Source organism: Gopherus flavomarginatus, chromosome 3, assembly GCF_025201925.1.
Source record: "Gopherus flavomarginatus isolate rGopFla2 chromosome 3, rGopFla2.mat.asm, whole genome shotgun sequence".
Classification (NCBI taxonomy): domain Eukaryota; kingdom Metazoa; phylum Chordata; order Testudines; family Testudinidae; genus Gopherus; species Gopherus flavomarginatus.
Window position 1 is genome coordinate 17411218 of NC_066619.1, and position 129625 is coordinate 17540842.

Here is a 129625-nt window from a genome sequence, read left to right on the forward strand (position 1 = left end):
AACTGGTTAGTTATCTGATGGTAAACTCCACCTTTCTGGCAGTAAAGAGAAGCCTGAAAGTCTGGCTGTGCCAGCAGTCCTATGGCACCAGCTATTCCTGCGGCGCTCAGGAGGCTCTGCACACAGCGCTAAGCGGCTCTGCCCCAGTCACTGACCCACGCCATTGGCTGGCGCCCGCTGCCATCCTCAAGACACCCTCCGCCGCCGGCCCCTTTCACCTCCCCGCTCCTCACCCCATTGGCTGACCGGGACCCTGCGGCACAGAGCCAGGCGGTACGGCCGCTCCCCGCCCGAGGGCGCCGCGCTCCGAGCGCGGCCCGCCCCCAGCCCCGCCTGCTCGGCGGCGGCGCTTGCTCTTGGCGCGCGGCGGGGCATGAAGGTAGGAGGCGGGGCGCGCGGCGCAGCGTTCCCGGCTCCCTTCGCCCAGTCACGAGGCGCGCGGCGCCCCCCAGTAGCAGGGGCCGCTCGGCCCAGTTGTGTGAGGAGGCTCGGGGCGGCTGGGTTTCTGCGGCCGCGGGACGGGCCTGGGCTGCCGGAGAGAGCAGGCCCCGTCCCGCGCGGGAACTCCTGAAGCAGCCCCGCTGAGGCGGGAGGGAGGCCGGGCCTGGTCCATGATAGAGTCATAGCAGGGTTGGAAGGGCCCTCAGGAGCTTATCTAGTCTAACCCCCTGCTCAAAGAAGGACCAAGCCCCAGGCAGATTTTTGCCCCTGATCCCTAAGTAGCCTACTCAAGGCTTGAGCTCACAAGCCTGGGTTTAGCAGGCCAATGCTCAAGCCACTGGGCAAAGAAGACTGGGTCCGCTTGAGGGGGAGGGGGTGTCTCAGACTGGGGGTTGCAAGGTTATTACGTAGGGGGTTGCCAGCTGTCAACTTCCACTCCAAACCCTGCTTTGCATTCAGCATTTATGATGTTGCTTAATATATAAACAAGTATTTTTAATGTACAAGGGGGGTTGCAGTCAGAGGCTTGCTATGTGAAAAGGGTAACCAGTACAGTCATTTGAGGACCACTGCTGTAGGGCAACTCATTCATCAAAGTGTGTGAGAGAGACCGGAGCCGCTCAGCAGCCCAGGTGTAAGGGGGTACCAAGAAGGCTGGGCCTACTGGGGCTTCCTTTTGGGCTGGCCCTTCGTCACAACACGTGATGAAGGTTGGGTCCGCTATTGCTTTCTCTGGGGTTGCTCCTTCATCTCAGAGTGCAAAGGGAACTGGTGCTGGTAGGGCGGATCTTAGCAAAACTTCCTCATTACAAAGCACAAGAAAATCTGGGTCCGCTTGCATTAAAGGATGCTAACAAGTAATCTTTTTCTTCTTCAGCAGTGTTTGTGATACTTTTTGTAGAAACCAGTACACACTCCACTACCTCACCCTTCCCTTTTCAATTTGTCAGATATATGTTTAGTTACTGTCCTGACTATTTTAGAAAGGGGCTGAAATTATGTAAAGATTTTAATGACTTCACTTTGTTCTGCCAGTTAGCATTGGCTGTCTGGTCTCTGCACAGATTGGGATGTAAGGTTATATTACAGGAACACCATGTAGTAGAACAGACTCAAAATTTAGGTTGTAATTGTTTTTTAAAAAAAGGAGTTTATTGTCATATCTGGATCAATTTAAATATTTCTTTTGTGTGTTTGCAAAAACTAATGTGATGGCATTGTGAAACTAGTATGATCCTTTCCCTATGGATGGAATGTCTGTTGTGTTAGGACTCTTCCTACCCACACAATAGTGTACTATAGGTACAGCTAAGAGCCATGTGCTCCCCTTAAAGCATTTCAACCTCATGGAAGGAGCAGGTTAGTCACTATAATTGCAATAGTATCTTCAGAAGTCATGCAATCTTTTCTCACAACTGTGTAGCTCAGAAGAGGAGCAGATTAAGCTGCAACTCTTAGGTTTGTGCTATCCCTGGGATAGCAGGGTTCTCACAAGTGGAATGCTGCCGTTAGCGTATGGGGCACAGTCAAACTTGCTCCATTTTCAGAAGGACTCAGCATTGTGCCTGTAAACATGAGGGAGAAAGGCTTGTACTTATAGTATGGGTCTCTTGTCTCTCTTTGGTTTTCCAGGTAAATGATGATATAAGCTTCTATATTGTTTCACCCTGAAGGATCTGAAACCTGTTTTATAAGCAAGTACACAGTATAGTGGGATCCCTTCCCCACTACTGAAATGTAGCCTCCTCTGAAAAAGGTTCTGTGATCCCCAGAACCTCCTTAATATAGGAACCTGTAGTTTTGATTCAATTCAATTCTTCACTGTCTATAAGTCAGCCTCAAGGGCCTCTCTCTCCCTCAGCACAGAGTTCTGGGGCAAGGGTACCTCTTCCCACCAGTAGTGGCGAGCTCCAGGGCTGGGGGAGAGGTCTGCAGCAGCCCTGCAAGTCCCAACTTGTTTCCCTCCCCAGTTCCTGCCCATCTGCTACCTCTCTCTTCTCCAGGTCCTTGCTGCTCAGCAACAATCATTATAATTTGAATCTGCAAGGTAACCCAGTGCCTGACGTTCCACGACCCAGTACTGGGTTGTGACCTGTACTTTGAAAAACACTGCTGTAAGTCATAGGAGCATAAGACTGGAAGGGACCTCCTGGGTCATCAGGTCCAGTCACCTGCTATCACAAGTTACTTCATTGTGTATTCCCATTCATAAACTTACCAAGCTTCATCTTAAAACTAATTAGGGTATTTGCCTCTCTATGCCTATTGGAAGGTTGTTCCAGAACCTCAGTCCTCTGATGACTAGAAACCTTCTCATTTCCAGCCTAAACTTATTCATGGTCAGTTTATGATCCAGGCAATGAATTTAACATCCTCTTTCCCAAAAGTGACATGCAATCTCTAATGAATACAGGTTGCTAGAACTCTGATTTTATATCTTATCTGAAAATATGTGCTGTACAATATTGGACTGATTTAAATACCTAAGCACATAATTACTGGACATGTTACTGGGGTAGTACCTGGAAGAGGGATAGGGGAAGGTAATTTGTTCCCATTGAAGTCAATGGCAAAAACTCATTTGAACTTCAGCAACTGTATTGGGCTCTTACCTCAACATAGAAGTTACTGATCAATTGGACATGCCTACGTTGTTATAAAAGAATGTAATCCTTTGTGTATTTATAGTTGCTATTATATACAAAGCAAATTTTTTATTTCTGACTTCTCTGGAGCTGTAGTACTTTTATTTCAACAAGGTGACTGATAGCGTAATCAGGTTTAGATTAATAACATGCTACCTTCCACCATCCTGCAGGGAATCCTGTTAATATGGTGAAGTAATGGACTATGGACCGAAATGAAGAGAATCTTTATAGCCCTTTAGGAAATAATGGTTCATTTCTTTTATATAACTACATGTGGTTGGCTATGTGGGGTATTTTTATTTCAATACCTTTTTGAAGTAGCTTTAATGGTAGTCATTTCTTTTCCTCCCTCACTAAGGCAAAGACTTAATAGTTGAAATACTCAGTTGTATTGTTTACAAGGCTGTGGGAATGTCTGAAAATACATTTTTAAAATTAAGTTTTTAAATTATTAACTTTTTAAGAGACTGCGAATATGCAACATAAAGCATGAATATAATTTACAATATTTTGCTAACAGTCTCTGGACTGCTTTTAATTGAACATACAAACGCACATACATTCAGATCACATAAACGTAAGACAACTTCCTTCTGACAATGTAAAGGAAAAACAAACAAAACTAACTTATGACAACTATTTGTACAAAATACTGCCGCTAAAACAGGTGTGTCAAACAGCTCTCTCACTCAGCATTGTCATATGGTGTGTATACCATGTAAAGATTTTGTAGAATATCTGCTTCATTTTAAAACCCAACATCTACACTAAAAATGCTTTAGCAGCACAGCTCTATCTGTAGCACTTCAATGTAGACATTACCTGTGCTGACAGGAGGGATTCTCCCATTGGCATAGGTAATCCACCTCCCCAAGAGGTGATAGCCAGGGCCTGGTCTACATTAGAAAATTAGGTTGGTTTAACTGTCAGTCAGGGGCATGAAAAATCCACACCCCTGAGGGGCATTGTTAAACTGACATAAATCCCTGTTGACCCTAGCTACTGCCTTTCAAGGAGATGTATTGCCTATGCCGAAGGGAGAATCCCTCCCATCGGCATTGGTAGTGTCTATACTGAAGCACTACAGTGGTGCAGCTGTGCTGCTGTCATGTTTTAAGTGTAAACAAGCCTGTTGACCTAACAGTAGGGGTTAGGTCAACTTAACTGCACCACACAGAGATATGGATTTTTCACACCCTTAACTGGCACAAACTTAACTTCCTTCTTCGAGTGGTTGTTCATGTCTATTCCAAGCAGGTGTGTGTGCGCCGTATGCATGCCAGCTGGAAGAATTTCCCCTAGCAGCGTCCGTAGGGTCGGCCCTGGTGTCCCCTGGAGTGGCTCCACTACGGCACCCTATAAAGGGGCCTGCCGACCCTCCACCCTCTCAGTTCCTTCTTACCGCCAGTGACAGCTAGCTGGAACTTCTCTTGCGCATAGCAAGTTAGCAGTGTCCTATCCTCTTGTATAGTCTGTGTATATAGTTAGTTTACTTAGGTCATTTGTATATAGTTCTTGGTAGTTGGGGGGTCCCCCCCACATTTTCGTTGCCCGTTGGGGCATGCCCAGGTCCCCTAGGTTTAAACTCTGCAAGAACTGTGGGAAATTCATGCCCGAAAGTGACCTGCACTCTGCTTCTTTGAGGTGCCTCGGAGAGGGCCACCAAAAGGACCAGTACTCTATCTGCAGGGGCTTCCGCCCAAGAACTCTCAAAGACAGAGCTCAAAGACTTAGAGTCCTCCTGATGGAGGCTGCCCTGCGGCCACCCTCGGACCTGGAACCGGCCGAGGCGGTGCCCAGCACATCTTCCTCAGTGCGAAGTGCCCTGGCACCGGCATCAGGACTTAGGGCCCAGCCCAAGTCATCTAAACCCCGGCACTGAACGGAGTCGAGTCATAGGAAGTCAGCCTCAGTATGGCACTGCTCACCGTCTCCGGTGCCTGCTAAGAAGAGGAAGCCGGTGAGGGAACGATCACCCCACCAGGACCCCCAGAGGCCAACGCCGTCCACGGGTGCAAGCGGACAGGCTGGGCTACAGCTCTCAGCTGCTCCATCGACTCCCGCACCGCAGAGAGGGCGATCGAGTCTGGAACGGCATAGATCCCTGGACCTCAGCAGAGACTTGCGCCTCCCCTCAACACGAGAGGCATTCAAGGCGGCCTCAGACTTGATGGGACTCTCGGCACCGGCCTCCCTGCACCGTAGTAGGGAGTTGCCTACCACGGCCTATCCCCCAGTACAATCGAGGGGCAAGCCGGCCATGCTGTTGCCTCCCTCCCCGCCCCGCACCGTTAGGGCAGCACCGAACCAGATAAGAGGCTCCCCACCGCCTCAGCATCGGTCTCCAACGGCACAGAGTGCTGCTCCCGCCAGGTCCTCTTACTCGGAGACTTCAGACTCAGAGGCAGACTCCTACCACTCCATCCAGTTGCGGAGCAGGGGATCGGTTTCGGGGGTGAGCCACCAGCGTTACCCACAGTGGCAGCAGCAATGGCATCCGCCCTCACAGTGGCCGTTTTGGACCCCCTGGGCCTACCACCAGTCGGTAGGCCAGGCGTTTGGTCCTCGATCAAGGTCGGCCTCGGTCTCCTCGGCGTCGGTGGCCCCGGCGCAGTTTCCTCCTCCACCGGCACCGTCGCCGGGCAGGGGTATGCCATATTCAAGTTCAGCACCCCCTAGCCGGGCAGCGGCACCAGCAGCGACTACAGTTCGGGCTCAACAGGCACCACCCGATACGTCAAGCCGCTCACTGGCCACCCCGGTACCGGTCGCAGTGCTGCATTTAGAATCGGAACCGACCCCGCAACCACAGTACCATGTGCCTCAGGAGCCCGAAGGGCTACATGCACCTGAGGAAGGGCCGATCCAAGTAATTTCCTCGTCTTCCTCCCCAGACGAAGCAATCTCGGGCACGACTGTGGCACTGGCCCTGGAGGACGCTCGGATCCTCCAACAACTGCTCCGGCGAGCAGCTCAGAGCCTCGCAATCCAGGCTGAGGAAATCGAGATGGACACGGATCTGGTAGTAGACATCCTGGCTCCCTCAGGGCCATCCAGGGTGGCTCTTCCGTTAATCAAGACCATAGCGGATACGTCCCGCACCTTATGGCAGATGCCGGCCTCACTGGCCCCTACTGCCAAGAGAACGGAACGGTGTTATTTTGTCCCCTCTAAGGGGCACGAACACTTGTACACTCACCCCCCCACCCCCGGACTCCCTGGTGGTGGACGCAGCCAACCAATGGGAGCGTCAAGGGTTTCAGGGGTCAACACCAAAGAACAGGGACGCCAAAAGACTCGACCTCTTTGGTAGAAAGGTGTACTCTACGGCAGGCCCACAACTCCGTATTGCCAACCAACAGGCGATCGTAAGCCGATATGATCATAACACATGTTCAGCCATGTCGAAGTTTACAGAGCTCCTTCCCCAAGACTCGAGGTCAGAGTTTTCGGCCCTGGTGGAAGAGGGGAAACTGATCTCCCGAGCCTCTCTCCAGGCGGCCCTAGATGTGGTGGACTCAGCCTCGCTCACCCTGGCCAAGGGCCTGGTCATGAGGCGAGGAGCCTAGCTCCAGGTCTCAGGCCTTCCCTATGAGGTCCAGAAGACCATTCAAGACCTCCCCTTTGAGGGGCAGATGCTGTTTTCAGTAAAAACGGAAAAGCGTCTCCGTAGCCTAAAGGACTTGAGGGTCATGCTTCGCTTGCTGGGCTTGCATACCCCTGCGACCCAGTGCAGACAGTTTAGGCCGCAGGTGGCCCCACGCCCCTACCAGCCTCAGATTCGCCAGGAGCTAGGGCACAGGTAGGGCAGAAATGGCAGGAGGCATCACCAGCGCCACCCCTCCGGCCAGGCGTCTGGTCAGTTGAGACCGTCATCGGGGCCTAGGCCCCCTGTTTGATGGTACGGTTGAGGGCAACCTACCTATCGAGACTCTGGATCCTTTTACCCCTACCTTTGGGTCACATCTGTCCCCCTTCTACCGTGCCTGGTCCCGAATCACATCGGACAGCTGAGTGCTCCGCACGGTAGAGAGGGGATATTCTATCCAATTTTCCTCCCTCCCGCCCCACCAGCCCCGCTCCCTGTCCCTCTTCAGGGACCCATATCACAAGCAATTTCTAATTCAAGAAGTGAAATCCCTCATGGAGGCAGGGGCGGTGGAGGAAGTCCCTCCAAAGATCAGGGGCAAAGGCTTCTACTCCCTGTATTTCCTAATACCGAACGTGAAAGGGGGCCTGAGACCCATCCTGGATTTGCGGCGGCTGAACAAGTTTGTACGAAAGCTCAAGTTCCTCATGGTCTCCCTGTCCTCGATCATTCCCTCCCTGGATCCAGGAGATTGGTACACCACCCTCGACTTAAAGGACGCTTATTTCCACATCGCCATAATTCCCCGACACCATCGGTACCTCAGGTTCATCGTGGCCGATGCCCATCTGCAGTTCACGGTGCTCCCGTTTGGCCTGTCAGCTGCCCCAAGGGTCTTCATGAAGTGCATGGCAGTCGTGGAGGCCTTCCTGCGCAGGCGGGGCATCCAGGTATTCCCCTACCTGGACGATAGGCTCATAAAGGGCCACACCAAGGACCAGGTGGAGGCTCAGGTGTTGTTCATCAGGCAGATCTTTCTCAATCTCTACCTCCTCTTGAACGAAGCCAAGTCCACCCTGTCTCCTACGCAACAAATAGAGTTCATAGGGGCTGTTCTGAACTCCACCCACGCCAGAGTGTTCCTTCTGGAATCCAGGTTACACGCGATTTCCGAGCTCATCCTCGGACTGCAACGCGCCCCGATTACCACGCCGCGGATCTGCCTCCGGCTGTTGGGTCACATGGCAGCGTGCACCTATGCGGTAAACCATGCCAGACTCTGGCTTCGCCCGCTGCAGTACTGGTTAGCAACAGTATACCGCCTGGCCAGGGACCCCTTAGACTCAGTGGTGTCCATTCCCCACTTGGTGCTGAGCTCGCTACGGTGGTGGCTCGACCTGCAGAAAGTGTGCATGGGCGTCCCCTTCGCTGTGTCTCAACCCTCCTTCTCTCTGGTAACGGATGCCTCAGATTGGGGTTGGGGAGTGCACCTGGGGAATCTCAGGACGCAGGGCTTGTGGTCGCCAGAGGACCTCAAGTTGCATATCAATGTCAAGGAGCTGAGAGCAGTTCGCCTGGCTTGTTTGACCTTCCGGTCCCACCTGGCTGGCAGATGTTTCAGTCCTCTCAGACAACACATCAGTGGTCTTTTATATCAACAAACGGGGGTGCACGCTCCTCTCCCCTGTGCAGGGAAGCCCTCGCTTTGTGGGATTTCTGTGTCCACAATGCTACCCACCTGACAGCGTTCTACATTCCGAGGGAGCAGAACGGTCTGGCGGACACCCTCAGCTGCTCGTTCCGGAGTCATGAGTGGTCCCTCCGATGGGATGTGATACGCTTAATCTTCCAGCTCTGGGGCTTTCCCCAGTTAGACCTGTTCGTCTTGAGGGAAAACAGGAAGTGCCGACGGTTCTGCTCCCTCCTGGGCCGCAGTCCGAGGTCTCTGTCGGATGGGGGGTCGGTCTGCTCTACGCCTTTCCTCCAATCCCCCTGATACACAGGGTGATTTTGAAGATCCACAGGGATCACACACAGGTAATCTTGATAGCTCCGGCGTGGCCGCGCCAACGTTGGTACACGTCACTCCTGCACATGTCCGTTCAGGCGCCTCTGACGCTGCTCCTGCTTCCGGACCTGATCACGCAGGACCGGGGCTCCTTCCGCCTCCCGAACCTGGAATCTCTCCACCTCACAGCCTGGATGCTCCATGGCTGAACTCGGTGGAGATGCAGTGCTCCCAGCAGGTCAGACATGTGCTGCTTGGTAGTAGGAAACCATCAACCAGAGCCGCCTATCTGGCCAAATGGAAGCGTTTCTCCATGTGGTCAGGTCAGTGAGGTCGTAGTCCTCTGGGGGTCCCAATCCCTATTATCCTAGACTATTTGCTCCATCTCAGACAACTGGGCCTCTCCTTCTCCTCAGTTCGTGTTCACTTGGCGGCCATCTTGGCTTTCCATCCGGGAGAGGGAGGTACCTCGGTGTTTGCGAACCTGCTGGTCGGGCGTTTCCTCAAGGGTATGGACAGGCTCTTTCTGCATGTTCGTCAGCCAGCTCCTGCCTGGGACCTGAATCTGGTCCTCTCTGTCCTCTCGGGACCTCCCTTTGAGCCCCTGGCTTCGTGCTCCCTGTTGTACTTGTCGTATAAGACCGCCTTCCTGGTGGCGATCACCTCGGCCAGGAGGGTGTTGGAGCTCAGGGTGTTAACATCTGAGCCCCCGTACGCTGTCTTTTATAAGGACAAAGTCCAACTTAGACCTCACCTGGCTTTCCTCCCCAGGGTCGTCTCACGGTTCCACATGGGACAAGATATCTTTCTCCCAGTGTTTTATCTGAAACCACAGTCTTTCAGTGAGGAGCGGAGGTTACATTCCCTGGATGTCCGCAGGGCCTTAGCCTTTTACATCGAGCGTACTAAGCTGTTCAGACACTTGACTCAGCTCTTCATCGCGGTGACAGATAGGATGAAAGGGCTCCCGGTCTCCTCTCAGCGAATCTCTTCATAGATCGCGACCTGCATCTGGGAATGCTGCCACATAGCTAAGACCCCTGTCCCTCCGGGAACGGCCCACTCCACTAGGGCACAGGCCTCCTCTGCGGCATTCCTGGCTCAGATCCCAACTCAGGAGATTTATAGAGCGGCCACGTGGTCCTCCATCCACACATTCACGTCGCACTATGCCATCACGCACCAGGCTAGGGATGATGCAGCCTTTGGTCGTGCAGTACTCCAGTCAGCGGTGAACTCCGACCCCACCACCTAGGTTCAGGCTTGTGAGTCACCTGCTTGGAATGGACATGAACAACCACTCGAAGAAGAAAAAACGGTTACCCACCTTTTAGTAACTGTTGATCTTCAAGATGTGTTGTTCATGTCCATTCCAATACCCACCCTCCTGCCCCTCTGTCAGAGTGCTGGCAAGAAGGAACTGAGGGGGTGGAGGGTCGGCGGGTCCCTTTATAGGGCACCGTAGTGGCGCCACTATGGCCAGGGGATGCCAGGGCCAACCCTACGGATGCTGCTATGGGAAAATCTTCCGGTTGGCATGCATGCGGCGCGCACACACCTGCTTGGAATGAACATGAACAACACATCTCAAAGAACAACAGTTACTAAAAGGTGGGTAACCGTTTTTTCTCACGTAGACCAAGCCCAAATAGATTTCTAGCCATTGTTGTTGCTAAGAGAGTCTTCTCTTCCAAATGCAATGTGAGCATAAACCAATGTAGTGTTGTCTTTCTGACGATGAGAATATCCTTCCAATTGATATTAGAGGGGACAATAAGGTTTGTTACTGAATAAATGCCATATTCTACCCTTAACCTTTGTGCAAACCTCATTAACATCACTGTGAGATACGTTGTGAATTGGAAAGGGCAGTCCTACATTTATATCCCAGTCCATGGACTACATTTAAAAATATAATTTGACCCAGGTAGTAGAATGAGTTTGACAACCCTTATTTAAAGTAAAGCAGCAACTAGTTGTGTTTTGCTTTTTTTTCCCCTTCTGCAGAATAAGCACGTGCAATAGACTTACAGTGATACATTTGTTTTGGGTGGTACACTGACTTGGGCATAATGTCCATGGATATAACTTTTCTGGGAACAGGCTCAGCATATCCATCTCCAACAAGAGGAGCTTCAGCTTTAGTCGTTCGTAGTGAAGGAGAATGCTGGCTATTTGATTGCGGAGAGGGAACTCAAACACAATTTATGAAAAGCCATCTTAAAGCAGGTCAGTGCAACTGAAAGTTGTTATCTTGAGAGAGAAAAATCTTCATACTGTCCAAATGAAATACCTTTTCTATTCAGGCTCGCATTGTCTGAAGACGTCTGTAAATATGAGTGAACATCTCTAATTACTATATTTTAGGTGGGACCACTTGTACTTGCTATGGAATTCTTCTTTATCACCCTTTGTTGCAGAATTGTTCTCTAGAACAAAAGCTTTAATCTACTAAATCTTCTAGACTTAATGATTATAATTTCCAAAAATGAACTAAATTTAAACCTATGCACTGCCGTATTCAGAGTCTGCAGGAGCTTGAAACAATAGCTTGACGTGTGAATGGTCCCATTCACTTTAATTGGGTGTTCAGAAAGCTACAGATGTTGATGGACATGTCAACGATAACATTAATTATTTCATGACTGATCACTTAAAAATATTTGCTGTTATATTTGCTTATCCCAAAATACTGCCAGTACGTGTGCAAGTTCTAAAAATCCTAACTGCTTTCTACCTAGCTGCCAAAATATTCATTTCCCTTGTGTCTTTTACAGTGCAGTTGTGTTGTCCATACCAAAAACTATGGCATATCAAAAACTGCATATGGGAATAGCATGGAACTTAATTTAATATCAAAACAAATAAACACTGAGTGTGCTGCTGATTGTACATTATTTGTTTTCATGTTTCTTTAAGTAAAAACAAAAGAGATCTTAGCAGTTGTATAGGCTCATCACTAAAAATTATTGATGATGCAGAAAAGTGTTCAATAAGTATTTCTGGTCTATATTTGGAAAGAAGCAGGATGAGGTATTCCTATCACATAAAAATGAAGTTCTTTCCAGTCCATTAGTAGCTAATGAGAATGATAGACATTATCTATTAGGGATAAGCATTTTAAAATCAGCAGGCCTGGATAACCTAAGAGTTGTAAAAGAGTTGGCTGAGGATCTATGTCCTGCTGACATTAATTTTTAATAAATCTTAGAATAGTGGGGCAATTACAGAAGGCTTGAAAGTGCTCATGTTGTGCCAGTACTCAAAAAGGACAAGTGGGAATACCTGAATAACTATAGGTTGATTAGCCCACTATCAATCCCAGGCAAAATAATCAAAAAGTTGATAGAAGATTCAATTAATAAAGGGTTTAAGGATGGGAATATAATTAATGTCATTCAGGATGGTTTTATGGGTCGTTTCAAATCTTCGTTTATTCTTTGAAATTACAAATTTGGTTGACAAAGGTAACTGCATATATGTAATATTCTTAGGCATTTGACTTAATACCCCGGTACTTTCTCATTAACAATAAGTAGTAATCATAGAATATTAGGGTTGGAAGAGATCTCAGGAGGTCATCTAGTCCAATCCACTGCTCAAAGCAGGACCAACATCAACTAAATCATCCCAGCCAAGGCTTTGTCAAGATAGGCCTTAAAGATCTCTAAGGATGGATATTCCACTACCTCCCTAGGTAACCCATTCCAGTGCTTCACCACCCTCCTAGTGAAAGAATGTTTCCTACTATCCAACCTAGACCTCACCCACTGCAACTTGAGACCATTGCTTCTTGTTCTGTCATCTGCCACCACTGCGAACAGACTAGCTCCATCCTCTTTGGAAACTCCCTTCAGGTAATTGAAGGCTCCTATCAAATCCCTCCTCACTCTTCTCCTGCAGACTAAATAACCCCAGTGCCGAACAGAGGGAAATAATCACTTCCCTCAATCTGCTCTCAGTGCTCCTAGTACTACAGCCCAATATGCCATTGGCCTTCTTGGCAACAAGGGCACACTGCTGACTCATATCCAGCTTCTCATCCACTGTAATCCCCAGGTCCTTTTCTGTAGAACTGCTGCTTAGCCAGTTGGTCCCCAGTCTGTAGCGATGCATGGGATTCTTCCATCCTAAGTGCAGAACTCTCCACTTGTCCTTGTTGAACTTCATCAGATTTCTTTTGGTCCAATCCTCCAATTGTCTAGGTCACTCTGGACCTAGCCTCCATCATATCTACCTCTCTCCCCAGTTTAGTGTCATCTGCGAACTTGCTGAGGGTGCAATTAATCCCATCATCCAGATAATTAATGAAGATGTTGAACAAAACCCCTGGGGCACTACCTGTTGAGCCTGAGCAAACCGGAGCGCTGAGCAATCATACCACTCGTACATACTATGCAACTCCTCCACCTTTCCTCCCATACCTGTCCTTCCTGATCAGTTTATACCCATCCATGACAGTGCTCCAGTCATGTGAACTTCCCCACCAAGTCTCTGTTGTTCCAGTCCCATCGTAGTTTCTTGATTGTGCCAGGACTTCCAATTCTTCCTGTTTGTTTCCCAGGCTGCTTGCGTTTGTGTACGTGCACCTAAGATAACTAGCCGATTGCCCTACTTTTTCAGTATGAATCAGGAGGCTTCCCATCTTGTACCCTCCTTCTTGTGTTTCCTCCCAGTATTCCACTCCCCTACTTACCTCTTGGCTTAGGTCACCATCCCCCAACAAACCTAGTTTAAAGCCCTCCTCGCTAGGTTAGCCAGCCTGCCTGCAAAGATGCTGTTCCTTCTCTTCATTAGGTGGATCCCATCTCTTCCTAGCAATTCTTCTTCCTGGAGCAACATCGCATGGTCGAAAAATCCAAAGCCTTCTCTCCGACACCACCTGTGTAACCATGCATTCACCTCCACAATTCGACGGTCCCTGCCTGGGCCTTTTCCTTCAACAGGGAGGATGGACGAGAACAGGACTTGTGCCTCAAACTCCTTTATCCTTCCCAGAGCCACGTAGTCTGCAGTGATCCACTCAAGGTCATTCTTGACGGTATCATTGGTGCCCAGGTGGAGAATATACAATATCGATAGAGCACAAATTAAGTGGATTAAGAATTGCCTAGTTAACACATCTCAAAAAGCAGCTGTCAATGGGAAATCATCATCGAATGGGGGTATTTTAGTGAGGTCTCACAGGGATCAGTGCTAGGCTCAATGCTATTCAAGGCTTTCATCAGTAATGTGAAAGTTATATATAAAATCACTGCTGAGAATCTGCAAATTATAACAGAGTGTCAATGATGAGGACAGGGCAGTCAGAGAGAGCAGTTTGGATTGCTTGGTAAGCTGGGTCCATTCAGACAAAATGCATTTTACAGCCAAATGTGAAGTTATACATTTAGGAATGCAGGCCATACCTGCAGAATGGGGGACTGTATCCTGGAAAGCCAGTGACTCTGAAAATTAGTTATTGGTCATAATAGACAAGCAATGTAACATAAGCTCCCAGTTCAATTCTGTGGAAAAAGGGCTAATGCAGTGCTTTCATATATAAATGGGAGTAATGAGTAGGAGTAGGGATGCCATTTATTTAAAAGCTCTGTATATGGCATTAGTGAGAGCAATACTGGAATATTGTGTCCAGTTCTGATACTGACATTTAAAAAAAAAAAAAAGTTGAAAAATTGCAGAGGGTGCAGAAAAGTAACACAAAAAATTATTTTAGGGCTGGAGAAAATGCTTTACAGTGAGATCTAAAGAGCTGTGTAATTTTATCTAAAAGATTAGTCTATAGGTACCTTCACAAGAGGAAGAAAATACCAGGTGGTAAAGGGCCCTTTTAATCTAGCAAAGAAAGGTATCACAAGAACCAGTGGCTGGAAATTGAAGCCAAATTAGAAAGAAGGGACAAATTAATCAGCGAGGGTGATTAACCATTTGAACAAACCACCAAGGGAACTGACGAATTCCTCATTTCCAGAAGTCTTCAGATCAAGACTGTAAACCTTTCTGGAACACATGCATTAGTCAAACACAAGTCATTGGGCTCAATTCATGGGTGACTGGGAGTGGCCTGGGATTAGACAGGTCAGACTAGATGATCTAATGGTGACTTTTAATATTAAACTATGAATATTTAACTGCTTAAACCTCCTTAATTTAAATTAAAATGTTGCAGAAAATCCAGAATCCTGTGCCAGAATGTACTGTCAGCTTGCTGTGGAGTACATGAAATCTTAGTTGTAAATTGCGCTATACAGCTTGTGGGAGGGCCTCTTTGCATGTTTGGAATGAACTAGAAACTAGAACAAAGGCAGACGTTCACCTACTGGTTCTCACTGTCCCACTGTCTTCATGTGGTATGACAAAATTCAGCTCCCATCTGGAACTTGTTTGCATTTTAATGCAGCAAAGGTCACCATATTAGTCAATTTTTCTTAGTTTCTTTGCTCTTAAAATGTATTTTGATCTAAATTTTCAACCACACGAACTTTTGGCAAAAAATGGCTTGTCAACCCAAACAAAAACAATGACAAACGTAATCTTGGTTCAGATTTTTCAAATTTTCATTGAAAAAATAAAAAGTAAAAAAATGTTCAGTTAAAAATTACACTTCTTGGTTTGGTTTTAAAAAAATTGGGAACTAATTTTTGTGTAAATTTCCCACAAAATAATTGGCATTTTTCAACAAGCTCTAATTTTGCTGCTATGAGTGTAATTGTCATTCAGCACATTTACTATCGTGTCTCTTTGTTTCAATCATAGGTAGAATTACTAAGATATTCATAACTCATCTTCATGGGGACCATTTTTTTGGTCTTCCTGGTCTCCTGTGCACAATTAGTCTTCAGTGTAGTTCTACTACGAGCAAACAACCTGTTGATATCTACGGACCATTAGGACTACGAAACTTCATTTGGAGAGCTCTGGAACTCTCCCACTCGCAACTTCTCTTTCCATATGTGGTTCATGAACTGGTACCTACACCAGATCAGTGCCCTGCAGAAGAATTTAAAGAACTATCTTACATTGACAGAGATGAAGTCTCTTCCAAAGAAGTGCAAGGGAGAACACTTCAGCTGGATCCTGTAGAAAACTCCTACATGCTGGTCAACAATCAGCAATTTGTTATGAAAGCATTTAGATTATTTCACCGTATTCCTTCCTTTGGATTTTTAGTGGAGGAGAAACAGCGGACTGGTAAACTCAATGCACAGAAGCTAAAAGACCTTGGTAACTAGCTTCATTTATTTTTTCCTTTAATTCTTATGACTTGTGGATATTACTTTGTTTCTTAAAATATATTTGTGAATGTCCTTACGATCTAATTGGTGCATATTAAAAGTCATAATAGAACTATACGATTAACTATATTTCTTATATGCTTACATTAACTGCCAAATGCCTTATTAGAATTTCTAAGGCACCTGTTCTGATAGTGTGTAAGCAAGAGTGCTACAATGCAGCTGTTGAAAATGGATCCATCAATAGGTGATGGATATTCAGGTACACACAGTGTTCAGGCTGACAGCTGATTCACATTTCCAGGAATTGTAACAAAACTATATTCTTCACTAATGGCTATAGTGTCTTCTGAAAACTCCTGTAAGGAAGCTTACTGAATATGAACAGTGTGCATTCTGAAATGGGCCACTTTATTCTTCACAAGAAGAGGAAAGATTGATATTCTAGAACTTATTTTTTCCCCTACAAATTCATACTGGTTTGATCATAAGAGAGGTAAAAAACGAGCTCCCCTTTCTAGCACATTTATTAAGGGCTTGCATGAGAAAGAGAACATAAAACTAGCCAGAGAGTGTATTTGGGGGATGTATCAGCTTCAAAATACACAGCTTAAAAATCTCTTAGAGCCTCTTACTAAAATTAAAAAAAAATTGTTCTCTTGGAATACGAAATAAGTGAAGCATTAGTTTTTGGAAGTCATGGATCTACAGGATTGGTTACTACACTACCAGCTTTTGAACAGGTCTCGCTCCTTCATCACAGGCCACACAGCCTCACTGGTGAACTTCTGGGGCTTCAGCACTCTTGCTTCACACCATTGAGTTCTAATCAGTGAGTCCAACTGAGATAGAGACATGTACGCTCTTCAGGGACTAATGCACCCCAATTGGTATTTGCAGTGACACCCCAACAGTGTTTTCAAAAGCAGAGTAGGCTTTATTAGTCAGTTGGAACACAGCATTGGAAGTCCTTAGGTTAGCATAGAGAAATAAATGTTAATGAATAGTCCATTCTGGTGAATCCACAATTCACCAGCCACGCTGTAGTGAACTCCATTTTCAGGCACTATCTCTCTCTGATTTCCTTAGTAAGTTCTCCAGTAGTGAGCTAGCTTCCTCCAAACTCAGAAGTCCACATTTTATTCCCCAATGGACATGTCTGTTCTTTTTTTCTCCAGGCAGGGCCATGCTGAGTTCAGAGCCCCACTGCCAGAGCTAGGGTTCCTTCTCAGCTTCCCTGCTGAGAGGAAGTAATTGTTCAATCTTTGGTACTACTTGTCTCTCTGGACTCTCTCTGATGATCTGGATCAATTTCAACCAGTTCCTTAATGACTATTCATTCCACCCAGACAGCAAGGTGACACATGCTTATGTCTCCTGTGTTGGTGCAAGAGCAATGTTTAATCCTTTTGCCCCCACTGGGTAGCAATGCAATGATAGAGAGAAACTGAGGTGCACATAGGAGTCATAAAAATATTAAAGAAAATTCCCACTTTGCCACACTCTGGTACTTAATTTGTAAGAAAACCGCGCCTTAAGAATAGGTTAAATGTAAAATTTGTCAGATACTGCATTGAAATGTGAGCAGTGTTTATTTTCAAAACACTAACACTAACCATACACTTTTGACTTAACTTTCTAGGAGTTCAGCCAGGCCCTATATATGGGAAACTGAAGAATGGTGTTACAGTTGTCTTAGAAAATGGAGTAACCATTTCTCCTTCAGATGTCTTGGATGAGCCTATTCCTGGAAGAAAAATTTGTATTTTAGGTGACTGTTCAGGTGTAGTTGGAGATGGAGCAATGAAACTCTGTTATGAAGCAGATCTGTTAGTTCATGAAGCCACACTGGATGACACCCAAGTGGACAAAGCCAAAGAGCATGGCCATAGCACTCCAAAAATGGCAGCTGAGTTTGCAAAGTTGTGTAAGGTTAAGAAACTGGTTCTGACTCACTTCAGTCAGAGATATAAACCAGCTGGTCAGGTTGGAGAAGGAGATATTGATGTCGCGGAACTGAAGAGACAAGCAGAATCAGCATTAAATGGTCAAGGAGTAATTTTAGCTGAGGATTTTTTGAAGATAGAAATTCCAGTGAAAAAGCAAAAGTAGCATCTAGCTTTATAATGCCACACAAATAAGCTTGCTGTTGAACTATGAGTTTACAGCTAGGGCTTCAGGTATCCAAATTTGTTCCTCAGTTTCCAGATGAAGTTGAATTGCTAAGGTGACATGTTCAGTTGCTACAGAATAACTAAGGGCTGGATTTACTTGCTATAGAGTTTTAAGGCTCAACTCTGCAATATGCTGAGTGCCTCAGCAACTTTAATGGCAGTTGAACTTGTTCTACACCTCTGAGAAATGGGCCATTGTAGAATGGTATTGCTGTTAACTTGCCCTCCTAGAAAGAAGGGAGATGGAAAAGCAGATTACTAGTCAAACTCACTGCCTTACGTGAAATTGGTGTGCAGCTACCTAAGCAAGGGGGAAAAAAAGAAACTCATTCTTTGGTTTATATAAATACACCTATGGAAACATATGGAGACAAAGCAAATTATTTATTGATCATCTAAACACTTAACTGCAAATCTAAATAACTTTTAAAATAAAGTATATGGAATGCCTTTAACTTATCTTTTTGGAATTAAGTGTTTAGGTGATTGATACAGGTATTTAGCCAAACAGTCTGGAAAACGTAACTGTATAGGCAGAAATCTTCCGAACACTAAATACTTTTTATTAGAACTTCAGATTCTCTAGTCTTAAGTCTTAAAATAGAACTTTCCATTTTTTGCATCTTATTTACAATCCTCTGTGAATCTTGGTGGCATACCAAAGTAGATATTATTTTTTAACTTCTCAACCTCTCGTAAGCTTTTGTATAAAATATTTTCAATGATTATTTAAATACTTTTATGTAAAAGGAATATTGCATAAACAAACTAATAAAGTATTGATAACTATGCCACATATTTTGTAAATTACTCATCACTAATGTGATAAATTAATTAGTAATGCACAAAAATACTACAATTAGTAATGTACAGAAATACTACAAATTAATATGCTTTAATGTACAGAAATACTACAATTGGTAATGTACAGAAATACTACAAATTAATATGCTTACTGTATTTCATAGAACCATAAGATTAGAAGAGACTGCAAGGGTCATCTTGTTTAACTCCCTGCAGGATTTATTGTGTCTATACCTGACATCTGTTTGCTTGAAGAGATCACTAATGTCAGTGAAAATTCAGCACACAGATAAATGGTTGACTGTACTCCCTAGCTGTTAAAAGGACACGGTAGATTTAAATTTGGCTCAGAATTAAAATGACGGGTTTTGTAGGGAAAAAAAATGCTGCCTAGGGCCACACAAAGTGTTTTTTTTTCCTAAGGTGGTTTTTTGTGTTCAGCATTTTTAAACATTCTTATGTAGTGTCTGAAACACAAGCCGGGGTACACCAAAAACCTGCAAGTGAAACGGACTTTCATTGTACAAGATGAGCAGTACAGTAACTGAAGTGCAGAGTAAAAAACTGAACTCAAATTTTCATTAAGATGGTAATAACATAGGTAAAGAAATTACAAAATCATGCCATTTTAACTACACAATACGCAAACTTTTATAAGCCTATTATTTGATATCAATACACGGTCTAATTTAACAAACCACATTTGTGAAAGACTTGGAACAAAATAATTTGTTCCAGGCTATGATTTTAAAACCTTCTTATATATACTTTAGAAAGAAGTAACTGCAGAGAAGAGATAAAACAAATTCTAGTTATGAGCCTGTTCCTTCTCCTACTTAGTCAGTCCTCTAGAGTCAGGCATTTTCAGACGTTCTGTGACAAAAAAGAGAATTCCAGGTTTCCCTACCTGTGTAAAAATCTCTATACCAGTAATGTGTTTTGTGCTGTAAACCTAGTTAAAAGTGACATGTTTTTGAAGGGTCCCAGAAAGTATATTATGCAAAATAAGCATTACTCTATCAGTATTGCTGATATAAGCATTACTGTATCAGTATAACTACATCTACACAAGAGGAGATACAGTGATTAACTGTATCTTTTTCTAAACTGGAATGATTAAATCAAAATAAAAATAAGTTCCATTTTCAAATGTGTCTTAAGATCAGAAGTATCAATGAGACTAGGAGATTAAGCACCAAGTCACTTTTGAAAATGGGATGTAGGCTCCTAAGTCACTTAAGAACTCTTGAAAATTTTACCCTAGATACGCTTTCTTAACATGGATTATTAAAGGCTAACAATATTGAATGGTTTCTAAGGTGCCTAACTTTTTAGAGTATTTAAATACAACTGATACTGTACTTATGATATTGTCTACTTCCTATTACACAGATGCTAATACAAACAAGAAAAATTAGCATCAAAACTTGTTTTAAATTTAACAGGACTTAAAAACTAAGTATGATATAAACACATTTACAGAAATACTCATATTACCACATCTCTTGAAAAATGGGCCAAATTCAGCTGTAAGCAGATACACCTCTCTTCATGAGCAGGCCACCTGTTTATACTAGCTCACTATCCAACTAATGTCCATCAAATATCTTACAAGATTCAGTGATCTGCATACAGTAGCCATAGTCACTCCTCTGGCATCAGTTGGGTTTGTCTAGAACCAAAGTTGTATCCTGCAAATACTCTTGGTGTGCTCCTCCACACTGGCCGCCTCATTGAAAAGCATTCAATTTTAGTTAACACCACACCTCTGCTGCCAAAACAAATCTGTAGAACCATGGTATGCATTATGTAACTATAGTGGTGCATGTGAAATACTTGTGCATATTTTGTGCTGAATTTCTCTTAACAACTGTTATGGGGCCAAAGCCTATTCTCTTTACAAACACATTTCCTACCCTCAAGTTTCTTCCTTTCTTGTTTGAAAAAAGCTGTATTCTGAGCTCTTTTGAAAATCTAGCCAGTAGTGCAATTAGAATGAAGTTAATGGGACTATATGTGCCAGTAAGAAAAGCAGGATTTGGGCCATAGATTGTTCTTTATCCTCACTATTAATGGATATATCCTTTTCTCATTGATCCATTAATCATAAATTAATTAGGAGAGGGAGAAATTGCTTAGGATTCAAGTATATCTGCCTGATAATGTTTAACTTGAGAGCTGCTAAATAATGTGGTAACATATTAAAATCTCGAGTAGATTTGTAAAGTGTGCTTTAGCAACTTCTTTATTTGCAAAGTTTCTAAGATGGAGAGAAACTTGAGATCCTTGACTTCCCTTTTTATTTTTATCTCCAAGTGCATCCCAAGTTAAAATCTTTCTCCCTGGGAAAAAACTGAGAGACCCAATACAGCTCAAATGTCAGCATTCTAATTTTAAACTTAGTCGGCATGGCAGGTACAAAGGCCGAATTCTCTCATGTGCAAGTGAACAGGATATATAGCATGGATTAAAATTTCCAGCTGTACAAATTTCCCTTTGAATGCCACAAGCTACCCTCAAAGACTCAGATAACATTTCCTCTCCTTTAAGAATTTTGACCTAAGTAAAATTTCCTCTAGCATTTGTGTCTGAATTTAGTACCCTCCTTCCCCACTAGTTGGCTGCTATTCTTGTGCTATGTAATGACAGCAAATGGATGTGCTCTCTCAGTTAATGATATCTAATTAGGTCTAATCGTGCAAAATGCTGAGTGCCCTCAATTGCCATATAGCTCGATGGGAATTGAGAAAAGCTCCTGTCAAGTGCTGAGTGTTTAGCACCGTACAGGATTGGGCCCAATATATGTGAAGTTGGTTTGGATTGTACCACATGGAAATGTGGACCGACCCAGAGGAACTGAGGTATTTGGAGGGAGAGCAGGGAAGAAACTGCTACTCTGGCTATTTTTTCCTCCCCAACCTCTAGGATTTGGAGATGAGATGGTAAAAATAATAGTGGGGATAACTGAATCCAGAACTTCGCTCAGCTATTCAAGTTCTAGTACAATGGGGGCATTTTTTATGCTGAGTAAAAATAATGAAACGGATGAGTATTGCTGTCACTTGAAGATGACACTATGGATTTGCAGACTAACCCACATGATCAAGACAGTGTTGGGACAGTAGAGGTTTTATGGAGGTGCTGATTACCAGTATGTAGGCCAACGACTTCCAGAATTTTAAACTTTTTCTTTATTTGAAGATTTTTTTCTTTTTGGAGGACTCACATTAGGCTGATATCAACAGAAGAGCATGAGAAATTTAATAAAGTGCTATGGGAATGGCAAGGGAAATTAATTTTAAAGGGTAGGGTTGTAACATTGCAGTTTTTGTACATACAGTTGATAATAAAAGCGGCAGAGTTCTGTGGCACCTTATAGACTAACAAACGTATTGGAGCATGAGCTTTTGTGGGTGAATACCCACTTCGTCGGATGCACCCATGCAGGAGTCACCCATGAAAGCTCATGTTCCATTACGTTTGTTAGTCTATAAGGTGCCACAGAACTCTTTTCTGCTTTTACAGATCCAGACTGACATGTCTACCCCTCTGATACTTGATAAATAATGTTAACTTTTATCCCAGTTCTCTTTTTGATCTTTTTTTCCTTTTGGGGCTCTATGTCAACTTTGTAAAAGGGTCATGGACAGAAACCCTAACTTAAAGTTCAGAAATGTTTAGTTCTAATACCTCAGGAACCAGCAGAGGTGGCAATGAATGCTTTTAGTCCTGGTAATCACAAAATGGGAACTTAAAAATGAAATGTTGCTTTGTGTAAAAACCTATTTTAGAAACACTTTAGTGGATTCTAAAATTTATTTGTTATGGCTTTTTTCCCTCCCTTTGTGGCCTTTATGGGGTTCCAAGTTAGCCTAGCTTTACAGCAAGAGAGAGAGATAAAATAGTACCAATAACATTTTTAAATGCTATAAAACGCCTTGAGAATTTTTTTCTGTACTTTGTGTGGCATAAACAAAATACATGATAGTGTAATGTGGTAAAAGGTTTCTGTAGACATTTTTTGTGATCATCACTCATGAAATCACCATTTGTGAAAAATGCAGCTATCTGAAAAAAGCCTTTATATCTCACTATCATGTATGCTTTCTCTGTGTTTGTGTGTGCACCATCAAACATGAATTACTAGCTTAGCTCTTACTGTTTCCCCCCCAGAACAAAGTCCCCCAGCCACAGCAAGGGGATAGTGAATTCTATAATAGATAGATCAATTTCTGCTGAAGGTTTGTAAGTAGTAAATTATCCTTTGGCACTGTTGGAACTTGGCATATGATCTTAGTTTGGGACTGATAATTTTTCTTCCAGATTTGAAAAGAAAATGGTCTTGCCCATTATTGAATTATATGGCTGTTTATAAGGAAAAATATGTTGATTGTTTCATACACTTTTTGTGACTACATAACTCCTATAGCTTCATTTTCCTAATTCATTTTGGCACGCTTATAGGACTGGATCCATCTCTCACTGAAAACAGTGAAAGTTGGATTGGGCCCATAGTCACTAATGCAGACTAAGAGCTTTAAGTGTTTTAAAAAATATATTTAAAAAAAAATACATACTTTTGGATCCTGAAGTGGAAGAAACTAGAGAAATCCAATCAAAGTAATTATATTAATTCAAATTCATTTTTTGCATATAAGGTGTGAAATTTCTGTCACTAATACTTGAAATTTCAAAATACAGGTGAAATGTGTAACTTCAAAGGAACTTCTAGGTGGCTTTGGAAAAACCAATTTGCACTCTTCTCTCCAAATCGGGCCCCTCTTTGTGCAGGCTGATAAGGAAATATTGTACAGCTGGTGATGCAGCCTTTCAGATGAGCCTTAAATACTGAGGTTCTGACTGCTTGTGGTCATTAAAGATCCCACAGAACCTTCCCCAGAAGTGAGGTGTGAACTCAGTTTCTTTCCCTAATTTCAATTTAGGTAATTACGTTCAGTCTACCCTACTGTTTCCCCTGAAGTTTTGGCTGGATACAATAGTCATATGTTGGCCTAAACTGTTGTGTAGTTTGGCTGTACACTGTTTAACAACTGCTGTGCAAAATACTTCCTATGCTTTATATATTTTAAGGGCCTGAAACAGTCACACTGGAGCAGACATGTCTGTCTGTATAGAGTCCCATTGACTTCAGTGGGACTTTACATTAGCATGTCTGTTTTTGCAGGATCAGGGCTTAGGTTTGTAAAGTACTTGGGGATTCCTAACAGAGAGTGTCAAAGTTAGAATCAGGACTCACAATTTGTCAGACCACTCTGTTTTATTAGCGCAGCGCTCCGCCAATAACACCCAGATAATATGAGTGGCCATGCAAGGCCCAAACAGTCTTATTTATACAGATAAAAGAGTGGGAATTAGACAAAGGGACAAAGAAATCAAAACAGTAAAATTCACCTGGGGGACAGCATGCATATTCTATTTCCTTACTAACTGTTATCGATCTAAGGCTAATGCTTCACCAATTGCCCTTAAACTGTGCAATTGTTCTATGTTAATGTCTGTATTCCTGACACCTGATTGCAACATTCCAACAACTTTTCTTAAAGGTACAGACAACATTTCTTTAATCCTTTCTATTCTTACTACATAATTCATTCTACTTTCACAATCCCTCCTTTTGGTCAGGCGTACGCCATGACCAACCCTTACCGAGTTTAACAAATTAACCGTTCCTTATCTCTCAGTTCATCAGCGATATTTAAAATCATCATATTAGCACTCTGTTTTGAGGCAGTCATCTGGCTGACACAATTCTGGATACAACAGGAGATTAACTGAAAGCATATAAAAATCACTAAGATTCCAAACAGGATAGTTAGGGCTCCCTGAAACAACCAGTTTCCTATGCTAGAGAAATTGAACAGGTTACTTAGCCACTTCCATAAAGAACTCAGCTCTTCATGAGGAAGATATGCGATTTGTTCTAAGTGGCTATAGCGATCTACTACCTCATTGGTATTGTATAAACACACAACATTGTTTTCCAGTGAGAGCACAGGTCCCTCCTTTGGCCGCCAGCACTATGTCCAATGCCTGGCGGTTCTGGAGGGCCACCTGTCCGATCGCCCCTGTTTCTTTGGCCAGGGCTCTTAAACTTTCTCTGGTTTTATTTGCCATTATTTCAACTACTGATTGTAACCTTAGGAGCCTTTTTTTTGCCTGGTGTATTGCTCCCCCAAGTGGGATAAAGGAACTGCCAATAGCCTCTTCCCAGGTGTCATTACTGTTCCATATTGTGTTAAACGGACAAGGTCCTCCAGTGAGGGCTGGGGTATTGATTGGGATAGCCAGGACAGGAACACCAGTTTGAGAGTGGGCTGGGATGTGGCTGCAGACCCAGCATTTAGAAATAATAAGGGTCTGAGCTATCCACACTTGCTGCTGGATAAAAGAATTGTCATTGTGGACTCCCCAGACCTTAAGACACCAGCAGCCGAAGAACAGGCACCACCAGAGGCGCATGTTGGAGGCAGGGCCCTTCTGGTTCTGACAACCTCAACTGAGGGAACTGCAGTTACAGTTTTATGTCCACCAGGCAGCAGGCGCTAGGCTCACTACTGCTTCTTCTTGGGCCTTGCTTTATGTAGTCATCTGCTTCTGGCAACCCTTACGAGAGCGTAGATTGTAAGGTATTGCAGGCTGTTCCTCTACGTCTTCTTCTGGAGTCAAAAAAATTTGACTGCCTGGTCCTGAGGTGGTGGTTGGTTCACTGGGGGTGGTGCATTCTTACACTGCGAAGCATGTATCCACTCTGAGATGCCAGACAGTTTAACAGCCTTCCCTTGACTCTGGCTATAACAATGGCCTTCACACCTTATCTTTTCCTGATGCATACATTCCTCATTCACACAAATAGATTGAGAATACAAACAGTAGTATTTTATATCGAACAAAAAAACATTGCAAATTAAACCTTGCTAAGTTTTACAATTGATAACTAAGACAATTTACATTGAGACCCAGGCCTTCAATGTTTCTCTAATTTATTTAACATAGACACAATAGAGAATTCTGTCTCTTACTATTTAAATTTTAAAACAAAGAGTTAGAGGGGGCCCAATTTGTAATGCATATGGGAAAACAGAATCTTATAGTTCCAGGCGGTCATTTATTTCTGCTATTTAAAAAAGTGGCTAGCAGGATGAAATTAAATTATACTTTAATTCTTATGGGACATTATAAAATCCTGCTCCTACATATCCCCCTTTTGACACTAAGATTATTAATCGCCAGTGTCACTTCTTATTTAGTCCATCTAATAGAAAATACTGGGAGATGATTTGGGCCTGTGGCTTAGGTTTGCACACATTTGTTTTATTCACCAGCACATTGTAAACATTTTAATTACACACATACAATTTAAAACCAAAAACACAATTAGGGGTAGTAACATTAATATGCCAGTAGTTGTGGGAAACCATCCAGAAAATATGTTATACCAATGGTAAGCTATGATGTTTTTCTGTAGTGGCAATTTTTAACATGTCCCCATTTGTGTGTATAATATGAATGGTCCAGTAGGTTGCTAACACTTTTTAAACACTTTTTCCCAAGAATTAACACATACACATAGCCCATTATACAGTACTTTGGATTATCTGAAAGACAAAAATAACATTTTTCTATTCCTTTTTTGGGGTGGCATTGATTATTACTTAAAAGATTTCTTTTTTTTACAAATACCCTTGCTGATTGCAGGCAAAACAGAGGAATTACCCCATATTTTCCTGTGTTCTTTTTTTTTTTTTTCTATAGGCAGGCCGGGTTTTAATGGCTTCTACTTTTTAAGGGTTATGCAGAAATTATTTCACTGTTTAGTTATTAAATTTATGAGGTGGTGTACCTCAAGTTTTTTCTCTTATATAGCAGACCAAGTTTGTAATGTTTTTCCTGCTGTGTTAAGCTTTAAGTGTATTCACAGGTAATAGCTGAGAAGCATTATTACCATATTACTTTAAAGGATTTTTACACACTACAAGTTGTTGCAGGGGTACTTACTAACATTAAAGTTATTTTAATGTTTAATATTAACAGTAACATTAGCATTAAATCTATTAAAGGTATCTTGTTATACCATGCCTTTTATGTAGGCAGTTTGTTTGCTGACCAGGTATGTTTTTTATTTGCAGCTTCTTTTGTGCTGGCAGTTTTTACTTTTCTTTATCAGTTAGGTAATTTGCATTAACACAGGCTAGGCTTTTGGATTTAAAGCCATCAGCAGAGCTCAGAGACTCTCCGTCTTAACACACAGGGATCTGAAAAAGAAAACACAGCCTATTGTGGCTCTTTTTGGAGCCCTAATAGGATTTTAATTCAGCAGCATGTTTTATTTGCATTTTTTTTTTACATCCCTTTCTACAATATACACTGCACATGTCCGAGGGAAAATGCACATTTTTTCTATACTATAACTTTTCAAAAACATTAGCCATATTAATTTTTACATAAGGTATAACTGTTTGTTTTGTTTTTACAGAGTTTTCATGTACTTTTATTAGAGTGACAGTCTGATTACACAGAGTCATTTTAAGGCTCAGTGTTTTTAACATTGCTTCTTTTTGTTTTGTGCACCTTACCTTTGCTGTTGCTTCAGAGGGTCACGTTAATTTCTTATTCTTTTATTACAGCTCTTATCTGCTATTGTTACAAAAAAACCAAACCAAACAAACAAAAAGACATTCTCCTGATTTTGACTGCCCTATTGCAGCCATGACTTGGTCTTTATTTAAAAACATTTTAATTTTTGTAAAGAATCAAGTTACCCCTTAAGGGTTACATGCTAAACCCCAAAGCCAAACAACACTAATTACCTGTGTCTTGCAAAAAGGTCTGTCAGTTTTGCAACATTGAATTAAAGAGTCAAATGAATTGTTAGTGGCATTAAAAAGAAAAACAATTAATTTATCTTACACCTACAAAACAGGAGTTTTACAAACCATATGTGTTGGTTTAGATTCTTAGAACTTTACATATTTTCACAGACAAATAGATACATACACATTTTCTTTTCCTTAACATTTTTTTTTACACTGCTTTGTTTTTACATAGCTGTATATATATTTGGATGATTTACAGGCATTCTTCTGGAAAAGGGCCCATTTTCCCTTCAGAATGGCTGCAAAGAAACCAAGAATTCTCTCTCTTTAACATGGTCCTTTTTAACATTTTCCACAAAGTTTAACTGCTTAATTCTTTTTAGCCTCTGTAGAGTTAACTTTTTACTCTCTTTTCTTAAATTACTTGTTTATGTCCCAAAATGACACCTTTATCACCTCAGATTTCTCCATTTTAAGTATTGTTACAGGGGTTCATGCCTGCACTTACTACTTTTTTTATCCTGACACTATTTCCTTAGGGCTTTCAACCTGTTTCTTTATCTGTTGCTTGCCTGCTTTTCTGGGCCCGATCCTGCTTTTTCCAATGAACCCTTTGTGAGTGATATTGTGGTCATTTCACAATTTTGAAAGAAATGTTCAAGGAAAGGGATCAGGAAGGGTGGGGGCTAGTTGAGGAGCCCACCCTCCTTGCTGAATTGGTAGTTGAACACTAAAGAATCAGTTTTTGAGGCAGACAACAAAGGGGAACAGAACAAGGGGCTTTTTGTCCTTTTTACAATGAGATGGGAGTATGAAGGGGGTTGGATCGATCCGGGTTTGGAGAACGGGGTAAAGGGAGCGCTTAATCTGGTGGTGGGAGAGGAGGCTTTTAATAAAGCTTTTAACTTATTATTTGAATATTTGAGAGAGGCCAGTTTTGATTTTGTCCATCTATGATTTGCCTCTTCCCACCACTGCATGAAACAATTAACCTCTCCTTTAGCCAATTTAGTTTTAGGTTGGCTGAGTTTGTCCTTTAAGACGTCCACTCAGTCTTTGTTTCAAGATTTTAACAGTGGCCACTGAGTTTTGGGATTCCCCTGTGTTAGTCTAGACCATTTTTCCAGAAATTTACAGGAGTCTGGACCCTTTTTACAGGAGTCTGGACCCATCCTAAATACATAAAATGAGCCGGCGTTCATTTAGGGAACTGTCCCGACTTAGACGTCTGGTTACCCATACAGGAGGACTTCACACATCAATCACACAAGAAGGAAATTCGGGTTCGTCAGAGCGATGCCCAGTGCAACACACAAAAGGAGCCCACAGACTACTGCCTCAATCGCCCTTGCTTTCATACCAGGGGTTTTACCCAAAGTGTGGTGCGGCTGCGATTGTGCAGATTCCAGTCACTCAGACCGCGGGGACAGGAACCCCTTGGTCGGCCGATCACCAGACAGAGACAGCACCCAGACTCAAACACTCCACAAGAAGACAGATAGACACAGAGACAGCACAGTCCTCAGTCCGGACAAAACACAGAAATAATTACCTGACCAGATTCCTGATGTCAGATCCCGGGATCCCTACCAGAACAGAGTGGGAACCAACAGGTTCGATGGCGTAGACCTCACTGTGGCTGTGCGCCTTTCTGCTCTAGTGGGGGACCGCTTGGGCCAAATGCCCAGGTGCTGGCTGCCACGGTCATCCCACAAAAACAGTCAGGAATCACACAGCCCCAGTGAAGACGGTTGCCATCTTGGTGGAACCTCCAAATTGTCAAAGTTAGAATCAGGACTCACAATTTGTCAGACCACTCTGTTTTATTAGCGCAGCGCTCCGCCAATAACACCCAGATAATGTGAGTGGCCATGCAAGGCCCAAACAGTCTTATTTATACAGATAAAAGAGTGGGAATTAGACAAAGGGACAAAGAAATCAAAACAGTAAAATTCACCTGGGGGACAGCATGCATATTCTATTTCCTTACTAACTGTTATCGATCTAAGGCTAATGCTTCACCAATTGCCCTTAAACTGTGCAATTGTTCTATGTTAATGTCTGTATTCCTGACACCTGGTTGCAACATTCCAACAACTTTTCTTAAAGGTACAGACAACATTTCTTTAATCCTTTCTATTCTTACTATATAATTCATTCTACTTTCACAGAGAGTAAGTGCTACATAAGTTTGTTCTTAATATTAACCATAACAAAAATATTAACTGTAATACTTAAAATGTGACTGAAATATAATTGTTTACAGAGCAGCAGGCTGGGAAATAAACATCATGATTGAAACTAAAGGCAGCAATTTCAGGGCACATCAGAGGAATAAAGTTCAACTGGGAAACTGAACTAAAGTTATATGGGATATAAAAGAATGTATAATATGCTCCCAGGTAACCAAATTAGAGTGGTGAAGAACAAGTCTCCTGAACACTGCATCTACCAATGAATGTGTAGTCTTTAAGCTCAGACCCCCATGATGTGTCTGAATATAAGAAAACTGATTGACTTTTCTTGTTGAGTTTGTAGACCATCCCTCGCAGCTTGCCTGATAAAGTGCAGACTGCGGGGAACAATGTGATGTTGGTTATTCCATAATTTATTATTAAAAACCACAATTTACACTTAAAATGACTGCATATTAAAAGCATAATTAAAACACTATGTCAGCAGCAGCAGTTTGGTGCACAGCCTCCTCGTTACTCCAGCTGGGGCTTGTTGGCTAGAAAGCCATGAAAACAAACTAATTGTATTGAAGGTATTTAGAGAAATATACTTAGGCTTGTTATTTGCCATCGTACAATCAACTTGAATCTGCAAATTATAATGCATATTTCACAATGCTTTGGGTTTATAACATTAACATTTTAACATTTCATCTACCGATTTGAACAAATTATCTGCTTGGATGAGTAGGCTACAGCTGGCTCTTCCAGGGGAAAAGAATAAAGGGAAATAGATTGTTTTTACAAAAATTAAAATGTTTAATAACTTAATTATTGAAAAATGACTGTTTTCTATACTTGAGAAAAGCACCCGTTTAGGACTAGCATTAAAGTAATCTTTGGACAATACAGAAAATTTTCCTTAGAAATCTGTAATCTGGTTCAATGTAACCAATCAGAACTCATATGCAAATTATTTTTATACTGATTGGTTGCATTGGATTTCATCAGTATTATTCAGGCCATTTCCCACCCTACTGAACCTCTTCTCTTATCTCCCCTTTGCAATATTAGTTTCAAAGGAAAAAAACTAAAATTCTGACATTCATGGCTACATTGCATTCTCAGACAGAGGAACTTTAACTCCTCCTGCACAATTATGAGATGAAGGTGGAATCATTTGTTGTCCCCTATATTTGCAATTCATTTTCAGATTTGACCTCTGTGACAGAATGTACCCCTGTATTCACACCCTACACACTGTTCTAATAATCTTTGAACAAAGTATGCCTTGTAAGATATCATGAGGATGTCTCCGGGGCTGAGATCCTCCTGCTCAGAGCCAGCAGGTCAAGCAGCAGGAACTCAGCAACACGCCAACATTTTGTTGGGTGTAAGAAAAACATCAACAGCGACCTTGCAATTACTGTGGGGTGGTGGGGGGTTATTGTAATAAACATGTAAAAAAAATTTTTTTTTATTGTTAAGTATGACTCCCAATGACTCAATGCATTGCCATTTCTTATGGAGAAAGGTACAAAAAATACATACTGTGGAACATCCTTTAAATCAGAACTTTTTATAGGGAACCAGTTGTTAAGATTTTGGCAGCTCATCACTGCATAAGAGGACCTTCCCTCTATCGCAGCCCTAAGGCCTCTATTCTGATATGGTCTCTGTATGGCCAATTGTCGGTTATCTAAAGGTCAGACTGGTACCATGTGCAACACCGTGGTGCTGTGTGCTACCTTAAGGTGCGGTGTGCAACATTATAGTGCCGTGTGCATTTTCCTGCTCTTTTTGCCTGGTCACCTAAGGGTCAGGCTAGTGCTGTGTGCATAATACCAGCGTGCCATGAGCAAAGGAATCCAATCTGACCAATTGTAATTCAGTTCAAAAGGTCAGATTAGGGTTGTGTGCAAAACCATGATAGTGTGCTGGGTGCAGCTTCTAGTAGCTTCTAGTGTGCCATGTGCAGATTCTATCTATGTAGAGGGCGCCAGCTTGGAACCTGGAAGGTGAAGGAGCTAGGTACCAATCAGATGCTGACAAGTGTAAAAGAGCCTTTGAATAAAACCATGCCTCGTGCCAGAATCTGCAGGAGTATCCACGCACTGACTGAAGGACCTGATCAACCCTTCAGCCAGGGGTCTCCTCCGGATATAGCCAGCTCGGGACGTGACATTTATTTTTTCCAAATTACCTTCTATGGATTCGTTATGCTTCTGGTGTCTGTACTGCTGGTCAGCTGCACCTGGAATATGGTATTTGCATTCTAATTTCTGTAAATACTTTGTGTTTTGCTTAGCCTCTTCTCTTTTTCCCTCCCTTATTTGGTACAGAACTGTATATGTTGTTATTTGGCGTAAAGTTGTGCATATACAGTATATGAGAGCTGAATTGCTGTAATGGTTGCTATTCTGGTTAGTTGTGTTTTATAGTATTTGGTCAATGTGCGCACAGTTTGTTTAAGTTGGTGTATTTATTTTAATTTTTTGGGAGCAGTTAATTTTAAATTATTTGGTTCCTTGTTAATGAATGTAAATAGATTGCTTCAAGTTGTGTGAATGTTCTTGTTCTAATCGTACTGCTAGTTGGTAGAAGTGCTCCTCCCCAGTCCAAGTTGTGATTTTTTTCCCTGTTAATAAACGGCCATATGGATTTTTTTTTGAATTTTCAGTCAGTCTGGGTTTTAATTTTCCTCTCTCAATTAAAATTCACCTGAACCCGCATTAGGGTCGGACACCCTCTTATCCCATGACAGCTTACTTTGCTTAAGAACCTTTGATGAGGGACCTTCTCTAGGTACACTATATCCAAGACTATAACAGGATTCAAACAATAGATAGATAAATTCATGGAGGCTAAGTCCATCAGTGGCTGTTAGCCGGGATGGGCAGGGATGGTGTCCCTAGCCTCTGTTTGCCAGAAACTGGGAATGAGCAACAGGGGATGGATCACTGGATATTTACCTGTTCTGTTCATTCTGTCTGGGGCACCTGGCACTGGCCACAGTCAGAAGACAGGATACTGGGCTACATGGACCTTTGGTCTAACCCAGGATGGCTGTTCTTATGTTCTTACGTGCTAAAATCTGTCCCCTGCTGATGTAAGCAGCTCATTACAGTGACATACACCACCTCCACGAGTGACATAGAGCCATAATCAGCTTATGCGGGATGATGTAGTACGTGTGTAGACACTGAATTAGTTGTGTTCAACCTCATACTTCTCTAGCAGTTGTCCACAGTGCCCTTGGCCCCACATCAGTGACCACTCCGGTCAGAGATTTGAACTCCACTGCCCATAGACTGGAAGCCTGCACCCCCTTTAAAACACCTTGAATATGTTTGAAATCCCTTTTCCTGACTGCCCATTTTGGTGAGTACACCTAGCAACTCACCCTTGTGTGCATTTGACTGCCCAAATGACCATGCTGGCTCCACACGCAGAGTGCTACTAGACTCACGCCTGCCTGGATCTCCTTGGCCCATGGGGAAAAGAGGCTGTGCAAGCTCAGCTATGGACCAGCTCTAGAAACATTGACGTCTACAAGCAGGTTGCATGGGGAATACTGGCAAAGGGGCATGACAGGGATCAGCAGCAGTACCTTGTGAAAGTGAAGGAACTATGCCAGGTGTATCACAAAGTGAAGGAAGCAACAAAAAAATCTGGTGCTGCCCCAAAGCTTTTCCAATGAACAGCATGACTTGTTTGGCAGTGACCCCACCAGCACCCGACAGCTGACTGTGGATACTCTGGAGGCTCCTGAGATGGAGGCAACTTCTATGAACAATGAAGGGAGTAGGGGACACATGAGGGGACATTCAAACCATGTTGGAAGCCAGGAACTATGTGAAACTGCATGAATCTAGCCAGTCCCATTAGGCGAGCACAGATGAGTCTGCTGATGAAAGGGAAGGGAATTCAGACAAGTGCGTACATGCATTATTCCTCATAATGTTTTTTTTTTCTTTTCCTTTCCCTCAAACCTCATCTCCCTCCCTGCCTGCCTTAGTATCCCATATAAAAATGGTGCCTGGCCCATCTACAAGTTAAGAAAAAGGTGGTCATTGCTTTACTGGTATAATGCTAGAAAATAAAAGGTTAGGGAATAAATTCTAACAAGGATTGTATGACAGTCTGGTTATATAATCCACATCAGATCAGTGTCCTGTGCTCACACAGAGGTAGACCAAACAAAGGCAGAGTCAGCATCTGCAAAATACTTTCCATTCCTTTGACTTGTTGGGCTAGACATGGGAGCCATGCAGAGTACTCCGTTTGTCAGAATAAAGATGACTTCTTTATTTTCTTGAGAGTTCTCAATGAAACTTACATGGAGATACTCTGCAATCCTCTCCTGAAGGTTTCTAGGGATGACAACCTCTTTTGACCGCAACAGGACACTTTCTCATATCACTCTGCAGTGAGTTTGGCTGGGTCCATTACAGTAAACAGGATATAAACATACAGATCCAGGCAGTTTTGGTCTCTGTGCCTTTATCGCCCACAGGAGTGAGGTATCAGCCAAAATCAACACTGCCTGTGAAAATAGTGCTAATATATTCACTGCCAATTCCGTGTACCCACGTCTAGGCATGGAGGTCTAACATTTTCATAAATTCCAAGGTGAGAATTATGATTATCTAGTCCATCCTGAATAAGACAGGCCATAGATCTTCCCCAAAATAATTGCTAGAGCAGATCTTTTAGAAGAAACATCCAGGTTTGATTTAAAAATTGTCAGTGATGGAGAATCAACCAAAACCCTTGGTAAATTGTTCCAATGGTTAAATTACTCTCACTGTTAAAAATGAATGTCTTTCTTCTGATCTGCATTTGTCTAGCTTCAACTTCCAGCTATTGGATCATGGTATACCTTTCTCTGCTAGATTGAAGAGTCAGTTATTAAATATTTGTTTCTCTGTAATCACGTCACCCCTTAAGCTTCTCTTTGTTAAGCTAAATAGATTGAGCTCCTTGAGTCTATCACTATAAGGCAGGTTTTCTAATCCTTAATCATTCTTGTGGCTCTTCTCTGAACCCTCTCCAACTTATCAACATCCTTCTTGACTTGTGAACACCAAAACTGGACACAGTATTTTAGCAGCATCTTCATCAGTGCCAAATAAAAGGTAAAATAACCTCTCTACTCCTAGTCAAGATTCCTCTGTTTATGCATCCAAGGATTGCATTAGGCCTTTTGGTCACAGTGTCAGCCTAGGAGCTCAGGTTCAGCTGATTATCTGCCATGAAACACAACTCCTTTTCTGAGTCACTGCTTCCAAGAATAGCATCCTCCCTCATGTATATATGGCCTACGTTCTGTGTTCTTAGATTTATACATTTACATTTAACCATATTAAAATGCAAGTTTGCTTGCACCTAGTTTACCAAGCAATCCAGATCATTCTGTATCAGTGACCTTTTTTCATTATTTACCACTCCTCCAACCTTTGTATCATCTGCAAACTTTACCAATGATGATTTTATGTTTTCTTCCAGGTCACTAATAAAAATAGGGCAGGGTCAAAAATCAATCCCTGCAGGACCCCACTTGAACCATACTCATTCAGTGATGGTTCCCCATTTACGCTTACATTTTGGGAAAAGTTAGCCATCTTTTAATCCATTTAGTGTGCATCATGTTGACTTTATATTGTTCCAATTTTTAATCAAAATGTTATGCGGTAGCAAGTTTAATGCCTTACAGAAGTCTAAGTACATTACATCAACACTGTTGCCTTTAGCAACCAAACCAAACCTAACTATCAAGTTAGTTTGACAGGGTCTAGTTTTTGTAAACCCATGTTGCGTGGCATTAACTATATTACCTTGCTTTAATTAATTTAATTAAATAACTGAGTCCAGTATTAGCTGCGCCATTATCTTTCTAGGGATCAGTGTCAGACTGACAGGCCTATAATTACCTGCAGGTTTAAATTCTCATAAAGTATTTCCTGGAACCCCCCCTTCCCTGCGCTATTCGGGGCTCCAGGCTTCGGTTGTGAGTGGGGGGACTTGGGGTTTTAGCCCTGCAGGACAAGCCAGGACTCAGGGCTTCTGGCATGTGGATTTCAAAATATTTACCGGAGCTTCGCTGTGGATAGCTCCAGCTGAATTTAAGCCCTAATTACCTGTTTATCTTTTTAAAAAATATTGGCACAACATTAGCTTTCTTCCAGTCTTCAGGAACTTCCTTACTGCTCCAATACTTACTGAAAATCAACATTAAGGGTCCAGCAAGTGCATCAGCCAGCTCTTTCTAAACTCCTGGATGCAAGTTACCTGCTGCTTTACTAGCTGCTGTTTTACATCCTCCTGAGATACTAAAGGAGAAGAAAGCGTGTTATCATATGATATGACTATATCATCTTTATAGCAACATGCAACAGAACACATCCCAGCTAGGTGATACTCACCATGGTTTGAGCTGGGGAGCAAGGTGCTCCATAGCTAAGTGTCAATAAGCATTTCTTATTAAGGGTGTTTATGGAAATAATGTAAGGCAGTTTTGAGACATCTTTCCTTTTCCATTGTGACCATTAATCTAATGGTGTATCAGCAACTTCTGTCATGGTGGCTGTAGGGGTGCCTCCTCCATGCCCACTGAACATCTGACCTTGCTTGAGAGGAGGAAGAAGAGGGCTGGGGTGGATATGTTCTGTGAGATCCTCCAGGCCACTATTGCCTCAGATTGTGATCAAAGGGCTTGGGGGCCCAATAGAACCCAACCATGGAGAAGGACTAAGAATGGAGATAGTGGTTGCTGCAGGAGAGGTGAAGAGATTTAGAGGTGCATTGGAAAACATACCAGGACATAACAGGGTTGCTCAGGCAACAAACATAAATGTTGCAGAGCATGGCTGACTGACAGGCTCATAGATCCCAGATTCAGCAGTCTTTCCAATCCTTGGAGAATTCCCTGGTCACTGCTCCCCATAAACCATGTGGCACCTTCCTTAACCCTCCTGCTCCACCCTGGGATAGAACTAAAACTATAGCTATACATAAACTGACCTGTGAAAACTACTACTGTTTAACAGAAATGTTAACTGTTTACTTCCATATTCACTTGGGATTGTAAACTATGATTCACCGTGTTAACAGTCTTGATACAAGATTTTTTAACCTTGTATGTGTGTGTTTGCACTTTAATTGTGGTAACTGATGTTTTGCATACAATAACGTTCTCTGTTTTGGAAATTCAGAGGATTTTTATTAGTTCACCTGAAGCATTACAGAATTCATAGCAGCAGGCAAAGACTCAAACACTATATAATCTAAAGTACACATGACAAACACTATTTAATGAAAGCAACAAAAAGCTCTACTGTTGCTGACTGACAAAATGCTCTTTTAAAACCTCCCCCAACTGTACAGCTCCATGGTTGGCTCTTCTAATAGCACTTATGTCTGGCTGTTCACATTCAGTGGAGAGCCAGTTCACTTTGCCTCCTCTCCCATTCCCCCCACCCTCGCCCTGCACCCTGGAGGCAGCCGTTCCCCCTTCGCCTCACAGATATTAGGCAGTACACAACATGCAGCTATAACCGCTGGGATGTTTTTCTTGCTGAGATCCAATCTAGTGACTAAACAATGTCAGCATCCCTTCAATCTACCAAAAGCACATTCGGCAGTCATTCTGCACCTTGGCGCTGTCGAGGTGGCCAGTGTATGGCTTCATGAGCCAGGGGACCAAGAGGTAGGGCTGGGAATCACGATTGCCATTTGAATATTGCCATTGGGAATCCACCAGTCAGGAATTATGTTCCTGCTTCCAGCTTTTTGAAACATGCTCTGTTCTTAAAGATGTGAGTATCATGCACCTTCCCTGGCCAGCCCATATTGATATCAGTGAAACATCCCCAGTGATACACTAGCATTTGCTAGAAAAGTAGCTCTTTCTGTTGATATACAGTGTGGGAAGGTAGGCTGGTGACGAAATAGGGATATGCCCCCCACTGTGGATTTTCCAGCTCCAAAATGATAGCCCATCCTAGAGTTTAAAGCCAGAAGGGACCCACCAAATCATCTAGTGTGACCTCCTATATATCAAAGGCCACCAACATCTGCAAATTAAACCCACTGACTTGTAACAAGACAGTGTTGCAAGTTTCCAGAATGTGATCGCCACTCGTTTCTCCACTGTCAGGGCGGCTCTCATTTTGGTGTCCCTGCTCCAGAGGGCTGGGGTGAGCTCGGCACACAGAGCCAGGGCTGTGGCCTATTGCATTCCAAAGTTCTGAAGCCACTGCCCATCATCCCAAACCTGCATTATGATGCAATCCCACCAATTAGTGCTTGTTTCTCAGACTCAGAAGCATCACCACCAGATATATTGCTGCTCTGTGAATGCCAACACCAACATGGCTTTTCCCCCCCACTACATCCATCAGGATCCAGTTATGGTACTCAAATATCTCCACATCTTCCTCATCACAGTTCTGCTTGTAGCAGTACTCCCTCAAGCTCTGTGAATCGTATGTCTTGTATCAGCAACACACATGAGCATCGTGCTGAACTTTGCAGGGTCCATGTTTCTGTCAGAGAGATGGCAGAGACCAAAAAGAGCCCTGTGTGAGTTTTATGGGATGTGAAAAGTATTATGGGCTGGATAAAGTGGCATGGTGGTAACTTGACCCCTAATGCCCAGAAATCCCTGGACAAATCACTGCTATCCCACTGTAGTGAGGCAGAGTGGCCTTCCGCCAAGCCGGAGGCGGGGGTGGGGAGGAAGGGGACTGCTCTCTGCACCTGGGTGGGTGCAGCCAGGCCAAGTCCAGCCCTCACATTGGAAGCTAAGAGGTAGGACAGGAAGTATAAGAGGTGGGGCCTCTGGCTCAGTTGGAGAGAAGCTAGGGAAGGAGACAGATGCCTGTTGCTTGCTGCAGGCCTCTGGCTGAACCGGGCTGTGGCCTGCCCCAGAGAAGATTGAGCCTGGAGAGGAGCATCTGGGATGGCTGAGTAGCCTGAGGAGACAGAGGACCCCTGGATGCCGAAGCCCCTGCCTGGATTGTGGTAGGAAGCAGCCCAGGGAAGCCAGACTTTAGTCTGGTTTTGCTGTCATTGCTTGAACTGCCGTGTTTCACTGGGATCTCTGCTGACCCACTGGTGAAGCCCTCTATCACTGTCAGGGCCCTGGGCTGTCACCAGGTGCAGTATGTGCGCCTGGGTTCCCCTGCACTCTGCTGCCAACCCCACCTTTGGGCTGGCAGCCTCCCCATCTTAGGCTGAAGGGTCTGTTTGCAGCTCTGCCCTGCTTGAGGGCCAGGGCCCCATATATTGTAGCCCTTGATTTACTAATTCCCCCCACAACTGGGCTGACCTCCCAGTGAGGCAGAGTGACCTCCCTCCGAGCCAAAGGGGGAGGGAGGACTGCTAACCTACTACCCGCAAAGCACGGTGAAATGTCCCAAAAGGTACTGTGCTGGAGGATGTACACTGATACCTACCTACCTATGGCGCATCACACTGTATATTGATACAAGCACTCCTAGTAAGCATGGGTAGGGCCAATGCAAGCATCCATGTGTGCGCACATCCAAGTAATATTAAAAACTTTGGTGGTTGTACACCAATACAACTTGCGTCAACCCAACTTTAAAGTGTGGATATGGCTCAAGTGTTGCAGGATCAAGCACTAAGAAAGTGAGAATGTCTTTGTTAAAAGAAATAAAAGCTTCTAGTTTAAGAAGCTTTGTGTGGGAGGGAAGGTTAACACTATTGTCTGCAAACCTTAGCATAATTTTTTTTTAAAATTATCTGTATAGAAGCTCAGTTCTGGATGTTATTCCTTGCATTATGCATTTTTATGTTCTTTTATTATGCTCATCACCATAGCAACTGTGCACCTTGCATTTTAAAATCAAGTTACGAAGTAAAGATTAAACCCGGCCTTGATTAGCACAGAGAGGTGATAGGGAAGTGCTGTTCTGTGTTCTCTGCCAAAAGACTCCTCCTGTCCAACACAGGAGTCCATGCGACAGAGAAGGCTGATGATGTGCTCTCTGGAGCTCACTCTGCTGCTTCTCTGAGCTGGGGTAATGTACAGCAAACAAATTAATAACTGATACTCAGTTCCAGCATGTCTCTGTCTCCCACAGAAATCGTAGAGGCACAACAGGGGTGACGGACTAAAATCCTGAACATTCTGGGGAAAAAGATCTGAGAAAAGAAGAAACAAAATCATTGCAAGGACCCTCATTCACCCCATCCACTGTCAGGGCCCTCATTCACCCCTCCACTGTCCCAGAGAAAAATAAACAGCTCCTTATGAGTTTCAGACTGAGGCTGCTGACAGATCTAATAAAATCAATAGGATCACCTTTCCATTATCTCCTTTGAGCAATCAATCACAGGTATTTCTGTGCCTGAAACCTAAGTGGCAAGGTGTTGGCAAGTGTGCAAACTCACCAGCCGTGGGTAGAAATATCAAGTCTAAACTACAGAACTCTTCAAAACCCTTTCTTCAGGACTTGCTTTGTTTCCAAAACACAAACTCAAAACCACAACAAATCAACTCAAGAGCACTGGATTACAACCACACGGGACTTTCCAGCTAGGAAGGAAAGGGCTACACACCCTTTCCTGAGGGCAGTCCCAGCATCCACCAGCTGGGAGGGAGAGAACACACATACACACCCTTCCTCTAGGGAAGTCCTTCCAAACTATTATGGTAAGAACTACTCTAGGGTTTCCCTAAATCTGTGTCTCTGGTGGGCTGTCCCCTCTAAATAGCAGGAGGCCTTAAGAATTCCCATGGACCGCATGCTTGATCCTAGTCATGTAAGCTACAGCTATAGCTCCTGGGTATAAAGGTCCCAACAAGGCCTGTATTAGGGATATTGGGACATGCGTATGTGCTGCAAGGCCCCATGCCCTGATACACAGGGACTGCAGAAATATAGCTCTGCCCCAGAAAATGAGAGGTTCAAACAGGGATAACCTGTTGATGGGAAATGATGGCTCTTTGCACACAGGTTTCACCCATACCTTCCACGCCTCAGGCTTTCGATCGAGTGTCAGGCTTTTGAGAGACTCTTCAGACTCAGGAGTGCTTCCAGAATCTCAGGTCTTTTGACTGTGCAATTGCAAAAAGACAGTGAAAAGATAATAAGAACATGAGAGTGGCTGTACTGAGCCAGATCAAAGGTCCATCCAGCCGAGTATCCTGTCTTCCGACCGTGACCAGTGCCAGGTGCCCCAGAGGGAGTGAACCTAACAGGAAATGATCAAGTGATCTCTCTCTTGCTGTCCATCTCCACCTTCTGACAAACAGAGGCTAGGGACACCATTCCTTACCCATCCTGGACTTAACCTCTATGAGAGGTGTATCCTGTTTGGGCAGACTTCATTGAAGCAGTAAGGTCCGTTACTATGACCTGTCATTACCTACATATCTTTAAGTTAAGTTTCCTTGACTTAAAAACATTAATTTGCTGTAGATTTTATTGAGTCAAATGGCAAAAGCAAGCTGGGATGGGGGATGAGTAGAGAGAGGGATTGAAAGATTGCAGCCAAGAGAAGAATTTCAGGATTTTCAATTTCCAGATGAAGGCAGGTGTATGTAGTTTTGCTGCTGCCTTGGACTGAAATCATGCCCTGCTGTGCAGATTGGCATTAATGATCCCCAACAACTGCTTGACCCACCCCATGTTCTGTTCAGCTCTGCCGGCCTAAGCAGAGGATGTCTGGACCAGTTTGCAAGGTGCTGGCCCAGCGCCCCTGTGAATCTGTCAATCTCCAACTCAGGCAAATGGTGGTCTCTGTCCTCTCTCCCCTATGGGTGTGAAATAGGAGCAGCCACCCTGATTTTCCCTCAGCGCCCCAGCTCCACAGACTGCCCCCCCAGATACAGAACCAGAGCAGTAGCCCCCCCATGGAGCAGCTAACAAATTCCCACCAGCAACAGGAGTCAGACAGGAGCCCCAGTAACTGCTCAGACTAGTTCAGGAACCTGGGCCCCTGAGAACGGGAAAAGCCAAAGCAGAGCGGCAAGGAAATTCACTTTTTTCCCCTTACGGCGGGAACAGAAACCACAGTATTAAAATTCACCCTTACAAAAACGCGCCCGCCCGCCTCCCTGGAAACGTTATCCAGCGCTTTGCGACCTTAGAGACGGCGATTGCCTCTAGGCGCATGCGCAAAAGTACAATTTCTCCGTGGTGATGGTGGAAGCAGGAGGGGGACTCCCTCCTCTGGCGGGGCTGCCCGGATGTTGCGCATGCGCGGAGGCAGCTGGACGTGTCGGCGGCGGTGGCGGAGCGGCAGCAGCTGCAACTGCAACAACAACACGGCGGAGGCGGCGGTAACGGGGCGGCTGGATCCTTCCCTGCCCCGCTCCGGAGGCCCGTGAGCGCCTCCTCCCCCACCCAGCCGGGGCCGCCCTGAGGGGACCGGTCGCGCATCCCCAGGGCCTGGCCCCTTGCTAAGGAGGAGGCGCACCAGGGGCCGCCGCGCCGGGGTGGGGGGAACAGGGGGCTCGGGCCCGCCGCGGCCCAGCCGAGCCTAGAGAGCTCAGGTAACGCCCGCCCCCGGTTGTATCCAATCACACACCGCCTCCCCCTTGAACGTGCGCCCCGCCCCCACTCCGGGATAGCGCGCCCCCCCCCCCCCTCGGGTTACCCCCCGTCGCCCGGAGCTGCGCGCGCGGGGCTTTCTGCGCTCTGTGGCTGCTTGTCCTTGGGTGGCTGCGTGCCCCCGAGCGGGGGGAGGGGAGCTCTCTCGGTCCCCCTCTTTGGCGCGAAGGTAGCGCCCCTGGGGCTCCACCCAGCTGTAACGGGCCGCCCTTGTACGAAGTTCCCCGGACTGCGGCCAGGGGACCCTTGCACCCCCACGGAGGTCCGGGTGCTGATCCCACTGCAGGATTGGGGCGTTAGGAGAGCATCCTTCCTCCCTGCTTGCTCGCTTTTCCTTCTCTGTCCCCTCCAGTTTACAAATTCTTCCCATTTTCTTGCTCCCCCTGTTGTAGGAGGTTGCCCACCTTGTGCTGCACTCTGCACCATTCCCCAGCTCCCTTACTCTTTTTTGTCCTTGTGGTATAGAAGGTTTCTCGAGTCTCCTGTTGATCAGTCTATCCCCTGTTAAGCTCTTCCACCATCCTCATAATCGAAGTGCCTTTCCTGCCACTCTATCCTTTGATACTGTGGCCCACAGCTCTAGTTACACTTCTAAAACTAAAACGTGCTGTGTGTGTTTAGTTGTTTATTGGGGGGTTTAATCATATTTGGTTTCTGCTCTCAGATTGAAACATCTTGGTTTTTTATTGTAAATCATGTTTTTAGTTTCTTTTAAGGTGTTCAGAGGCCTTTATACTTTGAAGATATTAGCGCATACTAGGATCTTTCTGTGTTTTTTTAACATCAAATCCCAATCCTCAATCAATTCTTTTTTTGTGTGAGTCCCTGTAAACTAGGTAAAAGTTGTTTTCAAACTCTGTGACTTTTCTGTTTATAATCTTGCCTGTAAATTAACTTATTTCATATGTATTCTAAGTTTATTATTTAACTATGTGCAGCATTTCTAGATAAAAATTGTATGCAACTGCCAGACAAAATAGTTATACTAAACTACAAAATTAATCTAATTAAAAAGGAGTCATCTTAGCCTCCTTACCCTCTTTCTGGCCATCATCTTGTTTTGGCTAGGTGATGGTTGGAACAAGGCTTTCTTCCACTTTACAGGCATTAACCTATTTTGATTTTTGATTTCCTTATCTTACAGGCATGTATATGCATTTAATGTTTTATTATTAAAAACAGTATTCATGCACAGAGCAAAGCTCTAAAGAAATCAGTACAAATGTCCCTGAAACTGACCAACATCTAGAATTAGTTTTATAAGTAAATGGGTTTAATTCAACTTACTTTATACAAGAAATAACAAAATAGATGTGCAGATGTTGAGAAATATTTGTATACTGTGGTGCAGAGCAAAAGACCTGAGTGCAAAAAATTTAAAAAGTACTGCACGTATTCTGAAAAATTCTTTTGGGGCTGGAATTTTCCATACTTAGTCTCACCACAGAGGTGAAGATTTAAAAAAAAAAGAAAAAAAAAAAAGGCTTGAGCAAACACAAAATGCTATCCCTGTGCAGTTTTCAGTACAGAAGGCACATTAGCTAAATACCCATTGCTATGGTATCAAGGCATTAAATAAAAATATAAAATTACACTAAATTTGTTCATAAGAGTCTACTCTTCCTTCTATTATTTGGTTCAGTCACCATTATTTCTTTTATTTATGAGATTTTCGCCAGGTTATTGTTCAGTTCTTATTAAAGGAAGCTTTTTTCAAAAAGATGAGTTTGTATTCTGCTCTGAAAACAATCTGCTTTGGGCTTCCTTTGTTCTGTGTTAAGGAGTTCTGCATCTTCAGGCCCATTGCTGAGAATATCCTTTCCTCAGTTCCTGAAACTCGCACTGTGGCTTCTGTCAGTGACACAGAGACAGTGAGATAGAGGTGTGATGGTGTAGAGCAGGCCTGCACAACTCGTAAAGCGGCGAGGGCCACATTACTCCAAAGAAAACAGCTGAGGGCCGAAACCCCCCAGCCCCGCAGAAACATCCCCCCCCCCGGCCCAGCAGAAACACTCTGCCCCAGCACTGCCCAGCCCTGCAGAAACAAACCCTCCTTTCCCAGTGCTGCCCCACCAAAACAGCTGTGGGCCAAAAAGGAAGGTTGGGGGTGGGGAGGTGATACTTGATTTTAAATCAACCAGGGGCTCCCAGCTGAAGAGCTGACTGGGAGCCATCAGGGTCAAATTAAAGGGCCCGGGGCTCTGGCGGCTGCAGGAACCCGGAGCTTTGTGGGGCTGGGGCAGGGATTTAAAGGGCCCAGAGCTCCTGCTGCTGAGGGGAGCCCGAGCCCTTTAAATCCCAGCCCCAGCGCATCCGCTGGAGCCGCCGCCAGGATTCAAAGGGCTCTGGGCTGCCCGTGGCGGCGGGGAGCCCTGAGCCCTTTAAATCTCAGCCATGGCTGAGAATCTCTGCGGGCGGCTCAGAGCCCTTTGAATCCCAGCCGCGGCTGAGATTTAAAGGGCTCTGGGCTCCCCACGGTTGTGGGGAGCCCAGAACCTTTGAATCCCGTCCACAGCTGGCAGGCCCGGCTTTAGGGAGTGCGGGGCCCAATTCGAACATTTTCGGCGGGGCCCCGGCAGGGATGACTGAAAGGAAAAAAAAATGTAAGGAAAAAAAAAAGCCTTTCATTTCTTAGCAATCGGTTCCCTATAAAAAGTTCTGCCACAGTATGTATTTTTTGTACCAGTAGGGTTACCATATGTCCGTATTTTCCTCCTGGATGGCGATTTAAGATCCAAAAAGCCTGACATGTCTGGGAAAGTACAGATGTATGTTAACCCTACCTAAAGTTCTTTTTTAAAAAGATGTGTCTGAACTAGAAATGAGCTCTGCCACTCCCTGAGGGTGTGCTAGAGTGCACGTGTGGGTCCCAGCTGCTCCCTGCCCACCTCATTGAAGCAGGTGTGCAGGGTTACTTCCCTGGGAACTACAGGGCACCAGTGGACATGAGGCTGGCTGGAGGTGGGGGGGAGGTGGCTGGAGGTAGGGTCTGGCTGCAGGCTGGGCAAGGTGTGGGGCAGGCTGGAGATGGCGTGTGGGATGGGCTGGCTGGCTTCAGGCAGGGCCACGGGGGTGTGGCATGGGTTGGCAGGGCTGGAGACAAAGGAGTGCAGGACTGGCTGGCTTCAGGCAGTGGGGTGCGGCAGGGGTTGGCTGGAGACAGGGAAGGGGGTGCAGGGCTGGCTGGAGACTGGTTGGTGCAGGGCTGAAGGCAAGGCAGGGGTTGAGGGGCTGGCTGGAGACGGGCTGGCTGTGGGCAGCGGGTGCAAGGCCGGGCGCAGACAGGAATTGGTACAGGCAGGGCAGGAGATGCGGCAGGGGTTGGCTGTCAGCAACTGGTGCAGGTACAGGGGGTACCCACCAGGGTAGCAGCAGCAGCCCGGGGCTCAGAGGCTATTTAAAGGGCCTGGGGCTCCCCTGCTTCCACTGCCCCAGCCCTGTGAATAGCTGCTGGAGCCCTGGGGAAGTGGTGGGGCTCCAGGGGCTATTTAAAGGACCAGGGCAGCAAAGGCATCTGGAGACCCCACCCCCCGCTACCCCAGGGCTCTGGGGGCTATTTAAAGAGCCCATGGCTCCCCTGCTTCTACCGCCTCAGCCCTGTAAATAGCCGAGGGAGCCCTGGGGAAGCGGTGTGGCTTCAGCGACTATTTAAGGATCGGGGCGGCAGAGGCAGCTGGAGCCCCGGCCTTTTAAATAGCCCCCAGAGCCCCCCGCTACCCCAGGGCTCTGGGGGTATTTAAAGGGCCCGGGGCTCGCCTTCTTCTACCGCCCCAGCCCTTTAAATAGCCACGGGAACCCTGGGGAAGTGGTGGGGCTCCGGTGGCTATTTAAAGGGCCGGGGCTGTAGAAGCAACGGGAACCCCGGACTTTTTAAATAGCCCCCAGGGCTCCAGCAGTGGTGCTCTGGTGGCAATTTAAAGGGCCTGGGAGCCACAGGCCTTTTAAATTGCCCCCTGGGGAAGCTGGGCCACCCTGCTACAGCGCACTGGCTTATGTCGGTACACCGTACTGGGGCTTGGGCATGTGGCCCTCTTAGGGGCGGGCTGATTCAGGGGAATTGGTTGAATTGGCCTAAAGCCCACCCTGGCGGCTGAGATTTAAAGGGCTCTGGGCTCTCTGAAGCTGCGGGCAGCCCAGAGCCCTTTGAATCGTGGCCGTGGCTGGGATTTAAAGGGCTCTGGGCTCTCTGAAGCTGCGGGCAGCCCAGAGCCCTTTGAATCGTGGCCGTGGCTGAGATTTAAAGAGCTCTAAGCTCCCTGCCACTGTGGGCAGCTCAGAGCCTTTTGAATCCCGCCATGGGCCGCACAGTGAGCCTCTGCGGGCCGCATGTTGTTCAGGCCTGGTGTAGAGGGTAACATGCTCAGTTTCAATCCTGAAGCTCATGGGTTCGAGTCTTGATCTCACACTGAAAGGCAACTTCCAGTTCACCCAGTTGCAATATGGTTTTCTGAGCCTTTGTGTTAGGGCTATCAAAGGCAGTTGGAGGTGATGCTGGCCCCCATCACTCCCTTGTGTACCATTGGCTGTGAAACTAACAAGCCTTAACCAGTCACCACATTGATCTATGGGCTTGGGGACACTTTTATTTGACTCTCAGTGGTAGCATCCCTTGTGAACACAGATATGAGATTCAGCCTCTCCATCTGTGTGTTTCTAAGAGCTTGTCTACACTTATAGTATAGCTGTGCCACCATAGCTCTTAGTGAAGATGCTATTTACACCAACAGGAGAGGTTCTGCTCTCAGTGTAAGCTATCGCCTCTTGGGGAGGTAGAGTATTATGTCAATGGGGGAAGCCCTCCCATTGACATAGCGCTGTCTAAACTGGGGGGTTAGATTTGTGTAACTACATTGCTCACGGGTGTGGAACTTCTGTGCCCCTGAGCAATGTAGTTATACTGACATAGGCTTTATCTACACTTGGAACTTAAGACAGTCAGGTCCTAGCTCATCGAGGGTCTCAGAGATTAGGTGTAGGTCTTTGAAACTGATGCAGTTTGAATGGCAGCCAAGAGGAATATGCAGCACCCCACTGTTATGTGTGATCATTAGGGCCCTACCAAATTCCTGGTCCATTTTGGTCAATTTCATGGTTATGGGAATTAAAAAAATTTTTTTTAATGATTTAAGATATTTAGATCTGAAATTTGACAGTATTGTAACTGTAGGGGACCTGACCCAACTCGAAAGGCATCAGCACAGAAGTAAGGGTGATGTGGTACGGTATTGTCACCCTTATGTGATGCTGCTGGCAAGGCGCAGCCATCAGAGCTGGGCACCTGGCTGGCCAGCCGCCACCTCTCTCTCCAGCCACCCAGCTCTGAACGCTACAGAGAAGATGATCCCCCTACAATAACCTTGTGACCTCCCCACCCTCACAACCCTCTTTTGCACAGGGAGCCCCATTTTGAGAAACACTGGTCTCCCCATGAAATCTGTATAATATAGGGTAAAAGTACACAAAAGACCAGATTTCACGGCCCGTGATGCCTTTTTCGTGGCTGTGAATTTGGTAGAGCCCTAGTGATTATCTTCCTTCCCTGACAGAGTCAGGCTGTTGTATGTATTACAATTGGAGTTTATTTGGCCTTTACAAGTCCTTAAGAATAGTGGCTAGCGGTATGGGAAGGGAAATTGAAATACAAAAATTTAGATTAATCTAACTTTAAAATGTGATTCTATTCTGAAAAAGACTGTGTAAACATACTTATTCATCATCTTTTCCATATACAGTAACTCTTCACTTAATGTTGTAATTGTGTTCCTGAAAAATGCAACTTTTAGCGAATGATGTTAAGCGAATCCAGTTTCCCCATAAGAATTCATGTAAATGGGGGGTTAGGTTCCAGGGAAATTTTTTTTTTTTGCCAGACAAAAAACACTGTATATACATTTTAAACAAGCAATTTAATACAGGTATTAAACAGCTCCCCTGCGCCTCTTGCCCGCCGGTGGACCCCATGGATCAGTGCCTTCCCCCTGCCTCCCCCTCTCCCCCCCCCCCCCCCCGCCTGCGGCAATCAGTGGTCTTGTGGTGTTCAGGAGGCTGGGGGGAGGAGCAAGGATGCTGTGCGTAGCCTCCCCCCTCCCTGTCCTGCCTTCTGAATGCCACAAAACCAGCTGATTGCTGCAGGCAGGGGGGGGGGGGGGGGGCTGTCAGCTGTGGAAAAAGCAGGTGGCCAAAGGACGTTATAGGGGAGCATTGCACAACTTTAAACGAGCATGTTCTGTAATTGAGCAGGGATGTAACATCGAAACAACATTAAGTGAGAAGACATTAAGTGAGGAGTTACTCTATGTATTTGATTCATAGCTGTTGTCTTAGGTGACAGAGTAAGGGTAGGATTTTTTTTTTGCCTACAATTTCTGCTAATCCTGCAGAGGCAGCACAGCCAAGCTAGGTCCTTGTGTATCCTCAGTAGAAAGGTTTACTGTGTTCCAGTTACAGGGCCAATCTGTTACACTTGTAAAATGTCATTGAAAGCAATAGGTGCGCGCAGGTGGAGGCTGAGGAAAAACAGATAAACTCTTTAAAGGCAGTTAAGATTTCAGATTTGGTTGTTCCACAAGAAAAAGAGGCTATCTACATTTTTGAATTGTTGTCTTCTCTTAATTAAATTAAGATCAAATATTATTATTGCTATTGAGATTTGCCTCAAAGCATTTCTCTGAATTCTTCTTATTCTGTTTTGTACAATTGTGCCAAAGATTTTTTTATTTTCTTTTGTGTTGTCCTTGCTTTAGTATAAATGGATGTGCCATTTCCGCCACCACCATCAGTGAAAGAGCAAGCATTAATGTTGTTTTTCTTCAATTTGAATTAAGTTAAATTCTAATATCTAAAGAATAGTATGGATAACATCCATCTACTGCTTGTCATATCCATACCAGTGTAGTGCTATAGTATACTGCTTGCTGTTGCTATTGTGTGCTGATTGTGCCAGTATCTACAAATCTGTTTTTTTATGTTGTTGTTCCTCATTCAGGCAAGTAGAGAGAATTTGACATGGCTGGGAAAGCATCCACGCTTGGGGCATTATGGCATCTGCATCAAGACATAAAGGGTGCTTTGTTGCATATTTGTTTGTGGGCATCACTTTATTAAGTTTATTGTGGAAACTCTCATTCTAACACTGCAGTAGTAGAAGACCATGAAACTAATGTAATAACCAGTTAAAATGGACAGTTTGATAACCAGTTGCTACAAATAAATATGTTCGTTGGAAGCTGAAAATATTATTATTTTTGCCTCCAGTTTTGCTTCTAAAGGACCAGAAATATTTACCTATTCAAATTTGCCTTCCCTGGGATACATTTTTTGGCATTAATTCTGGAATTGTTTTTCATCACTAAAAGTTTCATCAAAGTACACTCTAGATATTAGATTGTAAGTTTATGTATGTGTTTGATGGTGTACGTCACAGTGGAGTCCAACCTTGTTGTGGCCTCTGGGTGCTCCTGCAATATAAATGTTAAATTAAAAAATCTATAGTAAACCCTCAAACAATAAGAGATTGTCTCCTTAAAATGTTAGTCTTCAGTCGCAGTGGTGAAATCTGTCATGAAGCATATTGTGTCCACTAATGTGCTTGTCTTGGACTGTATTATAGAAACCGATCAAGTGGCTGATGGTCAGATGATTTTTTTTTTTTTTTATCATTGCCTTCAGTGCTGTAGCCCGAGCAGAAACACAGTGTACTGTACATGGTGAATATCTCCATATACCTCCAAGTTGCCTGAAAGGCATCAGCAAGAGCCTGAAGTTGTCATCTTTTTATAGTAAAATTTGGAAATGTTTGAATTCATTTTGAAATCATCTAAACCTGAGGATAACCTATTTTAAAATCCAGAATAGGAAGCTCTGGATGATTCAGTGCACAATAACACGAGCATATCCAGTTGAAACTTGGCCTTAACACCATCTGCAAAGATAGTATCAAAGTAATAGACCATCTTCTCCTCTAAAATCAAATTGTGTTTTGTATCAGTAGCTGGTTATCAAATTGTGTATTTTAGCTTGGTTGATAAGTTAAAAGGTTGCTTGTCTTCCTGACAAAATGATTGTCTTCAAACTTCCTAACTCTTGTGGCCAACAGTTTGATTTGGTTTAAGAGGTAGAATAAAGATTGCAAACTATCTTTCAGGTGCAGCTGCTGCTAAAATGTCCCAGTTTGCAAAGCTCTAAAACTTGATACACAGCCTGCTGTAGGTTGGCTGGAAAAATAAACCTCTGCTGGACTTTTTGTGAAAGGATAAATTGCTCTGATAGTTCAATCTGTAGCTCAAAATCTCAAACCCAGTCACACCAGATCTCTCTATTCAGAGCACTGACAGATGGCATGTTGAAACCAGGACTCCGCCTCAGCCATGCTTAGCAGTACATTTCTTCAAGGCATTACTTTTGTGGCTGACATCAACTAGCCTGCCCTCTTAACATCTGGTAGCTTAGTTCAGTCACTCTGCTCAGCCCCACCTCCTCTTATTACGTATAGACAGATCAGTACTCTGCTCTAGTCACACTCAGCCCCTTCAACAACCCTTTTTGCAGGGCCGTTCTTAGGCATAGGCAGAATAGGCAGCCGCCTAGGGCCTCACTCTGCCTGGGGGCACCACTCTGCAGGCAGCCCAGACAGTGTAGAAGCAGGGCTGCTGGGTCCTAGAGAGAGCCGAATGCAGCACAGTCTGAGGAATGGGATTGGCTGCTGGGGTCTCTGGGAAGGGGAGGGGGGGTTGGGGAAGGAGCTCCCCTGTGAGTGTGACTCTTTCCCCCCGTCTGAGGTGAGGTGAGGCAGGCTCTGTGGCTCTGGAACCAGTATCCTTTGTTGTCCCCCACAACATCCATTCTTCTCCCCCCCCGCCCCACGGAGCACCCCCTCCTTTCTCCCTCTTCCCCAGGAGCACCCCTCTTTCTCTCCTCCCTCCCCTCCGTCAGGGCTGGGTTGGGTGAGGTGCTGCGGGTAGGTAGGGGGAGGACTGGCTGGCTGCCTGCTGAGGAATGAAAGTGAAAGTAACTCGCTTCCTCGGCAGGCAGCCCGGATTGGAATGTCACACAGGGCTTGGCTGGGGTTAGCCAGATGTGTGAAAAATCAGGATAGGGGATTGGGGTACAGTGATCAGATATCCCTATTTTATAGGGACAGTCCCAATTTTGGGGTCTTTTTCTTATATAGGCTCCTTTTACCCCCCCACCCCCACCCATCCCTGTCCTGATTTTTCACACTTTCTGTCTGGTCACTCTAGGTGGGGGTAATTGGTGCCTATATAAGACAAAGCCCCAAATATCGGGACTGGCCCTATAAAATTAGGACATCTGGATCTGGCCACCCTAGCCGGGGAGCGCCTCTCCCCCGGGCTGGTAGCTGCCAGCGATCCATCTCATCCGAGGGGAGCTGCACAGGGCAGGATGAGCTGCTGTGGCTCCATGGGTGCCCCGTCCCTGAGATCAGATGCTGTGCTAACTTTACCATGGTCCGTAAGGCTGGTGATGGTGCCCATTGGCATGTGATTGGACCTGAGGGTTTGCTGCTGCTGTTGCCACTCTGCACCCCAAGAGGTGGATTTTGGGGTCCTGCAGTTTTCCACCTATCTCCTCCTCTACTGCAGCTGTTGGACCAGCAGGCTAGGGGGTGAGCCAAGCATGGAAGCAGTACTGTGTTGCCATTTAGATGGTCATTTAACAACTTTGTTTGCCAAAAATTCTTGCTAACAATCCTGAATCCAATTTCAATATTTTTTTTAAAAAAAAAATCAATATCTTAGCCAAAAACAGAAAATTAAGTTGTTGACAATTATTAGTGCCAGGTTTGGTTTGAGGCAGGGAGTGGGCCAGTTTTCATCAGAGAAACAAAAAATGTTGACTGACTTTCCTATAGCCTGTTACTCCTGATAAGAGCCCTCCAACAACTGTAATATGCTCATCTCCTTACTAGTGTATAAAGCAGGGGTCGGCAACCTACGGCACATGTGTCAAAGGTGGCAGGTGAGCTGATTTTTGATGGTATGCAGCAGCAGGCTGAGCGGCTCAGCCCATCACTGCTCTGGGGTTCCGGCTGCTGCCCTATAGCCAGCTGGGATACCAGCCATCGGCCCCACTCAGCACCTGCTGCTGGCCTGGGGACCCCCAAGGAACCCCAGGCTGGCAGTGGGCTGAGCAGGCCAGCTGAACCACTCAACCTGCTGTCAGCCGGGGGTTCCATTCACTCAGCTGGCAGCGGGCTGAGTGGGCCGGTGGCGGGCTGAGCAGGGCCGGTGGGGGGTTGAGTGGCTCAGTCTGCTGCCAGTCTGGGGTGCCAGCAGCACTCAGCCTACTGCTACTCCGGGGTTCCGGCTGCCAGCCCCTTGCCAGTCAGGAGCTCAGCGGCCAGCCCCACTCTGCCTCCTGCCAGCCTGGGTGAGCAGAATCCCAGGCTGGTAGTGGGGCTGAGGGGGGTTTGGCGGCTGGGATCCTGGCTGGCAGGAGTTGGTGGTTAGAACCCAAGACCAGCAGCGGGCTGAGCAGGGCCTGGGATCCTTGTCTAGGGTTCCAGCCACCAGGCCCGCTTAGCCCGCTGCCTGTTTGGGGTTTCATTTACTCAGCTGGCAGTAGCCTGAGCAGGACCGGTGGCCAAGACCTCAGATAATAACAATAGTTTATTTATATAATATGGACATAGAGAGAAACCTTCTACAAACATTAAAATGTATTACTGGCACGAGAAACCTTAAATTACAGTGAACTTGGCACACCACTTCTGAAAGGTTGCCGACCCCTGGTATAGAGTGATCATATGTTGTACTAAGATTCTCCTGCTTTTTTTTTTTCCCTTTGAGTCAGTATAACTTTTGCCAGCCCAGAAGTTGGGCAGCCAATGTTTTACATTTTCACAATGTTTTCTCCAACTTTCATGAAGTAAATACATAGTTAATATGAGTTTAAAAGGCCAGGGACACTTCTTTGTGAAGAATCTGTACAGCAGATCATGCTAGAGCTGTGAAAATGTCAGTTTTTGATGGAACTTTAGAGGCAGTGATTTATCATGTATTTTATCATGTGAACATGCTGCTATTGCTAATGTCTTTCCAAACAAAAATAAGGCACAACAGGACTTATGTAACATTTCTGTGCTACCTTAATCTAGATGAGATGATTCTGTGCTGACTTCATTTTGGTCACTTTGTGCTTTACCTAGGAGTAAAACTAGGGTTATATTTTCCCACTGTTTGGAAACCCAGCTTATTAAACTGGATAATGCCATTGATCTATTTACAGTATAAAGTTGATATAGAGTTGTAACTAATGTTAAAACTGATGCCCATTATACATTTAAAACTAAAAAGTGGCTTTGTAAAAATGACATGGGTTTCCAACTCTACTGTCTCTCAGGCTTCGCACTAGCTCAAGTTCACAGGCTCACGGCTATCCTATATTAGCGATTTTAAATAATATTTCTGATAATAACAATAATTTAAACAGTTATTTCTTTTAAAAACACCATTATAAGTTATGTCCTATCGAAAACAACCTTCTGGGTCACAAAAAAGAAAATGGAAAAATGAAATAGGATTAGCTGTAGAAGCACAGAAGGGTTCTATACTTAAGTTTGTACACCATAGACTCATAGACTCTAGGACTGGAAGGGACCTCGAGAGGTCATCGAGTCCAGTCCCCTGACCTCATGGCAGGACCAAATACTGTCTAGACCATCCCTGATAGACATTTATCTAACCTACTCTTAAATATCTCCAGAGATGGAGATTCCACAACTTCCCTAGGCAATCTATTCCAGTGTTTAACTACCCTGACAGTTAGGAACTTTTTCCTAATGTCCAACCTAAATCTCCCTTGCTGCAGTTTAAGCCCATTGTTTCTTGTTCTATCATTGGAGACTAAGGTGAACAAGTTTTCTCCCTCCTCCTGATGACACCCTTTTAGATACCTGAAAACTGCTATCATGTCCCCTCTCAGTCTTCTCTTTTCCAAACTAAACAAACCCAATTCCTTCAGCCTTCCTTCATAGGTCATGTTCTCAAGACCTTTAATCATTCTTGTTGCTCTTCTCTGGACCCTCTCCAATTTCTCCACATCTTTCTTGAAAAGCGGTGCCCAGAACTGGACACAATACTCCAGTTGAGGCCTAACCAGCGCAGAGTAAAACGGAAGAATGACTTCTCGTGTCTTGTTTACAACACACCTGTTAATGCATCCCAGAATCATGTTTGCTTTTTTTGCAACAGTATCACACTGTTGACTCATATTAAGCTTGTGGTCCACTACGACCCCTAGATCTCTTTCTGCCATACTCCTTCCTAGACAGTCTCTTCCCATTCTGTATGTGTGAAACTGATTGTTCCTTCCTAAGTGGAGCACTTTGCATTTATCTTTATTGAACTTCATCGTGTTTACCTCAGACCATTTCTCCAACTTGTCCAGATCATTCTGAATTTTGACCCTGTCCTCCAAAGCAGTTGCAATCCCTCCCAGTTTGGTATCGTCCGCAAACTTAATAAGCGTACTTTCTATGCCAACATCTAAATCGTTGATGAAGATATTGAACAGAACCAGTCCCAAAACAGAACCCTGCGGAACCCCACTTGTTATACCTTTCCAGCAGGATTGGGAGCCATTAACAACTACTCTTTGAGTACGGTTATCCAGCCAGTTATGCACCCACCTTATAGTAGCTCCATCTAAATTGTACTTTCCTAGCTTATCTATAAGAATATCATGAGAGACCGTATCAAATGCCTTACTAAAGTCTAGGTATATCACATCCACCGCTTCTCCCTTATCCACAAGGCTCGTTATCCTATCAAAGAACGCTATGAGATTAGTTTGACATGATTTGTTCTTTACAAATCCATGCTGGCTATTCCCTGTCACCTTACCACCTTCCAAGTGTTTGCAGATGATTTCTTTGATTACCTGCTCCATTATCTTCCCTGGCACAGAAGTTAAACTAACTGGTCTGTAGTTTCCTGGGTTGTTTTTATTTCCCTTTTTATAGATGGGCACTATATTTGCCCCCTTCCAGTCTTCTGGAATCTCCCCCGTCTCCCATGATTTCCCAAAGATAATAGCTAGAGGCTCAGATACCTCTTCCATTAACTCCTTGAGTATTCTAGGATGCATTTCATCAGGCCCTGGTGACTTGCAGGCATCTAACTTTTCTAAGTGATGTTTTACTTGCTCTTTCCTTATTTTCTCTTCTAAACCTACCCTCTTCCCGTAAGCATTCACTATACTAGACATTCCTTCAGACTTCTCAGTGAAGACCGAAACAAAGAAGTCATTAAGCATCTCTGCCATTTCCAAGTCTCCCGTTACTGTTTCCCCCTCCTCATTGAGCAGTGGGCCTACCCTGTCCTTAGTCTTCCTCTTGCTTCTAATGTATTGATAAAAAGTCTTCTTGTTTCCCTTTATTCCCATAGCTAGTTTGAGTTCATTTTGTGCCTTTGCTTTCTTCATCTTGCCTCTGCATTCCTGTGTTATTTGCCTATATTCATCCTTCGTGATCTGACCTAGTTTCCATTTTTTATATGACGCCTTTTTATTTTGTAGGTCACGCAAGATCTCAAGGGTAAGCCAAGGTGGTCTTTTGCCACATTTTCTATCTTTCCTAACCATTGGAATAACTTGCTTTTGGGCCCTTAATAGCGTCCCTTTGAAAAACTGCCAACTTTCCTCAGTTGTTTTTCCTCTCAGTCTTAATTCCCATGGGACCTTGCCTATCAGCTCTCTGAGCTTACCAAAATCCGCCTTCCTGAAATCCATTGTCTCTATTCTGCTGTACTCCCTTCTACCCTTCTTTAGAATTGCAAATTCTATGATTTCATGATCACTTTCACCCAAGCTTCCTTCTACTTTCAAATTCTCCACAAGTTCCTCCCTATTTGTTAAAATCAAGTCTAGAACAGCTTCCCCCCTAGTAGCTTTTTCAACTTTCTGCAACAAAAAGTTGTCTGCAATGCAGTCCAGGAACTTATTGGATAGTCTGTGCCCCGCGGTGTTATTTTCCCAACATATATCTGGATAGTTGAAGTCCCCCATCACCACCAAATCTTGGGCTTTGGATGATTTTGTTAGTTGTTTGAAAAAAGCCTCATCCACCTCTTCCGCCTGATTAGGTGGCCTGTAGTAGACTCCCAGCACGACATCACCTGTGTTTTTTACCCCTTTTAGCCTAACCCAGAGACTCTCCACCCTTCCGTCTCCTATGTCCATCTCCACCTCAGTCCAAGTGTGTACATTTTTAATATATAAGGCAACACCTCCTCCCTTTTTCCCCTGTCTATCCTTCCTGAGCAAACTATACCCATCCACACCAACATTCCAGTCGTGTGTATTATCCCACCAAGTTTCAGTAATGCCAATAATGTCATAGTTGTATTTATTTATTAGCACTTCCAGTTCTTCCTGCTTATTACCCATACTTCTTGCATTTGTATAAAGGCATCTAAGATACTGGTTTGATCTTGCCTCCCAGCTTTGCCCTGACCCTCCTTCCTCTCTGCCATTATAGCCCGTGCTCCCTCCTCTTTCCAACCCATCTCCCAGGTCTTGTTCCCCACTTACCTGTGGGCTTTGCTCACCTGTCTCCGTCGAACCTAGTTTAAAGCCCTCCTTACTAGGTTAGCCAGTCTGTGCGCAAATAAGGCCTTTCCCCTCTTTGAAAGGTGAACGCCATCTGTTCCTAGCAGTCCTTCCTCAAATAGCATCCCATGGTCGAGGAAGCCAAAGCCCTCCTGGCGACACCATCTTCGCAGCCAGGCATTCACCTCCACGATGCATCTGTCTCTGCCCGGACCCCTACCTTCAACAGGAAGAATCGAAGAGAATACCACCTGCGCTCCAAACTCCTTAACCCATATTCCCAGAGCCCTGTAGTCACTCTTGATCTGCTCAGCGTCACACCTCGCAGTATCATTTGTGCCCACATGGATGAGTAGCATGGGATAGTAGTCAGAAGGCCGGATAATCCTCGACAAAGCCTCTGTAACATCTCGGATACGGGCCCCTGGCAGGCAGCATACCTCCCGGGATGAACGGTCAGGGCGACAGATGGGTGTCTCCGTCCCCCTCAGCAGAGAGTCTCCAACCACCACTACCCTACGTTTCTTATCAGTGGTGGCAGCAGACCTCCCAGCCTTAGGGGTACGAGGCTTCACCCCCTTATCTGTTGGGGGTGATTTCTTCTCTCCTGTATCAAGAAGAGCATAATGGTTATCTTTTACCACAACAGGAGAGTTTGCAGCAGCGGTGGAGCACTGCCCGCTGCTAGAAGTAACCAGCTGGCTGTGTCCACCCTGAGCCTCCTCCTCCACTGGAGTGTCGGTAGTCCTGTCAACTGGGACAGCACCATCAGCTGTCTCCACATGGATACTGTCCAGGAATTGCTCATGGACATGGATGTTCCTCAGCCTGGCCACCTCCTCCTGTAGCTCTCCCACCTGCTGCCTGAGAGATTCCACCAGTAGGCACCTTTCACATTGGATGCCACCCCCAGCCTGGATATCAGTAAGTGGAAATTGCAAATTACAGTCTTTGCAAGCCCACACCAGAATCTGGGTAAAAGCATCCATGCTTTGGTGCTCTGTCTGGCTACAGGCGCAGGTGGAGGAGACAGAAGCAGTGCTGGCACAGGTGTTGCGGGTCCTCCTCACCATTGTAAGCCTCTCTCTGTCAAACTCTCTCAAATTCCTGTCTACAGCTCCCTGTCCGCTCCTCTGCTGTAAACAGAAAGGTTTTCGATGTGGCTCAGGTTATGGGTTCAGGGGACCAATGGGTCACAGATGAGACCGACAAGGGACCCCCCCTCCCTTCCTACTCCCCTTCCAAATTCCCTTGCAAAACTCCCTGTTAGCAGCTCCTGTTGTCTAAGTTCCCTGGTCGCTTGTGCACAGCTATATAAAGCCCTGGCCTGAGTGAATGCCCCGCCCACTGGTTAAGGCTCAGCCAATTACCAGAGGCTTCTAGCTTTCAATCCTTCCTAGTAGCTCCACCTCCAACTGCCAGCTACAACACACGGTCCTTCAAACAAACAAACCAAACAGACTGACAAACACAAGCTCAGCACACAGCAAGTAACCCCCAAACACACACACAAACCCAAACACTGCAGACAGTCACTTACCCCACAGATGCTGTATGTGCTCCTCCTTCACCTGGAGAACTCCCTTGCAAAACTCCCTGTTAGCAGCTCCTGTTCGCTAAGCATGAAAACAACTAAGTTGATCAAGATCATCATGTAACTTCCCAAGAAAATTTTTATGCAGATGAAGCTCAAGAAACGCAAGAACACACAGAACAATCATTTGAAACAGATGCAGACACAAAACAAGAAATTAAAACAGTTGAAACTGTACTAGCATGGGATATAGATGACATTGGCACATGGCCGCAATCTTTAAACAACGAATACCGTGCCATTATACTTGAGAAAGGCCCTGTGAGAATAAAGGTCTTGAATATCCTAAAGATATTAGAGGTAGGAAATTCACAAAAAACAATTACTACAAAAGACTTTCTAATGGTGAAATTGTCAACAGACGGTGGCTTGTGTACTCTAAATGCAAGGATGCTATATTTTGTTTCCCATGCAAGATTTTCAATAGTTGCAATTTTAAGATAGCAACCATGGGTATTAATGATTGGAAAAATCTTAGTCATATATTACCACAACATGAAAAGGCACAATACCACATTGAAAGTATGCACAAATGGTGTGAGCTGAGTGTAAGGTTAAAAAATCAGACAAGTCTTGATGCCCAAAATCAAAGATTGCTGGAGTCAGAAAAGCAGCATGGGCGTTGTTTTCTTGAACGTCTATTATCTATTGTTAAATATCTATCAACAAACAATCTTACTTTTAGAGGAAGCGTTGAGAAATTATTCCAGCCCCAAAATGGAAATTTTTTGGGCCTTGTACAACTGCTGGGAAAATTTGACACAGTGACAAGTGAACATCTCCGAAGAGTAACTGAAAATGAAATACATGACCACTATTTGGGACCAAGAATTCAAAATGAACTGATCATGCTAATGAGTAATAAAGTGAGAGACAAAATTGTTTCATTGGTTACTTTGGCAAAATATTTTGCCGTAATTCTAGATTGCACTCCTTACATAAGTCATCAAGAACAGATGTCATTAATAGTGAGATTTGTCGACATTAGTGGTTCAGCACAGATTACAGTTAAGGAATTGTTTATCACATTTTTAGAAGTACAAGACACTACAGGTTTTGGACTTCTTCAAACTCTCCTTGATGAACTAAAACAAATGGGATTGTCCATAATGAACATTCAAGGACAAGGCTATGATAATGGCGCCAATATGAAAGGATGCATTTCTGGCGTGCAAGCTAGATTGCTGAGAGAAAATCCACGAGCCTTTTTGTTCCATGTGCATGCCACAGCCTTAATTTGATATTGTGTGATATGGCCATGTCTTCTGTAGAAGCTATATCCTTTTTTGATTTGCTGCAACGCATTTACGTGCTCTTTTCAGCTTCCACTCAATGATGGCAAATATTCAAAGCACATGTCAATGGTATTACCGTTAAGCCTCTATCTGAGACACGCTGGGAAAGCAGAGTAGAAAGTGTAAAAACGTTGAGATATCAATCTGAGGAAGTTTATGAAGCATTGGTTGCTATTTCGGAAGAAGCCAGAGATCCAAAAGCTAAAAGTGAAGCACAGTCATTGGCCTCTGAAATATCCAGCTTCAAGTTTCTAACATCTGTCGTAATCTGGTATGACATTCTTGTTAAAATCTCAAGTGTAAGCAAAATAATGCAGAGTCCAATGATGCAGCTTGATTCAACACTTACCTTACCTTACTAAACAACACACAAGACTTTTTAGTGAAATACAGAGAACATGGATTCAAAGAAGCACAGGTTACAGCAAGAGAGCTTGCACAGGCACTCGGTGTAGAACCAAAATTTCCATGTGCGAATGTGACACGAGTTTCAAGGAAAAAACGACAAATGGAATATGAAGGAGCAGATGAGCCCATAGACGATCCAGAAAAGAAATTTGAGGTTGAATTTTTTAATGTTGTGATGGAGAAAGCAGTATTTGCTGTTGATGAAAGGTTTAATACCTTGCAAGTACACCATGAACAGTTTGGATTTTTGTATGACATAACTAAATTCAACGAAATAGGAAAACAAGAGCAACTAATGACAAAGTGCAAGAACCTAGAGAGCCTCCTGAAGCACGGTGATAGTTTTGATTTAAATGGACTTGAACTGTACGAAGAATTGAGTACACTGTCATCAATGTTGCCACATGCAAAATCGGTGATGGACATTGTACAGTTTATTCATACCCGCAAACTTGTTGACATATATCCTAATGTGTACATTGCCACTCGTATTCTACTGACAATTCCTGTAACAGTAGCATCAGGAGAACGGAGTTTCTCAAAACTAAAGCTCATTAAAAACTATCTCCGCTCTACAATGAGTCAGGAACGTTTAACTGGTCTTGCTATTCTTGCAATCGAATAAGACACAACTTTGTCTTTGTCATACGATGACATTATTACTGATTTTGCAGCCAAAAAAGCCAGAAAGATTGCTTTTAATTAAAAACAAATCTGTTTCAATACCTCTTCATATAAATTTCAAATAAAATTTTGATAAATTAAAAAAATATATTATTGGCATCATTGTCATATCAGAATTTTTTCTATAGTGCTGCTTCTTTAGTGCTAGTCCATCAGCATTACAGTGTGCTTAATTAAGTTAAACTGGTTTTAATAACGTGAATGTGGCAAGTTTTCCAATACTGTAAGCTTATGTTTGTGTTGCTAAGAGCAGATCAGGCACAGGGGCACCAGTTTAATAATCTCGCCTAGGGCACCATAAATCCTAAGGCCGGCCCGGCCTTTTTGCTGGCACCTGAGTGCTGCTGTGCCTGTCACTCAGCGTACCTCCCTTTCCTTGTCTGGCAGACAGAAAACCTAATGTTTACAGTATTTCTATTTATCCCAGGCTGCTGCACAATAGGATTTTTCTCAGTGTGTGAAATTGTCAGAGTTGTAATTTGGTCTAAAGGTCCTTTATAACTGATGGTTATATACAAGAAAAGAACACAGATTAACGTTGAGACCCCCAGTCAGGTATGAAAGTACTTGGTTAGGATATGATTGAAACACATCAGAATGGAACCCCAGAATTGTCTTTTTACAAAGTAATTTTTCAGAGGCAAACCTCAATTTAAGGTTTCTAATTTAAAGGCTCAGACATCAGGAAATAAAAAGTTAAGGTTTTAATAGTTATGACAGTTTGGCTACATTGCAAGCATTGTGTTTGCGAGCCTTTTCATTTTGATAGATTGGTTAGAGGGTTTTTTGGGTGTTTTTTGGCCGGGAAGGGGCTCAGATCTGTCATAAAATATATCATTTGTGCATTATGGTTGAATTGAGAACACTAACTCATTTACTGAGCTAAATAAAACTGTATCAGCTGTGCCATAAGAGCTTTGTATGATATTCAAGGTATAGATAATTTCTTTAGCACCTAGCTTGGGTGTAAAAACTGCAGCTGTTGGAGTCCAGTGTCGGATTGTAGATTACCTATGAATCAGTATTAATATTGAGAAGATTGTTTAATCATTTTTTCTGGTACAACACTGTGTTTTTTCATCTATAACAGAGCAGAAGGGAAAACAAATTTGTAGTGTTACACATTTAGTTCAAGAGATTAGACTGCCATTTATGCCAAACTCTTTCATTTGATTTGTAATGTGGACAGTAGTCATTTATCTGAGACCTCAGTGGATGGAAAATCTTGCTTCCAGATACAAGACAAGCACTTTGGATCAGATTTTTAAAGGTATTTAGATGTGTAAATGTGCACCTTGGCACTTAGGTGTCTAGTGGGATTTTCAAAAGTGCCTATCTAAAGCTTTAAAAATGCCATTAAATTATATTTAGTTAGAAGTGTATACTTTGAGTACTTTAGGATGAGATAAATACACCTGTACCTCGATATAATGCGACCCGATATAACATGAATTCTGATATAATGTGGTAAAGCACTGTTCCAGGGGGCGGGGCTGCGCACTCCGGTGGATCAAAGCAAGTTCAATATAACACGGTTTCACCTATAACACGGTAAGATTTTTTGGCTCCCGAGGACAGCGTTATATCGGGGTAGAGATGTACCTGAGAACAATAACAACAAAATATATGGCTCGGTCTAGTCTCACTGCGGCTTTCTCACTTTGGCTTTATCAGAAATCTGTTTAAATGTTAGCAATGTTATGAGACAGGTATTGAAATTGGCAACATTTGCAGGGGATGAATTACCTCATCTGAGACCTCTAAACATGCATCTTCCTGGCTGTTGGCCATTACATTGAAAATATAAGAATTTAATTTGGGTTCTAACTGTTTTAAACTTTAGCTCATATACAGTTACTATTAATTGAAATCAATGGAATTTCTGTGTGTGGCGCTAGATCAGCATATGGCTGTCTTCCTGCCTTTACTGTGCTTCTTCTGATCTTGTTTTTATTTTATTTTTGGCTGTTTTAAAAATATCTGCTAGAGATACTTTGGCAATCTTGAGAGATGAGCACTATCTTTATATTTTACATTTAAATTGTATATTGGTAAAAGAACTGATAATAGTCATTACATTTTTAGAGTTAAACCTTCAACATTTGTATCACCTTAATGTTGTATACCTGCCATTTAAAAATCTGGTGCTTACCTAGTATTTCTTCCTTGGAAGGGTTCTAATGTTAAATGCATGAGCTAATGCGAAGCGTTATCTTCCATTTGAAGTAACTGGTGGGGAAAAACAAGTAACTCCTCTTCTCTTTTCACCATTTAAGCCCCTCAACTGGACAAAAATAAAAGTTAGAGCCCTGAGTTTGTCACACAGTATTGAACATATATGAAACCTTTTTTTTTTCTTTTGGTTCATATGAAAGTGCATTGTGCACCACCACAATTACATTGAATTTAAGCTTCTTGCACATGCTTTCATAAGTCCACCTCCCCCTTCTTATCCACTCTTGACTCTGTTCATGTCTATATTTGCTAACAGCCCACACAGTGCCAGTCTTGATGTTATGTTTATCTGCTTCTCCCACAAGCATCTTCTGGACTTTTCACTCCTCCCCGTCTGCCAAGATGGATTGTCCTTCCTGACCTGATCAGAAGGGGAGGTAGCTGTGTAGAACTCTGATCTCTCCTGAAGACTCACTTTGGCTGTGATGCCTACAGAAACTAATAGTCTGATTATGAGAAGACTGTAGTAACTTTGAAATAATATATATTTCATTTACAATTTTTCTTACCCAGGCATTATCAGTTATGTCTTGTTTGCTTTACTTCAATATTATTTCCCTTTTACGCAAACCTTTCTCTGTTTGTCGGTCTGTTTGCCTTTAAAACATGTAAACTCTTTGCGTGGGCACCGTGTCTTCATTTGTTTAGAAAATACCTAGCATACTGTGGATGCTATCAGTTATAATAAATAGCAATGAAGTGGGGGAACTTTGTGGCTGTTTGTCTACACCTTAGGGCAATTATCCAGTGCTATTTTAAATAGTCAGTCATATTTAATATTTTGGGTTTGTTTCTTGATTAAATTGACCCATCCACTGTTGTGATTGGCTTAACCACTAGTATAAACCAGTTGGGTGATGTATGAACATTAGCCCTGAGTCTGCCCTCTTGCCCAAAGACATTCGTTGGACTGCTGATATATCTACTTCTATTGGCATCCTTCCTTAGCTTCTCATTTTCTTCCTTAATAATATAATCTAGTTTTCCTTCACTGAGAGCACCTTCTTCCTTCTGTCCCCTTGGGCCAAACAATAGCTTCTCCTGCCTCAACTGTTATGTAGTGTGGCTGATTTCTAATTCCTGACTAGCATAGTGTTCAGCTTTTTAAAACCAAGTCTGACAAAATATTTGTGGATTGTATTTTTGTAAAAAGTGTTAAAGGTCATCTGTCAAGGGAAAAAGTGCCTATTTTTGCTTCCTTTTTGATATATGAAGAAGAACCTGAAAGACTTTTTAGAAATTACAGGTTTATACTTCTCGAGCACTGGCAAATTAGTAGGTTTGTGACAATGAAAGAGAGATTGAGGGAGTGATTTTTTTTGTCATCATTTCAAACCCTGTTTGTTTGACTTTTTTTTGTTTAATTTCAACACTCCTGTACTTCAGCTGAGGGTGTAAGCTCCCACTTCAGTTCCCTACTTCTCCAAGGAGTCCTTCAGTAAAAGCATGGAAATCGTTTCCTAATGTTGCTAACATCAAAGCAGAAAAAGTGTGTTTAAAAACGAAACCAAACCTTTCACGCCCTCTTCAGAATAAAAAAAACAGAGGCACAAATACAACTCTTTTTTTTTTTTTCCCCTCTTTGACCACAGGTTATGTCAAGGGGCTTCCTTTGTTGAAATTTCTTGACAGTTGTAAGGCCTCATTTATGCTGGAGAATTTGGTTTATTAAATAACTATATCTTAAATGCTCAACATGCTGCACACAGATTTGCTGTCAGTATTCGAAAGGCCTCATATAATTTCTGTTGTTCCTGCTTTGAGGGAGTCTAAACACTTGTTCTTTGCCCTGGCTAGCCTGTAGTATTACCTTCCTACTGTACACAAGGAATACTGTCAAACTAGCTGGAATACTAATTTTCCCATCGCTGTTCTCTCCTTTGGATATTCTCTGGGTTGCTTTTTGTATTTCACTCTCCTGGGGTCAAGCTGACCAGAAGCACCCCATCTGCGTAAATTGGACTGCTTTTCTGTGCCTCAGAACTTGTCTGGCAATGAGTTTTTCAGTAGTTCACACAGAAAATCCTACCTCTGAGCACTTGGCTTGGCCTCCATTTTGGGGTGATGTTATAGCAGGGGTGGGCAAACTTTTTGGTCTGGGGGCCTCATTGGGGTTGCACAACTGTATGGAGGACCAGGTCGGGAAGGCTGTGCCTCCCCAAACAGCCTGCCCCCTCCCACTTCCCGCCCCCTGACTGCTCCCTTCCTGGGATCCCCACCCCCTATCCAACCCCCTGCTCCCTGTCCCCTGACTACCCCGACCTCTATCCACACCCCTGTCTGACAGTCCCCCTCCTCCCCAGGACTCCCATCCCTCATCCAAGCACCCTCTGCTCCTCATCCCCTGACCACCCACTCCTGGGAACCCATCCCCTTATCCGACCCTCCCTGTTCCCCATCCCCTGACTGCCCCCCCGAACCTCCACCCCATCCAGCTGCCCCCTCCCTGTCTGCCCTCCAGAACCCCCCCGCCCCCCTTACTGATGCCCCTCCCCCCCCTTACCAGCAGCAGGAGCTCTCAGCTGCGACACCTGGCCAGAGCCAGCTGCGCTTCCCACGCCCAGCGGAAGCAGTGGGCCAGAGTGCGGCCTGTGCAGCAGCGTGGCTGTGGTGGAGAGGTGGGGACAGCGGGAAGGGGTCTGGGGACTAGGCTCTCTGTCCAGGAGCTTGGGGGCCGGGCAGGATGGTCCCGCGGGCCATAGTTTGCCCACATTTGTGTTACAGAAAAGGCTGCTATTATCAGGGATATAGCATAGCAGTTGTTCTGGGAATTGGTTCCCAAGGGATATTTTGCTTGCATAGCTGTATTCCACAGCTTTGTGTGGACATGAGGATAATGGAAGTGAAATAGCACTGCAATGTAGACACTCAGTAATGTCAATTACATACAAATCACTACTAGCATTTTAAGTATAGACAATATAATTTCCACTGTAGATGGACCTAAATGCTTGCAAACTACTGGTGTATCTTTATTGTTCTGGTAACCTTTTTTTGGCAGAAGTATCCACAGGTACGAAAATGAGGAGATGTGGCACCTGCCTACCAATGTTAATTTTAAACAGCTGCCTCCTGCTTTGAATTTCTTTGCCTAGTTTAAAAGGATATATCACCCTTCACTACCTCAGTGTAGGCCGGAGTAGGAGTTAGTGTTTTGTTCATTCAGGTGGAGAGAAGTGTGACAGTGGAATTTTCGGTTCAGTTTTATCTTTAAGGAAGCTTTTTGAAGAATTGGCTAGTAATAAATTGTTCAGTGGGACAGTAGCATCTTGCTTAGCTGTTTTTTTCAATCTGCATTTTAAGTGTTTGGCTATTTTAATTTGTTCCTGTTGTTTCCCAAATCTAATTGGCTCCCCAAAATATTTTTTCCTTACTTGATATAGTACTTTTGTAGATCACTGTATAAAACACTAGCTGTTACACGTCTTTCTTTTTACAAAAGCAGACCTGTTAAAGCTGAGTTTTGAACTCCATAACTTAAGCATATTTAGTTTCTCATAGGGTTGCTAAATTTACATAGCTTCTATTTAGGGCTGATCTGCACTGACAACTTAACATCGGCATAGCTGTGTTTCTCAGGGGTGAAAAATCAACTCCCCTGAGAGCTGTAGCTATGTTGATCTAAGACCGGGTGTAGACAGTGCTAGGTTGACAGAATTTTTGCATCAGTTTAGCTACCACCTCTAGGGGAGATGGATTTAACTACAGTGATGGGAGAATCCCTCTCGGCACTGTAGGGAGTATCTACAGTCAAGTGCCATAGTGGTGTGGCTGCAGCTGTGCCACCGTAGTGTTTTAAGTGTAGACATATTCTTAAAATTTTGTAGTTGTGTAATACTGTGTTAAAAGCATCTTCCCCCCCCCCCCCACTCCTTGGACCATATTATCCAAATGAAGGATTTAACTCTATTTTTCTGAAGAGGGAATTTTTTTTTTTTTTTTAGAGGATGGGATTGAAAATTGTGAGGGTTGGGCTTGTTTCTGAATTTTATTTGGCCACCAGATTAATTTGTGGTGATAGTTAGCTGGATTGGTATATTGAAAGATCTTGAAATACAGAATCTCACTCTAAAATCGGTCCATATATATATATGTCAATTTTTGGGTCATCTGTCCCCACTTTCCTCCTGTGCTCTATTCCTTGCTCACCCTTCCCTTCTCCACATTGGTACTGGAGGTTTTATGGTTATAGAACTGGGGCAGATATATTTTCAGTTTATTTTGGTCTCTGTAAGCCTCATGAGGTAGAACTGACAACTCCACTGAACTAGTGGTCTCCTGCTGTGGTTTTTTTTTTTTTTTTCCTCCTGTTGCTGCCACTACTTCTGTCTCTGTTAATTCAGGGATGGGGAAAAGAGTGGAGGTTCTTTGTAGAGCGCATTCAACTCTGCTTCCCCTAGCAATAATTTCACTCGTGAGAGACCCTTCACCCAATGCAAATGTTATACAAAATACATAGGGCTTAACAAGAATAATAAAACATGGTGCTGCATATAAGTGTGATCTAGAAATTTCACGTTCAAATGCATGCTGAGATTTATACTTGGGAGCTGTTACTTTCTAAATATATAATTAATCAAATCCCCCATTTTTGATGTATACAATTAAAAGAAAGCAAATAGGGTATTTTAATATACTCTGCATATGTAAAGTAATCATCCTGTAAGGGGAGGGATAGCTCAGTGGTTTGATCATTGGCCTGCTAAACCCAGGGTTGTGAGTTCAATCCTTGAGGGGGCCATTTAGGGTTCTGGGGCAAAAATCTGTCTGGGGCTTGGTCCTGCTTTGAGCAGGGGGGTGGACTAGATGACCTCCTGAGGTCCCTTCCAACCCTGATATTCTATGATTCTATAAGTGCCTGGGTGTTATACTTTGCAAGTCATTTTTTTGTGTTGGCAGGGGAGAAATGGGAGTGTTTATCTTTAAATCTTTGAAGCTGGCATTACTTTTTAAATATCAGGTAGCTATTTTCCATGGATCCTCAATCAAAATGAAGTATCTGCTTGATTAATAACCATTTTGAGACATGGGTGTTTCTGTAGAGTACCAGGATATATCTGTTTGATTTGGATAAACACACTTTGGATAAACACACTAGTTGTGCAGTTGCGTCACTGAATGCTAAAGTGGCAAACCAGTAGTATTTTAGCTATCTTAATTAGACTTCCTGGGAATCACACCATTTGGAAGACTGGGAAAATTCAACTCCAAAATAATATTGTTTGGTTGAATACTCAGTCAGACCATAGCGTGGTATCCTAAATTGTGTAAGCTTTTGCTTTGAAACCAGAAGGGCCTGGCCAGGGCACTGGGTCAGCGGCTGCACCAGTGGCTCAGCCCCCTTCCAGGGCTCTGGTTGGGGGCCAGACCATGTGGCTCGGCCCTGCTCCTGCTGGGGCGCAGGGTTGGGGGGCTGCACCAAGCCACCCGGCCCCGCTCTGGCCAGGGCACAGGGTCAGGGACTGCACCACAAACTCGTGGAAGCCATGGCATGGCCCCACTTCAGTTCCTACATGCCCGAGTGGGAGCTACAGGGCTGGTGCCTGCAGATGGGGCAGCGTGTAGATCCTCCTGACCGTGCCTCTGCATAGGAGCCGGAGAAGGGACATGCCACTTCTTCTGGGAGCCGCTTGAGGTAAGCACTGCTCAGAGCCTGCACCTCCTGAGCCTCTCCCCAAGTCCCTGCCCCAGCCCTGATTCCCCTCCTGCTCTGCAAACCCCTTAATCCCAGCCCGGAGCACCTCCTGCACCCCAAACCTCTCATCTCCAACCCCACCCCAGACCCCACACCCCCAGCTGGAACTTGCACCCATTCTTGCACCCCTCCGCCAGCCCTGATCCTCCTCCCGCCCTTCAAACTCCTTGGTCCCAGCCCAGAGCGTCCTCCATCTCAAACTGCTCATCCCTAGCCCCACCCCAGAGCTAGCACCTCAGCCCCAATTTTGTGAGCATTCATGGCCCTCCATATAATTTCTATTCCCCAATGTGGCCCTCGGGCCAAAAAGTTTGCCCACCCCTTTACTAGACCATCCCTGACAGGTGTTTGTCTAACTTGCTCTTAAAAATCCCCAATGCTGGAGATTCCCAACCTCCCTAGGCAACTTATTCCAATGCTTAACTACCCTGTCAGTTAGGAAGTTTTTCCTGATGTCCACTGTAAACCACCCTTGGTGCAATTTACGCCCATTGCTCCTTGTCCTGTCCTCAGAGGTTAAGAACAACAGTTTTTCTCCCTCCTCCTTGTAACAACCTTTTATGTGCTTAAAACCTGTTATCATGCCCCCTCTCAGTCTTCTCCAGACTAAACAAACCCATTTTTTTTTCAATCTTTCCTCATAGGTCATGGTTTCTAGACCTTTAATCATTTGTTGCTCTTCTCTGGACTGTCTACAGTTTGTCCACATCTTTCCTGAAATGTGGCACCCAGAACTGGACACAGTACTCCAGTTGAGGCTTAATCAGCGCGGAGTAGAGTGGAAGAATTATTTCTCGTGTCTTGCTTACAATACTCCTGCTCATGCATCCCAGAATGATGTTTGCTTATTTTGTAACAGTGCTACACTGACTCATATTTAGCTTGTGATCCACTATGACCCCCAGATCATTATCGGCAGTACTCCTTCCTAGGCAGTCATTTCCCACTTTGTATGTGTGCAACAGATTGCTCCTTCCTAAGTGGAGTACTTTGCATTTGTCCTTACTGAATTTCATCCTATTTACTTCAAACCATTTCTCCAGTTTGTCCAAATCATTTAGAATTTTAATCCTATCCTCCAAAGCACTTGCAGCTCCTCCCAGCTTGGTATCATCTGCAAACTTTATACGTGTACTCTCTATGCCATTATCTAAATTATTGATGAAGATATTGAACAGAAACGGACCCAGAACAGGTCCCTGCGGGACCCCACTTGTTATACCCTTCCAGCATGACTGTGAACCACTGATGACTACTTTCTGGGAACGATTTTCTAACCAGTTATGCACCCACCTTATAGTAGCTCCATCCAGGTTGTATTTCCCCTAGTTTGCTTATGAGAAGGTCATGCGATACAGTATCAATCAAAAGCCTTACTAAAGTCAAGATATACCACATCTACCACTTTCTCCCATCCACAAGTCTTGTTACCCTGTCAAAGAAAGCTATCTGGTTGGTTTGACACAATTTGTTCTTGACAAATCCATGCCGACTGTTGTTTATCACCTTATGATCTTCTAGGTGTTTGAAAATTGATTGCTTAATTATTTGCTCCATTATCTTTCTGGGTACAGAAGTTAAGCTGACTGGTCTGTAACATAGAATAGAATATCAGGATTGGAAGGGACCTTAGAAGATCATCTAGTCCAACCACCTGCTTCCAAATCAGGATTCTTATAGGTCATAGAAAATATAGTAGCACTCACAGGAAGAAAATCTTGCCTGTAAATTGCGTACATACTGGATACATCAGCTTTCTAATAGTAGTATCTCAATTTTTTTAACGATTTCTTTAACTTGGGGCAATTTATTCTTTTCTACTAAAAAGTTACCAGTAGCCTAGCAGCTACTAACAGTGGAAATTTTAATTCCAACAATTTGTAATATTTGCTTACAGATCTCAATCCAGTACACTTCAATAATGGACATGTCTACCACATACACATAAAATCACCTGTTTCTGAACAATTTTGCCAACATTTACATTCACCCAATCTGTCTTTTGTTTAATCTTACTGGTATGAGGTACTACAAATCAGTCTGTCTGGCCCTCTTTTTTTTCAAATCAGAGCCCACTCACCCATGGTTATTTGTCTACTCAGCTCCTTTTCTCATAAAATAATATATAGATATATAATATATGATCATTTTGTTGTCAAAACTGTTTATAAATTAGAATTTTTTTTTTATTTCTAAAAACTTTTTGTATAGAAATTTCTGTAGAAAGTTGAAACATAATGCCAAGGTACTGGTTCTGTTAAAGTTAGTTTTGATATGCTGTTAAATTATCTAGTGCTTTGATAACATGTTTGTCACCTCCAAGCTGTGATGTATTAATGCTTTATGAAAACTCTTCTACAATAGGTGTATTTTTCTTCTCTAGGTTTGCCCAAGACCCCATGTGCCTGACATTTTCTTTGATCATCTCTTATTCGCTAGCCTGAAAATACAGCTTTAAAAAGGATTCCAGACATATTTGATCTGCCAGAAAAAGCTGTTCCAAATGGACAATATGTCTATTACTAACACACCAACAAGTAATGATGCTTGTCTGAGCATTGTTCACAGCTTGATGTGCCATCGGCAAGGTGGAGAGAGTGAAACTTTTGCAAAACGAGCAATTGAAAGCTTAGTTAAAAAGCTAAAGGAGAAAAAAGATGAATTGGATTCTTTGATTACAGCTATAACTACAAATGGAGCTCATCCTAGTAAATGTGTTACGATACAGAGAACATTGGATGGAAGGCTTCAGGTTAGTCCAAATACAGACGGATATTTTTTCTATGTCTGCTAGTTGAGTAGTAGCAAAAGTGGGTGTAATAAGATTGGTGTGCACCAAAGAGGAAGATTTGCTCTATGGCATAATTTTCCCCAATTTGGAGGTGATAGAAACCCCTGTGCACACATAGTTTGTTAGGTTTGTCCCTATAACATTGACCATTTTTCTACAAATACCTGTTTTTTCAAATGTACATGCTTCAAGTTACATAGACAATTTCACATCCTGCTAAGGTGTTAACTTTTTAATATAGAGATAAAATTCTACAGTTTCTCTCATAATTTTATCTACAGACTTCTGGCAGACTTATGTGATTTGCAATTTCATAGAACTTGCGAATTTCCACCCCTTTTGTTGTGTTGGCCATTTTATTTCCAATATCACCTGTCACATTCTTATATTTTTTCCTGGGAATAATCACATTAGTTTAAATATCCACTGGGATGTCTTTTTGGATTCTTTCTATTGGATCCAGAGTTTTGGAGGATAAGTATTTTTCTAAACACGGCAGGAGAAATTTTTAGTGAATGGTACCTGCTCAGTTCTAGCCAACCTTAGTCTATTAGTAGGAAATGAGCGAAAGTTATTTTAAAAAAAATAATTTTTTTTTCCAACATTCCCAGTCGACTTTTGTCTTTAACTTCCAGGTGGCTGGTCGTAAAGGGTTCCCTCATGTGATCTATGCTCGTCTTTGGAGATGGCCTGATCTTCACAAAAATGAACTCAAGCATGTTAAATATTGTCAGTATGCTTTTGACCTAAAATGTGACAGTGTCTGTGTGAATCCTTACCATTATGAGCGAGTAGTGTCACCTGGCATCGGTAAGTAGTCCGTCGATTAAAGTGGAACAGAGGAAGTAAAGTGTAAATATTTTTTCCTTATGTTCTAGAAAATGTAGACCTAAATAAAAATGAGTGCATAATAACATAGTTAAAGACAAAGTATATTTTGGAATTACTTTTACCTTTTATTTAGTGGAAATAGTTACTGAAGTTTGCCTCAAGTTTATTCCAAAGTTATAGGAATGAAATTTGCAGTTGCTGTTTCAACCTTTCGGAACTGAATATTAAGTGGTATTTAGTTCATGTAAACTGTAGGGGAGTGATTTTAGATTGCATATTTCTGTGATATCTCAGCATAGTGTGTGTAGTCACTAACCTCAAGTTTCTGATGGTTCGTGTATATGTTTACAATGCATCAAATGAATTCATAAGCTTGTAAATGCATTTCATGGTTTTTAAAGATATATTTTTACTCTTTAAAAGATTCCTTTTTCTTTTTAAAAGATCTTTCAGGACTGACATTGCAGAGTTCTGGTAAGTAGTTAATTGTTTATAATTGATTGCATTTTAAATAGCATATTTACAAATATTCTCCCATGCTGAGGGGGGAGGGAAAGCAAGGATAGAAATGCACTTATTTCTCTAGTTAGGAGACCTTTCAAAATAGTGGTATGTGAAGCAATCTGGTGTGTGCATCATAAAAGTTATAGCCTAAGCTTTCAACTCACCTTTCATTGTTGCTCGAGTTGCACTCATTTGTAACTTTCCAAAGACTCTGATTTGGGATCAGAGCAAACATGGAAAGTTACAAGCCAAAACATTTTTTTTTGTTTCTGTTTGAACAGAATAAGTCTGACAATGTAGTATATTTACCAGCTGAGTTAGATGATAGGCGGAAAATAGACTTTTTTCCTGTGTAAAATAATATTAAAAACTAAGACTGCACAACTAATTCAAACATCTGAACTCTAACTTCAGACTTATGGCAAGTGTGCTGGAGAATAATCAAACTGGTATATTGAAAACTAGGAAACAATTAAACATTTGCTTCCAGGTATACTCAGAGAAGGAACATGACAGGGTTTCAGTTACTTGTGTAGCTGTATTGTGTATGCAACCGATGCACGGAAGCTAGGGTTTTTCTTTCCTCATAAAGGACAGATGTGGTGGGATTTTTTTGTTGGTTCAAGTACCTGGAAGTCTTGGGTATAAAAAATCAAATCAAATCAAATTGCTAAACTTTACAAATTGAAACTTTCAATAGACTAGAGTACAGGCCGGTTTGCTTTCTACTGCAGGAGTAGAAGCAATTGAAAATGATTTATTTGCACAGTATCAAGTTTGTACCAAATTTTATAGTACAGTTACTAAATACATGGTATGTATTGGTTACATAAGTATATTTTTGTGCTGCTATCTCACTACAGATATGCAACTGATAGAGAACAAAAGGAAAATATTTTAATATCCTTTGACATTTCCTAAACCAAAAACAAACACGGAATTAATGCAATGTACAAATTTTAATTTAAAACATTCAATACAGAATGCAAAAGTTAGTGTTCGTATTATTGTAACTCACCCACACTAGCCACAGAGAATATTTTGGGCTGGTAGTTGTTAAATATGAAGTTACATCTGTAGTGCTTTGCATGTATATGCACACTTCCAATGTGAGTTGCATAAAAGTAGCTTGAGAGCAAGGGATTTTTTTATGTGCAGTGTTGGTGAATTAAGTTTTTATTATAAGATATTGCATGTTTAAAGTGTTAACTTCAGTATTGCATTAATGTAAGTTAAAGTGCTTGACAGTGCATTTCCACTTTCTCACCCCCTCCAGCCATACTCTGATGAACAGAAACCAGCATGGTGTTAGTTCCCAAATTATGCATATTCTAAATTGCTATTTCAGAGGCAGCAAATGGAGCTCACCATTCTTTGGTGTGCTGTACAGTTACTTTTTACACTTCTCAGCTACTGGATGAATTGTTTGTTTATTTGTAAACTAGAGAACATGTCCCACAATGTTGTAACAAGGTCCATGTAGGTCCAAGAATGCAGCTTTAATAGTGTTGTTGTAATTGTTTGGAAGTGGAGCTGCTCCATATATTTACTTATAAATTAGTAAAATGCACTTGCACGCTTAAGGATTTAAACTTTTATTTCTTCATAGCTCCATCAAGTATGTTGGTGAAAGATGAATATGTTCATGACTTTGAGGGACAGTCATTATCTACAGCTGAAGGCCATTCAGTCCAGACCATCCAGCATCCACCAAGTAACAGGGCTTCTACTGAGACTTACAGCACCCCAGCTATGTTAGCTCCTACTGAGTCTAGCACTACCAGCACCACTAACTTTCCCAACATTCCTGTGGCTTCCACAAGTAAGAAACTTAGATTATCTGGAATATAAAATCTGAATACTTGAATGGCACAACCATTTGATCTTCTCTAAAGTGGACATTGCATAGGAAACTTGCTTTTACTTTATCAAAGTAAATAACATAAAAAGTGAGGTACTAGTGTATTCCAAACCCAGGTGGCCTGTTGATCTCAGATGTTAAAATGAGATTGTACTTGGAACCTAGAATTTGAATCAGTTTTTTTTTCTATTAACCCTCCTCCCCACCCAAACTATTGCGCTTACTGAGTTTTCTAAACTACAAAAAACTGATACACACTTGCTGAGAAACCCTTACAAACACTGTTCATTGTTGTGTTGTTTAAGTCATTGACTCTAGTATTGAACAACTGGCATGGGAATGGAAAATTTCAGTATCCCATTAAATCAGCAGGAGGGATAATAAAACTGGATATACGGAGAAGTATTATCAACCTGTGTACAGAACGGTAGTTCTTAAACTTTCTGAAGCTGAGAGGACACCCCCTCTTCTAACTTTTTTGAAAAAAATAATTGGACCTCTTGAAAAATAAGCCTTTAAAAATTGCAGACTCTCTTAAAATCTTCATGAACACGTTGGGAAGCCATAACTAATTTTTCTTAAACATTTTTTGTGAATTTAGCTATGAGGAAGTGCTCAATTCAATGAGTTATCACACAGCCCTAGAAAATGAAATCCTCTGAACTCAGATCAGGGAGTAGTAGTATGCTACCTCAGCAACATCCCTCAGTCCTTGCCTAGAGAAACCATTTGTATTTTGGGTTTTGTATCGCTCCCATCACCAAAGTATCATATTGCTCTAAGGGTGTGAAGATAATTTAGTCTTAATTTTCTTTCAGTCTTTGATGCCTCTAGTAAGTCCATGGAAATCTTATTGAAAATAAGTGTTTCTGGGGCTGAATGAAGCATGTTGCTTTTTCTGTATCTTTCAAGTGAAGCCTTTAGCTTCTCTCTTTTCACTATAGGGAAAATATCCAAAACAAAACATGAGTAAAACAAAGATATGTTTTTGTGTAAGCAAATAAAAATGTGCAGAGCAATCCCAGTCATAAGTATGCTGTCAGATTAGAAGCAAAATTAGCTGATGCTAAAAGTATCTTACTTGCAGCTTTCTAAGGTTCTTTCCTGCAATAAATATATCCTTACGTTATAGCAGCTTTATTATAATAGCCTTGATAACTGGGATGTTTTTTCCTCAGTAGGATTGTGCAGTGTCCCTCTTATAATAAAATTGTGGAATATTTATGAATGGGAAATATGTTCTTTTACCAGGTCAGCCAACCAGTATATTGACAGGTAGCCATAGTGATGGACTCTTACAGATTGCTTCAGGGCCTCAGCCAGGAACGCAGCAGAATGGGTTTACAGCTCAGCCAGCTACTTACCATCACAGTGAGTATACACATTGATGCATTCTTTTTAGTTTTTTTAAATCCATTAATAAATATTCAGGAGAAATAAAAAAAAAAATAGGAATGACATATTTAAGCTCCCTTAAATGCAAAGTAGCCCAGTCCTTTTTTTTTTTTTTTTTTTTTTTTTTTTTCCCCTCTTCTTCTTCTAGATAGTACAACAACTTGGACTGGAAGTCGAACGGCAGCGTACACACCTACTATACCTCACCACCAGAATGGACATCTTCAGCATCACCCACCTATGCCCCATCCTGGACATTACTGTAAGCATTTGTGGATTTTCAAATAGCTCTACTTTTTATGCTGTCATTGTAGGATAATGGCAGAATCTCTCTTGTGACCTTTCCCCCCACAAGTGTAAATTCTATTAATTATAAAACTATAATTACTGTGTAATCTGACAATTAAATACAAAAGCTCCATGAGAGTTGGTGCACTGTACTTTGTGCAGCATCAAAACAGACGAGCAGATTAAAATTTTAGTTGTGTTATAATGGCACCATCTAGTTTTGTAGTTAAAAACTTGTCAGTATTTCCCTTTTCAGCCTCTGTTTATAGAGCTTTATAACTTGGCTGTAAATACTTCCTTTGTCCAAATGTAGATTTTTTGAAATAATGTTTGGCCTTTTTTGGTTCAAGTTCCTGTTTCAGATCCTTGAGAAACATATTTAGAGTAAAGTCTCATTTTCTTAATAACTTACAGTACTTAGAGGCATTGCTTTTAAAGTGTAATTTATGTGCATTAAAATTTAAAAATATTGTAGAAGTTAAAAATCATTGCTGACTGGCCCCACTACAACCCAATTCTTGGGGACATTTGGCACATACATTTGCACTTACTACAAAACAAACCTGAAAATGGATATTTTTTGAAGATTCCTAGTTAGCTCTTGGCCTCAGGGCAAAATAGATTGACTTTTGTTTTTCCATGTTGTAATCTAGTAGGTTTGAATGGGATCAGTAGAGCTTAAAGGTATAGCAGATTAGATAGTTTATCTAAGAGCAAGGAGTGTGGTGAGAAAAGAACAAAAATTAAAATACTTCTCTGTTATGGAATTCAGTAATCTCTAAACACTGGGATCATTCTGGATTTCCTATTATTGTACTTATAAATTATTCTAGTTGCAGTGGTTATGCTCTGCACTTTATTCCTGAGGGGGAGATAAAATCAATTATTGCAGTAAATTACTTTGGCAGTTTTCCTGTATCATCAAAACATATTTTAGACTCTGTTGTTAAGTTTTATATTACTCCCTTACACCTGGTTCCCACTCATACATCATCTTGTTTATATGAAGTACTGGAGTTCAAAAAAATTTCTGGTGCTCAAGTTACTCATAAAGGTTTTCAATATTTACTTGGCTTTCTAATTTAATACTTTGACTTTCCTAAGTGGTGGTACCCCTGGGCTCTCTCCTTGGCCTCCTGCTCCTCTCACTTTGGGCAACTTCATCCATTGACATCTACCAACTTTATCATCTTCTCCCAGAAGCCATTGTGCCTTTGTCCATGATGCATATCCTGAACTCACCTGTAAGACCGCACATTTAATCCCTTCTAAAGATGTACTTCTGCTGTGCTGCCTATGGGGAGCATAGCCAATTTATAATAAAAATTTAGTTAACTACACTTCGGCAAGACTAAGCTGTCTGCCGACCTCTGTTTTTAGAATGACCTTGTCAGGGCTAGGACCATACCTTCTTCTCTGTTTGGAAAGTGCCTAGCACATTGTGGACTCTACCAAAACTTAATACTCAGAAATCTGTATCTTTGTGTAAAATAAACGTCATGCTTCTTTTTTTTTTTTTTTTTTTTAAAGGGCCAGTTCACAATGAACTTGCATTCCAGCCTCCTATATCAAATCATCCTGGTAAGTGCATGCTTCTGAAGAGTTGTTCAAAGCATAATGGAAAATTCAATTTATTCCATATGGGCCTGATACAAAGCCGTGTGTCACCTACTTCAAAAGCTATGCCAAGCATGTGTTACGAAGAAATAATACGTTTTGAGATAGGAAAAATTAGAAAAAACTGATTTGTTTTTTAAGCTTAAGCAATTGGTGGAATCTAAGCAGTATAGTTTTGGTGTTAAACCTAGAAAACTACCCAACTTGCAGATGCAAGGTTGTATGCAAACATTACAATAATACAGTTTGTCCCATCACACAGGTTATATCATTTGTATGATTTAAACTGTAACTTATTTTTTCATTCATTGGCCTCTACCACTGAAAGAAAAACTGGCAATGATTGAAAGCTGAATTTAACTGGTGATAAGACAGCAATGTTAATTATAAAAATATGAATTTTTATATAATCCACACTCTTCATAATGAAGTATTGTTTCATAAACATAAGTCTGAAATACTTGTTCCTTGAGGGTTTTTGTAAAAACTAGAAACCTTTGTGTCTGTCCTATTATGGTAAAAACAGTATTTCTCCTAGTATTTGCAGTGATTCTTTCTTAATTTCCTAAAAGTTAACCTGTACTATCTATCTGTATATAAAAAGTATAATTAATATGCAAATTCATTGACATTGATGTGCAGTTAGAATAATTAAGTGCAGTTGCAAGCTTAAGTTACCATGATCTCATTCCTGCCCGGGTGTTCTGTTCCATCTCTAATGTGCAAAACTTTTACTAGTAAATGCTACATAAAAATTTGAAAGCGGAGGTAGTTTTGTGCTCATTTAAGCTCTGACTACTGACTTCTTACAGATACATAAAAAAATACATGCACACACTGTTGAAAATTAAATTCCAAGTACAAATGGCAAAAGTTCTAAACCCTTGTGTCTCAGGGTTTTGCGGGATTTTTACTGTCACATTTCATTCTGTTCTTTGTCTTCTCAAGCTCCGGAGTACTGGTGTTCAATTGCTTACTTTGAAATGGATGTGCAGGTTGGGGAGACATTTAAAGTCCCTTCAAGTTGTCCAGTTGTTACTGTTGATGGTTATGTAGACCCTTCTGGAGGAGACCGCTTTTGCCTGGGCCAGCTTTCTAATGTACACAGAACAGAAGCCATTGAAAGAGCAAGGTATTTTACATGTCTTCTGGAACACCAGACTTTGGTTGTATTTTATATTTATTGTTCCAGCTTTTGGTGTATATCTTTCTTTTGAAGGTATAAGTGCCGTTATGTACATTCTGATTGATTAATAAGCTACTACAGCATGTGTCTTCCTGGGCCTTTGGGTTCATACTTCAGGTATGTTCATGCGTCTGAGTAGTGCATCAGTGGCTAGGAGTGTGCCCCTTGAGGTGGCATATAGCATTTGTTGGTTTATATAGTTGTGTGTTTTGTTTTTAAAATTATGTCAACTTTCAATTTGTGTCCTTGGGTTTGGGGAGAGAAGATTTAAACTAAGTGAAGCACGCAGGTTCTTTAGAGCATCATAGGCAAATTGAGGGAAAAAAAGATACTTGTTTTTCATTCTCCCCTCACACTTAAGTTTTGGTGAAGGAGCAGGAAAAGGACTTCAGGAACTCGTTTGATAGTGTTAAACTCCTTTCCCCATGAAACAAACAGGAATGCAACAGGACTAAAATAATTCCAAGTGTAATAGTTAATTATCTTAAAATATGGTGCATGATTGTGACATCACCAAGAGGTCATGTTGCTGTTTTGGAGCATTGCTTTAAAAGATGTGTAGAATGCTATTCTCTAATGCAGGACTGTACACTTGGATGACATTAGAGCTCTGTGTGGTCTTTCACCAACAGAAGGTGGGCCAGGGAAAGATACTACCTCACTCATTTTGTTTCTCTCATGTTTTAATACAGCACGGCTACGGCAATGCTGCAAACAATTTGGGACACTTGTCAGTGTGGATTCTTATTCTGCTGAAATAGTAGGCCCAAGTGTTGTGTTTTGCTCAGATAAGGTTTTGGAATGCAGGATCTTTGTCTCCAATTACTTTAAATGTTCCTTGACCTACGTTGCCTATCCATGCTGCTACTTCCGTAAAGTTAATGTTACATATACAATGCAGTGTGCTCATTATGCAGTATGGATGTGATATACCTTCATGCTTTTGTTGCATATCTTGCAGTTGACTGCTGCTGCTGCTAAGACTTCAACAATCCCAATTCTTTGAAAAATAGTAAATTATTCACCTTCTAGGTAAATTATTTTAAGCCTGGAATTTAGATTATGGTATAGTGGACTGCTGAGAACTCTTAAGATTTGTGTATGGTTCATTTAACAAGGTTCGAATGTGTAGCTTGTGAACATAAGTACATTGGACCTTTTCCCCTTTTTAAGGTTGCACATAGGTAAAGGGGTGCAGTTGGAATGTAAAGGTGAAGGCGACGTGTGGGTTAGGTGCCTCAGTGACCATGCAGTCTTCGTCCAGAGTTACTACTTGGATAGAGAAGCAGGGCGTGCGCCAGGAGATGCAGTTCACAAGATTTACCCAAGTGCATATATAAAGGTTGGTTTGAATATCCTGGATGACAACTGTAGGAAACAACAAATGAATCTGTTCCTTGTAAATGGCAAATTGTTTTATGAAGTGTTGAAAGAAATGTAAACCAAATAACCTAAATTATTTTTTCCCACTAAAACAAAAACTGTTTTAGCCTCTATTAGGCTAACTGGTGCCCAGTAAAGTTTTTTGTTTATTTTATTGTTGATGAATGGCTTTTTAAATTGACAGTGTTTGTTTATATGTTATGGAAGCAACCAGCCATTTCATAATTCTGTCACAAGCAATCTTAGCAGTGGTTTTGCATTTGAACAGTTTTTGTTTAAACGACTTAGTACAAAAAGTTGGTTACTTAAGCTTATAATATGGTCCAATTGTTTGTTTTTCTCATTTTGGAAAAAAAAATATTTTGAAATGTAGTAGTAAAATCTTTAAAAAATAGCTAATTTTTTAATTAAAGCATCGACATGGAAATATTGAACCAATGAATCCACCAAAAGTCAAACTTCTTATACAAAATCGTATATTTTTCTGACATTTCAGATTTAACCCACATTAAAATGATAATTTGCTTTACATATATCTCAGGGTGAAATGAGGTTTAAAACCAAACTACTGTGCTCGGCAATGTACCCAGGGCACTGGATTTCTTTCACTCACTGTAAAAACCCTCAGTCTCTGAGAGCAGAATTCTTGTGTATTTCAGTACCCTGTCTGATCATAAAAAAGCAGTGTGCCCACAAACTGAAACCTAGCTGTTCTAATTTGAGGCCTACAGCTGTCAGTATTCTGCGTAAGTAAATTGCCATGTTTCAACAAGGCTGTGACGAAAGCAGACAGGGACTCTCAAAGTTTAGGAGGACACATCTCTAATTTTTCATTTATGTTCCTCGCTTTTTGAATTTAACTACTAAGCTATGACCTTCTCCTGGATTTTGTCAGTTTGTGACAGTCTTAGCCTCTTTAGCGCACATAGATTGAATCAGGGCCTCAGTGTGGTGGGCTTTTTGTATAGCTACTAGTGCTCAAATCTTAGTCTGTAAAAACAATGGATAGAATTTTTGATCCCAATAGAAATAAAAAATCAGTTGGTAAAAGCTTGCCTGTATCTAGGGAGACTAACTCTGTGGTGTTACGATTTTTAATTTCTCGTATACATAATAGCAGTGATATCATTGGCTCTCATGAACGCTTTCCCTCAGTGGTTAAGATAAATCTATGTGATGCAGGACTTTATATTTTTTTAAAGGTGTTTGATTTACGCCAATGTCATCGTCAGATGCAGCAGCAGGCTGCCACGGCACAAGCTGCAGCTGCTGCCCAGGCTGCAGCAGTAGCTGGAAACATCCCTGGACCAGGATCAGTAGGTGGAATAGCCCCAGCTATCAGTAAGTACATTAAGTAATTTCTTTGCTCTTTTTAAAGAAAAACACCCTATAGTGAATGGGGACCATATATCTATGCTTATTCACGCTTCAGACTTACTCTTATTTGTCAAGTAAATAAGAATATCTATTTCTGTAGCTTCTCTGCACACAAAGCTCCCATTGTGAAGTCTGTGGGAATTCCGGGTGTGAACATGGCTGCAGAATTTGTCTCTATAAAAGGAGTGAGACAAAGTATGCTGCTTCCGAAGCACAAAGGTCAAACAGTATAACTACTTTCCTCGAAACGAAGTTGTATCTCCACCTCCTAAAACAGAGCTTGAAAAATTTCCCAGAGAGCTCTAAATGTACTAGTCAGCTGCAAAAAAATGAGGAAGGGGTGTGAGACTCGGGCCCATCACTGAGGTCTAGGGGAAACAGCCATATAAAAAGCTTGTTCTGGAGGAACGTGTTGGGATCTGTCACTGAGCTTGCCCTGAATTTTGCTGAGAAGAAAGAGTTTTATTTTAAAATAAGTGCCCAAGTTTAGGCTCCTAAGGTCCTATTTAGGCACCTAAATAAGTAGCCAGGCTTTTGAAAATGCTGGACGCTTACTTAAGCACATCAATCTTCTCTAGCTTCTGTCTTGCTGTTGGCAAGTAGATTATTTCAAGCCATTTCAGAGAACATTGAAAATGTTGTGGCCAAAATAATTTAACTTGTTAATATTAACAGAAAGCAACAGTCCTATTTAATTATCAATTGCCATATTCATATTTTCTTCTGTTTCATTAAACATGAACAAAACAATATAAAGAGCAACAGAATAATTTGGGTAAGCGTTTTTTTTAAATGGAGTACATTTTTGTCTGCTTTAAAACAAAAAAAATCTTCCTTGAGAAGGCAACCTGTAGTCTGTACCAACTTTACACTGTTGGGAAATGTTTATTGCGACGTTAAATTCACTGAAATAGAGGTTTAAAATGGAAATACAAACAGGTCTCATTAATAGCACATTTCAAATGACAATTATGGCTTTAGGCCCCTCTCTACAAATATTTTAAAGAAATCACGTTAGCAGCAAATAAACTGCAGTAAATGTTGGAGGTTTCCCAACACCATTTGTATAGTCCTGTTAGGTTATTGTGTTGAAATGGAAAACTGAGATTGACTCCATATATATGCTTGTATACAGACGGTTGATCTGGATAAATTACATATACAGATTTGGAAGTCCTTTTTGCTTGCTTTTTGTTTAATTTGGATTTGTCTCTTTTGGGCCATTTTGAATCAAGATGGCTATATATTGAATTGTCAGTACTTTCTCATAAGGCTGACCAGTCTACTGTTCACTTAATTCCAGATATAAGTATTTCTAGCTGTACTTAACTTTCTAAAATAGGCTTTTAAGACTGGCTTGCATCACATAACTATTTTCAGGTTAACTGGTTGTATCTGATTGCTTATACAGGTTTACAAGGATACATAGTCACATAAATCAAAAAGTAGAGTTGGGAAAACCTATGTATCTGTAGCACATCTATAAATGTTGATTGGTATGGTTTGTGGAGAGGGAGAACTGTACATGGAGGAACAGCTGAGCAAACGGGTTACTATGTAGAATTGGCTAGGTGTTGCGTAAAACTGGCTTGGTAAAACAGCATGTCTGAGGAAACTAAATACACATGAACATTTACTCAAAACCTCTTATTTAGGTTTGTCAGCTGCTGCTGGAATCGGCGTAGATGATCTTCGCCGCTTGTGCATACTTAGGATGAGTTTTGTGAAAGGTTGGGGGCCTGATTACCCAAGACAGAGCATCAAAGAAACACCCTGTTGGATTGAAATTCATTTACACCGGGCCCTCCAGCTTCTAGATGAAGTACTTCATACCATGCCTATTGCAGACCCGCAACCTCTGGACTGAGATCCCTCTGCACACTGCTGTGGGCCGTTGTAGTGTTGGGATGGTGGATTGTAAAATACAATTCTGTTTATAACCTGAAGATATACTTTACTTTTGTTCTGCTTAATCTTTTAAAACCAGGTTTTAAAAATGTGTTTGCCTTCTTGCTCTTAGCAGAAAGAAACTGAACATGCAGAAATTGGATTTCAAGTTAATTTTTCAGAACTTTACTGTCCCAGCAGGTGGCTCAGAGCTTAAAGTAAAGGCCATATGGGTACTTTCAAAGGGATTCAACACAGTACTGGTAACTTTGATCTGCTCTGTTATGGCAACTTGCTGATAAGCCTCATGAGACCCTTTTGTATGCAGAAAATATATATTTATATCTGAAAATTCTTTCTAATCACCGTAAACATTTTCCTTAAAACAACTTTATAGTTACTGAAATCTTGCATTTAATTCTTTTAGGGAACAAATCGTTAGCAACAGATATTTCTTTATCTTGATGAATATCTTGCTGTGATTTTCCAGATTGAAGGGTACAAACTGCCAAAAATGAGGAATATGTTGTTGATAATAATTAAAAGTAGCTTGGAAAAAGAAAATGTTTCTTTTCCTTTATTATATTTTAAAAAGATGTCTTAGATTTTTATTTATATAGGCACACTTTTTAAAACACTAACAGGAGTGGATACTTTCAGTGCTGGCACTCAGTTTAAATATAACATGAAATATCCAATCTGTAAAATTGCCAATTAAATGACATAATGCATATCCTAATGGCAGGAACATGTTTTCATAACTACTGCTGACTTCTGTGATCTAAATACAAAGGAAAAAAGTCAGACTTGGCATTTGTCTAAAATGGGTAGCTTGATTGTTTATACTTAATTTGAAAAGTGATAACTTGCATATACCATTAAATCACATACATTATGACATCAGTATTTAGGATCCAGTTTTTGTATCTGTTCACCATTTCCACTCAGGGCAAGATGACAAACTTGTTTTTATACCTCTTGGTTATTTTAAGCCTGATGCCATCAGTGACCTCATCAATTGGCAATGACTTTGTATGGAGAATTTAAAGTAGAAAAACTTGCAAATGTATTGACTGTATGACAGTTACAATATGTATGCTTTCTCTCTAGTTAATAGTATAAATAAAATTCTGAAAACCCCAATTTATACAATTGTATTTTGTTTGCTTATATTAAATATTTTGTCTTCTCTTTCAGTCCACTAATGTAGAGTAATTGGTCACTTTTCCTTGAAAGATCATCATCAGCCAATAGCATTAAGATTTATGTAACTTCCACCCTAAATTTTAGTATTTTTCATGAGGGTTCTTCTAAGCTTTTCTTTCTTTTCTGTACTTGTTGAGATGTAGCAAGAGTTGTTGTTTCTTAGCGACTGGGTATGGCATTTGTGTGGGGAATTGGAACTTGAAGAAATGGCCCAGAACTACCGAGTGCAAATCCAGTGCTGCATTCAAACACTGTTAATTCAGTCTGCCTGCATTGTTATGTTGAGCCAATCTAATAGAACAGTTTCAGCAGGTAACACAATAAGAAACAGTCTTGAAACATAATTCAAGGGGTTTTTTTGTTTGTTTTTTGCCACATTCCTTGCATCATATCAAGAATCTGCAGAAGACTGTGATAGCATTTAGATAGAGCCCTTTTCATCCATAGAGCTCAGAGTACTTTAGAAAAGTAGTCTGTGGTTGTCATTCCCATATTACAGATGTGCACACAAGTCAAATGACTTGCCCAAATTAGTGACAGCTGGGGTGTTTTTCTTAGGTGGTTGGATGCTTCTAACCATTTGGTCAAAGATCCTGACTCATCCTAGCCCACGTCCAGACTAACCCGCGGCATCGGCGGGTTAAAATCGATTGCTTGGGGATCGATATATCGCGTCTAGTCTGGACGCGATGTATCGATCCCCGAGCGCGCTTACATCGATTCCGGAACTCCATCAACCCGAACGGAGTTCCGGAATCGACACGGAGAGCCGCGGACATCGATGCCGCGCCGTCTGGACGGGTGAGTACCTCGATTTTAGAAATTCGACTTCAGCTACGTTATTCACGTAGCTGAAGTTGCGTATCTAAAATCGATTTTAATACCCTAGTCTGGACGTGGCCCTAAAAACAAACAAACAAAAATGGTCTCTGGAAGAAGGTTTTTTCTGTTGATGGAACTAGTAAAGCCTGACCGCAGGCTCTTCTTACCCATCTGGCTGTTGAATTATCTGCTGTGCTCTTAATCCTGGATTCTTGGTTCCTGACCACTTGGAAAATGTACAAACTTTTGACAAGTTAATTGTCGTGGGGCAGTTTGCATGAACTGGATTCTGTGTGGCTTCCCTATGAAGAATTTTATGCATCTCCTAAAGGCACTCATCATTTCAGTTTATAATTGTTGATCTTTGCACAGCTACATCAAAGAAATCCTCCAGAACTTTGCATATACTTGTGTCCCCAAGCTTTCTGCCAGCTTGATGGTATACTGTAAGATTCCCTCTACTTGATTTAAAATAAACCAAATCAAATACTTTATTGTGGCCTGAAAGGAATCAACAGATGAGGCTGTATATTCAGAGGCATCACAAACAGGAGCAATGATCTCTCCCTTCAATTCTTGTAAACAGCATCTGGAATACGTGTTCAGATTCAGGCAAATGAGTATTCAGATTAGAGCAACAAATTCAGATGACTAACAAATTAACCAAAAGTAAAAATTCCAGGTTTATAATCAGGAAAAATTTCCTGCCAGGTGTGTGAGAGTGAAACTGGATGGATGCCCCATCCTGGAGACACTTAAAACAAATAAGAACAATCTTGAGCTGGCATGGGGATGGACTAGAGCAGCAGTTCCCAAGCTCTTTTGGCTGCAACTCCCTTTCAGAGATTCATGTCCCATGTGTACTCTCCTCTTTGTAAGAGACAGTATTTCCGTTGATGCCTGGAGTCTGGAAGCCCATCCCAACTGGGGCACCCTGCAGCTGGCCAGTGGGCATCATCTTCCCAGGATATGTGCCGGGGGGGCAGTCTCAGCAGGACACACAGCTGGGCTGCACCCCTCTCCTCATACCTCCATCCCTGCAGTCTCCTAGAATCACTCTCAGGCTGCAGGCTCCTCTGGTCGTGGCATGATTCCAAGCATGCATGTGGAAGAGCCTGAGTGGGCAGGAGGAACTACCTACCAAGGGGGTTAATGGACATCGGCCTCTGGAGAGGTGAGCAGACTGAAATATGCCTCCACCTCCTGTGCAGGGAGAGGCCATGCCCCATTACTTCTCATCCCTTCCTCGTTCTTCTGGCCTCAGAGCAGGAGCTGCAGATAGTGAGAGGATAGTCAGGGCCTCACATCCTCTGATAACTAGGGCCTTACCAAATTCACAGCCATGAAAAACACATCACAGACCATGAAATCTGGTCTTTTGTGTGCTTTTACCCTATACTATACAGATTTGACAGGGGGAGTCCAGCGTTTCTCAATTTGAGGGTCCTGACCCTAAAGGCATTTGCAAGATGGGGGTATCATAACCTTAGTCCCAGATTTGGACCTTAGCGTCCAAAATATGGGGGTTAGCATGAAAACCTCCAAGCTTAGTTACCAGCTTGGACCTGGTACTTGCTGCCACCACCCAAAAAATTAGAGTGTTTTGGGGCACTCTGGTCCCCCTGAAAAAAACCTTCCCTGGGGACCCCAAGACCCAAATCCCTTGAGTCTCACAACAAAGGGAAATAATCCTTTTTCCCTTCCCCCCTCCAGGTGCTCCTGGAGAGATACACAGACACAAGCTCTGTGAAACTACACAGAGTGACTCCCCCTCTCTGTTCCCAGTCCTGGAAACAAAAAGTACTTTCCTCTTCACCCAGAGGAAATGCAAAATCAGGCTAGCAAATTCAACACACACAGATTTCCCCCTGATTTCTTCCTCCCACCAATTCCCTGGTGAGTACAGACTCAATTTCCCTGAAATTTCCCAGAAAAGAAAACTCCAACAGGTCTTAAAAGAAAGCTTTATATAAAAAGAAAGAAAAATACATACAAATGGTCTCTCTGTATTAAGGTGACGAAATACAGGGTCAATTGCTTAAAAGAATATTGAATAAACAGCCTTATTCAAAAAGAATACAAATCAAAGCACTCCAGCACTTATATTCATGCAAATACCAAAGAAAAGAAACCATGTAACTTACTATCTGATCTCTTTGTCCTTACACTTAGAAACAGAAGATTAGAAAGCAGAACTACTTCTCCAAAGCTCAGAGAAAGCAGGCAGACAGACAAAGACCCTCAGACACAAACTTCCCTCCACCCAGAGTTGAAAAAATCCGGTTTCCTGTTTGGTCCTCTGGTCAGGTGCTTCAGGTGAAAGAGACATTAACCCTTAGCTATCTGTTTATGACAGGGGGTCACAGTATTGCCACCCTTCTGCGCTGCCTTCAGACCTGGGCAACTGGAGAGCGGTAGCAGTTGGCTCTTATCCTGGATTCTTTTCAGGAAAGCATTGATACTAGAAGGCTTGACTCTCAGTTGCATTTAAAGTAGAATGGTTGGGATTATTTCCACCATATTTGGACAGCTTCTCCACAAAGCTTAAAATTGAAATTTAGTTTTACTTCAGCCTCGTCCCCACTGGCATTAAAATGGTGGCATTTAGATGCCAAAGTTAGAGGATTTGGAGATAAACTGCCAATGAAATGATTTTTAAATGGTTCAAAAAACTGTTTAATGATTTTCTTTGCCAGTGTAAACTGGGGACACAATCCCCTTTGAATTCCTATTTAGGCTTTATCTGCGCTGTGAACAAGGAGTATGATTCCTCTGCTTGTGTACACATGTTAGCTCCTGTTGAGGGAGTGTGTGAGTATAAATAGCAGTATAGCCATTCGATAGCATAAGTAGTGGCAGTGCAGGCACAGCTGAGCCGTGTCGAGTACGTATCCACCGGTTTCAGGCATGTTTATTCAGCATGACCAAGCCAGGCCTCTGCTGCCATGCTACACAGCTATTTAAAGTTGCACTAGCTTGATGAGAGCTAGCACAAGTGTGTGAGCATAAGCAAGAGAGTCACACCTCTCGTTCATAGTGTACATATACCTTTAGAAACCATTTACTAGGCTTAGGCTTAGTCTTCAAATGATTCTTCTAGACTTGACTGGGAAAAGTTTCTGAGAATGATCTATCCGTCTAGCTCCTTGCCTGGCCCCCATCACGTCACTACCTAGTGGCTTTATTCTCTGAACACCCCTCTAAGGTTGGGAAATACTATTTCCCTTTTTACAGATAGGGATTTGAGGTACTGAGAGATGAAATGTCTGAGGTCACAAGGAAGTCTGTAGCAGAGGCAGATATTGAACCTATGTCTGAGTTGTGCTCTTACCTTAACTGCAAGAATGTACTTCCTTAACAATTTATGAGATGTCTATGCACTGTCCACACTGGTTGGGCAAATATTATTTAAATTGTATTACCAGGACATTTTTTAAAACTTTCAGTGCCAGGCCTGGTCCACACTACGCACTTAAATCGATTTTAAACAGCGTTAAATCGATTTAACGCTGTACCCGTCCACACTACAACACACTTTAAATCGATTTTAAGGGCTCTTAAAATCGATTTCTGTACTCCTCCCCAACGAGAGGAGTAACGCTAAAATCGATATTACTATATCGATTTAGGGTTAGTGTGGACGGAAATTGAAGTTATTGGCCTCATCATTTTACAGTAGCTACCCACAGTGCACCACTCCAGAAATCGACGCTAGCCTCGGACAATGGACGCACACCACCGAATTAATGTGCCCTAGTGTGGACGCATAAAATCGATTTTATAATATCGGTTTTATAAAACCGGTTTTAGTTATTTCGATTTTATGCTGTAGTGAAGACGTAGCCCCAGTGTGAATGGCATCTTTGTCTCTTCTTTGAACCATTCAGTTCTTATGTACTTCCCTTTGGCATGGACTGGTCTCTTGGCATTTCTACAGTATCACATACAGTGAGGTCCACTTTCTGAGTGGGACTTCTAGGTGCTACTGTAATACAATTAATTAAAAAAAATACCCAAGATGGTTCGTTCTTTAGGTGGCATCCAGACTTTACTTGAGTTAAGAAATTTCCACTCCTTCTCCTGTGCTACTTAATTCGTATTCCTTCACACCATGAGAGGGAGCACCTTGAGCATAAAGTACTGTCAACATCCAAAGGAATTCTATTCATTTGAGTGTGTTTTATTTTATAAAGAAGACTTTGAAGAAAAACAGTCGTTAAGAAGAGTTGTTTTGTTTGACTATGCTTATTTCTGTGGTGTATGTATTTGGTGGTTTCTGTATCCGGTGACAATTAAGGTCTCTTCTAGGAGATTGCCACTCTTCTGGAGGCAGAGACATACAAGGTGGCCCTCTGATCACTTTTGCGTTCTTCTGAGGCACCATTGGCTGGATTCCTGTACCTCTGATGCAGCTAGTCAGCACGTTATCACTGAACATGGTACCTTCCTTGACATTCTCCATGAGACACCTTTACCCAGATGCTCCAAGATCTAGACTGGTGGACAGTGAGGTTGTAGAAAGAATACTTTGCCCTTTCATAGGGTGTTATCTGTTCAAAGCACTTTGCAAACACTATTAAAGCATTTATCTACCCAACATTTCTGAAGATCCGATCTGGGATATCCCATTTTATTCTGTCAATATTTTTACTGTGCATGTTCCATGGATTTTGACTCTGCTTTTGAGTTGTCTGAAAACTTAATTTGGGGAGCTCTGCTAACAGTAGGAATACAGTCTAGAAAATGCCGAGAGATTGGATGCTGTTGGCTCCTAGTTACCTTATGCACATGTGAAAGTGCTTCATCACTCTGGAATTACAGAACTCAACATTTTGAAGGTTGATGAATTCATCTAGTACTTTCTGGCTCCAGTACCTATATCTCTCGTGTTTTGAGTTTGGTAGCTTTACTAAGCCAAGATACAATTGGATTGGTTACTGTAAAGCATACAGAGCCCAAAATGCACCATGGAAGTTTTCTTTTGAGCACGAAAGCCTAGTGAACAGTAATACATGTAGCCATTGCATGTATATACTGTAGTTAATTTTATTGAAAATTCTGTAACAGAGTATGTTTTTGATTAAAAAAAGGTAAAGATTAAAATCTTTGGCTTCTTCGTTACTTTGTTCAGTGGACAGCTTCTATGCATTTTTTTTAATTGGCTGTCAGTACTGCAAATTGAAGCAGTGAGAGAGCACCATTTTAGCTAAGGTAGCCATTTTAGGCTGCATCACATTAGAGTCCTGGCTTGGAGAGCATGTAGTTTAATAATATATTCCTGTTTGCATTATAGTATGGTTCACAGTGTGGTAGGCACTGACTGTACATGAGGACAACTAAGGCCTGTATAAGTACAGAAGTTGGACCAGTTTAACCTAAATTAGTTCAAACTGCTGGATCTCTTGTGTGTGTAGACACACTTATATTGGTTTAGAACTTGTTTTATTGGTTTAGATTATGCCTATGAAGTTTCTGACACAAGCTGAATATACGTAAATTGAGTGTAAACCAGCATTAGAGTGTACACACAAGTTGCACCAGTTGAAATTGAGATAAAATCACACCTTTAATTATATCAGTATAATTCTGCCGATAAAGTTTTTTGTTAACATTGTACCTTGAGTCTGCATGCAAAGTCAAGGATAATTCCATAATCTTAATCTAAAACCATGGCAGTTTGTGTGAATTACTTTGTGTGCGAGGAGAACTTTAAACTGCGTGCTCTTTTTATTCTCTTTGCAAAATGCTTTCCTGGCTTGCCATTCCTCCCTCATCTTTGGCTTGGTGCCCTCCATGAGGACTTCCACCCCTAGAAAATTACGGGGCATAATATGTAGCACTTAATAGGAGTATTTACTGGAATGGAAAAGTTGTGCTGGGGACATCTCAGTTGTGGCATAATTTTTAAATGCCTAATTCTGGGGTAGATGTCCTTCCTTTTGCTTGCAAAAGACAGTCACGGAAAACGGTAATTGTGATGGGGAAGAGATTAGATGCATTTTCAAAATCTGAATAAAAGTTTGGAAAGCTTAGAATTTTAAATGTTTGGAATTGAACTGAATAGATGGTTGAAGACTTAAAGCTATGGAACAGTTAAATGGGAAGGGCAAAGAACTTTCCCTGTAAAGTTATATTACAATAGTCAGTGCTTTTAGCTTTAGTTCTCTCACTGTTGTTCTTTGTATAACTCAAGAAAACATAACTACTTGCTTCCACACGCAGATTATAAATGGAAGGAATGTGTTTTTGTCAAGACCTATAGATGTGTACAAGTTCCAGAATAGCAGCAGTGGGACTACCATGCAACAGAATGGCAGACAGCAGTGTTATGTTTTAGATGTTGGAACCTTTTAAAAACACATAAGTGTAAGTGTGTACAGTTTAGTGTTCGAAATAAATATTGTCCTATTAAGTTACCAGTAATAAGTCAACAGCATTTATATGGAATAAAGAATAGTAGCATAGACTTGTCACTCTCTTGAAGAAAGACCTGCATTAACAGAGGAAGCCAAATAACTTTTTAAAAGTAAAAGGTCATATTAATGCAAATACATTGTTCTCTAAAGAGATGGAAGGACACTTCCTGCGTAACGCAGTATGTTAGTGGATGACAGGCCAGAACGCTAATGCAAGTTTGTAATCCATTTTACAACAATTAAGATGTCCTTTGGCTGTTTTGCTTGGAACTTGCTTCCCCTAGTTCCAGCCAGTAAACTGTTTATCATTCCGATCTGAGGTACTTTTTCTGTGGCTGATTGTTAGTATTGAAACACGTCCAGATTAAAATCCATTGCAGTGAGTGATGTTTTCTTGAGTGACATAACTGTCATCTGTGTATTCCCCAGACCACAGTAACTGCTGCTTAAATGAGTGAAGTTATTCTTATTAAGCAGATGAAATCCAGAAACCTGTAATTCCATTCTCAGTTTTTATTGGGCTGGTAACACTTGAACTGTGATGCTTAATAAATGAACTAATATGCTAATGATGTTAGCGCTCAACTGCATAACAGATGGACAGTGTGTGTTCAAGGCTGTAATTGATTTGAGGGGGCCACTGACATTTAAACAGTTCATGAACGGCAGCAGTGTCCTATGAGTATGTTCAACTTTGCCTTTACTCATCTGCCCCAAGTCCTTTGCAACAATTCATCCTTTTATTTCACCTAACTAAAAGTCTACCGGATTCTGCTGTAAATGTCTTTTATCTTTCCCCTTTGTCTATACCCTTAATATATAATCTGACTATCTGAACTGTGGTTTGTTTGTGTATTTTTACATAGTGTGTGTATATATAAGTATATATACACTTACACACATAATAAAGAAGCTTATATACAATGTATAAATAATATAAAACCTAATAAAAACGATCTGTCCTTTTTCTGTCTGCAATGCACCTAGTTATCATTCCAGAACAAGTCATCCTTAACGTCTGCAATTGCCACAAGGTATTTTTCCTCCAGCATTTTTAATTCTAATTCATCCTGTTTATTACACAGGGAAAGAGATCCTTTTTCCCATACATCCCATCTGTTGTCCCTTTTATCATTTCTCTTGTGCTGTGAAGTGAACTACCTAAAGGGTCAGCAATAGCTATTCTTTCTATCCCCATGGGTCAGTGTTTAGCCCTTACTATAGGGCTTTGCAAGAAGTCTCCCGTCCCCTTATTTCCTAGTCAGAAGAAGGCAAATTGAATGATATCATCCAGTTGATTAGACTTCTCATAACTGGTAATGGATTCTTCTTTTGCCATTGAAGGGGGACGCTGAGCTCTTGCTACCTATATCACTGCTTCAGCCTCTGATTTACATTTAATTCTGACTGGGTAGTAGGAAATTGGATTCTCTTAAAGCAGTTTGCATCACTTAATTTTAAAGGGATGGTGCATAATTCCAACTATCAATTTTGGAACTGTCTTTAACCAGCTGTTCACGTAGCCCTAGATCCAAAGCCGATTGAAATGAATGAAAGTGTTTCTTTCCATGGACTTCAGTGGGTTTTGTATTAGGTTTTTCAATTTCTAGCTATCTAAACTTAGCATACTCATGGCTCCTGAGAAACGAAATTGCCAGCTGCCTTTTATTTTCAATAAAATCAGTTTATATGATAGATACATACTGATGTTAATAGAAACCCAGTCTTTTTAGCCACGGTAAGAAATTAAATCCTATTTCTATAATAGCAGCAGGAAAAAAATGATTAAAAATGGTGAAGTGGAAAATTGATATTTGGATTGACATTTGAAACTGGTGCTTTGTCCTTCTGTTGCACATTTGTTACTGTTTTAACCATGTGTTGCTGAATGCAACAGCAGTTGGAAGATCTTAGTCGAGTACGTTATATACATTTTCCCCCAATCCCTCTGTGTATTTGGAAAGAGTTCCCTACTAATTAATGTACCAAAACATCAAGCAGAGAGCCCTAAAGCATTATGATTTGGAAGAATGGGACCTGGGCTAGGATCTGAGTTCTAATTCTGGCTTTATCACCAGATCATGCTGTGGTTTTGTGCAAGCCTGCCCCCCCGCCTCAGTTTCTTCATCTCCAAATTGGGAAATGTACCTACCTATCTATCTCCCAAGGGTGTTGTAGGGATTAATTAATTGTGTAGTGGCTTTGTATATGTAAATCGTGAAACGAACGTGAAGTATTATTACTCTCCTGCTAATATCACTATACTGTTACTGTTATTGGTGTCTTTCTTGTGCCAGTTGACTGCATTATTACATCTGATTGAATGGGCAAGGCATGCAGAATTAGGTTTATTACCAATGTCACACTTCCACTTAGTGATCTTGACTCCAGGGTGTCCTAATCATTGTTTCTCAGTGAGTATCATTAACTAAAGACTAGGAGCTGTGCTCTTTCCTTTGCACTAGAAGGATGTGCTATTACATGAATCCACTCTCTGTAAGCACTAGTTGTTTAAGAAGAATTTGAGGGTTCCCATTCAGAAACACTATACTTAAAGACTTTTTAAAACATATTGTCCTGATATGCATTTCCTATAACTTCACAAGCCTATGGTCCACTTGAAAAGCGACGATTGGCTACTAGGAGTGATAATCTGAAGTTTCACAAGTATCTAGAATGGACTGATAGAGAGGAGGAAAAATATTAATGAAAGTAACTTTCCCACCTATCAGAACAAACCCCTCATGCTTGACAGTGCTTTCCCAGACTGAAAAAAAAAAAAAAATTCCACTCATGAGTCTGACCTCCAGCCCTACCAACACGGAATAATCTTGATTAATGAAGCATGTGGCAACATTCTGGGGTAAAGGGCAACATGCTCCATTGAGAACTGATATTGATGAAGGTCCCAAGAATGATTGTCAAACCTCTCAAATATCTGTTTCTGAATCTGTATGTGTGACCAAGTGGGGCTGTTCTTAATGTTTCCTCTGAATACTGTGTGGGTGCCTCAGTTCTGGCCAAGGCTCTGTCTCCGTGGCAACTAGTGGCCCGGGCCCTTCCCCCCTGCAAGGGGATGCTAAAGGTGTGAACAAAGAGATCAGGTGACCTTCTGGCCCGGGAAAGAGACAAAGGCTAGAAAGGAGAGGCTGGAGGGGGTCAGTTTGGGGCTGGCTGGGGATGAGGATGAGTGCAGACCGGGTGGTCTGCCTCGCTGGGCCCCAGAATGGACCCGACTGAGGGGTCCCATTCTCTGTACCTGCAAGCTTTGTTTTAGACCGTGTTCATGTCATCTAATAAACCTCTGTTTTACTGGTTGGCTAAGAATCACATCTGACTGCGAAGCAAAGTGGGGGTGCGTGCAGGACCCTCTGGCTTCCCCAGGACCCCGCCTGGGTGGACTCGCTGTGGGACGCGCACGGAGGGGCATATGCTGAATGCTCCAAGGAGAGACCGAGGAGATGAAGCTATGTGAGATTCTTGCCCTGAAGACAGTCTGCTCCAAGGGAGAGGAGGCTCCCTAAGTCCTGACTGGCTTTATGGGAAGCAGTTCCAGAGCATCGCCCGGGGACTCTGTGACAGTATGTGACTGACGATCTCCAGATCAGGACTGATTTCTAAATAGGTCTAGCTCCATTTGATTGCAAACAGAGGGGTCTCAAGTAAATAGTATGTGCTGTACTTTCCTTCAATAAGATGACTCAGCACCATCTAGTCAAGATGGAATAGGAAGCGTTTAGGAGCAAGTCTTGCTATATTCTACAGAAAACTATTGGAGATCCAATTTAGCTAATACCTCTTCTATATTTCACAATTTAAAGGGTTGGGTTATTTTGTATGATACTGCAAACAGATTTGAGATGAAATCATTTGATTTGTCTGTTGCCATTTTTAAAATTACAGATATTCTGAAATGTCTGAGCAGTGATTTAAAAAAATATTAGGAAATAATGCAACTAAATGTTGAACATTCGTTGCCAGTCTCAGATCAATGAGCTGAAAGATGGCCCACTGATTAGAGCATTAAGCTAGAGTATGGGAGACCCAGTTCAATTCCTGCTGTACCATGGATGTCCTCTGTGATCTTGGGCAAGTCAGGTAAGCTTTCTCTACCTCCATTCCCTGTGAATAAAATGAGGATAAAGATACTGGTTAACCTTGCAGGGGTGCACGTCAAAGACAGGTGCTCAGATACTGTAATGATCTGTAACAAGCCTTATCTGCATTGAAAAATTAGATTGACCTAGCTACATCGCTCAGGACTGTGAAAAGTGTTTGTGTCCTGAGCAGAGCACCACGGTTAGGTCTACCTAACCCCCAGTGTAGATGCGGCTACATCAACAGAATAATTCTTCCATCACCCTAGCCTACTGCCTCTTGCAGAGGTAGATTAACTACAGCAATTGGAAAAACCCCTCTATCCGTGTAGGAAATGTACATGCTACAGCACCCAGTGCCTTAGCTTCGCTGCTGTAGCAGCTGTAATGCAGACATGGCTGAAGTCAGTGGTTCTCAAACTGTGCTCTGTGGACCACCAGTGGTCTGCAAGCTCTGTTCAGTCTACAAGCTCCTGGGCGGCCGCACATGAGAATGAAGGACTACCAACCTAATTAGTGGAGCCGTGCAGGACCTTGGAGAAGACGCACATGTAAGGTGAGCTGGTGGGAGGTGGGAGGGAGCAGTGGGGTCAGAAGAGGGGGTGAGGGGAATTTGGGACATGCAGGGCTGTGGCAGCCAGAGAAGGGAGTGATTCTCCCTCCTTCCCAGCCCCAGCTTGGGGGCTGCTGTGGTTGGGGAGAAGAGGGCACTTCCATCACATTAGAAAGGTAAGACTACTGATATTAAAATTTGAGTTGTGGGCTTTTATTCGTAGAACAAAATATGTTTTATATAGCACTTTAATCCAAAGCACTTTAAAATAGTTAGCGAATGGTATAAACAACATTTGAAAAGATCATTAAGTGGTCCACTGATACCCTCAGTAATTTAAAATAAAAAGTTTGAGAACCACTGACCTAATTATCTTAGACAGTAGAAAATACTTTTTAAAAATAAACATATGTTCAAATAGTGTGTGTTTTAATTACTATTTTGAAAAATAACATAATTTGCCAGGATTGAGTCTGTGATGAGAGTATTCACCAATTAATTGATTTCATGAAAAATTACTGAGTTTCTCCTCCCCTTTGATTTTCTTTGTTTTTTCATTCATAGAGTTTAAGGCTGGAAGGGACCATTCGATCATCTAGTCTGACATCTGTATCACAAGCCATTAAATTTCACCCACTGACTACAGCTTGTCTTTGGCTAAAGCCTATCTTCCAGAAGGGCATCCAGTCTTGATCCTTTGATAGTTTGTTCTTCCACAGTTAACATTTTTTTGCCTGATTTCCAAATTAATTTGCCCAGCTTTAGCTTCCCGTCATTGGTGGTGATTATGCCTTTCTACACTAGATTAAAGAATTCTTTAGTACCAGGTATTTTCTTCCTGTACGCTGTAATCAAGTCACCTGTAACTCTTCTTTTTGCTGTGCTAAACAGATTGAGCTTTTTAAGTCTCTCACTGTTAAGGAATTTTTTTCCAGCCTTCAAATCATTTTTGTGGGTCTTTTTTTCTGCATCATCTCCAATTTTTCAACATTTTTTTAAAATGTGGACCTCAGGACTAGAGGTGGTGGTGGTATTATTATTTTATTATTTATCATTTGTTTTATTGTAGTCCCTAGTTATGGACCAGAACCCCATTGTGTTAGTATTCTAGCACTGTTCTCACCAGTGCCATCTAGAGGTAAAATCACTTCCCTGCTCCTAATCACTTCTTCCCTTGTTTATACGTCTCAGATTAGCTCTTTTTGCCACAACATCCTACTAGATCAGTGGTTCTTAAACTTTTGTACTGGTGACCCCTTTCACACAGCAAGCCTCTGAGTGTGACCCCCCCTTATAAATTAAAAACACTGTTTTATATTTAACACTATTATAAATGCTGGAGGCGAAGTGGGATTTGGGGGTGGAAGAAGACAGCTTGTGATCCCCACATAACCTCGCAATCCCCTAAGGGGTGAAACCCCCAGTTTGAGACCCCTGTACTATAGTTCATGTAGAGTTGCTTGTTCACAATGACTGCTTTTGTGTTTGGTGTAGGTGAGGTGGATGTGAGATTGGTGAAGAAGCGGGACTCGCCCCTTTGAAAAGATCTATTAAGGAAACCCCTGTTGGGGAGATAATCAATTAAAGATATCTAGGTTGGTGATTTCTGGCCTGTCTGAATAAAGCTGATATAGTTGATTATTCTGTTGTGATCTAACTCCAAGACTGGCATGGATGATGCTGCAGGCCCAGTTTTGGCGTGGCTGGTTCTGAGTGATCCACCAAACCCATGCAGATTAATAGGAGTGCAGTGGCTGTGTGGCTTTTTGTGGAACATAAGAACGGCCGAACAGGGTCAGACCAAAGGTCCATCCAGCCCAGTATCCTGTCTACCAACAGTGATTAATGCCAGGTGCCCCAGAGGGAGTGAACCTAACAGGTAAAGATCAAGTGATCTGTCTCCTGCCGTCCATCTCCATCCTGTGACAAACAGAGGCTAGAGACACCATTCTTTACCCATCCTGGCTAATAGCCATTAATGGACTTCACCTCCATGAATTTATCTAGTTCTCTTTTAAAGCCTGTTATAGTCCTAGCCTTCACAACCTCCTCAGGCAAGGAGTTCCACAAGTTGACTGTGTGCTGTGTGAAGAACTTCCTTTTATTTATTTTAAACCTGCTGCCCTTTAATTTCATTTGGTGGCCCCCTAGTTCTATATTATGGGAACAAGTAAATAACTTTTCCTTATTCACTTTCTCCACACCACTCATGATTTTATATACCTCTAACATATCCCCTCTTAGTCTTCTCTTTTCCAAGTTGAAAAGTCCTAGCCTCTTTAATCTCTCCTCATATGGGACCTGTTCCAATCCCTTAATCATTTAATTGCCCTTCTCTGAACCTTTTCTAATGCCAGTATATCTTTTTTGAGATGAGGAGACCACATCTGTGCACAGTATTCAAGATGTGGGTGTACCATGCATTTATATAAGGGCAATAAGATATTCTCCATCTTATTCTCTATCTCTTTTTGAATGATTCCTAACTTCGTGTGTTTTTTTTGACTACTGCTGCACACTGCGTGGACGTCTTCAGAGAACTATCCACAATGACGCCAAGATCTTTTTCCTGATTAGTTATAGGTAAATTAGCCCCCATCATATTGTATGTATAGTTGGGGTTCTTTTTTTCCAATGTGCATTACTTTACATTTATCCACATTAAATTTCATTTGCCATTTTGTTGCCCAATCACTTAGTTTTGCAAGATCTTTTTGACGTTCTTCACAGTTTGCTTTGGTCTTAACTATCTTAAGCAGTTTAGTATCACCTGAAAACTTTGCCACCTCACTGTTTACCCCTTTCTCCAGATCATTTATGAATAAGTTGAATCGGATTGGCCCTAGGACTGACCCTTGGGGAACACCACTAGTTACCTCTATCCATTCTGAAAATTTACTGTTTATTCCTACCCTTTGTTCCCTGTCTTTTAACCAGTTCTCAGTCCATGAAAGGATCTTCCCTCTTATCCCATGACAACTTAATTTATGTAAGAGCCTTTGGTGAGGGACCTTGTCAAAGGCTTTCTGGAAATCTAAGTACACTATGTCCACTGGATCCCCCTTGTCCACGTTTGACCCCTTCAAAGAACTCTTAGATTAGTAAGACATGATTTCCCTTTACAGAAACCATTTTGACTTTTGCCCAACAATTTATGTTCTTCTATGTGTCTGACAATTTTATTCTTTACTATTGTTTCAACTGATTTGCCTGGTACTGATGTTAGACTTACCGGTCTGTAATTGCTGGGATCACCTCTAGAGCCCTTTTTAAATATTGGTGTTACATTAACTATTTTCCTGTCATTGGGTACAGAAGCTGATTTAAAGGACAGGTTACAAACCTTAGTTAATAGTTCTGCAACTTCACATTTGAGTTCTTTCAGAACTCTTGGGTGAATGTCATCTGGTCTTGGTGACTTGTTAATGTTGAGTTTATCAATTAATTTCAAAACCTCCTCTAGTGACACTTCAGTCTGTGACAGTTCCTCAGATTTGTCACCTACAAAAGCTGGCTCAGGTTTGGGAATCTCCCTAACACCCTCAGCCATGAGGACTGAAGCAAAGAACCCATTTAGTCTCTCCACAATGACTTTATCATCTTTAAGCGCTCCTTTTGTATCTCGATCGTCCAGGGCCCCACTGGTTGTTTAGCAGGCTTCCTGCTTTTGATGTACTTAAAAAACATTTTGTTATTACCTTTTGAGTTTTTGGCTAGCTGTTCTTCAAACTCCTCTTTGGCTTTTCTTATCACATTTTTACACTTAATTTGGCAGTGTTTATGCTCCTTTCTATTTGCCTCACTAGGATTTGACTCCCACTTTTTAAAAGATGCCTTTTTATCTCTCACTGCTTCTTTTACATGGTTGTTAAGCCACGGTGGCTCTTTTAAAAAAAATTTTTTTACTGTGTTTTGTAATTTGGGGTATACATTTAAGTTGAGCCTCTATTATGTTGTCTTTGAAAAGTGTCCATGCAGCTTGCAGGGATTTCTCTCTAGTCACTGTATCTTTTAATTACTATTTAACTTACTTCATTTTTGCATAGTTCCCCTTTCTGAAATTAAATGCCACAGTGTTGGGCTGTTGAGGTGTTCTTCCCACCACAGGAATATTAAATGTTATTATATTATGGTAACTATTTCCAAGCGGTCCTGTTATAGTTACCTCTTGGTCCAGACCCTGTGCTCCACTCAGGACTAAATCGAGAGTTGCTTCTCCCCTTGTGGGTTCCTGCAGAAACTGCTCCAAGAAGCAGTCATTTAAAGTATCGAATTGCCCTAAGTTGCTTTGATTCTTTTCTGTTCATAAGATGAAGATGCGTTTATTTTCAGAATCATCCCATCACTTGTCTCTGGATTCTGTTGGTGTGTAAAAAGTATGAGACTACATACACCACAAGAAATGGTCCAGCTGAACTCTTCAGGATAATGTGCATTATTGAATCTTTGCAGTGCTTGTCCTGTTGGTGGTTCCTTCATTTGGAACATCAACTCTGTGATGAGTTCATATGACATGGTGGATTTTGAGAGCTTACAGGTGAGGAGGAGGCTCCAGGCTGGCATCCCCAGCTCTCATTACAAGAGCTGTCTGCTGCCAGCAGTCTGTGATCCATTGTTTGAATCTGTCTGGTGCCTGAGGAGGACATCTATGGTATTGGGTTCTCCAAGGCCCATCAGTAGCGGCTCTTAACACCTTGGTTGCATTTAAGGCAAATTGGATAGTTGTGGTGCTGTTGCTGGCAGGTATTATCAACACCTTGCTTATTGGCAGGAGGGTACAACTATCCTTTAATATACAATGGTTCATCGCCTTTCTTAAGAAACCATCTTTGGTATGGGCATGCTTGCTAATTACTGCCCGGTCTCAAGTCACCCCTCCTTTAGAGAAGGTGAGAGTGTGCTGGTTATTCAGATCCAGGGACATCTGGAAACTCCTGAGTATGTTCCAAGGGTTTCCCTCCTTTGGACTTGAGGAAGGGAATGAAGGACCTTCTGGAGATAATTCAGGGTCAACTGTCCATTCTGGATGTGCTGGGCTATCTCAACAGCTTTCAGGATTAGTTACATCAGGAATTGCCTGCAGTTGTTGATGCATCCGGAATCACTCAACGACGTATTTCAGCCATACTTAGAAATTAGAGGTCAGATGGTGAGCATGAATAATGGTGCTGCTGCTGGTGGATTTGAAATGCAGTGTCCCTCAGTGTTCTGTCCTGTTTCCAGTGCTGCTCAAAATACAGAGGAAGACTCTTTGTGAGGAAGAATAATTTCTAAGCATGAGGGTATCATCTATGTTGAAGGGATACAGAGTACAGCTCTGTATCTCATGCTCTGTAGATGCCAGCTCTGCCCCAGTGGGATGCTTGAATAACATGGGTATATCTACAGTTCAGTCAGAGGTGTGATTGCAGCTCAGGTAGCTGTACCCCATGTTCTTCATTGTCAGGTGTGCAATCTGAAAACTCTACCTTCTTAGAGGGGTTCTCAGTCATAGGTAAGGCAATATTTTAGTCACGGGTATTTTTAGTAAAAGTCATGGACAGATCACAGGCAGTAAACAAAAATTCAGTTCTACTTATATACCCCTGACTAAATCTTGGGGATGCTGCGGGTGCTCGGGAGTAGTGGTGGCTCCAGGGGTGCTGGGGGGGGGGGAAGCAGCGGCCCTGTGGGTGCTGAGGTGGGGGTTGGTGGGGCTGGCAGGCTCCCCACCTGGTTCCATGCCTCCTGGTGCGCCTGGCCCAGCAGCTGCCTGAGCTGCTCAGGTGCCCCCAAGCCAGGCGCACCGACTGCTACAGAAGTCACAGAGGTAATGGAAAGTCACAGAACATGTGACCTCTGTGACAAACTTACAGCCTTAGTCATAAGGCCTGATTCTGGACTCATTTACATTGGTTCAAATTCGCTAACTCCAGTAGCATTCCTCCTGATTTACAATGGTGTAAAATACATCAGATTTTGCCCTTTGACTCTAGCCTATGTGTAGATCTCTGCCATATGGATTTGCTTGAATATTTTGTCTGCTTTTTTTATGTCGTGTTTTTAAATATTAAAACTATACATCTTCACCACGAGCTGTTGCATTATCAATAAAATGATTATATAGAATTGTGGTGGATCAGCTGTTTGAGGGGGGAAAAAACAAATTACAGACTGCAGGGAAGGATGTGACCCGCAATTCAATGAGAAAAATCTCTTCACGCGCACAGAAATGCCTTCAGTGGAGGAAGGAAGAACTGAAGAGTAATGTGGTTTTGAAGTGATGTTGGTGCTACGCTGACTAATTTGAGGTTGTGCTGAGACTGATTTGGGTAACCTGTGCTGATTAAACCAGCCATTTATTATCTTTTCCTGAGGTGCCTGCATTTTTTCCCTGTTCACTTCTCTGTACAAAAAAGGAGAAATTAAAAAGCCATCTGTACCACAGCATATGTAGAAAAGAAACAAAATACCTTCGATTTTTTTAATTTTATCAAGAACAAGCGTAACATTCCTCAAGTTTGGATTACACTTCGTGCACTGATTATGCCGCCTACTGAATCAGTGGCACCTAGGTGTTTCCTGGAGCTCTCTCATTCCAGCACTAACACCACTTAGCTCGCTAGATCTGTGGGGAGCGCAGCATCAGGTATGATGGCTGTAGAATGGCGCCACAAAAATTTGACCCATCTTCTGAAGGCCGGCCCAGCCCATCTTGTGTTAAGTAAGGGCAGTCTGAATTCTTTGCAAGGGTACAGAGCCCCTCCCCTGAGGACCTCAAAGGACTTAACAAATGTTAATTAGGACCCGCAATACCCCTTCATAGCAGCTAAGTCTCCCAGGCACAAAGAGGTTAAATGATCTGAGCGAGGTCACAGAGGGAGCCAGTTGCTGAGCTGGGAGCAGAACTCAAGACTCTAGGCTCCTGCTCTAGCTTCTAAAAACGATCTTCTAGGAAATTGCCTGTAAGATACCAGCATGTTGGTTGTTTGCCTTTCTGGCACACGGGCCGTAGGTAGTGGTGTGTGGATTCTGTCACCCAGCAGGGCCGCATCACCACCTGCTTCCACAGGCGGGAGGCTCTGGCTACGAGGTGGTTCAAGTGAGGTGAGAGGGTTTTTGTCCCTTGCTTTGTCCAAGTCCTGCTTCTGCCTCTTTTAGACCAGCCCCTCACCAGCTCTGGCAACAGCACTTGCCCTTCCTGCCCCTCCTGCAGTCGAGGGCCTAACAAAGCCTAATGTTGCTCGTGCCCATCCTTTAAGGGATGTTCTGTCCCAGTACAGTCTGGTCTCCTTCCCTCAGACTCTCAAAAGACGTGAATATCACCCCCTCCCCGCTTGCTCTCCATCAGCACCTGTTGACCAAGGGTTCAAGCCCTCTAGGGAGGAGCACAGCATGAGTCAGTGAATGTGATCTGTGGATGCTGGTATATTTTGAATGTTTAGGAATTTATTTCCCTGAAGCCTTTTACTTAAACTCTCTGCAATTCTTTAGTGAGCTGAGCCTGAAATGTTCATATCCATTAGATTTTTAAAGCTCTCGCTGGCATGCTGGTAAGTCTTCGCATTTGGCAGCTGCTTTTACATCAAGACAGTGATAGTGCAGCTGCTGCGAAAAAGCAAGTTAAACATTCGGAGTTAAATTCCTCCCTGGTGAGACTCCATTGGCTGCAGGGGATGAATATGGTCTTTTAGTCCCTAACAGTCTGACTCTAGCTTTCCCAATAGTGCGCTAAAATCACCAAACGGGCACAATATGTCAAATGACAGAGGAATTTGTTTAAATTTTATTAAGCTTTTGAGATTTAAGTTTGGCAAATTAATAATTTACATACCAAGCCAAACCATGTTAACGAACATTGTTTAGCTTGCAACGTCAAGCCCTCAAATGTTAGGAAACATTTGAATTAAGGCCCTCGTCATATGCAGTATTAGACAGTCCTTAATTACGTGACCACATACCTTCCCCCCACCCAAGCCCTGGCCTGCCTCAGTGCATAGGACAGAAAGTGCTCAGGGAATGAGACAGTTGTTTAATATTTCTTTTTATCTTCCTCTTTTGATGTGTGGCCGTTTTCTTGGTTGCATGCCACTCAAATTCTGAATGTGGAATTGTTCATTTTGTGGTGGGCTTTCCCATAGTGCTCATCACCAATATTGAATGCCCCCAGAATATTGTTGAAAATGACTTCCCTGTGAGTAACAAAGTATGTCTAGCTCCACTTTATAGATAGAGAAACAGTTTGTGGCCAGAATTTGCAAGTGTCCATTAACTCTGGGAGTTTCAATGCTGAAGTGACGAACCCGAGGGCCTGATTTTTTCAGCATATGAAGGTACGTACAGTGCTATACTAGATACTAGTCACCAGACCCCGAGGCCGCAGTAGTAGTTTCTCCATTTTAGATATAGGGAAACTGAGACTTGCCCAAGGAGTCTGACTGGACTGGGATTAGAAGTCAGGACATCTTAATTCCTCACTCTGTTCTTACTCTTCCTAACCTTCCTTTCTGATTGCCATTGACTTTGGTTCTAGACAGGAGTGCTCTGCATTTCTGCAACTCAGCCCCCAGGGTCTCAAAATGAGGCTCACTGTGGTCACCTATTGAAAAGTCTGGTTGAAGTGACTGGTCCAGCATCCCACAGGAACTTTGGGGAGGAAGCAGGGATAGAAGTAAGTTCTGCTGGGTAGCAGTCACTTGCCTTAGCCATGAGACCACCCTTTCTCTTCCTACCATCCCCTTCTTCACTCACAACACGGCTTCCAGCTTCTTCAACAAATGAGCCAGGGGTCCTATAGACAACAGCCTCCTTCACCACACCACCCTAATTCGTCTCCAAAGCAGATCCAAGCTTGGGCATTGAATGAGGCAGGGGTCCTGTGGATATACATTGTATGGGATGATATAATATGATTGTATCATAATGCAGATGCACAAGCAAGCCCAACTGAGGTTGCCCGGAGAATCTCAATGCTGGCATTTCCTAACTTCTGAGGACTTGCCTTTGCAACTTTAGTCACCACCTTTTAACACAGTTGCTTTATATGTAATTATATTGCTGTAGTACCCAAACGGCCCAAGCAGGCCAGGCCTGGGTCCTATGTAGTTAGGTGCCACCTAGGGGACTAACTATGGTACAAACCACACAGTAAGAGACAGTCTCTGCCCCAAGGATAGCCCAGTCTTGTTACATTAACATTCATTCCCTTGGTCTGCCTGGTTATTTTTGTTTGCTTGCTTGTTTTTAAATGAGGGGGGGAAAGGTACCCAAGGCCCTCCTCCCAAATCTTTTTGCTGCTTTCATTGAGAGCATCTCCAGTTTGGATCTCTGGCATGCCAGAATTACAGACTATGGTCACGGGAGCTTTCACTTTGAATGACTCATGACCTGTGCTGTTTAATTAGTTTTGCATTAAGAGTCTTTGCAATGTCATTATACACGTAGTGTCATTACATTGGGTGAGGCTTCAGCATGTTGTGCTGGCTGCTTAGAGTGCCACTGGAAAGGTTTAGGGCCAAATTATGGCCGCCTTCCCCATACTGGTGTGCCCTTAGTCAGTGGGATGACTCTTGTCTGTAACTTAGCAGAGTGGAGGGGAGAGGGTGTCTCTTGTGATTTCTCCCACCCCACCCCAGCCCCGAAGACACAAGAGGGTGGAGCCAGAGAAGACTCCTTGCTTGCTGATTTTTAGAAACAAGTTGCATATGAGTGACAATAAAATGTCAAACCATCTCACTGTGGTTTTGTGTGGGGTTTTTGACACTCAGGGATGCCACAAACCAGCACTTGCAGCCTTAGAGTTCTTTTTCAAAAGATCCTTTTGTGCCGTTTGATCCATTTTGCTGTAGCTTTCCCAAGACTGAGCGCAAATCCTCCCGATGTAGCTCCCCTTGGTCTGCAGTAGCTTCTGTGTTTGATGGCACCATAATAAAAGAGGCAGGCACTCTAATCACCTACTGGTTGAATACTGTGCTATCAAGCAGTACAACCCCCAGGAGACTGCAGTCATTGCTTCAAATGAAATGGCTCATTTCACTGCAGAGTTCTAGTCAGGATGGATGCAGCTCTGGGACAATATTACTGCTCAGCTTCTGCAAATATGGTAATGAAACAAAAATATTGGCCTTAAACAATGATCTCCAATCCAGGATGGCTGTTACGTTTTTAGGTTAAAAGAGAGTTTTATTTCACAGCTTCAATGTACTTTACAGACATTAACAATTGAATCCCCCCATGAGCACTACATAGATGAAGCGCATTATCCTTCACTGATCACAGTCTAGAAGTACCTATGTGGGGAACAAAACTTTGATAATAGACTCGTCAATCTAACACACGCAGGTAGAACACAATCCAATGGCTGGAAGCCAGACAAATTCAGATAAGAGATAAGGTGCAAGTTTTCAATAGCGAGTAATGAAGTATTGAAACAATTTACCAAGGGTTGTGGAAAAATCTCCATCACTGGGAATTTATAAAAGATATGGGCCAGTTCCAATAGGAAGTAATTCAAGGAGGGTATGTGGCCTTGTCATAAACAGATAGCTAAGGGTTAATGTCTCTTACACCTGGAAAGAAGTACCTGAAACACCTGACCAGAGGACCAATCAGGAAACCAGACTTTTTCAGATCTGGGTGGAGGGAAGTTTGTGTGTGAGTCCTTTGTTCTTGGGTGTTCTGTCTGTCTCTCTCTCGGCTATGAGAGGATTTCTGTTCCTGCTTTCTAATCTTCTGTTTCCAAGTTGTAAGTACAATATAGTAAGACAGTAAGGTTTCTATTGTTTTTCTTTTGTATTTACATGGGTATAGTTGCTGGAGGGCTTTGAATTGTATTCTTTTGAATAAGGCTGTTTATTCATATTTCTTTTAAGTAATTGACCCTATATTTGTCACCTTAATACAGAGAGACCATTTTTTATGTATTTTTCTTTCTTTTTACATAAAGCTTTCTTTTTAAAACCTGTTGGAGTTTTTCTTTAGTGGGGCACTCCAGGGAATTGAGTCTGTGCTCACCAGGGAATTGGTGGGAGGAAGAAGTCAGGGGGAAATCTGTGTGTGTTAGATTTACTAGCCTGACTTTGCATTCCCTCTGGGTGAGGGGGGAAGAGAGATTAGCTCTCGGTACTTCTGTTTTCCAAGGCTGGAAACGGGGAGGGTGGAATCCCTCTGTTTAGGTTCACGGAGCTTGTTTCTGTGTATCTCTCCAGGAACACCTGGAGGGGGGAAGGGAAAAGGTTTATTCCCCTTTGTTGTGAGACTCAAGGGATTTGGGTCTTGGGGTCCCCAGGGAAGGTTTGGGGGGACCAGAGTGCCCCAAAACACTCTAAATTTTTGGGTGGTGGCAGCTTTACCAGGTCCAAGCTGGTAACTAAGCTTGGAGGTTTTCATGCTAACCCACATATTTTGGACGCTAAGGTCCAAATCTGGGACTAGGTTTATGATATGAGTGGCAGCATTTGTGGGAAAGATAGAATCCAGAAGCCAGTAGGAATATTATATTTTTCTTTTCTCTGCTAGGGACTTTTAAGCAGAGAGAAACAGTTTGGTTTTAAAAGGAACCAGAGAGAATTTTTTTTCTGCTCTCTCTGGCAATTTTTGGCTTGCATATTAAGCAAGGAACCATTAAGAGACTATTACGGGTCTTTTGTCACACAATAGCACTCCCATTAGGAGTCAAATACCAGCACTATACACATGCAAATAAAGTGGTTTTTCTGGTTTACTTTACATTGAAAAGATTAGCTAGAGGAAGAAAGGGAAAAAGGCACTGTTGCTGGGCAGACCCCAGGAGGCAACAGAGAACCTGCAGTTCAGACAACAAACACCGGAGAGCACTCCAACACAAGAAAACAAGATGTCACGAAAACCAGACGCAGTACAGCTGGAAGCAATGGAAAAACAAATAGAACTGCTCAGAACACAGATATCCAGAGATGAGGCAACTCACAAACAAGAGATGGAAAAACAAAAACAAAAACAAGAAGAAGCCAAAAATGCAGCCCACCACAGAAAACTACAAGAAGAAGAAGTAGCCTACCGCCGGGAAATGGAAAAACAAGAAAAAGAAAGTGAAGAGAAGGAAAAACAGAGAAAACATGAACTGGACTTAGTGCAAGCTGAGCTGAATGCTCCAGCCAATCCTAACAACCCTTCGCCAGTACTTGCTCCACAGCACAGGAAATTTCCCACCTACAAGGCAGGTGATGACACCGAGGCCTTCTTGGAAAATTTTGAAAGAGCCTGTCTTGGGTACCGCATCTCTGAAGACCACTACATGGTAGAATTGAGGCCACAGCTCAGTGGACCTTTAGCAGAGGTGGCAGCTGAAATGCCTAAGGAGAACATGAACGACTATAAACTTTTTCAAACCAAGGCCAGATACAGAATGGGGATAACCCCGGATCATGCCCGTCGGCGTTTCAGAACCCAAAAGTGGAAACCAGATGTGTCATTTCCCAAACACGCCTACTACGTTGGGAAAAATTATGAGGCCTGGATATCAGGACACAATGTTAAATCCTTGGAAGAACTGCACCTCCTCATACAAATGGAGCAGTTCTTGGATGGTGTTCCTGAGGACATAACATGGTACATACAAGATGGAAAACCCAAAAATCTTGCTGAGGCGGGGGAGATTGGAGCCAGATGGATGGAAGTGGCAGAAAGCAAGAAAGCTACTGTCAAGGGGAACGAATACCCCAGAGGGCACACCGACCATAAACCCTACAACCGAGGGCAGCCAAAAACCCCACCTACAACCCAAGTAAAGCCACAGACACACTATTCTTCCACCTCACCAGTCTCCAGTAACTCACCTCGACCCAGTGACCCATCAGATGGAAGATGCTTTAAGTGTAATGAACTGGGACATATCAAGGCCAGCTGTCCAAAGAACGCCATCCGAGTGCAGTTCATTACACCACCATCACCCAAAAGATCCCCAGGCCCAGATGCCTCTCAAATACCCTTGGAGCGAAGGGAAAATTTGAGAGTGGGCGGAAAGAAGGTTACTGCGTGGAGAGACACGGGGCACAAGTGTCAGCTATCCACCAATCATTCGTAGACCCCAAATTCATCAACCCAAAGGCCCAAGTGACAATTTACCCCTTCATGTCACAAGCTGTAGACTTGCCTACAGCTGCACTGCCTGTCCAGTACAAAGGCTGGTCAGGAATGTGGACTTTTGCAGTCTATGACAATTATCCTATCCCCATGCTACTGGGGGAAGACTTGGCCAGCCAGGTGAAGCGGGCCAAGAGGGTGGGAATGGTTACATGTAGCCAAACCAGGCAAGCTTCCAGACCCATTCCTGTTCATGAGCCGTCCACAGACGCCCCGTCTGTATTACCAGAGACCCAGACAGAGGTAGTGCACCCGGATTCCATGCCAACCACTGAAACAGCCACAGCACCTCCAGTCCCAGGCCCGGAACTGGAACAGCAACCAACACCAGCAAGTGCAACCACAGCTTCAAACTCAACGCCAGAGGGCGCCAGCAAGCCAGAACTGGTAGAAGCAACAGACAGCCATACCCAAAAGGCTCAGCCAGAGCCTGAAATACCCTCAGGTGCACCAGCGGAGAGCGGTTCACCAGCAACGGAAACAACCCCATCACCTACATTGCTTCCAGAGGGACCAAGCCCAAGTCCACAGTCTGAGGAAGAACTGGTGACCCCAGCCTCAAGGGAACAGTTCCAGACTGAGCAGGAAGCAGATGACAGCCTTCAGAAAGCTTGGGCGGCGGCACGGAGCACCCCACCTCCTCTCAGCTCTTCTAATCGATCCCGGTTTGTTATAGACCAAGGACTTTTATACAAGGAAATTCTTTCTGGTGGACACCGGGAAGAATGGCAGCTGCAAAAACAGTTGGTGGTTCCAACTAAGTACCGGGGGAAGCTCTTAAGCTTAGCCCATGATCATCCCAGTGGCCATGCTGGGGTGAACAGAACCAAGGGCCTGTGTTATGCAAACGGTTAGACTAGATGAACACAATGCTTCCTTCCAGCCACATGATCTCTGAATCTATTTTACAGCTGGAGGAAACTGACAAACCTTGTCTTCAATAGGGTTTTGTTCTGACAACTTTCTCACAGGTAGTGGCAATAGTGAGCTCACTCTGTGCGAGCTGGTGTTAACACGACTGTGTTGTGTAGATCTCCCCTGAGCAGGTGGGTGAAGATGATCTAGTGGTTAAAGTGTTGGTGAGTGCCTGAACTGTCATCTCACCTCACCTCACCTCATCATTGCTACCTCTAGAGCTACAATAATATGAAAGGTCTTAGCAAAAAGCCTAGCAGAGAGACAGCCAGGAAGGTTTAAGTGATGTTGTCAAGCCATGGATAAGTACCAGTTGAAGGAGTGGAAGCCAGATATCCTGGCTGTCAGCCACAGAGCTATGATCTCCGAAACCAGGTAGGCTGACATTTCCCCTGGGTCTGAGCCTGCCCATCCTATCCCCTCTGTCTAATAAGACTTTTTTAAAAAAGTGTACTAGCGTGTTGCAACCACATGGAAACCAGAGATGGAACAGACTTAGCACCCCATTAGTCCTACTTCAGATTGTTTCTTACAGTGTACGTTCTGCTGAGTTACACATTCCAAGTATTATGTGGGCCTATCTTTCTCCATTTCTCTTGAGCCAATTCTATAGGCAGGTCTCACTGGGAGGAAATCTTTCCTGATGCTCAGATTATTCTGACAATGGAACCCAATCCAAAGTTTTCTTACCAGATCCATGTAATTGCTAACAGTAGAGCCCAGAGAACTAGGAACGGCCTTGAGTTAGTTAAATAGGATGTTAATTTTGATGCAAAAACCTTTTAAAACAAAATATAATTCTAATCTGAAAAGTTTCTATATAAAAATGGCACCGTCCAACTCAACAAGCTGCTGCTTGTTTGCTATAGGCTGATACACCTGTGGTCAAGGCAACAAGCCACTAGATGTCCCCATTGTGCCAATTTCTGCTGTGATAAAAACAGCTGCTTCATGTTTAGCAAATGGGAAAAACCCATCTATTTGGCAATTATCTAGCCTGACCTTTCAGCCAGCCCCTGCTGCTGCAGGCACAAGGGGCATTTTTCACTTCCAGTTCAAGCTGACAGGTGCCTGCGTCTGCCACAAAGTGAGAGGAGGGGCTGGGACTAAAGTGCAAACGTCATAAACTAGGCAGCGTAGAAACATTAAAGCTAAGGCAATGTCTTTGCAGTAGCAGACCAAGGTGCCAGCTTTCCATGTGGGTCAGACATTAGCATGGGACGGGGAGGGAGGGTGTTAGTGAAGGGGTTTACGAGAGCTTCCTTGTTGGAAAAAAAATAGAAAGTCCATTTTTGAAGCAACAGCTGAAGAGCAGTAGGACAGGCCCCTCCAAAGTTACACCTAGGAGAGTGGCAGGTTACAGGACATCAGCATGCTGCCCTTGTGTATACATAGAATCACAGATTATCAGGGTTGGAAGAGACCTCAGGAGGTCATCTAGTCCAACCACCTGCTCAAAGAAGGATCAATTCCCAACTAAATCATCCGACCCAGGGCTTTGTCAAGCCTGACCTTAAAAACCTCTAAGGAAGGAGATTCCACCATCTCCCTAGGTAACCTATTCCAGTGCTTCACCACTCTCTGAGTGAAATTTTTTTTCCTAATATCCAACCTAAACCTACCCCACTGCAACTTGAGACCATTGCTCCTTGTTCTGTCATCAGGTACCACTTAGAACAGTCTAGATCCATCCTCTTTGGAATCCCCTTTCAGGTAGCTGAAAGCAGCTATCAAATTCCCCCTCATTCTTCTCTTCTGCAGACTAAACAATCCCAGTTCCCTCAGCCTCTCCTCATAAGTCATGTGCTCCAGCCCCCTAATCATTTTTGTTGCCCTCCGCTGGACTCTTTCCAGTTCTTCCACATCCTTGTAGAGTGGGGCCCAAAACTGGACACAGTACTCCAGATGAAGCCTCACCAATGTCAAATAGAGGGGAATGATCACATCCCTCGATCTGCTGGCAATGCCCCTACATATACATCCCAAAATGCTGTTATCCTTCTTGGCAACAAGGGCACACTGTTGACTCATATCCAGCTTCTTGTCCATTGTAACCCCTAGGTCCTTTTCTGCAGAACTGCTGCCTATCCATTTGGTCTCTAGTCTGTAGCAGTGCATGGGATTCTTCCGTCCTAAGTACAGGACTCTGCACTTGTCCTTGTTGAACCTCATCAGATTTCTTTTGGTCTATTCCTCTAATTTGTCTAGGTCCCTCTGTATCCTATCCTACCCTCCAGCGTATCTACCACTCCTCCCAGTTTAGTGTCATCTGCAAACTTGGTGAGTTTGCAGTCCACGCCATCCTCCAGATCATTAATGAAGATATTGAACAAAACCGGCCCCAGGACTGACCCTTGGGGCACTCCGCTTGATACCAGCTGCCAACTAGACATTGAGCCATTGATCACTACCCGTTGAGCCTGACGATCTAGACAGCTTTCTATCCACGTTAAAGTCCAGTCATCCGGCCCATCCTCCTTTAACTTGCTGGCAAGAATACTGTGGGAGACTGTATCAAAAGCTTTGCTAAAGAGACAGAATAACACATCCACTGCTTTCCCCTCATCCATAGAGTTAGTTACCTCATCAGTGAAGGCAATTAGGTTAGTCAGGCATGACTTGCCCTTGGTGAATCCATGCTGACTGTCTCTGACCACTTTCCTCTCCTCTACATGCTTCAGAATTGATTCCTTGAGGACCTGCTCCATGATTTTTCCAGGGACTGAGGTAAGGCTGACTGGCCTGTAGTTCCCCAGATCCTCCTTCCATTTTTTAAAGATGGGCACTACATTAGCCTTTTTCCAGTCATCCAGGACTTCCCTGGATCACCATGAGTTTTCAAAGATAATGGCCAATGGCTCTGCAATCACATCCACCAACTCCTTTAGCACCCTCAGATGCAGCACATCCGGTCCCATGGACTTGTGCTCATCCAGCTTTTCTAAATAGTCCCGAACCACTTCTTTCTCCACAGAGGGCTGGTCACCTCCTCCCCATGCTCAGCAGTAGTCTGGGAGCTGACCTTGTTTGTGAAGACAGAGACAAAAAAAGCATTGAGTACATGAGCTTTTTCCACATCCTCTGTCACTAGGTTGCCTCCCTCATTCTGTAAGGGGCCCACACTTTCCTTGACTTTCTTCTTGTTGCTAACATACCTGAAGAAACTCTTCTTGTTACTCTTAACATCCCTTGCTAGCTGCAACTCCAAGTGTGATTTGGCCTTCCTGATTTCACTCCTGCATGCCTGAGCAATATTTTTATACTGCTCCTTGGTCATTTGTCCAATCCTCCACTTCTTGTAAGCGTCTTTTTTTGTGTTTAAAATCAGCAAGGATTTCACTGTTAAGCCAGGCTGCTCGCCTGCCACATTTACTATTCTTTCTACACATTTACTATTCTTGTTCCTGCAACCTCAATAAGGCTTCTTTAAAATACAGCCAGCTCTCCTGGACTCCTTTCCCCCTCATGTTATTCTCCCTGGGGATCTTGCCCATCAGTTCCCCGAGGGAGTCAAAGTCTGCTTTTCTGAAGTCCAGGGTCTGTATTCTGCTGCTCTCCTTTCTTCCTTTTGTCAGGATCCCGAACTTGACCATCTCATGGTCACTGCCTCCCAGGTTCCCATCCACTTTTACTTCCCCTACTAATTCTTCCCAGTTTGTAAGGAGCAGGTCAAGAAGAGCTCTGCCCCTAGTTGGTTCCTCCAGCACTTGCCTCAGGAAATTGTCTCCTACACTTTCCAAAAACTTCCTGGATTGTCTGTGCACTGCTGTATTGCTCTCCCAGCAGATATCAGGGTGATTAAAGTCTCCCATAAGAACCAAGGCCTGTGATCTAGTAACTTCTGTTAGTTGCCAGAAGAAAGCCTCATCCACCTCATCCCCCTGGTCTGGTGGTCTGTAGCAGACTCCCACCACAACATCATGCTTGTTGCTCACACTTCTAAACTTAATCCATAGACTCTCATATTTTTCTGCAGTTTCATACTAGAGCTCTGAGCAGTCATAATGCTCTCTTACATACAATGCAACTCCCCCACCTTTTCTGCCCTGCCTGTCCTTCCTGAACAGTTTATATCCATCCATGACAGTACTCCAGTCATGTAAGTTATCCCACCAACTCTCTGTTATTCCAATCACATCATAGTTCCTTGACTGTGCCAGGACTCCCAGTTCTCCATGCTTGTTTTCCAGGCTTCTTACATTTGTGTATAGGCACTTAAGATAACTCCCCGATTGGCCCACTTTCTCAGTATGAGACAGGAGTCCTCCCCTCTTGGGTTCTCCTGCTTGTGCTTCCTCCTGGTATCCCACTTCCCCACTTCCCTCAGGGCTTTGGTTTCCTTTCCCTGGTGAACCTAGTTTAAAGCACTAGCAAGGGGTCACCACAGGGGTATGGCCTGTGTGGAAAGCATGACACGGTGGGTGAGGCAATGGCTTTTACTGGCCCATTTGTTGGTGAATGCGACAAGCTTTCCCAGCTCCCCCAAAGCTTGTCTTCAGGCAGCAGTTGTTGTACTACTGTCATTGTATTGGATGCTGGACATATGTGTGGTCAGAGATGGGCCCTGTCAAGAGGAACTTACACGCAAAAAGCAAAGCCAGACAAAGGTGAGACACTGAGGCACTGGAGGGTGGCAGTGACTTGGCTGAGTTCAGACAGGGCATCTGTGGCAGGGTTACAGCAATGGGGTGGTCGGGCACCTAATTAAATTCCTATTTGTAACCTTTGGGCTGGCTTGCTAAAGCTTTGCCTGGCAGCTGTTCTAGTGCCTGTTGTGTCACGCTTTAGCATTAGGCAATGCCATGCTCCTGTGGTGCCAGCAGTGTTTACTATAATGCCACTTCTGAGCCTGTCACAGCCCTGTCAGAAATTGGATGGGGAGTGGGCGGAATCCAGTTGTTCTGGCATGAATCTCTAACCATCCCTCAGGTCCCCCGCTCTCCTGAAGCCTTTATGTTCACATTGGGTCCAGAGGGACTCCCCTCCCCACTCACCTTGCCAGCTGGGAAGCAGGCAAGCCCCTGACCCCACTCCCTGGCAGGAGCGCCGGGTGGGCAGAGTGGAGCAAGCCCCCATGCCCCAACCCCACTATGCTCCTGCCTCAACCAAGCTTCACAAGCATCATTGGATACAATATTAAATTGTTAAAAATTAATTAACACTTATACTGTATATGTATATCATGTCTTTTGTCTGGCAAAAGAAACTGCCCTGGGACCTAACCCCTCCCCCCCTCTGCCCCACATATTTACATTAATTCCTATGGGGAAATTGGATTCGCTTAACATCATTTCGCTTAAAGTAACATTTTTCAGGAACATAACTACAACATTGAGAGAGGCGTTACTGTATTGAGCTAAGGTACCACCACCTGCCAGCCGCTGCCCGTCACCCCACATCTCCGCTGCACTCTGGCTTCGTATGAAAGCAGTACTAGCTTAGCTTGCTCCTTCAGCGCACTTTAGCACTGACAGTCAGCTACTGACAGCAGGGTTGGCTTTTAACCCAGAGCAGATTGGTTACTGCAGAAGCAAAAGCCGTTCATGCTACCACACTCATGTCACATCCCAGAACAGGGTCTTGGTGCAAGGTCCCTTTCTTTGAACTCAGCAGAAAAGGCCTTTGGACTTTATTTACCAGCATGCCTGCACCCGTATTACCAGAGTCTGTGTCATCGCTACAGTCAGTGAAACTGCTCAGCTTTGGGCTAAAGCGTTCCCCCATAAGCACCTAATGTTAGGTGCCAACAGGGCCGTCCTTAGGATTTATGGTGCCCTAGGTGAGATTACTAAACTGGTGCCCCCGTACCTGTCTTGCTCTTAGCAACACAAACATAAGCTTACAGTATTGGAAAACTTGCCACATGCATGTTATTAAAACCAGTTTAACTTAATTAAGCACACTGTAATGCTGATGGACTAGCGCTAAAGAAGTAGCACTATAGAAAAAATTCTGATTTGACAGAATGATGCAAATATCTTTTTTTTTAAATTTGTCAACATTTTATTGGAAATTTATATGAAGAGGTATTGAAACAAGGATTAGTTTTTAATTAAAAGCAATCTTTCTGGCTTTTTTGGCTGCATAATCAGTAATAATGTCATTGTATGACAAAGACAAAGTGATGTCTTGTTCGATTGCAAGAATAGCAAGACCAGTCAAGTGTTCCTGACTCATTGTAGAGCGGAGATAGTTTTTAATGAGCCTTGGTTTTGAGAAACTCCGTTCTCCTGATGCTACTGTTACAGGAATTGTCAGTAGAATACAAGTGGCAATGTACACATTAGGATATATGTCGTCAAGTTTGCTGGTATGAATAAACTGTACAATGTCCATTGATTTTGCATGTGGCAACAACTCAATTTTTTGTACAGTTCAAGTCCATTTAAATCAAAACGATCACCATGCTTCAGGAGGCTCTCTAGGTCAGGGGTCCCCAACGCGATGCCCGCAGGTGCCCCGGCGCCTGCAGGGGCCTCTCAGTGTACCCACATTCTGGCTGGAGGATAAGCATCTGCCGAAATGCCACTGAAATTCGGCATCATTTCGGCGGATGCTTGTCCGCCACCATGGTCCTTCATCTGGCGCCCGCCAGGCGAAAAAGGTTGGGGACCACTGCTCTAGGCTCTTGCACTTTGTCATTAGTTGCTCTTGTTGTCCTATTTCGTTGAATTTAGTCCTGCTCAGCCCACTGCCAGCTGAGTGAATGGAACCCCAGGCTGACAGTGGGTTGAGTGGCTCAGCCGGGGTCTCAGACGCCGGCCTGCTCAGCCGCTGCCAGCCTGGGATTCCTTGGGGGTACCCAGGCCAGCAGTGGGTGCTGAGTGGCACCAGGGGTCGGGACCCTGGATGCCAATGGGGCAGCAACCGGAACTCCAAAGCAGTGACGGGCTGAGCTGCTCAGCTCGCCGCTGCGTGCCATCAAAAAATCAGCTCACGTGCCACAGGCTGCCGACCCCTGCTCTATACACTAGTAAGGTGATGAGCATATTACATTGTTGGAGGGCTCTATTTAGCAGTAACAGGGCTATAGGAAAGTCAGTCAACATTTTTTGTTTCTCTGACGAAAACTGGCCCACTCCTTTCCCCATACAAACTTGTCACAAATAATTATCAACTTAATTTTCTGTTTTTAGCTAAGATATTGATTTTTAAAAAAAAATATTTAAATTGAATTCAGGATTGTTAGCAAGCATTTTTGGCAAACAAAGTTATTAAATGGCAACACAGTACTGCTTTCATGCTTGGCTCACCCCCAGCCTGCTGGTCCAACAGCTGCAGTAGAGGCGGAGATAGGTGGAAAACTGCAGGACCCCAAAATCCACCTCTTGGGGTGCAGAGTGGCAACAGCAGCAGCAAACCCTCAGTCTGATCACACGCCAATGGGCACCACCGCCAGCCCAATGGACCATGGTGAAGTTAGCACAGCAGCTGATCTCAGGGATGGGGCACCCATGGAGCCACAGCAGCTCATCCTGCCCTGTGCCCCTCCCCCTCCCCGGAAGAGATGAATCACTACCAGCCCAGGGGAGAGATGTGCTCCCCTGCCAGGGTGATCAGATCCAGATGTCCTGATTTTATAGGGCCAGTCCTGATATTTGAGGCTTTGTCTTATATAGGCACCAATTACCCCTATCTAGGGTGACTGACAGCAAGTGTGAATAATCAGGACGGGGGGTTGGGGGGAATAGGAGCCTATATAAGAAAAAGACCCCAAAATTGGGACTGGCCCTATAAAAGTGGGGCATCTGCTCACCCTACCCCAACCCCCTGTCTGATTTTTTTGCACATGCTATCTCGCTATCCCAGCCCAGCCCTGTGCAACCCTTCCAATCTTGGCTGCCTGCCAAGGAAGTGAGTTACTTGCACTTTCATTCCTCAGCAGGCAGCCAGCCAGCCTCCCCTCCCCACCAGCACCTCACCTACCCAGCCCTGATGGAGGGGAGGAGGACGAGAGGGGTGCTCCGTGGCGGGGGGGAGGGAGGAGCAATGGCGGGGGTGCTCTGTGGGGCAGAAGAGAGAAGAATGGATGTTATGGGAGACAACAAAGGATACTGCCAGAGCTGCAGAGCCTGCCTCACCTCACGCCAGGGGAAAAAGTCACACTCACAGGTGATTTCCTTCCCCCAGCCCACCCCAGAGACAGCAGCAGCCAATCCCCTCCCTCAGACTGTGCTGCATTTGGCTCTCTCTAGGACCCAGCAGCCCTGCTCTTACATGCTCCACTGCTTCCCGTCTGTCCGGACTCCCAGCAGAGTGGTGGCCCCAGGCAGAGTGGTGCCCTATGCGGCTGCCTATTCTGCCTATGGCTAAGGATGGCCCTGGGTGCCAAAATCCACTGCTAGGCACCTAATTGTCAAAGGTTGGAGAAGGAAGGGTGGGGAATAGACCCAGGCCATGTATTTAGGTGCTTAACTGCAGAATTAGTTGCCTAACTTTAAAACCATGCCAGTGGGTGCAGAACACCCACCAATTTTTTCCCACAGGTGCTCCAGCCCCAGAGCACCCATGGGGTTGGCGCCTATGGCTCCAGCACCCAGACACAATGACATCCGGTGGCACCAGTGGCTACGTGCTCCTCCCCCTGCATGTGGCACCACTGCTGTGCTCCTCCCTTCTGGGGCAGTGTGCAGCTTAGAAAGTGCTCCAATGGCTGGAGAGAGAGAGAGTGTGTGTGTGTGGAGAGAGCAGTGGCTGGATGGGTGAAAGGGTAGTTGTGGGGGTCCATGACATGGTGGGGGGGGAGGGAACTGGGAGGCATTGAAAATTTGGCACGGAGATGGGGAGGCTGGGGGGGGGGGCAACTGACATGGGGTATGGGCAGGAGATCCACGATACAAAACACAGTCTCTATGAGCATTAGCTCAAATTCATTTTTTAAAAATTTTTTTGTAGCTAGTGGCTTCCTCTACAAAATCTGCTTTCAGTGAATGGTGCCACATATTATACTAGGTGCCAGGGTAGTGCCATGCTTGTACATATATGTATTTAATAAAACAGTCTGTTCCATAGGCACTGACTCTGTGGGGGCTCTGGGGGCTCAAGCCCCCAAGGAAAAAGAATGGGAGGTACGCAGCACCCTCCATCCACAATGATGCTGGCCCCAAGGCCGGCTGCTGCTCAGCTGTTCGGGTGGGAGGTGCTTAGGGGAGCAGGGGCAGAGAGGAGAGCCTGGCAGGCCCGCCTCCCCAGGGGAAGGGGCTGGAGCAGGGGGGCTGGAAGAGATGGAGGGGAAAAGGCAGGGCGAGGGGGTTTCAGGGGAAGGGGCAGAATGGGAGTGGTGCACCCATCTGGAAAATACAAGTCAGCACCTGTGGTCTGTTCAATTAAAAAGTTGAGATTCCTCATCTGACGGCCTGTTGTCTCTCACTGACCTTCATTTCCGCATCCAGAGGTTGAGGTCTGATGGGATGTAAGCCCCTCCGTACCTTTGCAAAATGAGGTTGTCTTGGTAACAGCTAATCTACTGTAGCACACATAGTTGGAGTTTCTGCTGCTCCAGTGCCTGCTATGCTTGTTGCTGCTGTGAAGACTGAGTGGGCCATGAAATTACAGACGACTATGACTTTGTGTATATTTCCTTCAAACAGTTTGATGTCAGAGAGTAGGGGGAAAAGACGACACACTCCTTGGGCCTGATTTCCAATGGGTTTTGTGTATGTGTCAAGCTGCATCTAAGCCCTTTACTCTGGGAAAACACTACAGCCGTTTGCAGTAGTTACACTCAGAAATGTTTTTCCATTGCCCTATCAGTCCTTCAGTGTAATGTAACACACTGCGTAAGTACAAGAGCGTATCTGTGAGTGCTTCGTTCAGTCACTGGTTAACGCAAGCCATCATTCAGCGCAGTATCAGCAACCAAATCATCTGGCTTAAAAAGAAAGTGGCTTTCCCTGAGATGGTGACAGGGTTTAGGCCAATATTAGCTAGAGATTCATGGCGTAGAGGAAGTTACCTGTTCATTAATAAGAAAGGTAACGCTTTTGAATGAAATCAAAGGCCGGGCTCCTCAAAGGTGTTTAAACACCTAACTTTCATTGAGATCAATGAAAACAATTGGCATCCGGCACCTAAACATCTTTGAGGAATTGGGCAAAAGATGTTTGCAGCAACATGCATTTTTCTGGCCTGGGCCAGATCCAGTAAGCACTTACGTGTGTACATTGTGCGTGGCTCCATAGTGCTCATGTGACTAACAAGACCAGCTGCATACGTTGCAATAAGAAGGCAGCACTCTTGTGTTTGTGTGTAGATATAGTTTGGAAGGGAACAGGCTGAGCTGACAGGAGGGAAGGCTCTTCGTGTACTAAGTAGCGACGGACTCAAACTAATGCTCCAGCTCAGAACACACTGAACTTTGGACCAGTTCCATGCCAGACCCAACTTTCACCCCTGGAGCTTGTCTCTCATAATAACACGTCTGCTACAAGTCAGCCCATCTCAGGCTATTGCTAAGATTTCTGTGAGCGTCTTAATTAATCCTTTGGCTGCCAGATGTGTGGGTCTAGGTCTGGGGATGGGACAGGAACACTTGTTTGATTATTATAGACCCATAGCATCTCATAAGGGGAGGGATAGCTCAGTGGTTTGCGCATTGGGCTGCTAAACCCAGGGTTGTGAGCTCAGCCCTTGAGGGGGGACCACTTAGGGATCTGGGGCAAAAATCAGTACTTGGCCCTGCTAGTGAAGGCAGGAAGGCTGGACTCCATGACCTTTTGAGGTCCCTTCCAGTTCTAGGAGATAGGTATATCTCCAATTATTATGATGAATGCTGGGATGGAAGGGACCTGAAGGGATTAGCTAAGCCATCCCACCATGTGGAGGCAGGATACCGGGACCATCCCTGATAGGTGGCTGTTTAACCTGGTCTTAAAAGCCTCCACTGACAGGGATTTCCCAGCATCCCTGTCCTGTTTTAGTTCTTAACTATCCTGTTAGTTAGAAAGATTTTCCTAAAAATAAAACCTAAAATTATCTTGCTGCAAACTAAGTCAATTACATCTTGTCCTGCCTTCAGTGGACATGGAGAACAACTGAGCACCAGCCTCTTTGCAAGAGCCTTTTACATATTTGAAGATTGCTATCCAGTTCCCCCCTCAGCATGAGCAGCACATGACTCCTCCATTCGGGGAGGCCACCTGTGCCTGGACTGTGGCCCCACTCTGAGGGCTGCCCCCCCCTGCACCCCTTGCTCAGCCTTCTCCCCCTGAAGCCCCAACCATGCCCCACTTGACCCCCTTCCCTGGACCCCCCACCCACCTGCCACTTGCGCCTCCTCCCCTGGCTGCCCTGCACCTGCTGCATACACTTCTTTGCTCTTCCTTCCCAGCCCCAACGTGCCTGTTGGCCAGCCAAGCCAGCTGGCTGCTCACATGCCTCTTTGCCCCTTCCCCTGGCCACCCGCCAGCCGCTCACTGCTTGGTGTGCCTCCTCACACCCCCACCCCAACCCTGGCAAGGCTCCCCTGCGAGCAGGGTGGGGACAGGCAGAGGTAGAGCCTCGGGCTGAAGAGCACACACGGGACTGGGGCCTCGGGGCAAAGTGTGCGTGGGGCCACAGCCAGGGGCCCACCCTTTCAGCAGTGGCATGCTCCAAAGGCAGCGGGTAGGCTGTTTGGGGAGGCTTAGCCTCCCCTGGCCGCTTATACCTGCTGCCTGTGCCCCTCCGTCTTCTTGTCTCAAGACTAAACATGCCAAAGTCTTTCAACTTTTCCTCGTGGGTCCTGTTTTCTAAACCTCTTTGCTTTGCTGCTCTCCTTTGGACTCCAGTTTGTTCACATCTTTCTCTGGCAGCCCAGCCACTGCTTAATTTGTACTGGGGCTGAGCCCCGGCCTCTCTTTCAATACAAACTAAACACTGCAGGGGTCGGGGAGGCAGCTGGGCCCTGAGGGCTGCGTGGGAGCCCCTGGGACCCAGGGGTGAGGGAGGGTGGTGAGCCCACAGGGGCTAGGGGTGATGGGGGCCACCGTGCCCATGAGGGCTAGGGTACCAAAATACAAGTTTTCCCAGGACCCTAGGTAGCTTTTAACATGGGCTGTCTCCAGCTCCTGGCCTGGCTGAGGGCATGGGCTCAGGAGATGCAGGGGTAGAGAAGGAGTAGGGAGCAGGGCCCAGTGGCAAGGGGTGTGGAACTGGGATGTGTGTGTGCACAAGTTCTTGGTGCCCAGGGCCCCAAGGAATCTTAATCTGCCTCTGACTGTGGATGCAGTTATATCTGTATAAATGTGCTTATGCCAATATATTTTCCTAGCTTTGCTACCGATCTGCTGAGTGACCTTGGGCAAGTCATTTCCCCTCCTTGTGCCTCGATTTCCCCCTCTGTAAAATGGGGATGATGATAATGACCTCCTTTGTAAAGTGCTTGGAGATGTACTGATGAAAAGTGCTATAGCAGCACTAGGTATCACCATCATCATCATCATCATTATACCAGTATAAGGTACCTTTATTCTGATACAATTGCAGCCATGCTACAAGTGGTACTTGCATAACTACATTGGTTAAAAAAAATCAGCCCCTCCTATCCACCAGTGCTATTAGTACAAAAACTGTGTGTAGATCAGGCCTTCGGAGCACACATCCCACTGATTTTCCATGAGACTGGTGTCCTAAGTCATTTTTAGACCCTTTGAAAAAAACCTCTCTCCCACTGTCTCTAGTTTTACCTGCTCATAGCGCACAGTCCCAGCTTTATCTGGCCTACACACAAATGCTACTTGCACATGAACTAATTCCAATTAGCAAACCAGAACTGGAGACCGGACAGTGAAACCAACATTTGAAATCATACCCCTGCTTTTGTTAGTGACCATATCCCACCGCACAAACATCCACACCCACACGAGGAGTAAATAGTAACGCTCTTGCCATTCACAAGTTTGAAAATGACAACAGCCCTTTCAGCATGAACATGCATGCTTATAAATCTGGACTCGGGAAATGCAGAGGTTGCTATGCTATGCTATTATTTAGCCCTAATTAAACTCAAATGCTCAAGCTTGTGGCTAGGTCCAACATGAGAATATAGACTTCACGGGGACTTGCTTATTTTAAAAGCTAGCACACCATGGCGAATGCAAAGTGTAATAAGTAGTACTTAAATTACAGAGATAGATTATGAAGCTGCTGCTTCTTCAGGAATACAATAATTATTAGGCATCTGAGGGCTAATCTGATTATCTTTATGGCTGCTGGAAATTCTAATTAAATCTTTTTTTTTTTTTTGGCAGCAGGCCCCATGCATCCACGTATGTGCTTATTTTATCTAAGATCCCGCTGTCCCATTATACTCCGCCACGCTAGCAGTGGCTCCCACCACAGCACCTCATCTTGGACAACGGCTGCAGTTTCTCTGCCGTGATCTGGCACCGTTTTCCATTTGAGGACTGCAGCATAGAGCTGGCTGACTGACTGTGGCAAGAAGTGTCTACAAAAAAATCATGCAGTGATTGTTGCCTGGTTTGTATGATTTTGCCCTCTCCCAAAGGTTTGGATGTCCATCTCAGCCCAAGATATGGGGACATTTTTGCCCCCACATTCATACTTGTGATAGTTGAAGAATCAGGAGAAAGTGCTATTCAAAAGTTATTGATCAGAAGATTAACTGGGAGAGGTCTAATTCACGCCTGTCCCTGGCTGGCTTCACAATGCACCTATGAACTAAGTGAAATATCACTGTTTTCATTTATAGACAGGAAAACCCAGGCTAAAGTTAAGGGATGTGTTTATGATCAGACTGCAAGCCAATATCACTACGAGGTTAGAACCCGTCTCGCCTCCCTGTCCCATACTTAGTCCTCTAGATGTTAGCTAGGGAACCCAGGCTGAGTGATGTACCTGTGATCATAATGCAAGTCAATGTTGCAATCAGAACTTGGTGGACAATGGAAATCCATTTCATGGAGGAGTTTGAGATTTGGTTTCATTCCAATTGCGAATGAAAATGGAGACTGTTGAAATCTTTGGTTAAATGGAAATTCTGTCCTCAGCTGTATGGTAAGTCCCTGCTCTGGGGCAGTCTGCCTAGGGAGGTGCTACCCCAGACTGGGGGACCCTGGGAGCCCAGGCTGCTAAGAAGCAATGATCATGTAAGCCAGGATTCCCAGGGCTTCAGGTTCTCAGCTCCATCAACCCATGATGCAGGCTGCTGAGAAGCTGGGCAGGCAAGCTGGCAGCAAACCAGGCAGGGTTCTATTGGAAGCATACCTGTTTGCATCAGAATTTTGTTGAAATCGACAGTCCCAGGCATGTTTCAATTTTGATTAATCGGCAAATTCAGATGAAAAAAATGTTTACTCCAAATTTTTCTGACTAGCTCCAGTCACAGCCAGGATTAGAACCTCTCTTGGTGCCCTGTCCTGTCGCTAATCTGCTAGACTATAGACCCTGACTTCCTGGAGCCTGATATTCCCTGTCTGGGAAATGAGGGCAATGGTAGCGAAGTGTAATTAACTGAAGCTTGTGAAGTGCTGTATAAATCTGCAAAACAGCATCAAGGAGCATTTTTCAGAGGTGGGAATGGAACATGGGCTCTTCTGCATCATATCCTTGGGCTATATTTCCAAGTGAAGGTGGCTTTGAGCTTTTGCCAGTCTCTAAGTAGTAAAAAACAGCATGTGTAAAGTTTCACAGAAATTTTCCCAATGTCTTTTAATATTGCTCCAGTTTCACAGAAGTTTTGTGAACTCAAACGGGCACATTTAAAAACAAACAAGCAAACAAACAAACCACCAATCACACGCCTTCCTCCCCTCCACCAAACCTAACAAAATAAAAACTTTCCATGCTGGATAGTCACCCAGCTCAGTTTATAAACATCAATTAAGTATTGCCCAAAGGTGAGATTTAACTCTTATTCTCATTTTACAGATGAGTAAACTGATACAGAGAGGGATTTAATAACTTGCCCCAGCTCTCACAGGAAAACAGAGCCAGAAGCAAAACTCAGCAGTCCTTCTACTGCTGTGATCTAATCACTAGACCAAGTCTCCTCTAGAAACCTATTCCTTGTAAACCCATTGGCTGAAGAGCAGTGAACTCAAAACACCACTACTACAACCTGGGTACAAATTAACCATCTTGAATCTGCATAAAACTTCAGCTGCGTGGGGTAACAGAATTTATCATCTGTTCCTAGGTTCATTTTAAATATAGGCAGGTCATACAGGTCTGAAACCAAATGGAACAACATAACAGGGACACAGAACTACTAAAGATGCAGATGAAATTGCAGCAAACCCTACAACTGCCTAACTGGGTCCCCTGTAAACATTCAAAAGATGAGAGATTTAATGAATGGGGGTCAATGTTACAGATGCTTAAAACAAACAGGAGATCCATACATGTGAAGTGTCATTTGTGATCCCCTTGAGTCCATTTTGCAGGAGACCCCAGCTCTGCATATTTCAGATAATTATCTTATCTAAGTTTTGTTCTTAAGTCCAGTGGTCTGCTAAGATTCTGGAAAGAAACAGTCCCTTACACTGAAGAACAGCTGTCTTCATTAACCACTTGGGAGCTGCAGCCAGGCATTACACTGGAACTAGGTGAAATGTGAATTGATGTTTCTCGGCTGTGAGATTTGCATAATGCCCATGGCCTTGCAGCACCGTGTGAGCGTGTTCGCGTTTGTGAAAGATGGCTCCATTTTGCTGGTTGTGAGGACAAGGAGTTAGCTCAGAACAGATTGCCTGAGTAGAATGATTGCCAGAAGACAAAAATACATTGACTTGAAAGCTCTGCAGATTCTCTGGCACTGAGCAGAGCAGACACCTGTATTCTATGGTGACAGCAAGGGTGGAATAAAGGTTCCTTTGTTACATAAAAAACTGTGAACTGTCTGCCTGCTGCTTTTCATGTACAGAGTTTTGCAGTGGCACGTGCTGCACTGGGGTAAGCTGCACCAGTGGAAGTCAGTTTGCATTGCAGTGCAGCTGTACTGGGATTTTGTACCAGTGTAGCCAGACTGTTGCAAGACTCCCCCAGTGTAGACAAGGCCTACATCACAACTTTACAGGTGCAGTCCTCTTGTCCATAGGGAGCAAAGAATCTTTCCATGTTTAAGGAAATAGGTGATGTGTGCCTAGGTTCAGAGCTTCCAGACGAAGAGGTAGATTATGCGTGTGATTACACTAATATTACTGTCCATTAGCGTATACTGGAGGTTACCATCGTAGCCATCCCTCCTTGCATGAAATAACTGTTTCATCCCATCCCACACATAGCTGCATCTTAAAGACCGACATAGCCATGCACAACTCCTTCTCCCCAAGGAGGATACCACGTTCTGCAGATACAACAGTTTGGGGATGTTCATGAAAACCTGGACCTTTAAGAGTCCACTGTGGGCAGTCAACCAGCCATCCTGAACAGGAAGCTGTCCCTCTCCCCAGTCCAATAGTATTCACAACATGCAGCTTTGATGGTTTTTCAGCTGTAGATCTCAATGTATTTTGCAGAGAAAGCATTGTCCCTGTTTTACAGATGAGCAAAGGAGCACAGGAAGGAGAAGTGAAGTGATTTGTCCAGCAAGTGACCCCACCCCCATGTCAGTGGCAGGGCCAAGGAATAGAAACCATGTCTCCTCAATCCAAGTCAGGTGCCCTGACCATTGAATCATGCTGCTTCTAATAAGTGTTCATCAGATAAAATACATTGAGGCAACAATCACATCTGCATTGTAACTGTTCCCTAAAAATGCCTTTGGCCCCATGTGTGTCCCCCCCTCCGGCCCAGTTATCCTTAATGTTCTCCATAAAGTTGTTCTTTGTCTGCCTGACGCACAGATGAGTCACCTGACCATCCTGTTACTTCCTTTATAGTTGACATTAGGTGGTTGCTGCCCATTTTAAAGAAACTCCTCCAGGTACTGCATTACAACATCAACTATTTAGCAAAAAGCCTCTTTGGGCAATTGCTTATGCAGCATAGGTGAGTCACTGGTGAAACTGCTGACTCCAAAATGCTTCCCCCGCAGACACCTAGGTTTCAGTCTTTTGCCCAGCACATTGTCCTTTCTGAGGCTGCACCACGCCCTGGAATGTGTTAATGCCCGTGCAACAAACAACTAAGGGAAGCCCCATGCTGGCTCATAACCGCTTATTTAAAAAAACCCAATACTGTCCCGGACAGGAGTTTGACTAGCACAATCTTTGCTTGAAGTTATTTTTGATACAAGAAATGATACAAACCAAATCTGAGATGGATGTTGATGAATATGCAGGGAATAAAATAAACCGCAATGTCTAAGAACAGTTGCCAGCAGGTTAGCAGCACGATAGGATTCTGCTAGAAATATGTATTACACTCTCAGGAATTATTGGCAGTGTTGTCTAATAATTAGAACACAAGACTCCTAGGTCCTATTGTGTGATCTGCCACAGACTTACTGTGCAATCCTGCATAAGTCATGTAACTTCTCTGTGCGTCATTCACTGATCTAGGTACTTATACACACCCAGCACCAAGATATCAGAACACCTCACAAGTAGTATCTTCACAACGTGCCTGTAAGACCAGGAAGCATTCTCTTTCTTTTACATACGAGGAACCACATCACAGAGATTGCACAACTTGCCCAATGTTAGGTTGAGTTATTTAGGCCTGCTGCCAAACGCAAATGAGAGAGGGGGGCAAATGGTGATTTTTAACAGATGGCTAAACTTTAATGAAATTTCATTGGATTTCTTATCCCTGAGGGTTTTCTCCGGCCAGATTTCAAAAGCCTGCAGCAAACCATGGAGGTGTTACAGCATCTCTATCTCTCTCACACACATACACTGAAAGAAACATAATGGAAGCATTGGGCAACCTTAATATAGGGGTGCTGCAGATCCATAGGATCTGTATTGCATCTCAGCTTTAAACAGTCCCTTGGAGAAACACCTTCAGTGTGCCAGACCCCTAAGGGGCCCCCACTTTTCCTTAAGGCTAGGCCCCATGGCCACACTGCCTCCATGACTGAGCCTCTGGGCTTCAGCACTCGTTTCACACTGTGAACGCTGCCCAGCAAGTTCCGCTGGGATTATCTCCTGTTCAGAGATTTTACACACTCCAGGGACCAATGCACAATAGTAAGTATTTGCAATAACCCCAGGCAGTCTTTTCAAAACAGAGGAGGATTTATGAGTCAGCTGGAACACGGCACCAGGCAGTTCTTAGCTTAGCACAGAGAAGCAAAAGCTAAGACATAGTCCATGTTGGCCAAGCCAGGTCTCTCAAGCTGTGCTGCTGAAGGAAAAATCTTAGTTTCTTCTCTCTGTGTCTGTTCCTTTGTCTTCCAGCCCTAAGTGAGGTCCTGTGTCTCTACACAAGCCGCTCTTATTCTAGCCTCGTCACCTCGTGGTCCCTTATCTTCCTCCTGTAGAGTTGACCTGTTCTACCTGCTGGAGTCTCCTGTTTGCAGGGGTCAGTTGATCAGTCACCGG

At 43.4% G+C, this 129625-nt stretch overlaps 2 protein-coding genes across 5 annotated transcripts; both read left to right on the plus strand.

Moving 5' to 3' along the window:
* Window positions 1-301: 301 nt before the first annotated feature.
* ELAC1 (elaC ribonuclease Z 1) lies at window positions 302-18889 on the plus strand. Of its 2 annotated transcripts, none has more exons than XM_050944759.1 (4): window positions 302-379; window positions 10694-10915; window positions 15443-15910; window positions 17564-18889. In XM_050944759.1, exons 2-4 carry the CDS (start codon window positions 10759-10761, stop codon window positions 18031-18033), a joined length of 1095 nt encoding a protein of 364 aa, XP_050800716.1. In that variant the 5' UTR covers window positions 302-379; window positions 10694-10758; the 3' UTR covers window positions 18034-18889. The 2 variants fall into 2 exon arrangements, with proteins under 2 accessions (XP_050800716.1, XP_050800717.1); XM_050944760.1 differs by lacking the exon at window positions 302-379 and adding an exon at window positions 2057-2555.
* Window positions 18890-42133: 23244 nt separating this feature from the next.
* SMAD4 (SMAD family member 4) lies at window positions 42134-85233 on the plus strand. Of its 3 annotated transcripts, none has more exons than XR_007773259.1 (12): window positions 42136-42433; window positions 71354-71722; window positions 72397-72571; window positions 73037-73066; window positions 74706-74918; window positions 76209-76328; window positions 76501-76614; window positions 78171-78221; window positions 79206-79389; window positions 80617-80785; window positions 81486-81572; window positions 82029-82127. XR_007773259.1 is itself a non-coding variant. In XM_050944734.1 (12 exons), exons 2-12 carry the CDS (start codon window positions 71474-71476, stop codon window positions 84068-84070), a joined length of 1656 nt encoding a protein of 551 aa, XP_050800691.1. In that variant the 5' UTR covers window positions 42359-42433; window positions 71354-71473; the 3' UTR covers window positions 84071-85233. The 3 variants fall into 3 exon arrangements, 1 of the variants encoding a protein (XP_050800691.1); XM_050944734.1 differs by lacking the exon at window positions 81486-81572 and adding an exon at window positions 83859-85233 and having other exon boundaries at window positions 42359-42433; window positions 82029-82167; XR_007773260.1 differs by lacking the exons at window positions 81486-81572; window positions 82029-82127 and adding an exon at window positions 79477-79560 and having other exon boundaries at window positions 42134-42433; window positions 80617-80709.
* The last annotated feature ends 44392 nt before the right edge of the window (window positions 85234-129625 follow it).

Excerpts from the sequence above, each read along its gene's own strand:
- ELAC1 (XM_050944759.1), top strand. The coding sequence starts at position 10,759 with ATGTCCATGGATATAACTTTTCTGGGAACAGGCTCAGCATATCCATCT. Across the intron at positions 10,916-15,442 it reads GAAAAGCCATCTTAAAGCAG|GTAGAATTACTAAGATATTC; the intron begins GTCAGTGCAACT and ends TTTCAATCATAG. Across the intron at positions 15,911-17,563 it reads ACAGAAGCTAAAAGACCTTG|GAGTTCAGCCAGGCCCTATA; the intron begins GTAACTAGCTTC and ends TTAACTTTCTAG.
- SMAD4 (XM_050944734.1), top strand. The coding sequence starts at position 71,474 with ATGGACAATATGTCTATTACTAACACACCAACAAGTAATGATGCTTGT. Across the intron at positions 76,615-78,170 it reads GCCCCATCCTGGACATTACT|GGCCAGTTCACAATGAACTT; the intron begins GTAAGCATTTGT and ends TTTTTTTTAAAG. Across the intron at positions 82,168-83,858 it reads TGGAATAGCCCCAGCTATCA|GTTTGTCAGCTGCTGCTGGA; the intron begins GTAAGTACATTA and ends CCTCTTATTTAG.